This window comes from Motacilla alba, chromosome 1, assembly GCF_015832195.1.
Source record: "Motacilla alba alba isolate MOTALB_02 chromosome 1, Motacilla_alba_V1.0_pri, whole genome shotgun sequence".
Taxonomy (NCBI): domain Eukaryota; kingdom Metazoa; phylum Chordata; class Aves; order Passeriformes; family Motacillidae; genus Motacilla; species Motacilla alba.
This window is the reverse complement of record NC_052016.1, coordinates 79,618,767-79,762,945: the sequence shown is the minus strand read 5'-3', so window position 1 is coordinate 79,762,945 and position 144,179 is coordinate 79,618,767. Positions and strand designations below refer to the sequence as shown.

Below are 144,179 nucleotides of genomic sequence, written 5' to 3'. Positions count from 1 at the left end.
TCTTCTGTTGAATTTTAAAAGAAGGAGTAAAGAAATCATTTTCAGTTTTCCTTTATCCTGATAATTTTCATAGTTGCGATCCACAAATGGTCTCGATAGCTATGCAAGTGCGTTATCAATCACGTGACCCAGCATGCCAATATGTGTTTCCACAGTGTAATACAGCCAGTAAACCCACACAAATATTTAAAGACATAGATTTTTATAGGTCATTATGTAGCTATGTCATGTCTCACACGGTGGACAACACAAAACCTGTGTCACTGCTGGGAAGCCTTCCCACCACGGTTCAATTGCCACTCTTTCCGCACGTGCTGTAGAAGCTGCTGCGTGCAGGGAAGTCTTTGAGATTCCCTGTGTTAGAAGAGAGGGATTCTGTATGACACTTGAGAACTTCTTTCCTTGTTGTATGTCAGTTTGTGTACTTTTCATGAAGCAGGTGCAAGATAAAATTTACATGAAAATCCATGAGACTTGGGACCAGAACCCATATATGCACTTTAAGAGAAGGGTCTGCAGGGACTCCAGAGCATGTTCTCTTTTAAGTTGATGTTTCAAAGGAGTAACAAAACCCCAGATTTGTTTAGTAGTCACATCCATAGCTATGTCAGGGTCTTCACCTGAGCTGAACTTTGTCCCTCATGCTTTGAACTGAAGCCTCTGTCTTTCACCATTTTGCCAGTATTTCTTACAGGCTACCTGTTATCAGATGTATTCTGCTGCTTTGGTATTTCAGCCTCAGGCAAAATGTTCCTTCTAAACATTGTAACCAGGTTTAAAAAGTTATTTCTAATTCTTTCCACACACCACATAGGGAACAAAGGTATCTCCATTATGAATCTTTTATTTTCTAAGTATAGGCTAAGAACTCCACAATTACATTTAGCTATTAAATAAGCAGATAACCAAGGCATATATGAATGTCCTTAGAATGGAAATACTAACTTTTTTTCTTGATGATCTCGAAAAATGTGTTAAAGGTCAAGCCAAGTTTATTCTGAATTGTTTTTGCTTGAGCCACATTTCAGAGACAAAAATTAATAAAATATTACAGATCTGTAACAATGCTTCCAATACTACTTCCATGTAGAATTTTTTTTCTTTATTATAACTACCCCATGACTTGAAGATATGAAGAATTATATTGCATTTTGTAAAGAATTTTATAAATCTCAGAATTTTTTAATACATGCTTAAACTACTGAAATTTCTTGAAGAATTTTTTTAAAATTTTTGTGTTTATTTAGTTATTAATTTAATGAAGTTCAACATTTATGAACTTGAAAAGGAAAATTTATTTTCATAGGTTGGGCTGACCTTGAAATTTAAAGCACCAGGGCATGACAAAAAGAAGTCAACACAAAAACAATACAAAGATAAATAATGATGATTTGCTTTATTATGATGTTACCCTTATAATCACACCTTATATACTGTGAGTGACAACAATTATTCATAAATTATGAAAATGTTGACATAATTTGATAAATTGCTAGAGTAGCTTAATTATTAATTTTTTTGAAAAAATCGCTATGGCAGTTATCAGAATTAAGAAATTGACACTACAAACATCAGTGAAAACAGTGAGCTATTGCACATGGTCAAATAATATTTACACAAGTGGAAAGAGCAATTAGGTTTTTTTGCATCTTCACATATCCAAGCAACAATTCAGTTCACAACAGTGAAATTTATGAAAATCTGGAATAACATATTGAGGCTAGGAGCATTGCTGTGTTTTCTTCTGTATTTCTTCTTCTTTTTTTTTTTTTTTTTTTAATCTTTTCCTCTGTTAAGGGATATCCTTGCAATACATTGGCAGGGTATCTTGGCAAGGGTTTACTAGTGCTGTCATAAAGATTTAGTTTGGCATGAGTCAGAGCAAAGACTTTCTGGGTTTACACAGAATAAATACCAGTGTGACTTATTTCTGCCTAAGAAGAGTAATGACACTATTTTTCAAAATTTTTAGTAAGTTTTACATAATAATGTAAATATAAATATAAACATCCAAGTTGCTCCATCACTTCCACAAAGTAAGCAAGTGAACCAGGTGCCAGTTGCCAGAAATTTCTGTGTCAAGGGATTAATTTTGTTCAGTAAATAGTGCACGGCTTTCTTTCACATACAAGAATTTACACAACCTTTAAAAGCGCATCATATTGTGACCTGCAATAGTGAAAGTTAGAAAGGCAAAGGTATTAGTTAAATTATTTTGTGCCTGAAAATAATGTCTACAATGTGGTTTTTTGTTTTTTTTTTTCAGATAATGAGGTTGCTATGGCATAGTAAAATACTAAAAGAAACATCTGTAGTCAAACAAACAAAACCATAGTGAAGCTTAATAAAAATCATACAGAGCCAGGAAGAAGAAAGAAAGCTCCAAAATAGGTGTCTTGTTATATGTTACTGTAGGAGTAACATTCTGCTAGAAATCTTGTGAAAGGCTTCATAAAATCTTTTATTTTTCTTTAAAAAAATGAAATGCAACGTAACTATAGTAATTGCATGTAAAACTGGTTTAGTCTAAGGTATACAGGAAAAAACTCCAACAAGACACACTAATGATACCTATCTAGCACGATACAGGTATATATCATGGTATGCAAAGGTTTGTTCTTTTCTCATTGGTTTTGCATGAATCATTGCAGAGCAGGAAATTTGTATTTATTGACTTTACTAGCATTGCTTGCTTTAAAGTAAAATAGTACAAAGAAATGTCTGCAGAAAAAGTCATAGAATTGGATGCTTGGAACATCAGTGCGAAGAGGACAAGGAACAATAACCTTTATTTCTTTTGAACTTTTGAGAAACTCACTAGCAAAAACAATCAAATATTGTAAGACAAGCTAGTAATGACAGAATTTCTTAGGATGAGGTGATCAAGAGGATTATACTATTTCTTGAGACATCATAATATCTGGAGAGAGACCACTCTGCTCCCCAAAGCAAACAGTGTGGTTGTCCTTTTAAAATTACTTGGCAGTTACAGACTCTTTTCATTAAATCCATTATTGCTGACGCTAAAGTGCACTAAAGCGCTTCCAAAGCTAGACAGTGAAGTCAGCCTGGAAAGGTGGAAGGTGGAAGTTGTCACCTGCTGTACAGAGCAGTGCAGAAGTTACAATGTAAGGGAGAACACTGAGGTCAGAGTAAAATGCCAATCCTTTCACTGTGTACTTGTAAGACCTGGAGTACAGTACTTCAAAATGGGTTTAGCAGTTAAACTAATGTAAGCAAAACATATGGCCCTGAAGAAAAACATTAGATTACAGCCATAAAGATTACAAGAGGCCTATGATTTCAAAATATACATTTCATTTTAATTTCCACTTCCTCCACAACAATTATTTTTCTTTATGCTTAACTAGAGATCCTCATTTGTAAAAGAGATCATTCACTCATCTTGATCCACAGACAAGGCAAGAAAAATAGAAAACATTCAGACCATAGAAGACCTCTCTTGTACAGATCAATCTCTCCTGCAGTTCTTTCTGTCATCAAAAAGACCTTTTGTCAGGACTGCACTTTTTGTTTAACGCAGGAAAGCTGATGAAAAAGTCAGACACTTGAAAGAATAAAGGAATAAAGCGCAGCAGAAAGTATTGAAAATCATTTTGAATGCTCACTTCATAAACAAAGCTACAAATGTTCCTCTCTGGTCGATGACTTCAGGGCTTCTAGCACAAAGAATAACAAATTCAGCTGACTTGTTATGCTTGTAGAACAGTGTCAGAATCCCAGTATAGGCTGGTAGAAGAGGGAGATTGATTGACTTGTAGAGCAGCAAGACACAGGGAAAAACAAATGTTCTGCATTTGCTGTTCTTGATATATTCCAAATGCCCTAAGTTCTGGTTGAGGGAACTCTTGCTAAGATGAGAATGCGACAAATCCTAACAATTTTTACTATTGCTAAAATAATTCATGTCTCAGTAAGTGACAGAAAGCCAGGCTGTTATGGTTAGTTAAAAAGTTTAGGGCACAATATACAACTTTAAAGACACTTCCCTTGTCTTCACATATCTATATATATATACATATACATGCATATATAATATGCTATTTTTTAATGTCTTATGCTACTGTACAATGCTTCTCATTTACAAACATCAGAAAACATTATTTTATTATGCAAAAAGATATTACAAAAAAAAGAAAAAAAAGGTAAAGAAAGCTCCCTGCAAACTTTAGTTGAAGAAGATAGTAAGAGAGTGCTCGAACAATGAAGAAAAAAAAAAGAAATGCTGCAATCACTTTTACACAGAGACTCCCTCTTTTTTGAGGTAAAATGATCAAGAATTCCTCTGTGGTATTCCAAGGAAATTTTCTTCTTGTACTGGCTTTTTTTTGAAAAACAAGGTCAGTCTTTCCATATCTCTTTCTAAATGAAAGAGATCTTTTGCTCACCTACCCAACACTATAGAGCTCTTGAGACTACTGCATTATTGATGGAAATGTTGCAGACCGGCACCACAGCTTTGCCCTGCTCTTCAGAATGATTTTAAGGCAATCTCTCTTTTGAGTCTAACTGTTCTTTCAGCTCAATCACTTCTTTCTATTAATTCTCAGAAATCTCAAGATGGCTTTTTACAGCACGGGAAAAGATAATTAAAAAAAAAAAAAAGAAAAAAAAAGAAAAAATCAACAAACTAAAAAAACCCTAACCACAAATGAACCAAAATTCTTACACAGTGAGAGATAAATTAATGTCTTCTCCAGAAATATGATCAAGCTCTCAATGCAAAAGTATAAATTCGTGCATAAATCTGGCTTTTGGAAAATATGGCATTTTTCAAAACTACTGATAAAATGACATATCTTTAAGGGTCTATGAAAAATAAAAAACCTGAATTTTCTAATAGCTTAGGTTTTTTTCTCTTTAACATCGAACTTTTTAGGCACAGGGGTTTTTTTTTTGGTTTTTTTTTTTGTTTTTTTTTTTTTTTTGGTGTTTTATTTGTTTTGGGGTTTTTTTGGGGTTTTTTTTGTTTTTGTTTTTTTTTTTTGCATGTGACCATGAACACTAGTAACCACTGGAGTACCAGCCATGAGAAAAAGGACAAAGTTTACAAGTTTACACAGCAGTTTTCTCAGACACTGACCTATGGGTTGTGAATTGACTTTTAAAGGAATGACCACTCATCCTCACCACTCTCCTGGACTGTTTTAAAACTTTCAAGATTTCCATTTATTTTTAACATCAAATCAACATGCACTGCAAGTTGCCTGGCAGAAAGAGACAATCTTTTAAATCAAAGTGTCTCTGCGCCATCATGACAAAATCCCTGTGAATATCTACAGTAAACATATAAAAAAAATTAGGATATTTTTATACAAACAATTCCTTATTTCAGAAAACAGCTTCTCTCCAAGGAGATTTTGCATCTATTTTTGCTGAATAACAGCAGTCAGTATTTTATGGCAAGGCTAAATGTCTGTCTTCAGGCCAATGCTTTAAGGGCTCCAATCAGAAAAAAACATACCACTTCCTGGGAAGTCACTCACTGGCATTTTTAGGTGGTTGCATATCTGAATAAAATATGTGATTAGAAATGACCATGTTTTATTTTTTCTATCATTAGCATCTTCCTGCTGTGACTACATAATTCTTTTTTAATTTTAGTCGTTATATTCTCTTAGTCTTTCCTCTAATTTTAATATATTCCTGCTTCTGCAGAGATCACAGAAGAATAAATTGCCAGTAAAGTAACAATCGCACTTTTTTTTACAAAAGAACTGAAACGTGCAGAAAATTAGGACAGCACTTATGATGTGCTAGCATAATGAAAATAATATATAAACAAACAACTACAGCACATTAACATGATTATGAGAGTTTGCATGTTATAAAAAAAAGAATTTTAAATTAAAAGAATATCGCTTATCTATTGACCTGAAATTATACATTTAAAAGTGTCTGTCCAACACAAAACACTAAATAGAGTCATATTTCTTTTTAAGACAGTGAAATGAGAGCTAGGAAAGCAGGAAATTTGTTTTTAATCCCTTTGTTAACTTGTTCAACTCACTTTTCATGTATGGAGATGGTTTGAATTCTTATCTGGGTGTTGTTGCCTGTGCTCTCTTGAGTGTCTTCTCAGACAGCAACTTATTAACAGTTATAATAAACACCCTAGGAAGATTGACAAAAAATGTACACACTACCATTGAGAAAAAATTATTTTCATACATCTAAAACATGCTATTCTCTACCTCCATCTACTGGAGAATTCTTAACAACTAGCTGACTAATTCTTCCTCAATGCATCTGTTATTTTCAAGGAAAGCTAAACCCCAGTTCAGAGAAAAAAAAAAAGACTTCAGCCTGTGGCCCTCAAAAATAACATTTTAAGCATAATTGTTAGCTCAGTCATTTCTGTTAGGATATAACCATTCTTATAAAAATCTAAAGTTGTAAAAAATAAAGTGATCTAAATTATTAGCAATATATTTTTTTTTTCAAAAGAGAAAACAAACGAGAAGCAAAACAAACAATCAAACAAAACCCCATAGCAACATCTCTTAGTGAATGGAGAGTCCCTAGATACCTTCAGCAGACCTGGAGAACTTCTCTGAATTCCAAGATTTCCATAAATGTGAGTGTCTATCTATATTAGTAGCAAATTTAATTCAATAAAGAGTACAGCAAAATAAATAGTGCTGAGGAACTTGGCATCCACATTGCAAGTATTTTCCAGTGTTTTACCCCAACCTAGTCATAGGCTAATTCTGTGTACTGAAAACCCTTCAGCAGATGAAATGACAGCTTTTTCTGGCAAAGTATAATTGGAAGGTTGTCCATTGTGTACATTTTGACAACCCTACATGGACGGCACTTCAGCACAGAGACTACAAATGAGCAATTTACTCAAAAATGGACAAACAAGGGGAAAAACTGCCCTTTTGGTCTGAGCCATAATGTGCAATGCAGCCATGCTGAGAGATGCCACTACACAAGCAAAGCTAAGCCACTCACAACCTATCTTTTGCTTCGTGTCATTTTGAATTCAGATTTTGTTTCCAGAGAGGTCACATGTCAGCATGTTTGCAACCAGCTCCCTTAACAAAGCCCAGCCACAGCATTTTCAGCATAAAACACAGCGTTCACTGCCGCTTTGATTTAGGACTATTGTTGGAAAACTTGAAACTATATCATTGTACTTATTTTGGACCTAGTGGGTGACCTGTATTATGTCTTCCTAAATTTCAGACTACAAGCCCACAACCTCTGTTTTCCAAGCAGGGCCAGCTAGATGACCAGGACACAAATACTTTGGATGAAGAAGGGGTCATAGGCGGATTATCCCAATTGTTATTATTCCAAGTATGATTATCTCCTGATGAAATTGAATCCCTTTTGCAGAAAGGAAACCCAGACTCAGAATTAGAAAGAAATAAGGGGGAAAAAAGGGAAAAAAAAAAGAAAAAAGTGTCTATAAAAAATGAGTAAGGGTTTTGTTTTTAAGACCCATGAAATAAGTGACTTCTATAGTATGAGGCATATGAAAATAAGAAAAAAAAAGTAATTTTTCTTTGAAGAAAAAATAATGTCAGTTACTTTCACTGAGTTTATTTCATTATATAATATAGAAAACACATCTTTAATTGCAAAAACATAAGGAATAACCACTGAATGATTATTGATACTGCTTGTGGTCTGCATTTTTGCTTACAAAAAACATTTGAAAGAAATAGAAGTGTATGAAATTGTGTAGGAAATACAAGTATATTAGCCAGGTCACATTCCAGTTACTCAGAGGTTACGTAATTCACAGAACCTTATGGAACTGTCAACATGTAGAAAAATTATGTGGTAAGTAAAGGGCTGACAGAAGAATTGAGGAAAAACTGTCATGCAGAAGTATCAAAATAATGCATGCATTACTTTCAAAGTTTGGGGTTTTTTTCTGTTCAGGTAACTTACTAACTGTAAGTTACTCCATTGCATATCCTAGAGGCCTGAACCTCCAAATTTCCTGACCAAGTACTTGATCTTAGCTCTGGGAACCACTGACTGACCTAATTTCCAAAATCCAGTTTGTAAAAGAAGGTGAGAAGCTGGTGTGCTCTGAAGTTGTCCAAGACATTGGTTTAGGATATTGCCAGAATATTCACTTGGGGCTTAGCAGTCACTCAAGCTTGGGAAGTGGAGCTATAACTTATCACTACCTCCATTAGAAAATTTGGTTTTAGTCACTATTGTAATGGTTAGTCACATTATAGAGGCACTTATGTATGTGGAGTATGTCCCAGTATTTATCACCCACTTTTTTTTTTTCCTATTCTTTGTAATGAAGTAAGTTTTCAAAAGACCAAATTGAGTACAGGAACATCAATCCCCCCAAGGGAGAGTCAGAAATGTCAAATGCACCTGCAACAGGCAGTAACAACCACAATTTACTCCTATCCTTTTGTCTGCAGATGCTGTTTTCTTCTATTAGCAAGTACTACAATTCCTTCACAAATCACTGTGGTCATCTATTGACTCATACTCCTCTAAACCTACAGACATTGTCATCAATGTACAAAGGCAGAGTGAAGAAAACATCATCAAACTATAAAAAAAGGAAGAACAGAGGCCATCCTGTTCTCCACCTCTCCTTCCAAACCTTCAGCTTTGATTTGAATCTGAAAGCTATTTAGGAGAAAACATTTTTCCTCCTTGACAAGCTAGAAAGAAATTTGTGTGATTCATGACTTTTTGGGTGACAAGACACTTTTGAGATGTTTCTGAAGAGCTGATTAATATAATTGGAGATTTCCCTCTTGGTATAAATGGCTGAGGAAGTTTAAACTAGATTTATGTTGCTTCTTGAAGGTAGTGTGTGAGCTTACTTCCCCTCTCTTTCTTCTTTATTGGTTTACTTAAATGGAAATGCAAGACCATAATTCAGCAATTCACAAGTCATAGCCTACAAATATAATGTGCTCTGTCTTACCAAGTATATTGAGGACTTAGGAGTTCAATAGGAGGTATCCAATATCATCAACCTTATCAAGCATTTACATGAGTCTGAAAATATATTTGGCTTTTATATCAGATGTCATTGTGTGTTTATTCTAGCAAATATGCAAAAAAACCCCAAAACAACCAAAGAACCATAACCAACTAATCAACCAACCAAAACAAAACAAAAAAATCCCCCACACCAGCCAACCAACCAACAAAATCATAGTCATAGCAAAAAAATAGTAAAACTTTAATTCATCTGCAGAAAAGGTGAGAGCTAAAAGACTTTTCTGTAACTATGTGAGTTAAAGAATTACATGTAAATTAATTAAATTATGTCTAAATATTCCTATATGAGTATTTAGGTATATGAGAGCATTAGAGGCCAGAAAGAAATATTTCTCCTAACACAAGAACAGAGAATCTATAATTTAGCTTTCATTTAAACTAAAAAGTTCTTCCAGGAGCCTAATTTGTATACTGTAATAAAGTTAGTTAATTATTTGGTTTAACAATTCAGAAGAATAATAATGAGTCTTGTTTTTCTTACTGTCCTTTGTTCTGTTTTTAATTGTCACCATAATTAACAAGATGTTATTCTGGCAGAATTTAATTAAGCCTCTCAACAGTGCCATCTGGTGGAGTTAAAACTAAATTATTTAGATCGCATGCCTTTGCATCTTAGCTCATACCTTACACTGTACACGAATGCAGGCAGCATGGGGAACAAATAGGAGAAACTGCGGATATGTGTGCAGTCACAGGGCTTTGATCTCATTGTGATTATGAGTTGTGGTAGGATAGCCCTCCTGACTGGAATGTGTTAGATCTCTGTTGGTAGAAGACATGGTTGCAGTCTTGATCTCTTATGGGCAGGGGAAGGCCATGGAACACAAAGTTCAATGGGTTGATATACGTTCAGGTTCAGGTGGGAACACCCAGGTATCTCCCCTGATGGGGAGAGTTTAACAGTGCTTGATGTAACACTGTGGATCATACAAATATGAAAAGTAGTTTGAGGTAAAATTCACAGGAACGGAAATATTTTAAGAAAACTACACATCAAAGCCCCCTTTCTATTACCCTTGTATTATCTCTTGCATCAAGTTCCTTAGAGGGCCCTTTGGTCATCTAGTCAGCTAAAGAACAGAGAAGAAGGGAGTAAGTGATATTATTTGGAGTGCATACAAAAGCCAATGCTTTACTGCATTCCTGTATTGGTAATAAAAATGTGAAGAATTCAGAATAGTTAAATATTCCATATATAAATCAACAGTAAGTAACTGCTGACCATTTTCCAGAAGTGCTGCAGTAGTCTTCAGATACACCACTGCTTTATTACTCTGCCTTAATTAGTTGTGTGAGAGAACATGGTTTCCTAGTGCTAGATTGCAGGGAATGCTGGACTGGGCTGAGAGGATTTAAACCACCTTCTCTGTCCTAATGACAGAATGAGGAATGGTGGTTAGCTCTTTGAAGGAGAAAACACAGTAGTGACAACATATGCATGAGCTAAATGTGTGCCAAGCTGCAAACCTCGGAGCCATGTACCAGGATCTGTTAGATCACAGAAATTAAACTACCAAAAAACAGAGCAGGCCATCAAAAATTCTTACTCTTAAATATTATGGAGATGCTAAATCTTACATATTAAATTATTAATAGAGATGCCACATGGGAATGTCTTGATTCCCTTAGGGAAGGTCTCCTAAAAATGTAGATGTGACAGAAGCTGATTGAGAAGTACAGATGAAGCTGACTTCTTCATTTGAACTAATACAAATTGCTAGGAGAATTATGGTACAAAACCTAATTTTACAACACATTTAAAAGACATCTATCAAAATTTTTTTGCCTTAATTTTAGTAAGTACCATCAAAAAAAAAAATACAGTGCTTTAAAAAATGCATTTTAGTATGTGATAGGACATGCAACTTTAAAAAGAAAACTCAGAGGAGACAAGAACAAAGCGAAAAGGATTTTTTGCTTCTTATATCCTTGTAGACTGGTCCTTTGTTTCTAGCTTGATTTCTGCCTGGAAATTCAGTTCCTTTTTCCTCTGTTTGGTTTTAGGTAATCCCTTCTGTTACCTAGGTATTCCTCCTTCATCACATTTTGATCTTTATTTTCAACAGTATTTTTAGACTTTGTTGTGCTGCTCACCTGGGAGATTTCTTGTCTGTTGCCTTTTTAGAGTAATATACATAGTGTCATACAAATAAAACATCACAGGTTGTAAGAAGTTGAGGTGACTGTTGCACAATTCACCTTCCTCAGCTTCATCATACTGAGAAAGCCTGTAAACAGGGCTGGAAAAAAGGAACTGTACGTTTTGGACAATGACTATTCAGAGAGATAGATTTCCCTAATTAAGGAGGACCTACACCTTCAAGTTCTTTCTGCATGGGGAGCTATTATACAACCATGGAGTGTTTATTTACTATTTGCTAGCAATGACAACAACCATGGGCAGCAAAAAGGGGATTTGATAGTCATCTTGTGAGGGCAGCAGTCCTGAAGACACTGCTTGAGACAGACTAAGACTGCCAAATTTGGCACAACCATGGCAATAATGCACCATAAGACACAGTTCTGGCTAGCATTGAGCAGCAGACTTCCAAGGGTAGATCAGGAGGCTTTACCCTGCTGAGTCCTGTGAGAGGAAAATTTCCCTGTGCTAGGTTGCAAGGAATGATGGATGCCTTCCCAGGACTGAGCTGGGCTAGTTGTGCACCCTGATCCTCATGCAGGTGAACTTCAGTTAGGCACTGAGTAAATTACCAAACGGGCTGCAGTAAGGGATGGATAATATTCAAAAATCAGAGAAGGACTCAGCACCAAGAAGATTGATGTGTTTTTTGTAGAGGCCCTGGAAGTCCAACAGCCTCAACCCTGCTTTGTTAGTCAAGGTAAGACTATGCTTGAATCAGTAAACTTAGAGACTACAAGGCTGGGCAGGCTGAAAGACTGGCTTTTCAGGCAACAGGACAAAAGCTTTTCTCCTCTTGCAGATGTTCTTCTGTTTTCATACAGAAAAAGAACTAAGACCTGGTAATGGACGGGCAGAAACAACTTCCACAAGGAAAGGCATACCAGGAAACAAAGTGTGATATGACACAAAGACAAGATAGTCTGTGATGCTGTTTAGAAACTTCTTGCTGCAGGGTGAGGATGGGATAGTAGTGATAGTCCTTGGCCCATCAATCCAGTCTGTCAAGATCCCTCTGCAAAGCCTTTCTACTCAAGCAAATCAACAGTCCATCTAACCTGGTGTTATCTGTGAACTGACCAAAGTTACCCTGAATCCCCTCATCCAAATCACCATTAAAGATGTTAAATAGGACATGCACCAATACTGAGCCCTGGGGAATGCCAATAGTGACAAGTCACTAACTAATTGAGGGGCTGGTATCATGTGCCAGTCCTTTTGGTCTCAGGACTCCTCCAGAGTACTAAACTATAGGACAAGAAGAAAAAGCAAAAAGTCTTTTCAGTGAGAGTGATCAAATGCTCTAACGGACTGTCTAGAGAGGCTATGAATTCTTCATCCCTGAAGAATTTGAAAGGGTGGAAGGACAAATCCCTATACAACAACGTTCAGGTTTTAAATATGTCCTCCTTTTACTGATCTAGGACTGATGTCTCTAGGGCTCCCTTTGAACTGGAATTATAATTCTGTGCTCCTCCAAAGAGCAAGGGGAAGTCAGGTGAAACTTGCCAAATGGAGGAGGCTGCCTCTCTCCACTGAGAGCAACTGAACTTTGAGACAAGGTTCAAGAAGAGTCAGCAGCCCAGAGCAGACAGAATTAACAGACTTGAAGCAGATTAAGCTTCCACCTGCACCTCAGTTGAGATGTTGAAAGAATTAACAAACTGTCAGACAGGTCTCAGTGGTGTGGAGAAAGAAAACTTCCTAGGGCCAAAAGAGGATTTTTTTACTTGGCTGACCACCAGGTAGTGACTCTTCCTTGACATCAAGCCTAGAAGCAAATCTCTGCAGGTAGGGAAGAATCTCACTTCTGTTAAGCTCATATCTTGGAATTGTTTTCTTATAAAGAAGAAATTACACTGGCTTACCTTTTAAAACACACTTATTAGATTAATTTCAAAAATTAATTATTATAGCACAGCTTTTGGTTTTGTGTTGATTTTTAAAAGTCCTTTTCCTTTTTTTCCTCCCTTTTCTTATCTTTTACAATATGTTAAAAAGAAAAATAAAATTGGGAGTTTCAAGCAGATTGCTCTGAATGAGTTTGGGTATGATCTGTCATGTAGCAGTGCTTCAAAAGTGAAAATATAGTGAACTGCAGGGTAACATAATTTAAAAACTACTTTATACTGTACTGGACATGGAAAAATCACCTTATTTGATTGTTTACAAAATATTTGTTTTTATTTTTAAAGCATAGAATCATGAATCTAAAGGAATAGCAAAAAATCCTTTTTATATAAAAAAAAAGTTGAAGGAGTTTAGTAAACTAGGATGAAATAAGCTAAAACCAATAGTTATTTTATTTCTCAGTTGCGTGGCAGAGTTCTTTTCCTCTGTAGATGTGATTGGGAAACGACATGACCACTAGAGGGCAGAGACGGATAACTTTTAAAATACATTAACCATAATTCCTCCTGCAAGTGCTATTTCTGTGACAAGTTAGTAATTTTGGACTGTAAATGAACTCCTGAGCTAGCTACTGACTAGGAAGGAATGAAGGACAGATTTAAATTCACACATTCATTTGAATACCATTAATTAAAGTATGTGAGTCAAAATAATTTAAAGAATTACTAGGGATATAATTTTAGATAATTACAAAATTACTGATGAGACATGCAATCAGTAATGGAAAAAGATGATGGGAAGAAAATATATGAGCATGATAAAGCAATTGTGGAAAGAAAAAGTTATGCTAACTGGGGAAAAGAGAAAGTAGTATTTCCATATATCCTGGGGGTGGGGAAAAAAAATCATACAGATTGCAATGCCTACTGAAATAAAATACAGTATTGAAAATTATATACAGCTTATTTATATCTTGTTAGCAGAATGTATTCATACAAACTACTTTTATATAGTACATACTTCCAAATAACTTATATACATACAAATATATGAATAAATGTGTAAATGCTTTACATTGTGTCTTGTTGACTTCAAAATTTTAATGTCTTGTTGACAATCAAATTTTATCACATGCCACATTGAAAAGAATGTAACCTTTTAATCACATTTAAACATGCACTTAACTATCTTATATCAGCTTATAGATGTCTTCATAAAATGTCGATAAAACTAAGGTGAAAATGCTAAAATGCATTTTGCAATTGTAAAAATAAATAGTAACAGTAAAAATGTGAATTTTTTTGTATTGCCATAATAGCTAAGCAGTTTTTTTTCTGGCTGAAATTCAGTTCAGTGTTTAAAACATTAAAATGTATTTTCTTGACCCATTTCAATATTCAGTGGAGAGCTGTGATTCAATTTAGCTACCTGAACACAAACTGTTAATGTTTTATGAAACAAATTAGCCTGTTGGAATAATTCAGAAGGGTTTTACAGTTGTGATGGTCAAATTATAGGAGAGTTGCAGCTTTTGGAAAGTATCTGGAGCCCACAAAGGATATACTGGGTAGATATGTGAATTAATGCAATCAACAGGACCAGCTCTGGTATTACACTCAAAGCCTGGTTTATAGAGAAGGAGGAAGCACACCTTCCAGATAAGCGCAATCAAGAATCTATTGTTAATATAAATAAGATTTTAAGAGTATAATCAGTTTTTAGTCTGCATCTAATTGTTGTGGAAGAATAAGAAATAATGATTCAGTTAAGCTGTTGTACATACAATTCTTTTATACCCCTCTTCTTGTTCTTATGCTCACCCTTCCCGGGCTCTTTAGAGTCCTAAGGCTGATGTCTTCATCTAGGTTGCATTTGGGAGGGTATTGCTATTTTCAGCCTCAGGAGTTCTTTGTCAAGAAAGGTATGACCTTCGTGTTGATGGTTCCTTATTCCTTTCTCTAGGATTCAGTTAGGATTATTCTTGCATGCTTGCAAATGCATTTGTAAATCTTTGCTCTTTTCTCACTGGTTTGCACGTTTGTATTGCAACCAATGGTACGATGGACAGTGCCTTTTACTTATCTTTGATATTATTGCTTTGTTCTCTTTGTTAGTTTCAAGCCTATCTTTTGCCAGCTGGCTAAATGACCTGATGACATCTGCCAGGGAGAAGAAGGAATGAGTCTGCTTCCCAGGAGAAGGAGCATGGAGCCAAGATAACCCCAGTGCAGACCCTGCCCTTACTGAGGGGTTGCAGCCCCACAGCAGCAAAAGAGGGTGACCAATGCAGGGCTTGTATCAGCAACACATCTCCCTAACAGTCCAAAGATCCTTAGAAAAACACAAAGTGAATATTCACAGCTGAAGTCAACCCAAGACCTCCATCAGCAAGTCAGAAGTATCAGAGGACAGAGCTGGTTAGAGGCAATGGATGCCCAGGTCTAAGCTGAAAAAATGCTTCTGGGTCCATCGTCAGGGTTTTCCAGGTAAGGCTGGCCCAACCGACTGAAGCTTAATGGTGCCCTCAGACCCCTGACACTATAATGAAAACTGTAAATCAATGTGAGAAAATAAATTATGATATCTGCAAGATTTCTAGGGTGAAAATATCCCTTAGAAAAATATATCAGTGCTTCTAGAATATTTAAAATCAGACAAGATAAATTTATGGATGCTGAGTAATTTGAAGGATTCTGCTTCTATTTATCATTTCCCTGAAAAGCAATTTTTTTTCCACATATTGAGCAAATAGTTTCAAGATTGCAAAAAGGAACAACGAGGTAAGAATGAAAGACATCATGTAGTCCTCAAGATCATCAGCTGGTAGCCACATTGTAAGATGAGTAAATTGAGATCTCTGTTGCGCTTATTACGATTCTGAATGCTTTTCCTAGTAGATGCACAGAAATAGAAAAATATGTGGTTTGAATTAAGATACTCAGCTACTACATCATGGACAGGATCATGTTTTGGTCAAGATAAAAAAGACAGTTCCTGGGAGTTTAAAGTTCTGAATCTATAAGGAGAAAAAAAGGTAGTCATGAGGCAAACAAATGTCTTAGGCTAGACACCATCTGATTAAATATCTTCTGTGTGTTTTAATCTGAGAACACCTAGCTCATCTAAGTACTCACTAAAAGAACAAGAATTTTCTGTTCACCCACGTCATAAATTGGATAAGTACAAATTCATAATGGAAATAAAATAATCCTGTTTCATATATGATGGCATCTCTTTATGTAAGGTTTTGACTTTCAAGTACTTTAATATGTGCTCAGATTATTACAACAAATTAAAATATGTAATGTCCTTGATTAGTTTCTTGAAAATATAAGAAAATATACACAACAGTGAGCTAAAAAAAGGAAGAGGGATGCAAAATTATTGTTGGATTACCCTGAACTCAGCTTATTCTGTATGCTAGTATAACATATGAGTAAAATAGGATATTTAAAACAATAACCTATAATTAACACACTGTAGTCTACAGTTGTATTTACCTGGTACTGTTATTTATCATAGTAAAAGAGAAGGTCCAGCAGGTCATCAAAGGCTAATAACTCAATAAAGTTTGAAACCATTTAAAATATAATGAAATAAAAACAGTTTGAAAAACATTAAATAACAAAAAACATAAGATAAGCTTGCATTTCACAATGCCTTTCTTACTGGACATTAAAGATAATGCAATTGAAAGGTTATAACTCTGAACTTTATCTTTAAACAGCCAAGTTCTATTTTATCATTTATTCTGTTGCAGTATTAGAGCACGTCCTTTGCCAGCTTTTCACAACATTTCAATGATTTAAGATTTCATAGCTATTTAAAAGTAGATAATGATCGTTTATCTTTCAAGGCCAGGTTGGATGGGACATTAAACAACCTGTTCTACTGGAAGGTGTCCCTACTTGGAGCAGGGGGGGGATGGAAATAGATGATTTTTAATGTCCCTTCCAACCCAAACCATTCTATGATTCTATGAAACTTTCCCATAACCAGTGGGTTATCATGTTTCATAGATTACTGTTGTATTGAAAGAATGAAATACATTAATTTGTGAGATATCATGGTTTAGGATGAAACAGTTAAAGATATAAATTTCCCACTCTTAAGGTAGATTGAGCTTTGAAATCAAACGTCTACTTGCTATGGAAAAGATGTTGACCCCTGAAAACTAATTCATGCCAGGGGTCATCAATTTTCAATTTACACCCTCACATGCTTATTACTTTTAGGATAGCTAATAATTAAGACGTCAACAGAATTGATTCCAGATGACCTTTATGACTGCTTTTCTCTTGGGGTTTGCATGACAGGGTAGACTACTGCTTTTACAGTAGTAATACACTTCTTCAGACAGCTGTTGGGATTTTGCCAATAGACCCACTCAGGATTTGATGCTGTTTGTGATAGGAAACACAGATGCAAAAGAAGCTGTTCCAAAGAGCTTGCAGGTATATAGAGGGAAGGGAAAGTTGCTATTCCTCAGCAATGCATAAACCAAATAGGTTATCTAAATATATAACTTAATTACTTATTCTCTTCCCAGTATTTCAAGTGATATTTTCATCAGTTTTTCATACTATTTTTGAACTGTAATAAATTTATGATTTTTTCTTTGATGATACTTTCCCCCCTAACCATTTGAAATCTAGATTAATAAATAGGGGGAATAAATAATGGTTTTCTAAGTGATTAAATTATAACTGTTAACTACATATGGGCTGTGAACAGTCTGAATGTTGGAGAAGTTTGTACATCCTTTTAAATACACCTTAGATTCCTGGGGTTAAAACTAGAAAACTAATATAACCAGAAGATTTAGTTTAGTGTATTACAGTTCTCAACAGGAGGAAAAAAATTGCTTCTCCAGTAAGTTAAAAATACAGTTTGAATTAATAAAAATGATTTCAATATTTTGAAATCAATACAAAAAGACTCCCACAATTTTCGATGGCCAACTGATGGCGTTTCATTTGAAATGTACTACCAGGAGAGGGTGGTGTGGGGCTATAAATCTGAGGCAGTCCTGCCTGCCTTCACTGAAAGTTTTCACTTGAGTTTAGGTACATTATTTTGCATAAGAAAATTTCCATTTTGACAAATAGTTCAAAAAAGACCAGGACATTTCAACACTTTCAAATATACTTTATATGCTCTCTAATATTTTCAGAATGAATAGAGAATGAAAATATTTCTCTGTTAAATTTCTACCCTTCCAACCCCAAAGACAAACATTTGAAAATGAGTCATAATATTATGATTGTATATTATCAGTGTGTATGTATATTAAAAAGGAAATATAATGAGCACCATAATTTAAAAAATCATCTAAATTCTTATATTTTTTCTTTTCCTGTTGAATAACTTTCTTTTCACTTAAGTTCTTATTCAGTTACAAAAGAATTACAGATTATGAATGACAAGTGCTATTTTCTGTGTTGATGTGAAAAATATGATGCAAAATTAATCACAACGAATTTCTTATATAAATTGTAAAATATGAAAGCAGTCTTATTAGAATGAAAGATGAAAAAGAAATTAAAATTAGAAGCTAGTACTGGAAAAGGAGTGAGTATGTTCAATTACTTAACATTCCTTGGTCAATTCTTGTTTTAAACAATTTTCTATTCAAAAAATCCCAATATATGGATTTATTTCCAATAACTCTGTAGGGTCAACAAAAGCTTTGGTAGAAATCAATGGGTGTTTTTCCTGTTTACCTCAGCATTAATCTTAATGAAGCTTTAGCAGTTGAATCTTAATCAATGTCACCTGGGTAAAAGTGACTCAACTGGGCATCAACAAGACCATAGTTAACACACTCTTTATCTTTGCAATCATATGAACACATCTATGTAGACAATACTCTCTCTATATATAATTTTAATTACTCACATTGCATTATTTTGATCTGCAGTCAAAAGTTCAAATTCAGACATTCATTGTTATTTATTACAATTTATTTGCTATCTGCATAAATAAGAAATGACTACATTAATGTTCAAGCTCTTGAACAGTTGATACTTCCACAATTAAAAAAATATGCAATTAAGAGCTTGCAGCTAGGAAATGCAATTCATATTAATAGGAAATGAAATAATTAGCATAATGCTGACAGTGTCAAAAGAATTAAAAAAGTTAACCAAAACATAAAAATAGTTAATGTAAATGTTTGAAAACAAAATGTGGCAGCATTGCTCATATGGAAAAATGTACTGTATTTTTCCAATAGAGAACCAATAGAGATTCACTGATTGTGAATTCAGTGTGTTGTTTTACTAGACTAGTGTAGTGTATTTTAATTAAATAAATAAATAAAATAAAATTAAAGAATAACATTTATTAAAAAAATGAATTAAATATATTTGTTTAAGCTTCAGTGATTTGTTTGAGCTTTAGTGATTATTCAAAGAATAATCTGTGTTTATGCTGCCTGGTTGTAAAAGGTGATCGGTACTTTGATAACCAATGTACTGGTATCAGTCCCTTGAATTTCAATGTTTCTTGTTTTGTGGTTTAGAAAACACAGGTACTTGCAGTATTTTAGAATTAGAACTGAACTTTAGGCAGAAGACGTGATCTTCAAATTAGGTTCTATAAATGTTTATTCTTTGGTCCATGTTTTAGCTGGAAGTTCACTCAAAGTGTCCAGTGCTTGAAAGTTACATCCTTTGATAATTGAAATACTTTCTTTAGGATGGCCGTAGTAATAAAGTGCATTTCCAAAATTATATACTAAATGTCACAGAAGTGCAGGCAGTTTTTTAAAAGAGCATACACCAATGTCTCAGTGGATTTGATTATCTGTTTTGCACACTTTTTTACTGGTTTTGACTGGAATGGAGATAATTTTTTTTTCACAGCAGCTAATACAGGCCTATGTTTTGGATTTGTTCTGGAAACTGTGCTGATAACACAGGGATGTTTTCATTATCGCTGAGCAGTTCTTACACAGAGCCAAGGCCTTTTCTACTTCTCACATCATTGCAAAAGTGAGAAGTCTGGAGGTGCATGAGAAGCTGGGAGGGAGCACAGCCAGGAAAGCTGACCCAAACTCTCCAAAGGCATATTCCATACCACGCAGTGCCAAGCTGGAAGATATAACCAAAGGCAAGGTTGGCCAGGGGGGCCCTCTGCTCAGGGACCAGGTGCGCATCAGTTGGTAGGTGGTGAGCAGTGGTTTTCATTAGCATCACTTGTCTTCCTTGAGGTTTACTTGTTTCCCTTTTTTATTTTCATTTTCATTAAAATGTACTATTGTTGTCATTATTATCATCATTGTTATTATTGATGTTATTATTATTAATAACTGTATATTCCATCACAATAATTAAACTGTTCTCTCAGCCCACAATTTTTCTCGCTTTTATCTTTCCAATTTTCTTCCCCCCATCCTGTTGGAACAAGGAATGAGCAAGTGGCTGTGTGGTGTTTAGTTGCTGGTGGTGTCAAACTGTAACAGATTGGAACAAGAAATATAAAGTAAAAGAGAATTAATGGCCCTTATTTTCGTCCTAAAAAGGTACCTTTCAAAACTGGATTAAGTCATTATTTTAAATTGTAACAGAATCACTGTCTGCTTTATTCCAGACAATGCATAAATATTACAAATTAGTCAAAGATTGGTCTAGAGGTCTGTAAGATTGAATAATTATACATTTAAAAAGGAAAATGTAGTTATAATAGTTGTCATTAAATGAGCTTCTTAATATACTGGGATTCCTCTAAGCTAACATCACATGACTTGTTTAGCATTAACCGTGTTAGTTTAGCATGGTATTGAAGAGATTTTACACTGTGGTTTAAGATAATTAAAATATTATTTACATTTCTCTGCACAGTAAAAACAATACCATGGTACATGACTTTGAATAAAACCAATTACATGCTAATTATAATGTTTTGAGATATAGTAATCCAGTTCTGAGAATTGTTTTAAAGTGATGTGCCTAAAAATTCTGAACCCAACAGAATATGGATTCCCAAAGCATTTCACAGAATCACGGAACCATCAAAGCTGGCAAGGATCTGCTTCTCTTAAGTCCACACTCTGTGGCTCAGGCAGGATCAGCTACAGCAGTGTCACCAGGATCAGGTCCAATTAGGACTTGTGTATTTCTAGAGATGGAGACCCTACAACCTGTCTCTGCAACCTGCTTCATGGTTTGAAGTCATTGCAACATCAAGATGTCAATTTTGTGCATAGTATGCCTCTGAAAGATGTAACATGTCAATGAAAAAAAAAACAAACAAGTTCAGCTTTGGCAAAAATATGGGCAATATATACACAGAAAAAACTCCAAAAAGAAAAAAAATGAGTAATAAATATAGATATTTATTTTTCTAACTAAGACAGATTATATGCAACAAAGATCAGTGCTACCTAAATTGAAAAATATGGTTCATTGTGAAACCCTTTTTCTTATTGTTTTAAATAAATTTGACTATAACCTGAAAACAGAGGGGGAGAAATAATTCGTACTTATTCAGTCAGGTTACACTGCACATTTTATTAATTCACTATTCACATTCTTAGTTATTAATTGGACTGAGATAGTGAATACCATGTTGTAAGAGATGGTCATGAAAAAAACTGTCCCTGATGTCATGCAGAATACCAGTCCCAGCTACTGACTCAGTAGCTGTCCTATGGAGAAGCTCACTCCTGCTGATGGTCTATGACTCAGTGAAATCCATATGGCTTTTTATAGGTGCCAGTACTTGGTCAGTTGTTACATATTTCAATCAGATAAAGATTCGTGGAAAAACTCAGAAAATTTATCCAGAAATTGTCCTTACTGTGGGCTCTAGACAAAGCTGCTTTGTCTATAAAATTCCACATAAAAATGAGGCCAATTTGTTGCAAAGATTTAGTGTTCAGAAAATACTTTATTCATAGGAAAGCTACATAGCAGGTAGAGTGTAGGGCAAGAGATTTTTGAAAGCAGAAATGATGTATATAGTCCTGCCTTTTGTACCTGTTATTGTCATTAAGAAAAAGTAAAGGTGTGCAACAACTTGATCACAGCTGGTGAGATGAACTCTCTCAATACAGTCACTACTTTACCCTATTCTCATCTTCTTTAATAGAAGAAAGAACAGGAAATTCACTCTTCCTGACCTACTTTCTGTATCTTTTTTCAGCAGACATATTCCTGCTTGAGGACACTAAATTGAGTTTTTCTTTCTTTAGCCTGAAGAGGATTTTCTTCCCTTTTACAGAAGAGAAAATGTTTGATTCTTCTGTACCAATGTTCTTCTTGGTCCTTGTAAGAAATCCCAATATCTGAACCACAAACAACAGTTCAAGGTAAGATGCAGTTTACATGAATAAAAATTCCTATTCTTACCTCAAAAGTGAAAACAAAAGTTCATTTGGTCTGCATTAGCTGACTGCATAAAAGCAAAGTAGGAGACCACATCTGCCCAATAAAAAGTAATGCTAAATAAAGTTGTATAAGCTCATTCCTCTTTTGGAAAGAGAACCATATGAGTCTGAAGTCATGCCATCAAAATTACAACCCAAGTTACTGATATAACATGCTGAAGTGATTAAAATACACCTCTCCATGCATTTCAGCCTTTTTTATACACCTCAGGTATAAATTTTTTTGAAAAGAAATCTGATATAGCTTCTGAACAAATGAGCTAAGATATAACTATACACTTCCTTGAATAAATGGAAATTTGCTGTAAACTCCTATTTTTTAAAAATCTAGGAAATTGTATACTCTTTACTCTGTTATTGTATTTTTTTCTAAATCATGTTTTTATTTTTATCGTGACTAACATGAACCTTACATTTTTTAAAGTGGCTTTCTAAAAATAAATGTCTGTTTGAAAACAGAAGCCAAAAATGAGATCATTAGCAGATGCAGGTTTGTGTCTTCTTCCCACTTTGACAGAAAGGCTGAAAGTGGGTTCTACAACTAATAGATTGAATTTCTCTAATGTGCTCTGTTTGCTCTGTGATAATAGCGTGAGTGGGGACAAGGAGTATGGCTACGTGGCAGATTAGTAAGCTAAGAAAATATACTTAAGGAGGTAACTGCATGTAACAGCACAGATCTGTCACACCTTTCCTGAATTGTATCTGTGGTCAGGTGTACTCAGATTTTTACAGCTTGTGTACTTCCAATTAGAGCCCAATACTCTTGCAGTTTTTACTCATCCATGCATCAACTGCACCAGGGAACAGTGAATTTACCTACAGACTTTTGAGAAGTAAAGCCAAAGTGAGGAGTTTGGGGTTCTTTTTCCAGTTCTACCACTTCCTGAGAACTCTGACTTCATGGATATGGTGCAAAAAGGGAAATGGCCACTATGGATTTAGAGATGGGGAGCTTTATTTTACCTCTGTCTTGTGGGTTAGCCACCTAGGCAATAAAGCACCGCACAGTCTGCTCACCTCCAAACCACAGAGGGATGGGGAAGAGAATAGAAAGAGTGAAAGAGAAAAAGGAGAAACACTCACAGTTCAATAAAGGAAGGAAAGAGAGGGGAAAAAGTATGTAAAAGTGGTCACTCATCATCTCACATGAGTAGGCCAGTGCCCATTTTCTTCCTGAGCAACAGGTAGTTTCTCAAAAAATGGCTCTCCCTTAGTTTTTCTTGCTGAGCATCACACTAGAGGGTATGGTGTATCCTTTTGGTCAGTTTGGGGTAGCTGTCTTGGTTGTGTCCCTTCTTAGTTTCTTGCCTGCTCCCAACCTACCCATGGTGGGGCAAAGGTGGAAGAACAGGAAGTCTTTACATGGCACAAGTACTCAGAAGTAAAAACACTGTCACCTTACTGGTTTAGTCACAAATCTACAATATAACACTGTATACTCTGCTGTGAATATCAGGTGCATCCCAAACAGATCCAGCATACACTGGTACCTGCCAGATTAAGATAGTTAAATTCTAGAATCACAGTGAATTACAGTGACTTCCAGAGTAGTGCATTCCAAAGACGGGCATCTTAAGGCAGACAAGACAAATTAGCCTAAATATGCCGATACATTAAAAAAAATGACAATAGATCAACGAACTTGAACTTAATAAACTTTCAGACTGAAAATTAGCTCACATCAATCCTGTACTGGGAAATCAGAGTGGTGAGAAGCATGTTGCCAGCCATCAAGATCCACTACTCTGTTGAACACTACCTATAACTTTACAGATCCAGAGTGTTTGACAGCCGTGCTCACTTGTCTCAGTTCCTGTATGACATATTCAAAGCTGGAGTTCCGGACACAGTGCCATTGTAAAGGATATACATTTTCAGAAAAAAAAAAAATCTTTTTCAAAGCAGAGCTTAAATACTAATTCACTACTTCATTAAACTAGTGCTGGATCTGTGAATCTTACTGTGCATATAGAACACTCAAGAGAAAGAAATGGAATGCTATGGCTATTTGCAATCTAGCCAAATACCAAACTTGATTGGCTACTGCAGACTTTAATCTGAAGGTATTTTTCCAAGTTGCTGATATAATCTGTTTTACTGGATTTGGTGGAATAGCAGTAGCATGTAATGTGCAATTAGGTTAGGCACAAGCACACATTATCATGAATAGACTTAGGCATAGTCAGCATGTAGAAACTCATTTGTGTTTAATAGGATACTAATATTAAATATCAATGCATTATTCATAGGCAAAAGGAAAGAAAATTGTTTTACACAGTAGTTTCAATATTTCATGTTTTCTTACTCATGTTTATTGAAGAAGATTAAAAAAAGGAGTTTTGCAACACCAAAAAAATGAATGTAAACATATAAAAATCATACCATATCCTCTGTTCTGATTATTGATTACTGCACACCCAGTGGTTATTTCTACTTCTCTTGCAGTACAGAAGGAAAAAATATTCCATTACTAATTTCAAAATATTTACACAATTCTTTTATCTTTGGGCTTCATCAGCTATTGGTACTGAAGTGATATTTTTTAAGTTTCATGAGGGCTAGGCAGTGAGCTGCTCTCAGGCCTGAAAGTCAGGAAATCTGTCTATACTTCAATTGGAATATTTGTAATTATAATTTCAAGCTGACTACTCAGAGGTGCAGATGGTAATTAATATGCTGACTGTAACAATTTTTTTAAAAACAAAAAGTAAGTAAAAGATAACTAACATATAAAAACTTACAAGTATTTTTTTAAATGGATACTGACTGGAAGGCCAAACTAATCAGAAAAGAAGTCAAAGTCCATAGAAGCCTAGGCAAATTCCATTGGTTTCACACTGGCTTTTCTCTTGTACATGGACAAAAGGTACTTTATCCCATTCAGCTTCAAAGAAAGTTTCAAATGGCTATGTAGTAGTGGAGAAGATCACTTCAGTCTAAACCTACAGTAATTAAGGTCAATGGACAACAATACTTCTGGGGTTTCAGAAAACACTAAGAAAAAATAGATTTGTAGGGATCTTTTTGTGCTGTTAGCACGCTACACAATGCCAAACCATGACTCAGTTTTTTGTGTGTATATTCTTGGTTCATTGGCAAGCAAAATAAATTTTGAAAAATATCCAACTGATTAATCATAACTGAAGATTGCAAGTACTCAGGTGACTTTTGTTTTCTACAGACCAATCACCTCTAGGCATTTTTTTTATTGACATTTAATTATTGCCAAATTCAGGAGGAAAGACAAGGAGAATCTGTCTGTTCCAAGAAGTTGATTCAGATAAAAAAATATTTCTCACTCCAATACCAAAATTTATGAACAAGATGAACAATTTCAGAATTGGATAGGAGATTTTAACTTTGATAATAAGCTCTTCTTACATTGTGAAGAACTGGAAGTTCTCTATCAAGGGGTTAAACAAACAACAAAAAACCGCAAACAAACAAACAAAAAAGAAATAAAGAAGATTCAAGACCTATTGCACAGATACTGAAGAAGGAAACCACAAATTTCAGAAATGTTTACATATTTTCAGCAATCTGACTTACACAAACAGGATTATTAAAGAAGTATTCAAGGGAAAATACCTTGGTTTCATCTGTTTCCATTGCATCATATTTTATTAAATGAAAAAGAATCCAGTATTTTGTAAGGAATCATGCTCTTAAGTACAGCCGTATAAAATGCATTTTCACTCAAGTACAACATTTAAAGTACCACATGACTTTTTACCTTGAAAAATGAAATAGAAAGAATATTAACTTCAATACACTTTCAACTTTCTTTGAAATAATTTTTTTCAGGAAATGTGATTTTTGCGTGATGGTAAATGCCAATGCATACAATGTTGCATATATGCAGGTGCAGCCTAAAAAGACAACTATATCCTCAGCTCCATAAGATGCGTGGCCAGCAGGATGAGGGAGGTGATTCTCTAGGTGATCTTTAAGGTTCCTTCCAACATAGACCATTCTACGATTCTATGATTTTGTGATTCGTATACTTATATATTAAGTATACAAATATGAGTCTAAATTAATTTAGTCAGAAAATGCATAAGGGTCATAGAAATTTATTTCTTTAACCTGACTGTTTCCTTAAAATTTGAAGATATTTTTCAGCAGATTTTTCAGAGAATTACCTCTCAATAATGGTCGTACAAAGATGAAACTAAATGCTGAGAGAGCAGTGCTAGGCCTGTGTATTACTTGTAGAGGGGAATCCTTACCTTTCTTTACACGATGGCAATGTGTGATGACTGCAAAAAGCCACACAAACAGTGTGTTCAGAGCAGAAGGTTTTGAGTAGGACCTATCCCAATATATAAAAAGAGACATTAGTTCTGTGAGGGAAATAGGTGTTCTGTGTCTGAATTAAATAATATAGTAGGCACTGTTAGCTTCCATAATTATAGTACATTACATTATGGGGTTTTATTTGTTTTTTTCTTTGTGTGTGTGTATGTGCATATGCCATGTTTTTAGTTAAGTTTTAGCCTTGGTGACAGTTCTTCCATATACAGTTTTAATTTATAATATATGTATGAGTTTTGAGTTCCTCAGCAGGCTCTCTCACATGTGGACAGTCAGATACTAATTAGTGGCTCCAGGAAAATGCTTCCTTTCAATATCATATATTAAGCTGTCAGACCTGTAATCATACAGAGTTCAAAGGGTTCATGTTGCAAGAAATATAGGTGAAGAGTTGTTGATACAGTCTTGAAACTTCTTGCAAGCAGGGAAAGATATATTATTTACCTCCCCCATCTTGTGTGCTATCAGTGGTTCCTTGTGTGCATTCTGAGAAGTGATGATGAGTTATGAATGATGGGGAAAAAGTATTTTCTATCCACTGAAATAGCAAATGCAAATGCTTATTCCTCCTGTTATGTTTAAACAATGAAGTTACAAATGAACAAGTCACCATAAAAATTAACATTTTGAAGACTAATCTGCAAATCATCTGTAAATGTAAGTCCGACAGTTTCAGATTTTATTTTTCCAAGATTCACAAAATTTAAAATTGTCAGAGCAATTGATGAAGACTTGAAGTACAGGGTACAAACCTTGTGTCAGTTCAACTGACATGCAGATGCACTTGCAGAATCACATTCTTTATAATAATCTGTTTAATGATTCATAAAATTATGGTAGAAAAACAAACATTAGTCATTTTTATAAACTTGATAAATATGCAGTTTTTGAATTACACATACTCTTGATAAACATTCTCGGTGGTTTTTAATTCTGTATGCTTAGGTTAGGAAACTCTGTCTTATTTTTAGCAATTGATTTATGGAAATATTTTTGTGATCATGTTTTACTTTTTGGCTGTCAACTCAAAAGCAAAAAAATAATGTTGTTTTCACTTTTAATGTGAATACCTATATTTAGAGATATTTGCTGTCTCAAACAGCCAACCACAAGTGTTAACAGTTGAAAAATTTTCAGTAAAAATAGAAATATTATAACTTAAAATTCATAAATTCAGAACTAATAAAGAAAATAATGATTTATTTGGCTGGTCACAGACAACTGAGAACCTTTGAGCCTTAACAGTAAAATACCTGCAAATTGAGATTGAGTGACAAGGTTCATTAAAAGTAGCAAATTGTAAAAAAAAAAAAAAAGTCATGTGTTGAAAATAATGGAAGTCAAATTGTTGCAATTTCTCAGGAACATTTCCTCTTGTTTTTCAAATTTTTTTCCAAATTATATATAAAAATATAAAAATATATAAATATATATAGATATAAATTTTAAAAATTTATTTATAAAAGTTTATGTATATGTATGTGAGCAAAAATATAGGAAAATATCTTTATAGACTTCAGCACATGGAACAGTAAATTGCATAGCCCTTTTGAGGTCAATGAGGCCACCTAGAGATCCACCAGTGCAAAAGAAAATACTCGAATCTGACTGGTTGGAGTCTGTAGTAAACAGTCTGTATAATAATCCAAGGCACAGTAAAAACAAACCAGAAATGTTATGCTCTAGAGGGTAAATATGCTGGAGCACCACATCTATTGTTGTTCACAGAAGGTTTTGTGATTCTGTGGCAGGGGGATGAACAAGGAAGTAGCATTTGCTGCTTATAAAACCATCCCATGCAGTGCAGGAGGGATAAGGAAAACCCTCCTTGCATGGAATAAGCATTTTCCTGTAGCTGTACTGTATCTGCTAATTACTTGTTTATGAGCACAAAGAAAATAATACCTTTAGCATGAAAACTGCCTTTAAAAATGCCCTCCCCCAAACCAGACGGTTTTTTATCAAAGCAGTGTTTCATGGAAATACTCACGTGGACAGATACCAGCACTGTGCTAACATCTGTAAAACAGACAATTACAATCAACCCAGTCTTCTTCCTACAGGGCAGGATGGGCAGTTTTAAAAAAGGGCTGACAGCAGTAATTGTGCAAGCATAAGCACTAATATTCCATAATTTTATTTTTTTCAAAATAAAGTATGTACAACTGTGCATGCTCACCCCTACCCCATTCACACTGAGTGGACTGGATTGAGAGCTTTACAGTCTCATTTATATATTTGAATAATTCTGTACTTCATCATGATAGACATATTTTCCAGAGGACAAAGTTTCCCTTGTGGTGTATTTTGTGGAGTCTGTTTGGGCTGGAATGCTTTCAGGTTTCTAAAGCAAGCATTTGCAGATACAAAAGAAATGTAAAGACTGCCCAAGAGAACAAACTGCAAGAGCTGCAGTGGATGTTTACTGGTTTTGTTGTTTTTTGTTGTTTTTTTTTTTTTGCAAAATCAGGTATTAACAGCCCTTAAGCAATCTAGCAGATATTTAGCTGAATTTTACTTTCTGAGGCTCACTTAGATAAGGGGAAAAGGAGGTGAGAGAAATTGCAGGAGGAGGAGCTGATCTGTCTCAAGGTGGAGCTGTATCTTGTATTAAATGACATTGGCAGATTAAAGCTCTCTGGTGGGGAAGGGCTTAAAGGCTGAGTCAAAAGCCAAGAAGTCTCTTTATTTACGCCTACCTCCCAGCCCCTGGCAATCTGACTAATAACAAACTGAGCTAACAAGAAAGACTAGAAAGAACAGAGAGAACACAGGAGCAGCTTGCATCTAAAAATCTGACAAACCAAGTGATCAAGTCAAGCTCTGCTGAGCATCTTGTTTGTTTACTGCATCCAAATGCTTGCAAACAGTTAACTATATGCAGAAAAGTCAGCCTAGCTGTGAAGTATGCTGTGAATTTTAATTGAGGAAAAAGGACAACTGCTTACAGGATGGTCTGACGTGCACGGCTGCCTGGAAGATTTTTTCAATCGAACGCTTTGTACTTTGTCTTCTGAACAAGGATTTTAACTTTATGGAGCTGTAGTATTACTGGAGCTTGCAGCAAAGGGAAACTCGGAAGAAAGTGTGCATTTTTCAGAGGGAAAAATTGCGTTGCATGGAAACAGCTGCTCCAACTGTTCATTACTGAGTGTACTGGGGAGTGCTGCTTCTGTACAGGTAAGAAAGACTCTAGTTAGTTAATTAGCTAAGCAAATGAGAATTTTATTTCTCAGTACCAGTTGCAATTATTTTTCTGCATGATTTTGTATAACTTATGTTAAATGATGGCAGTTTATACTGTATTTTAAACAGTTTGCAGGGACATTTATTCAAACTGATTACTGTGTAGAATATGTGTATTAAGGGAATGTTGTTCTTGTACCTCTTGAGGGAGAGGAATGGGTACTTGATTTTATTTCAACTGCAAAAATGGTCTTAAATGCATAATCTGACTGTGATTCCCTTAAGAATTTAATAAAAAATCCCAAAGGCTTTTAGAAATTACTAATTCTTAGCTTGGGGCTTTGAAAATAGTTAACATCGTTTTTTTGGGGTTTTTTTTAATAGATAAATTAAAACAACCGAAGAAATAAACCCCCAAACATAATGAAACAAGCTATTTCAATGTTTTAAAACCAAATTAATTATTACTTAGCAAGCATGAGATGCCTTTGCTGTAAGGTGACTACTTCTGGAAGTATTCAACTTTGCCTCACAGAAAGAACTGTGACATTTTTTAGTCTTTTAGAATTCCGAAGAGTTTAGTTACAGTATGCAGTCAGCAGTGACTTACATGAAAGCAGATTAAAAAAAAAAACTTAAAAGTTATCATGTGGAATTTGCTGAAAAACCTCACCACAAGAAAAGGTCAGTTTTTCAAGTCTTTCAAATTACATTTTGTTGTATTGTGAATTCTTTCAGTTAAATGTTAATCATCTATTTCATGAGAGCAATTTTTATTTTACAATAGTAGCCCACTGAGAACTTCATTACATGTTTCTGAGTGTTTAGAAAAAAATGGAGAAAAGAAAAAGTGTACAACTCTCCTATTAATTTTTATTGTGTGGGTATATATATGTGTGTGAGAGAGTCCTGGCAGTGCTGCTTACAGAAGTATGACAATGATTAAAATGTGAATGTTTTCCAATTGATTACAAATGTTGTTACTTTCATCTCTGAGAGGAGGGCTTTCATTTTAGTAACCTAATTTCTCAATATGCAATAGAGTGCAACATGCCTTGAAGATTTTTTTTTGTTTAATTTTGCTCAGGGACTTTATAAGTGTTGTTTGAATTTGATGTGGATTGACGCTGGAATTTCTAATGAGAAAAAGTGTACAGAAATAAAGTTGAATTAGTCATAGTGTAGGTTTGAAGCCAGCATCTGTGTCAAGAGCTTGTATTTTTTACCTTGGGTCACTGGAAAGGATAGCAATGCATGTAAAGCAAGAATAAGTCTCTAGCATAATATGATCCTGGAATTATTCTGCATATTTTAAAATAACATCTTGACATGATGTGTCTTATCTAATACTTCTTGTGAAAACAGACTTAAAGACATATATATTAAACATTGGCAGCTGGAGTTCAGGGAGGGTTATATGAGGCAACAAAACAATATTGCAACTACTAAAACAAAGATAAAAGCTCATATTTTTAAGGATTTTTTTCTCACACTGTGAATTGCACTTGCTACTTCTAAACTCATATTTCTGCTCTCACTTATCCGAAGCTACTCATGGAGAAAAACAAAATTCACTGTGGACACATTTGCTGTTGTTCTTTTTGTATATGTGTGTGTGTGTGTGTGTGTGTGTGTGTGTGTGTGTGTGTGTAATACTCATGCCACAGCATTTAAATGCTTGCATGTGTAAAGCTTTGCAATCTGTTCTAAGGGAAGCCTTGAGAAATAGTGTTTCTAGTAACCAAGGTACATGATATTCAAAATATGCATTGATGAGATGCCAAATCATATGGCCACACTATAAAAATGTTCATGCATGTAGTTGAATTGATCCTAGTAAAACATTCTAATCTTTCAGAAACTGACACAGTTGGTTGTGTAGTGACATTCTGTACTTCATCTTCCAATAGACTAGTTTGAAAGATTCTGACTTTTATTAGATGGATTACTTTAGAGTCTTGCTTAGTTCAGTCCTCAAATAAATAGCACACCCCATACATTACTGTTTTTCAAATAATCCATTGCATTTTAGGGGATTTTTTTGTTATTATTTACTTTTTTTGAAATGTGAAAATACTTAACTAAAGATTATAAACAGTGATTTTCCTCTATCTTATATATAAAGAGTTACCATTGGTCTTGCTAATTAGGCAGCCTTGACAGAAAGAAACAGAGAATATTCTAATCAACTGTAGGACAACTTGATTCAAGCCAATATTAAATGACTGATTTAAACAACTAAATTTTACTTGCAACTCCATTGCTGTATTGTAATGATGCATTTATAAAGTGTTTCAAAGTCTAAGATCAGATTGAAAGGTGATAATTATATTACATAACATATTGTTGATACTGGTGATAATTTTTAATTTGTAAAGCACAGTCAGGTCCATATACATTTCACTGTGGAAACTGATGATTATTATCATAGGGAGGAGTCTAATATTAATCTCAAAAAAAGTTTGCCCTTGCTTGCTCGTTTTTTCTGGTATGCCCTGCAGTCTCAGTTCTCTTGTTTTAACGTTAATTGTGTACGCAAATTTTTTTTGTATGTACATTACATGCAAATGTTACACTACTGTGTGCTGTGGCCCCATTTTCACCCACAAACTACAGCATATGCATTAAAATTTAAGCAAAGAGAGATGATTATTTTGTCTATGTCCTTTTCAGTTTGTGGGTACAAGGATTTCAGAGAAAATGCCCTTTGATTTCCACACATAATGCAGAACTGTAGAGAGATTCCCTGTATCCTGAAAGAATGGGCTTTTGCTCACAACACATTACTGCCCCAAACCAAATCTTATTTCTTGTCAGCAGCTGGGTAACATTAAGTTAATCTTAGCAAGGTACTCTTAAATTTTGCAGTGCTATGTAGTGACAGAAAGCAATGTTTCAAAATATTATATTAGCTTTGATATAAGTTGCTTGGGACAGTAAATTATTATTGTTTTCCCCTGGCAGTCTATACAGTATATGAATAAAACCAACACACTCCTGATTACATCCTACTTTGGCTATCAGCATGTAAGTACTGAGGATTTCCCCTTATGACTGTTTATTCATTCAGTACATTAAACTAAATTTATATTCTCTAATTAGAAAATAATTCAATTGTTTTGCATGATATGATAGTACTTTGGAAGGAGAAGTACTCAGTGATGAGCATTAGGAATGTTTTTTTCCTGCTGTTATGCCAGGGAAAATAAAAATAAAAAGAAAAAAACCCAAAAAACAAAAGACAAAACAACTCAAACAAACAACACCACAAAACACCCCCAAACAAACAACCCAAACCCTGTGAAATCATGACTCTATTATTTCTTTCTTTCTTTTTTTTTTTTTTTAATAGAATCTGCTGGACAAGATGAAGCTTTGGATTTTTGTTCTATGCTCAATTGTGGTCGCATCTGATCCTTTCCAGTCACAGCCTTCTTTTTCTTCAGCCAGAGGATCTTGTCAGAGTCTGTGTTCCTGTGAAGAAAAGGATGACACCATGATTATCAACTGTGACAAAAGAGACATCAAGATGATATCAGAAATAAACGTCCCACCATCACGGCCTTTCCATCTTAATCTGTTAAACAATGGTCTGAGTATATTACATGTGAATGACTTTGCTGGCCTTGTTAATGCTATTTCTCTGCATCTTGGGTTTAACAATATAGCAGATATTGAGCCTGGGGCTTTCAATGGTCTCAGCCTTCTTAAGCAACTTCATATCAATCACAATTCTTTGGAAACACTTAAAGAAGATACGTTTAATGGATTGGAAAATTTGGAGTTTCTTCAAGCAGACAACAATTTCATCACAGTGATTGAAGCAAGTGCCTTTAGCAAGCTCAACAGGCTTAAAGTGCTTATTTTGAATGATAATGCCATCGAGTATCTTCCTCCAAACATATTTCGTTTTGTGCCATTGACCCATTTAGATCTGCGTGGAAACCAGTTACAGACACTGCCCTATGTTGGCTTTTTGGAACACATTGGAAGAATACTAGATCTTCAGTTGGAAGACAATAAATGGGCCTGTAACTGTGATTTGTTGCAGCTGAAGATATGGCTAGAAAATATGCCTCCTCAGTCCATAATAGGTGATGTTGTATGCAATAGTCCTTCAGTTATCAAAGGCAGCATATTAAGCCGGCTGAAAAAAGAATCACTTTGTCCCACCCATCCTGTTAATGAACTTGAAGATCCTTCAGGATCACTGCCCTTGGTTGTAACCACCTCTGTCAATGATAATCATCTATCAACTAAGGTGATTCCTCTCCTGAAAGCTCCTACTAAAGAACCAAGTTTAGTGCTTCATACTTCCAAGCCTACTACGTTTCCAGGAATCTCCTGTCCTGTCCCTTGTCACTGCACCAGCCATATGCTCTCAGGAGTTCTTATGCACTGCCAGGAGCGAAATATTGAAAGCTTGTCTGATTTGGGACCCCCTCCTCCAAATCCTAAAAAGCTTATCCTAGCTGGAAACATTATTCAGACGCTATTGAAATCAGATCTTGTGGACTATTCCAGCCTGGAAATGCTTCACCTGGGGAACAATCGCATTGAGATCCTTGAGGAAGGTTCCTTTATGAATCTGACTAGACTACAGAAACTATATCTCAATGGCAATCATCTTACAAAGCTAAGTCAAAATCTCTTCCTTGGCCTTCATCACCTTGAGTACTTGTACCTTGAATATAATGCCATCAAAGAAGTTTTGCCAGGGACATTTAATGTAATGCCAAAACTGAAAGTTCTCTATCTAAATAACAATCTTCTGCAGGCTTTGCCACCCCATATCTTTTCAGGTGTTCCCCTCACCAGACTAAATCTGAAAACAAACCAATTTGCTCATTTGCCTGTGAGCAATGTCTTGGACGAACTGGATATGCTAGTACAAATTGAACTTGAAGACAACCCTTGGGACTGTACTTGTGATTCAGTTGGACTGCAAAAATGGATACAAAAATTGAGTAAGAATACCATGATGGGTGATATTTTTTGTAAATCTCCCGGGCACTTAGCAAAAAAAGAATTGAAATCCCTAAACAGTGAAGTCTTGTGTCCAGGTTTAATAAACAGCCCTGCCCTACCAACCCATGCCAGTTTTGTAGTTGTGACAACTTCTTCTCCTACTGCCAACACCGCAGACACCATCCTGCGGTCCCTTACAGATGCTGTCCCACTTTCTGTTCTAATATTAGGACTGCTCATTGTGTTTATAACTATTGTATTTTGTGCAGCAGGAATAGTTGTTCTTGTTCTGCACCGTCGCCGGAGATGCAAAAAGAAACAAGTGGATGAACAAGTGAGGGACAGCAGCCCTGTTCACCTTCAGTACAGCATGTATGGGCATAAGACCACACACCACACCATGGAGCGCCCAGCTGCGACTCTCTATGAGCAACGAATAGTTACCCCCATGGTTCAGGTGTACCACAGCCCGTCCTTCAGCCCCAAGCACACCGAGCAGCAACAGGAGGAGGGAAATGAGAAAGAAGCTAATGATTCCAAATATCTTCGCCGAAGTCTCCTGGAAAGAGAGAACAGTTCACCACTTACAGGTCCAAATGTCAAATACAAGGCTACAGATCAATCTGCTGAATTTCTGTCTTTTCAGGATGCTAGCTGCTTGTATAGAAACATCCTTGAAAAAGAGAGAGAGCTGCAGCAACTAGGGATCACAGAATACCTAAGAAAAAATATTGTCCAACTCCAGCCTGACATGGAAGTTCGTTATCCTGGAACACATGAAGAGTTGAAGCTAATGGAGACACTCATGTACTCCAGGCCAAGAAAGGTTTTTCTAGAACAAACTAAAAATGAGTATTTTGAGCTCAAGGCTAATTTACATGCTGAGCCTGACTATCTGGAAGTCCTGGAGCAGCAAACGTGAAGTGATAATACATTGGGCTGGGGCCGAATTTCTGTGATTTTACTTTAAGGTGGAATCATTGTATATAAAAGTGCCTTATAAAAACATGTCAACAGTCAGAACTTAAGCACAGCAGTAATCCTAGCAAAGAAAAACTCAGGGATCACTGTGGGAAGCCATGGGGTTGTGAGCAGGCAGTATGTCACGCCCCAAGTTAAGCAAGAATTTAGTGTGATTGAACTGTGGGAGGAAGATTGCTTATTGCACTATTCCTCATCATTTTGAAAAGGTGTGTATGCCACTTTCCATTCTCTTCTCTGTTTCCCAACCTATGGAAAAAAAGTTCATTACCTTTACCCCTTCTTTTTTCCCTCCATTTAATTAGATTCCTTAAAAAACCAAAAAGACAAAAAAAAAAAAAAAAAAAAGAAAACTCCAACACCTGTGTTTGTATTTATAACCCTAGAGTGTATATGTTAGTTATGTTAGGTTAGTACATACACTGCATACATGACCACTGTCTACAACTACACCTTACATACCTTTATAATAAATATGAAAGGAGTTGAAAAGTTGTCATACTGTCAGTTAAAAAAGGAAAACAGATAAAGTATTTTTGTGTATTCACCCAGAGCCTGCAAATATTTAAGTATTCTACACAGGACTTCATGTGAATTCTGTATCAGTATGTGGAAGGAAAAATATGTATCTGTGTTTACCCAACATCTTCAACAAAGAAAACTGCAAGCCTTTTGCTACTTTCCCTATCTGATAGCTTTACCTAAGTTTGGACAATCTTTTCTTGAGCTGCTGCTATAAGATATTGTGCATCACTGGTGTTTCAACTCATTATCCTGGGTAATTTGAAAAGCTACTGAGAATCAGCTGTAAATATGTTACTGTGTTTAATAAGTTTGATTTTTATATATATATATATATATACATATGTATATAAATAACTTCTGTGCTGACTTTAAATATTCTTGAAGGAAATGAGTTTGTTGTGGCTAGGAATTTCCAAGTGCATATACAGGTCCTTTTCCACCCTAACAAAAAGCAGCACTCAGACAGAATAACTGCAACAATACACACATGAGGAAGAATAATAGTATTTAGTTATTTGTACAAAAATATATTTTCTGAAATTAGAAGAAAATAAAATATTGTGGGAAAAATAGGTTACAAACACATAGAACACTGCAGGTTTATTTTTGCAATGAATTCTTGCTCGATTTATATTTACTATTTATTCTGTATGATTTTGTATTTTTTTTCTTTCCAACTCACAAGAAAAGAAAAAGCTTATTCCTGGCTAATTTTCAAGCTATATCAAGGAACTGCTCTCTATTAATGAAAAAGAAATAAAGAGTTTTTTAAATGTCTTTTTCTTAAAGGTCACTTTTTAAAGAAGGCAGCAACTTCTGCATGCACAAGTTTAAAACTACTTGGGAATTAAACACAATGGTTCTCACTCTTGCCATGTGGGCAGAAGCATCTTACCCTGAGTTCAGTATGGTCATTCAGTTTCTGTGCATGACTGACGTGGTGCCAAAACACAGTTTCTGACCTGCATCTATTTTCCTCCAAGCAAATCTTTTGTAAACTGACTATGCATGGGTTTTGTTGTTTGTTTGTTTTTTTAATTCCTATTTGTAAAGTGAAAAATCAGCCTAAGTACTACATGTATAGATAAGTATGCTAAATTTAGCATTGAAATCTTGATAAACTCAAAGTAAAAAGATATATATTCTTTAGTTCAAAATACTGTCCATGTCTTACCTATTTGTATATACAAATTAGAGTTCTTCATATTCTTCTACATAAGTTTCTGACAGAAAAATTTCCTATATTATACATGAAAGTCAGATTCTCAGTTCTTTCAAATTTGCATAAACATAACAACTTCTATGGTGCTATACTAATTTCTGTAGTTTGAGGATCTGACCATCTTTTTTCTCTGTTAACAAATCAACTTTCTTATTAATATTTTTGAGGCGTTACCAGTTTGTTATGGAAGTAAAACTTGGCTTTCATAAATCAGAATTTCAGTTATTAGGGAAGTATTATTTCTTCTTTCTATATCTGAGAATAATTTAATCAGAAAACCTGTCTATTTTGGAAGATTATGAAGAGTAAATGTGGCGACAACATATTTATTTTGTTGCTATCTTTATTGCAGTTTATGAAAGATGATATTGATTTTTGCTTGTGCAGGTAGGGATGAGAAAAAAGGGGAAATATACATGCAATAACTTTGCATTAAATGAGTTATATGATGTTATTTTAGATGTACTTGCATATTCAAGCACATGCAAATGTGCTTCATGAGCATGGAAACCCATGCCTGGAACTGGAGGAGAAACTGGGGAACATACTGGATGGCTTAGAGCATCAAAATGACACTAGGTGTCTCCAGTTAAAGAATTTAGTTTCACACAGGAAAAAAAATCAAATAAATTTATTATATAGAATAACTAAATGCACTTAAAAGCTGAATTTATTTAATGGAAATAGAAAGCTTTGAATGCTGAATCAGACCCATTAAATTGTTCTTTTTCAAATTCTCAAAGATCTCATATTAGTGTAAAGGAAAAAATCAGAATACAAATGTAAATGCTACTTGATAACAGAGTTTATTATTTCAGTGTTGTTGATTTCAGTAGTTATTTCCAAAAAAAAAAAAGTGTGTAAAAATAACACCCTGCAATTGGCAAGATGAGGGGAAATGGTGATTCAAGCCCTCCAGCTTAGATTTAAGAGAAACAGCTTCAGACTAAAGACAATTGCCACATGCACAGATGTCACTTTGCTTAGCTGCTAACAGTTACTTGGCAGAATGTTGAGGACAACAGTGTGGCAAACATTCTTTTCCCTTGCAGTCTCAAAGCATCAGAAGGAAAAGTGAGCTAAATTAGTGTCAAAGCAAGTCAGTTACACAGCTGTATCGGAGCCTCGCTGAGCAGGATTAAAGAGACCTTTACCATTTAGCTTTCCTTCAGAAGGAGGAGTCATGCCTTTCACTTTATAAGGACAGCTGTGCTCTGTGGCAGTCTGTATAACAGTGCAAGTGGTTTGGCAGTATCCAGGAATCTCCAGGATGTGGCTCGCTGTCCACTTTCCTATAATCATGTTGCCTACTGGGCTGCCATGTAGTGAGCTTTTATAATGAGAAGAGAGGGGTCTGCCTTACATTCAGATAGTGATTTGTCCAACTATGAGGAAAATTTACACTGCCATAACAAAAAAGGACAAAGGTTTGAACTTATATGATTATTCTTCAGATAAAGAAAATCATTGTCTGCTTATAAATATAAAATCATGACAAAAGAAAGGCATCACATAAGAAAGAAGGATGTGATATCCATTTCTAGAAGTTCCTTGGAATATTCTAAGAACTGGAAATGTGTCATTAATGTTATTGATGTTTGCAGAAAGCTGGGAAGCATATTCATAAATTTTCTTGTTAAAACCCTATTGTAATTTTTTTTTTTTCAGTGACAGGCGCAGTTAAGTGGTTTGATACATTTTTACTTAGCTAGAATAATGGAGGTTGGAAGGCAAAGCATGTTTGACAGTGTGCAACAAAGTGGATCCATTTTTTTCCTGTCAGCATGAGAGTTTAATTGAGTGCGAGAACAGTGCTTCGTCAAGCACACTGGTGTAAGTGGCAGCTATGATGTTGTTGCTAGGGTACCTCAAGGTAACCAACACTAGCATTTTTCACCTCACATTTGATTGAAGAAAATAAGTAACACCACAGACCTGTTCCCTAAATAAACATATTGAAACAATTAATTACACTGTTTTTGTTTTAAACTGTTCTTATCTTTTCAACTTCATAGAAGACAATTGTATTTTTATCTCCTTTTCTTTCTGCTACAGGTAATTTTCCCACAAACTTATAGCACTGGTACTTGATTATATTGCCTGCAGTGATGCCTCTCCAAGCTTTTTAAAGGAAATAAAACCCAACCCCACACTTAAAAAACCCCATCCAACAAAGACTATAAGTGTACACATCAATTAGGACATTTGCCTATTCAGAAATGGCCTAATATTTTTACACATTATTTTCCATTTGAATGACAGATCAACCTTTCCATCATCTATTCCAGACTGAAAATTAGTTTGTACTTATTCTCAGTGATGTGTCAAACCTATCAGATTTGAATATAATCCTTTTTAACTTGCAGACATTGTTTCTCTGATTGGAATCTGAGGATCAGTTTTCAGCCCCTCTTTACATGACAAAAATATTCCCTGTGTGACTCCAAATGGAAGATGTTTGCCATGTACCACTTACTTACCTACAAAGAGATTATTAATTGTATAGTGTGCTAAACTGATGAAATAAGTTTGACAAGGATGGGAAAGCATACCACCTTAGAAAGATCCATTTCATGTGTTTTAATAAAAAATAATAGTTGTCACAAATAAGACATTATTTCACAAGATAAAGTAATAGTGGCAAGAGGAAAAAATGGAGACTGAATCTCAAAGTCATCACCAGAAGGAATTCTGGATTATCATTCTGAGGATGTCAATGTCTACACCAATACAGTTTATCAGTCACACCAAAACAATCTGCAAGTTTCATGTAGATCTACTGAAATCATCCTGAGATTGAAGACCAATCAAACAATTCAAAAGATCAGAAACTAAGACTGGCACATTTGTGTTCTGTTATACTTCCTAACACAGAATATCTGTATTTCCATTAATGAATTTCATGCTCAGCCGTAGACTGCCCTCTGGCATTACAATCTGTTGCAATTGAAATCTACTCCTTGGAGAGTTTTTTCATTGTATACATTGTCTTCAGTGGTGAGTTCCTCTGGGACCTGATGATTGGTGCACCATTGGAGATTTGAGACAGGGAAGATAATCTTGTGTCATAAGTTAAAAACTGTCTTTCTTTTTCAGTTTTCCAAAGTTTGTGATATTCTTGATGTTGTTTGAGGAGCCAAATCCTTTTGTTCCTTAAAACAGAACTGTAGCTGGAATCAATATATTTTCCATAATGAAAAGATAAAGCATCGTGTTTTCTTTCCTGCACAACTCCTAACAGTCAGCCTTGGCTTTTTGACACAACAGAACAAATTCTAAAAAGCCACAGTCTAATGGAAAGCAGCTAACCTCGAGGAAGAACATAAAAGGCCAGATGCTGTTCAGCTCCATGAAAGCAAAATGCGATGAAGAATTTTTATTTTATTTATTCAGCTTCACAAGATGCAAGAGTGCAAGTACATGCACACAATACATTTCATAAAACATTTACCAAAGTTTCATGTTCTAAGACATTAACTTCAAAACATTCACAGTGTTTGAGTATTACTACTGGAAGGACTACTTCTACTTGATTTTTACTTAGAGCTTATGAAATAGAATGTTGGAATACAGAAAAGAAGAAACAATATGGTTTCATATTTCAAGGAGAAATGTTATTTATTGTAATTTCAACTGTTTGTTTTTGTTAAAAAATTCATCCAGACAATTTCATTTTCAGATTTTTTTTTACAAGTTTAAAATTTTAAAAATTATTCTAGTTTTAATTATTTACCAAATAAACTACAGAAGAGTAAATAATTAGTTTTTCAAATAGAAAGAAATCTGAAACCTTTTATATATGAAGAAAAACTATAGCATGTCAGCATAAACTTGCTTTTTAACAGAAACTATTAAATTTTTTTTGTCAGCTCATAAAAATTAGCATTATTTTTAGTTTTAAATTAAGACAACTCAGCATCTTTCCATTTTTCAAAATTCAAAGCCAACCTAACACTTCCATAATGACACGTATTTGGGTTGAATGCATATTAAACAGTTCCATTCTAAGACATGTTAACTAAAAAAAAAAAAAGCTTTCAAATATAATCTGCTACTTTCCCTTATTTTCCCTACTTAAATGGTGTAGTGTACTGTGCAATTAAAAAAAAAAAAAAAAAAAAAAAAAAAAAAAAAAAAAGAAAAAGAAAAAAAAAAGAAAAAAAAAGAAAAAAAATGGCACATTCCTGGGCAAAGAGACCAAACTAGACAATTTTTTTTTTTGTATCTTTGTTGTATATGCTTTTTGGAGAGTAGAATATAATGGAATCCGTCCCTGCAGCACATCATGTTTACACAATTCATACAGCATGCAAAAAAGAAGGATTTGGCCTAACTAGTAGTCTATGCAAGCATACTCTTTTGTAAGTGGAAAGCTGTTGTCATTGCAATTTTAAGATCTTGTGTGTCGAATATCCTTTAGATATACCTGTTAGATCAGATCTCATAGATATCAGATATTTATGAAACTTGATACTAGAAGTTTTAAGCTTGATACAAACAAGATTTCCAGGCTAAGAATTCCAGGATAGTTTATTGGAATCCAGACACCCTGGAATGTTGGGTACTTGGAGGACTGTGAAAAACATCCATAATTTCTTACAGAGGAAAGGTTCTTGAGCAACAGTTCAAGACTTAGATTGCTTTTCTCATCTTGCTCAACTTGAGGTGCTCAATGTTGCACAATGTTGCATCACATTACTAAGGATGAACATAAAACATCGGAACTAAATCGGAAATGTAGCATTTAGATGAAATTTTTCACAAAAGGTAAATGCTTCCATCATATAATAATGAAATTAAATTAATATTTGGAGATTTTAATTGCCTCATGTGTTACACAAGTGTCTTTAAGTAATATATCACTTCAGGAGAGATAGGGGGCAGGTGGCATTCCTGATCACTCACACGTTCAGATTTCCTGAAGGGAAATGTTGTGCAGTAGATAGCTATTTTCATGTTGCCATACATGATAGTATGAAGGCTGAACCGTATTTTATAAATTTTATAAATTCTAAAGTAATTGTTTATTATAGGCTCTAAGGACTAAAATGTCATTTGAAGTTGGACTTCTTGCAGTCTCAGTTTTCATGATTATTTTTATTCTAAAAATGACTGCAGAATATACAGAAGCTTTGTTATCCTCCATATAAAAGCAATTATGTAAAGAAAAAAATCTCCTCTGAATTTTTGATTAATGCCCTGATCCAAGGGCCATTCAAGCTAAGGAATTATTTTTTTCAGATACAGAGTAATGCAGAAGCATCTTAGAAGTCTATGGTTTTGTCTGCGCAGATACATGTAGAAAAAAAAGTACTTACTAAAGCATTGGGGTGTTGTTGCACCCTATTGTTTTCCAAACAGCATAAGTTGGAACTAGACAAGACCAGAGCCTTTTTTTAACTATAAGACCTGACCATATGCTAAAAAATACCTCACAAAATTTATTCTGAATACTCCCATGACATGGTCTCCTGATAAATGTGTCTGTTTCTTCCCCTCTTTTTTTTTTTCCAACGCCTAAGTATGCTAAGAAGATCACAGTGTGGGTTATAAAGGTAAATGTGAATAGTAAACACATAAAATGCAATGGAATAATAAGAAACCCTTCTTCACTACTGCAGCACTGAGATACTAAAGTACCCACAGAACCTCACACCCTTGAAGCAGGAGGCTCGTCTAGACAGCCTCCAAGGGTCCCTTCTAGGGACAATATCTGTGGTTCTAATATGATTCAGCAAAAGATTTTTCAGGGGAAAATAGTCTACAGACTTTCTTTTCTATACACAGGCTTCCTGAATATGAAGTTAAGGAAAAAGGCAACATTCACCAAACACTGTCATGAAATAAAAGCTTTTCACATAACTCTTGTAAGATGCAGAGATGCAGTCATTTGGATACTGCATCAAATAAACAGTACTTCTTTGATAGTAGTATATTGGTGGTGGTGAACTGTGGCTACCTAAGTTTATTATTAAAACCACTTTATTCTAGAATAGATTACTTCAGAGTTCTAAATAAAATATGGAAGCTATCTGAAACACTTGAAGAGTGATCCCTTTCTGTACTGGTAGAATTATTGATCCTTGTTTTCTTGACATACTGCTGGTGTAATTCTTCACTCATTTTAAAGGTAACAATCTTATTTTTTCAAAAGTTCTTCCAGCTTTTAAAAGTATTCAATATATTCAATATATTCAATATATTCATATATTCAATATATTCTATATTGTTTGTCAAAGGGACAAATTATTAAGCAGTATGTGAGTAATATATGTTTTAAATTAAAAATTATTTTACATAAAAATTCTACTTTAAATATTTCAAATTATGAAGCAGTGCTTGGAACAAGATTCTTTGGTCTGAGTGCAATACTTCATGCTACTTAGTATAGTAATCAGCTTTTTTAAGATCCTCTTATGATATGTTATCTGTTACCTGAAACCCAGTACTTCCATACAGATTTAGGGCAAATATTTATGCAATCATATTTCCATGTGTCTTATAGTCTTTAGGTATTTAAGTTACCTATTTTTGAAGACTGGATACTAAATGGATCTTTGATTTGTCCTAGGATGGCTGTTAGTAAGTTCATTATATGTACTTTTACACATATAACATACTTGTATATCTTTGTGGAAACCAAATTTCTCAGACCTTACTAGACCTGCACCTGGAAAGGGTTTCCTAACTTTGCTAATAGAATCTTTTTTAATAAAAAATGCCTGTAATTTTTATGCTTCTGATAGATCTGTTGTATGTTAATCTTGTAAATTAAACCTCTGAAAGGTAGTACAAACACAGATGTGTTCTTACCAGACCAATTATTTAGCCACTCGTGGAGGAAGCAAAGGATTGAAATAATTATAGATAGTCATCCAAAATATTAAATAGAAAAAATTGTAGCTTCAGATTAAATATGAACATAAGAGTTCAAAAGTTTTTTAGAAATAGACAAAAATTACTTAGTATTCCTACAATTTAAAAGCAGAAGATTAGATACCAATCATGTAAATCTTTGACAATGAACATCAATTCATTATCAAGATGCTTTTTCATACAACCAATGCCCAAAACAGCTATGGAATTTCACTGATTTAATACACAGCTGTATTCTCTTGGTACTGCAGTGAATCCTCAGTCTCACTTCTGAAAGGTAGATCCTAGAGAGGACTGAAAACTATTGTGTTTTAATTAAAGGAAAAAAAAAAAAAAGAACCCTGTAAAAAACCCCACAACAAAAGAACAAAAATATCCTTAATTTAAAAAAGGGTAAAGGAAAATCATTAAAATATTTCAAGTATGTATCCATTGTTTACTGCATAACCTACCACACATTTTTCTTTATCATCCATCTCCTTTACTTCTTTATTTTCTTTCTTTTTTTTTTTTTTACCTTTCTTTTTTCATGTATGTAGAATTTTGTAGCCTGGAAAAACTTAAGTTGTGGGGTTTTAGGTAGCAGCTGTCTAAGTGTTTGTTGTTCACCAGTGGCCAATGATCTCTATAGTGAGCTTTGAAAACAACACAGATCCTTAAGGTCCTAATAAACTTACTAGTGTTTAACTCATTATTTTTGTTCCTTTCTCTTTTGGTGTAAAAAGATCACAATACAAACATGCAAATAAATGTTTATATGAGGAGAGAAAGAAAAAGAATTGCATCTCATGTTGACTTGGAATTTTCCATCAAAGTACAGCTTGATGGAAAAATATGCTTTGTTTTAGGAATTATATGCTTCTCTATTCATTAAAATTGAACGTATTTATGAAAACTTTTAATAAATATTTTGATATTTTACTTCCTGTTTTCTTACAATCCTTAACAAATTTGAAGTTCCAACTTTTTAATTTGATCTAATATGTGTAAAACACAACAGCTCACTTGCGTAGCATGCTAAGATTATCAATTCTCATTACCCTAGTATAAGACTACAAATTAGTAGGTTCTTGTGCCAGACTCTTAAAATGCATTCCTGGATAGGATCTCTCATACCAACTGACTGCCAGCCCTGTGAGCCTCTGCGGGAGCTGCTTTTGGATTAGTTGCTGATGTTTATTCCAACCTTCTAAAGAAGACTGTGAAAGAGATAAATTGTACCATGTACTTAATGTTCACATGGGAGATGAAAGAGCTAAGGAACTTATGTCCACAACTGGGAACAGCTTCTAGTGGTGGATAAAATTTTTTACTGCAATTCTGTTCTAACTAGTTTAGAGACATGAAATGATAACTACTGAGAAACACTTTTTTTTAAAATATATTTAGGAAAATACAAAGTCATCGTCTCTGTAAGATCTTGTCCCATTTCCTCAGGTTTTGATGGGTTTGATTTTTTATTCCTTATTTTTTTTCTTTCTTCTTCTTCTTAAGTACCTAAGTCATAAAAAAAGACTTAATTTTCCTTTATATGCAGGAATAGGTATAATTTTTTAAGACTAATTGCTGTGGAGCAAGGGGAAGCTGTGTAATATATTAATGTTATATAATTATTTCTTCTTTTTTATTTAAACATCATCATCTGCCTAAGTCTTTACCTGTGAGACTTTTCCTAAAGAGAGTATTTTCCTGTTTCCACCAGCAAAACGGGAACACAAATTTGAGAGGAAAAGATTCGCTGCTAACATATCTGCGGCAGAGGTTTGTGTGGTTTTCTACCCATTTATCTACTAATCTTTGTTAAGCTGTTGCTGTATTGATGGATCAGTTTTTCCACTCCAACTGCCATTACATTTGTTTGTCAATCATTCCTATTAAATATGGATTGGAATAGAAAACTTTGCTGGCCCATAGACAGATTAAGCTTCAAATTCAGGAGTTCAATAAGTAATTCCATCTTTGGTAAAAGGTTTGAATTGTTTGTATGAAAGAAATGTGGTATATCAAGAATTTCCTGTATGGTTTGTAGTCAATATTAGGTGTATTATCAAAGACAAAATCCTGGCACATAAAAAAATTACAAGGTCCAATGGAGCCTCACTAGATCCACAGAGCTATGGCCCCTCCAACTACTGATGCTGGGATCTCTGCCTGCTTTGAAAATAAACCTGGGCTATCAGCAAGGATTTTCTGTATTAGTTGATTTGGACAGTTAAAACATTAATTGAAATAACAATAAATTTTCAGTTTTGTGCTTATGATGTGCTCCTTTTTGACCGTTACAAAGTTCAAGTAGACGCTTTCACAAAAATTTCTGGTGAAGTAGACAGCCAGTTATGGCATCAGTAGGATTGAGTAATACATATAAAGAAGAACAAAAGGCTAAGACTTAAGCACCGACACAATATTTAGGCAGACTGACTTTTATATTATGCTTTAACAACCTTTCATCAGCAGAAGTGAATGAGGGTTGAACACGTCATATTCTGCACCATTTTAATTCAAAGAGCACAATTTGCAATATTCTTTCTTAAAGATCATTAGTTCATAAGGCATACAGCTTTTTTCTTTTTGCATTTTCATGAATTGTTTCATTTAGTTTAGAATGTGGATTTTCCATGGTGGTATTTCTTTGTGAATCAGAATTTATTGGTTTCCAATTTTTTTCCAGAGCAAGAATATTTTCCCTATTACACATCCTGCTTTTTTAAATGATCAAGATGATTTTTTTAAGAAAGAAAAGGTCTGTATTTCCCTATCATTTATACTGTTTATCAAGATTTGCTCCTAGAACTCTATTTTCCAAATAAGACTGTGCCATGCATGATTTAAATGAAAAGCTATTCTTTCCATGTATATGGAATAGAGTATAGTGGAAAGAAGGGTAATCCTTCTTAGGCTGTGCAAGTGTTAAAACAAGACATAAAAAATATTACCTATGGGACCTCCTGTCTGAAAATTTGAACTTCAAAGCAGTTTTAACAAAAGTAAAATAGGGTACAGAACTTGACAAAGTGCAAGACCAGGACATATAATGTTTTTTGTAATAAAGGAAATATTAGAGGTTGGCTTTTTCTGTAGCCATTGAGAGTCTAAGGATTAAATTTAATAATTTTACATAGTTATTGATATTTTGCTCTAACACTGGTCATATTCATACTGGCAAAGGCATTGCAGAGACTGGATAGCCCTCCAATAAATATTTTATCAAAGACTGACTTAATGTAAAATGGACTTTTTGAAATATATGGAATAAAAAACTCCCTGAAATTATAGGATAAACCCGTTGTTTACCTTCATCTCTGTATAGTAGTTGTGGCCGCAAGAACATGTTAATAAGAAATGAAAAAAGGTGTTTATCTTTGGTGTTTGTCCCTTTTGACTTGCAGAGCTGAATAGCGCAAGAAGATAGCAGTGGGAAACATGCATTGCTTTCTTCTTTATTTTGGCCAGGCGCTTTGATAAAACTCACCTAAATGACCAATGCTGTAAATGCACCATTCATTCATTTTTCTAAATGTCTCCAGAGAGATTTCCTTACAGTTTATAGCAAATAGCTTAACTGTCATTCTTGTTAGCTTACTCTGGGATTTAACAGTAAATTACATTTTCTCTGGTTTCTGGAAAAAAAAAATCTCATTGTAAGGTTTGAATTCAGAGTTCTAATAACAAGAATTTAACTCAGTCTCCCAGAGAGGGTTCACCTGTGCAGTTTCCATGAAAAAATTGTAGGTTCATGGTCTTCAGAAATAATAAATCATTATATTACATAAAGGTATATTTGCAGACAGAAAATTAAATTAAACAGTTTAACTCCAGGATGTGTTCATTTGTTTATCTCAGTAAAAAAAAATCAAGAATTCCAAAACTTTACTTTTATTGCATAAAAGTTTATGTTTGTATTTGCCCATGTATATCTGCACATAACATATTATTTGTGCTAACATATTCTTTGCAGATATGAAAGAGGTTCATTCTCTGTGATAGTCTGGATTCTTCAGCAATGAATCACAGGTCCTTTTCCCTTTAGTTTAAGAGAGGTTAAGGTAGGACAATGCAGCTGTACAGTGCTGAGCCATTTCTTTGGGTGTGATCACATGTACTCTCTAGTAACAATGAAGAAAATATTTTTGGCGATTTTAAGGGTAAAAAAACCAAATGTTTGAAAGAAATAAAACATCATGGTCAAAATCGCAGTCTAAAATATGCATATATGCTTATATAAAATATTCATGGTCTAAAGCACACATCTGTGGACATGCAAAAGCACGTATGCACCCATAAACCTCACACCTAAACAAAAAAATTCGAGCCACTTTGTAAAAAATTAGAGGTGAACTGACTGTGATTAAAGACTTGTGAGAAAACCAGATACACAAAAATAAAGTAATATTTCTTGTTTATTCAAAACCACAAAGGTTTCAGCTAAATACCTACCGTCAGGTTTGTGCCATACTTAAAGAACTATTTGGAACAGCTGGAATGATTATCAATGTCTAGGAAATATGATTTCTATGAAAAGATTGAATGAACTCGAACTGGTCATCCTAATGGAAAGCATGAAGGAAGCAAGATGGCAATCTTTTAAATATCTAAAATTATAGTATAAGGATAAAAGGATTACAAAAATAATTTAGAAAGGTCCTAAAAATTTAGGGGGGCAAAATTAGATTAGATTAGATGAAGCTGAAAATCCCCACATAAAATTTATCAGAAATGTAGCAGAGCATTAAATACACCAAGATCTGTTAAGCCTCTGTTGTGAGTGTTTTTAAATGAAGCTGGACAATAATCTGAAGAATATTGTGGATTCAATTATTCCATCTTTGGAACATAAACCTCAGGCTGAAAATTCTAAGATTGATGGTGAGGTTTTTGGTTTTGCATAGCTAACAGTTATAATCATTGCCGCATTCTAAGACACAAAAGATCAGGAAAAAGAGGTAAGTCTTTTTTTCTTACAGTCATTGTGACTAAATGTATGTGTATAATACAATCTGCATTCTGTAGACTGGACAGAGAGGCACAGTATCATGGGTCAAGTACTATAAATCATAGAGTCATAGAATGGTTTGGGTTGGAAGGAATATTGAAGATCATCTACTTCCAATCCTCTGCCATGGGCATAGGCAGGTTAATTAGAGCCCCATCCAGCCTAGCCTTGATCACTTCCAGGAATGAAACAGCCACAACTTCTCTGGGCAATCTAGTTCACTGTGTCCCCACTCAAAATAAAGATTTTTTTTCCTAATAATTAAACTAAACCTACTCTCTTTCAGTTTGATTCCATTTCCCCTTGTTCTTTCACTACACGCTCTTGTAAAAGGTCCCTCTCCATCTATCTTGAAGGTTCCTTTAGGTCCTGGAAGGCCACAGTTAGGTCATGCCCAAGTTGTCTCTTTTTCAGTCTGAACAAACCCAATTCTCTCAGTCTTTCTCAGTAAGAAATAAAAAAGTGTGCATGTTATCACTACTGCCGGAGGAGAAAAGTCACATCTTTCTCTTGGGACCAGACTTTTAACCCTCAACTCAGGACGTTGTTGACTCTTTGGGTCACTTCCAAAAGATAAAATTAATTGGGAGATAGTTTTTATTCCATTTAACATTGTCTTTTCATTAAATTGTTTAACAATTTGTTCAGTGGTAGCTGTGAGGTTTTAGTAAGGTTCAAACACTGACAAATAATAAGTTGGGGCTAGAACCTGTGCTGCTTAGAAACATGCACATGTACGCAGAAACGTGTTTGTACTATAATTACCATCTCTTCTGTATTTAACACACATCTGCTTCAGAAGTTCTGTCTTTTTGTACACGATGACATTGCCTTCCCACTTCTACTCAGAGGAGAACTCACTAATTTCTTCTCAGATCAGGCATCATGTAAATTTGTGATTCATAAAGAATTCATTGAAATTATCTGTTATGGAATATCAAGAGTAAATATGAAAATATTTAAATCAATTTTTAAAAGTAACTGAAACGTCTTTCTTTGAGGACTTTTTGAGTAATGGGACTTATGCTTTCAGTATGTAAGTTCTTTTATTTACTTCAGTTGTAGTCATTCCCTGACTGTTTTGAAAACATTTATGAAACTAACTGTCAAGTTCAAATTGAGCCATATGTATTTTTGTGACACTGAGTTCATAAAGTTTTTTTATATTTGACTATAATTGCTAGATACTTGTGCCATCATATTAAGAGTTTTTCTGGAAATTTGCATTTGTGTAAATAGTTTGGTTTCTGTTGCATATAAATATGAAGGAGTGGTTCATCATCATTAAGAATGCTTGGATTTTGTCTCATTAACATATTCTTCTCCTTTTAAATGAAATTTATATAAAAGTGATGGATGCTAAAAGTTATGTATTCAGCTTAGAATAAATTTTGTGATAATCAGCATTATTTTGTCCCGAAAAGAAAACCCTTAAACAAAGTATATTTATTGAAATGGAACTATAAAGCTTTGATCTAAATTTCTTTAGAAAGTGAAAAAGAATCTGAACCAGACATGGTGGTTTGCACAGACTGTGTGTTTCCAAATTTTTTTGACATGCTGTCCAGAAGAATAAGCCAGACTACCAAGGGGTTTGAAAGGAGACTTCCTAAGTGATTTTAAAAAGTAATACCGTTTCTTAATTCATCAACTGTTATTAAATTAGTGTGTTCCCTTAACTGTCACCTCAGGTTTCATCCAAACACAATTCTACAGTTATGTCTAACCACAGGGCATGTATTCACAAAACCATTTAAAATGCATATTTTTTTTTTACAGATGTTCTCTGTGTATTGTTCCACACTAGAATTTCTTTGTAATGACTGCAAAACAGCAATATTGTTAAGAAGATAAAGTTTAATAGCATGTCACATCTTCAGTTTAGAAATCGTTTAGTGTAACAAACAGATGGATGTCTTTCTCCTTCAAAGCAAGCACTGTTGTAAAATCTTTCCCTCTGAATGAAAATGAGTGAACAGCACATTCATAGAAATTTTTGTGTGTAAAATGTGTAAAATATGCACACGTTCTCATGTGTACATCTATACGCTTCCACCCACTGGTTTGTCTTTCATGACTTTCTTAAAAAAAAAAAAACAAAAAACAAAAACAAACAAACAAAAAAACCCCATACAGTCCCCTCTCTGTTCTTCAGGTCACATTGGAAAATTCATTTTCCATTATGCTTCAAAAAGATTTTAAAGGTTTTATTTCTGGTTTTGGTGAATAAGCAACCTATTCTTTTGTGATTTAAACATTTCAAAGGAAGATGATCCACATCCAGGCCAGTAGACAAACAAGGTTCTTTTGCTCCCTGTTTGTTTTCCACACTCAATAAGCCGCTTCACCTGCTCACCATCAAGAGCAGATTGATCTTCACTAGTGCTCACACATTCATTCACACACCTACACTCACTCCAGTTCCTGAGACTACAAACACCAATCTTTATAGATCAGACATCATCTTAAAAAGAAAAAGTCATTCAGTAAAATATAAATTAGGCATTCAGGGGATAGAGAAGCTAAGGTTTGTGACCACCTGTGGAACCTGACCATACATAAGTCTATGGGACCTTATGAGATGCATCCCAGAGCCCAGAGGGGATCAGCTGATGTAGCTGCATAGACACTCTCCATTATAATTTAAAAGTCATGGCAGCCAGGTAAGGTTCCTGGTGACTGGAAGAAGGGAAACAATGCATCTACATTTAAAAAGGGCAGAAAACAGAAGATCCTGGGATGATCATGGAACAGATCCTCTTAGAAGCTGTGCTATGATAATAAAGGACAGGGAAGTTGTTCGAAACAGACAACATTGCTTCACCAAATGCTCTAAATCGGAGACAGATTGATTTTATGGGGGGATTTTACGGGATGGAGAGGAATTGGTTGGATAGTCACATACAGAAGGTAGTGCTCTGTGGCTCAATGTTCAGACAGAAATCAGTGGCAGGTGGAGCCCCTTAGGGGTCCATATTTGGATCCATATTTTTTCATGTCTTCATCAGTGACATAGAGAGCTGGACTGAGCGCACCCTCAGTGAGTTTGCAAATGACATCAAGTTTAGTGGTTCAGGTGACACACCCAAAGGACAGGATGCCATTCAAGAGGGGACAAGTGGGCTCAGGTGAAACCATATGATGCAAGGTGCTGCATCTGGGTCAGGACAACCCTCAGTGTCAAAACAAGATTGGGGTTGAAGGGGCTGGGAGCAGCCCTTCTGAGAAGGACTTGGTGGTTCTGGTGAATGGAAACTGGACAGAAAGACAAGAGAACCATTGCCAGCAAGTCAATGGAGGGGATTTTCTTCCTCAGCTCTGCTCTTTTGAGACACCACCTGTACTGCATCCAGCTCTGGGTTCTTCAGCTCGGGAAAGATATAGACCTGTTGAAGTGGGTCCAGAGGAGAGCAACAGAGATGATCAGAGGCCTGAAGCATCACTCCTATGAGAAAAGTCTGAGATGGTTTGGGTTGATCAGCCTGGAGAAGACTTCAGGAAGACCTCATTGTGGTCTTGCAGTACATGGGAGTATAAAGAGAGCTTGTAAGAAACATGGGGACGAACCTCTTGCATGGACCTGTTGAGACAGGACAAGGGGTAATGAGTTATAATAAAAAGAGGGTAGATTTAGACTAGCTATAAAGAAGAATTTTTTACAATGAGGGTGGTGAAATATCAAAATAGTGTCTCATCCCAGGAAGGATTCCAAGACAGGTTGGATGAGGCTCTGGGCAACCTAATCTAGCTGAAGATGTCCCTGCTTATTACAGGAAGGTTGGACTAAATGTTCTTTGAGGTCCCTTCTAACTTAAACTCTTATATGACTCTGTGATCTTGAGAACTTCATCTAATCTTGTATATTTGCCTTACATTTATTTGTAGAAGAACAAGAACAGATCTGACCTCAGGAAACACTTATTTTTGGGACTGGGTTTTAGGTTCCTTTTATTTATAGTCCTGTAAATTTGACATTTTTTTCTGTACTTTAAGCTACATAAGTCATTCTGTCATGGCTCATTCATTAGTGGGTTGAGATAACAGAATTATTTGTTGATAATTAGATCCACCAATTCTATTTCTACATCCAGATATTTGTATTTATCTTATTTAAATCCAATGCAATTCACAATGCTTCTGATTTAAAACGCACTATTCTTCCGAGGAGAAAGGCAGGACCACAGTCTTCATTTTACAATTCTGAAAAGAAGGACATGTAAAATGGGATTCATCCCAGGGTCTTTTTTTGGGGCTGAGAGAAAGACACATTGTCTCTTCACAATGTAGATATTTAAAGTAAATCAGATGAATCTTTTCAAATTTTTTTTTCTCTTGTGAATATAATGGGTGACCAGGTTATGTAGACCCCTTTGTCGCAGCTCCCCAAAGCTGTATGAGGTGGAATCCTCACAGAGAGCTGTCAGGACTTTTCCAAGTTCACAGGAAATATCTTGCAAAGGTAATTCAGTGCAGGTCCCTTAGGTCTCATTTGTAGAAATTCTTTCCTGCCAAAAAGAATTGTACTGACAGTCTATAAATATAACATTTATGAGGTTTGGAGGGGAATTACTGAAGGTGTATTGCTGGGAGGTAAAAATGCTTTCCATGATTTTATGGTCACTTCAATTTAATTCTTTCCCTCCTGTAATTAGTTTCATACCTCTGATTAGTCATTAAGTCATTGGTTTCCTGATTATTTGATCAAATTAATTTCCATACTGATTATCTATAATTTTTACCAGTTGCTCAAACAATTTCCATTTACTATGTTTCTAAACTATACTTGTAAAACACTGAATGTGAATATCTATGTTAAGTCTGCATTTGCCTCTCATCCTTTCAGTACAAATAGAGGAAAATAAGTTGTTTATTGAAATGCAAGTGTTACTTTGGCTTAATTCTGTAGAAATTTTTCATCAAGTGCAATTATTTTTAAGTACATACACAGGGTAGAAAATAATTCTAAACAAATATTTAACAATCAATTTGCATGACTGCCCAATGGCCTAGTAAACAAAGAATTTGGGCTATGATTTTATGAGATGCCTCTTCAAATACAAAGCATTTTGGAAGACTGACTTTTCATATTATTGAGTGGGTTTTTTTGGTTTTTTTTTCTTTGCAGTACTTCATGTGCTGAACCAAAAATTTAAGTATTGAGTATAATATATTACAACTTTTGAAAAATAAATTCAGGGAAAATACTCTAGAAGTATATATAACATATATGGAAGCACTATAGCATATATTGCTTCAGTATTATAATCTGACTTGAACAGTTAAAGCTGGCTTGACATAGAAAGCTCAATTATATTACTGAGCTTGTCTTAAGTCATGAGACTTTTAAAGGTAATGACACCCAATACTTTATATTAAAACTTTAAATGTCCTAATAAATTCACCCAAAGATGGCTACACATTTGAAGAGAAGGTATATATATTTCTATACACACACACACACATATGTGTGTATAAAAATATACATATCTCCAAGCTTTGATAGATATATATTATAGCTGTCTCCAAATTTATCTTCTGTCTCTTCATATGCTATATCACTGCATTTTAAGTAGTTGTAACATTTGATTTGGCAACTGGTAACATTTGATTTGAGTTTAAACATCATAAAAAATGGAAAATAGAAAACAGATATTTCTATTGGGGAAAAAAAAAATCAATGACAAGGAAAAAACCTGTGGCACAGAAACAGGATAAATAATAGCAATGCTATTAAAAAAGCTCTGGAGCCTAGTACCGTATATTTTAGTGGATTTGCCATACCAGCAGACCATAAATAGCAAATTATTAAAGCATATATATTTATTAGAAATGGTGTATTGCTTTCTCCTTTTCACATATTATTATCCAAACTACCTTTGCAGTGAATATGTTATCTATCACATTTGCCTAACAGGCAAATCATGCAATTATACTTACAATTTTGTCATTGTTTTGACTAATTCGGGCAAGATTAAGAAGCAAAACCACACACAGAAATAAGGTGAGGCCACACAGAGAAAAAAAGTGTATAATGTATCTGTTTCCCTCTCTTTGTGTAAGAGTACATTTCCCACTTTTTAGAACAAGGCAAAGGTGAGGGAAAGTGAGCCAGCCTAAGTTGAAAGGAACAATCTACACAAAATGAATTTGCTTTCTCCTAAAGCTGTGACTGATCTGTGGGCTAAATCATCACATAGTACTCGATACATGAAGCTTTATACATTTCTATTAAATTATCTGAAATTCTCCTCTAGTGAAAACACAGATCAAAAACTAGGGTTTGTGAGCTAGTAACTGCAAACTTACTGATGCTTTGGGGTCTGAAGGTGGGAGGCAGTGCACAATACAGAGACTTTCAAACAGCACGTCAGAGCATTTTCTGTGTTTCAGTAGGGAGGGCATGTGTAACTTTGAAAAGCATTTTGAGATACTTTACAATATTATGCAATGTTATTTAATCTGTATGCATTCAGCCTTAAAATCTTTCATTGTTTTTGTTTTTCTCATACCTATCAAAATTCCCAGCTCTTTCCCCCAGACTTCACCAGATATGACTTATAGAATCAAAAACTTTTTTTTTTTTTAATACAAAAGAAAAAATTGTAATAAGGTTGGGGTTTTTTTTGTGTTTTTATCCAGACCAGATAACTTGAAAGTAAGAATATGGGGCAATAGACATCAACAATAATATGCATATAAAATTTTTGTAAAGAAACTCTTTACACAAGCACTACAGTTATCTATTACTGACAATATAAACTTTGACTAAAATAACTCCAGTCTTTAAAATTTTTTGATGCAGTACAAGTTTTTCAGTTGACAAAGGAATTTTTTTTTTTTTTTTTAACCTGGAGGAATTTCCAAACACATTCAATTCTGAATATGCTGCAACACAGTGACAGTGGAGATGACTTCAGGCTTTGAAAGAAAACATGTATCATATTCCATTCAATGCACACACACTCCCTCCATATACTCAAAAGGGTCACACAAGCACAATGGTATGTCTAGTAAATTCACTTGGAGTTGATGCTACTAACAAGGAAATATTGCAGTTATTCTCTACAATAATATGTTGTATGTATGTTGAATATTTAGAAATAACATATGTGTTTTGTTCTTCAATTTTCTGCAATTTAAAGATTGTAGAAATACGGAAATCTCTTAATGGTTTTATGGTCACAGAGTATGCTAAAAAATAAGTTTAGCAGGATGTTTCTTCTTCATCTGTTTATCTTCTACTATTTCACCACGGTTTAATTTTTAAAATTTTTTTTTATTTTTTATAATCAATGAGAATTGATGCAGCATTAGACTAGAGAGACACTGATTTAAGTGTGTAAATGTAGATGTGTAACCATCTGTCAAGGCCAGTGAAGAGCTAGGTAAGAAAGCCCTTGAAGCCAAGAGACTAGTCTGCTGATCAAATGTAGGTGCTTCTCTTAACGTGCTACATCCCTCTAGCCTCTCTTGCCTGAATTGTCTGATTATCCCCTGACCGTAAAGTAGCCTTTGACAGCTCTCAAGGTTGCACTTCACTGTTACAGACTTCCTCTTTCCCTGGTACAAAGAATTTCAACTTCTCTTCTGCCCATAGAACAAGCTCAACAGCAAGTGTGGAGATGCTCACTATGTTACGAATTTTTCATAATAAAGCTCAAAACATTTACACCATTCTTTAGGAAAGATGAGGAATAATTGCAGAAAACCTAAAGAACTGGTCCAGAAAAAGAGATGTGATGGCTTGGCCTTGTTAACATTAAAGATCACTATGTTCTCCAGGCTGATGTGGAGAAAGCAGGAAAGAATTGATGTGGAGCAAGAATGACCAGTTCAGCTTTAAATTATTACTCTGGCCAGTGGCTTGAATAGCTTGAATTTAAGCTTCGTATTGCATGTCTTGTGACTCACCTGAACTTTTTTGGACGGGTTGAGTTTTACTGTTGATTATTATATATTGATTATTGACCTGTATATATGACCTATATATATTGACCTGTATTAATGACAATATGCTCTTCAAACAACATTATATTTTTGTTAACCTTTAGCAACTGAGTAAAATGAGTATAAATGATAAACTACATCTGCTGCTTTCTCTCTGTCTATATGTTTCATCCTTCTTATATTCATAACCTCTGTAACAGGATATTCCAGTCAATATTGTTCCCAACGCAGCCAGAACAAATAGCTTTCCACAGAATATGGGAATACATGCTAGAATCTCACCTGCCTGTATTGATGTATTCTGGTTCATCACATGCTTTACATGTTGCTGTTGTTTTGCCTGTACAGACACAATCTGTCTCTTGAATTATATAATTTAGAAACTGTTCCATTATTTCAGAGACATTAGTACTGCTAAATAAGTTTTGTCATCTTATTTAAATCATTTTATATAAGCATTTGCTGTCAAATGCATGCTTAAGACTTTCTGAATGATTCTAGCCTACAGAACAACTGTCAGCATCAACAAAGTTATCTGTGCAAAAACATAGATGCCCATATTAAAAGTAAATGCCTTTCCTATTCTGTGGAATATGCAAAAAAAAAAAAAAATTAACCACATTTCACCTTATTAACTCATGAAAAGTAATGTATTTTTCTCACCAGGATTCACTGGAATGCTGATTCTGGTTTAAAAGTAAAAACTGTATTTTAGTTATGGAAAGAACCTATTCATTACCATTTTACATATGCAGGCATAATAAAGACATTTGCAATCAATTTGCTACAGACATTAAGAATTACTATGAATATTACACCACAATACAATTAACTTACAAGTCTAAATTTTACATACATGTGTTTAATATAACATTGAATTAGCATGTATTCCATGACGTATATAAATTAATATTTTAAATGCCATGAGTTTTGCAAGCAGCTGTATTTACCGTTCTGGAATCTTCAGCAAAGTTACTAGCAAAAGCTTCCTTTTTGATAAGTATTAATGTTAAAGTTGAAAACAAAATAGAGTGAAAGGTAGCTAAATGAGAAAGTTTTCTGATTTTCTTCATATAGGCTAAAATTACATAGCACATATTTCAGAAGAAGCCATCTAAATTTAAACTAAATTTCTGAATCTGTACGATAACCTGAACTGGCATTCAAATGACTGAAAAAGGTAAATATATATGGATTGTGGTAGTTAACGATGGTCATTATGAGCATTTAATATTCACTTCAATATTGTATCTTTTTGGTGTATGCAACATGTAACGAAATTCCCCCACAAGAATCTCATTCTAATAATTTCCAGGCTTTCATGTTGTATCTTTCACTGGTGAGCTTGAAGAAAATGCATAACACATTATATCAAATATCTCTTTAGTGGTAGGCATGACTACACTATTTTTATTTTACAGCTACATTATGTAATTTGCCTAAGGGGCCTCAAAAAGCCAGAGGCCATTATGCTTTACCAACCACTGGATGATTGAATAAAATAGAAAGAAAGACTAATTATGGATTGAAGTTGTGTATTTGAAATTGAATTAATCTATTCAGAAAATTTCTGCTCTGGACTCAGTTTTAAAGGATTAAAAGGCCAAACCATGACAAGGTTGAGTACTTTGAAGGCTGATTTAAATGGTAAGGCTTAATTATCTTGTGGGTATGGAGGCAAAAATCAAAATGGATTAACAGTTTACAACTTAGAGTTCTAGTCTACATAAACTTTGCTGGACATTTTTCAAAGTCAATGAAGAGTGATGAGCCCTCTAGCACATTCTTTAACAGTGAAATGAGTTACGCCTAAATATTATGCCTGTCTTTTGGAGGCTTATATCTGGGAAAATGAAGTTTACCTTTTTTGACCTATCACTCAGCTGTATCCAACTCCTGAGCATACACTGTAACAGCTATGTGTGTTTGTACAGCACATGTAAACTATTTGATGTGAAAAGGAACATGGGTGCCTCTGTGCTCAGAGTTATCTATGCAAGGGAACTGAGGACCCTGCGTTAGAAACCAAGGGCTCCTATGCAGTGTATAAGAAGAGGTACTTTTTTCAAGGTCTTGTAGTGATTTGACAAGGGCGAATTAATTCAAATTGCAAATATATTTAGCTTAGGTATTAGGAAAGAATCTTTGCTATAAGGGTGGTGAGACCCTGGAACAGGTTGTCCAGAGAAGTGGTGTCCCAACCCTGGAGGTGTTAAAGGCTACCTTGGGTGGAGCTCTGAGCAGCCTGGTCTTATGAAAGATGTCTCTGCCAACAACAGGGGGTTGGAACTGAATGATGTTTAAGGCCCTTTCACTACAAACCATTCTATAATTCTATTAAAGTATTATTACTGTTTCTTTTACCTAACTGACAGCCTCCTGTTTAGTGCTTAAGTGACTGTCATGAGGATGAGAAATGTACATTTGCAATCCTTCATGCATATAGGGAAACTGAAGCGCAGATTTTCGTCCTGTCAGGTTTGTTTAAAGGCACTTCACAACCTTTCATCAAAAGCATTGTAGAAGTATACAGGAGGCTCAACCACATTTTGTGTGTCATATTATTTCTTAAACTAGGATTTTCAGGAATAATTGGGCAGACGCTATGATGTTCAGGATTTCTAACTTGGAAATGTTTAGTAATACTATCTGTAAAGTCTGCATTAGTATAAACGCCTTTCACTCCAGTGACAGATGAATAGGCATTAAAATTTTAGATATAGGTTCCTGTTGAATTTAAGTGCTTTGGTATTTTCTCTTCTTTCTGTTATTTCAAAATACATGTATGAAACACAGAAATTGCCCAAAACCAGTAGTAAAGTTCTCTTCAAAGCTTTACTGACCTTTGGTTGAACCTGATCTGAGCTGTTAACAAGACTCTTGAACATCAAGTCCCATATGATTTTGGCATTTTAGTAGTGCATTTAGTGACTATACCACAATGAAAAAATTGCTGTCAGATTGCTGTTATATTCATACCTTTGCTACTGATAAACTCAGTAATAATGGTACAAATTGCTAAGAATTGGCAATGTTAGAGAAATCCACATTAAAATAACAAACAAACATTTCAGATGAAACTGCAAAATGCACAAATACGATTTTGACAGAAGTACATTAAAATACCATCCAGCACAGCCTTATCCTGCACATACTGTAAATGAACATCTCATTTTCTGATCCATGAGAAATACGGAAGATTCAATTGTACTTCTTTCTAACCACTGCTCAACTACTGCCCAGAGCTGCTTTAACTTCTTCGCATGAGAGACTGGGAGAGCTGGGCTGTGCTGCCCTGGGGCTTGCTGGGGATCAGAAGACATTTCTGCACCAGCCTGGGCTCCTCACTTTTTGACCTCCTGCAGCCACCTCCTACGCAACAGAACCAGATGGGTTTCCTGCAAGCAAGGACTTGCTTGCCTGAGGAAAACGAAGATGGAAAAACATGGACATTTAAGTCTGATCTAAAGCCTGCTGAACTCTGTGTTTTTGGCATTGGCTGAGCTGTTAAGATTCAGTCTTGGTCTGTCCAGTGTCAGTGAAAGTTGTGTCTGGTTAGAAAGACAGGTATTGCTTTGTACTGCCCATGCTACATGTCCACAAACCTACTTGTGGTAGCCATAACAGAGACAAAAAATGAAGAAAAAAAAATAAGTTATGTAAAATATAAATGATGATTGCCAACATGGACATAGAAATTTCCTGTTCTGTTTAAAATTAGGTTTTTTTAGTAGCAATAATAAAAATATTGACTACAAGAAGTGAAAATAAGCAATACTTTTATATGCAAATGCAACAGAAAATCTGAAGCATTTAGCAAAAAGAGTATTTTATATATCACTATGAAAATTGTTCCTGTTTAAAGGTAGGTGTAAATCCTTCCTGTTTTCTTCTATACTAACAGCTTCTTGAATAGTCTGTGATACAGTTAACAAAGTAAATCAGATTGTAACCACATTAAAGTTAACCAGATTTATTCTTTACCTTAGAAATGTTTAATTTGACAGTCTTGCCCTGAGTGGTTATAGCTGGAAAAGTAAAGCAAATTACAGTCCCATGTTGGAGCATTGGAGCATATCTGCTTCCAGTTTTCAAAATGAGTGCATTTAGCTCAAAAATCTCTTATTTCTTATACTGAATTTAAAAGTTGAAGTTTGTTGTTCAAGAAGCTTTAATGAGAAGTCATTAATGGATATGATTGAACTCCTATAAATATGTCCAAACTTTATGGAGACTTTATCTAGCTTTTTTTACTACAGAAAATTTCATTTTATTTTTTTTTAAAGAAAAATACAATGATATGATGAAAAGGTGGCAATCATTCTGAAACCACAAAGACCCTGAAAATTCACATAAAATTATGTAGATTTAATTTAAAAAATAACTATAACTATATAACTAATAACTATAGCTTAATAACTATCTGGAGGCAACAAAAAAAAGCATTTTGGGCCATCAAGGCCATGATACTGACATTGTTTAATGGAAAATAATTAATTATACCTTTGGTGCAGTTACTTCACTTCCCAGTTTCAGGATGAGCAGAGAGCATCAAAGAGGAACTGTTACGGACCGACTGCAACCTCCATTCCCCATCCCCCTGGAACACACAAGCTGTATCTTTATCTTGATCCATGAGCTTTTTCATCTTATTTTTTCTGCCTGCCCTGTTGAGGAGGGGGAGTAAGAGAACAGCTGAGAGGGTGTGAGGGGCTGGGTGAAGGTCTGGCATCCCTCCAAGGTCAGTCTATCACACAGACCACAGCTTAAACCTAAAGAAACCCCAAGACATAACTACGAGTTACACAAGTGCTAGATTCAAGCTTGTTCTTGAATGTATCTCTGCAAAAATGCTGCATGTACAACAGCTGAGTGAAGAATCTTCTTTTCCATGGGTATCTGTACAGCACTTTCAAAATAGGCAAAAAAAAAAAAAAAATCACACAATGGTGTTATAGGGATATATATATATATATATATACCAAATTAAAATCTGCCTTTCTGAAATGTCTGCTCTGAATGAAGATGTTTAAAACACAAGAACTACTGGCTTTAGCAGATTCAGAAGCTGAATTCAATTTTATTTCATTCCATGATGATTCACCATTCCAGATTATACTACTACAGAAAAAAAAAGAAAAAAGAAAAAAGAAAAAAAAACCCCACACACCAACGACCAAATAAAAAACTATACCAATAACAAAAAATCCCCCATTAGATCACTAGTGTTTTTGACTGTTACAACTTTGAAACAATATTAGATTAATGAGTTCCTTTTTCCTCAGAGAAAAAAAAAAACAAAACCCAACAAAACAACTTTCATTAATTATCTAGATGTACATTTAAAATATCAGAAAGCAGAACAGCCAGGCAGAGGGGTGTAGCAAGCTGTATGGTGCAAGCATAGTCCAGGGTAAGGAAGCAAAAAGGACATTTGCATAATATCCACAGGTGTTTTATTTAGCCACTCAGTGAGATGTTCTGGTCCCAGACACACTCACATGGAGGGTCCAGCTTTTTCTCCCCAGGGGCCTGGGGGATGACCCTGGTCTCGGGGCAATATAAAGACGAGGCACAATCAGGGAATAGGGAGGAGTGGCTCAGGGACATAGGAGCAGACATAGGAACAGGGGAAGGAGCCAATGGGGTCTAACAACAGCTTTTTGAGGGAAGCTTCTTGTGTCTTCCTAGACCAGGGAATGCCCCCCTCCACGATCTCCACAGAGTAGTATTTTCTCTAATTTGGTAACAAGTAGTTTACACAGAACTGATAAGAAATTCTTGGCCATTAGACAATAAGGCCTTTGGGTTTGGAGATAGGTCTAAAAATGCTTGTTGTGGAAATTTCTTTTTCTTCCGTATATTTTGCCACAAAGTAGAATACATACTCTGTTTTCAGTGCCCAAACCCCTTTGAAGTGCTTGAGCACTGTTACAGACCTAAAGCAATCCATGAAGCCAGGCTGCTGAACTAAGCAGAAATAATTTGCTAGAAGGGAATGCTGAGGAAAGCTGCAGGCCTTATGCTTCATTTCTTAAAGAGAGGCACTTTATTCTGGTCTGGAAAAAAGCTTCTCTCTCCATTTGGGATTCATGATCTGTCTCCTGTCATAAAGGGCCTTTATCACATACAGAGTAATTTCTCAGAAGTTGTGATAGATTTGGTCTTCTTGTCCTTTCTAGTTTAATGGTTGATGTGCATATTTTTATGCATATTTTGTTGAAATCCATCTTTTGCCTGAGGGTGTTTAACTTGTATAATCTATGAAGTTATAGATATTTCCTCTCTTTGTGGTTACTATAGTATAGTTTGGACAATATTCTCATTATTATTGACAATAGTTTGAATAAAAAGTATTGAGATGAGTGTCTCTCATCTCAGAAACAGTCTTCTGTTTCTGTTTTGCAGTCTGCTATTCTCACCTTAAAGTATTATCCAGTTTATTTCCACCAGGACTGCAGAGATGGAAGAGTGGATTGTTAATGTGACTGAGTTACAGTAAGTAATTGTAAACTGATTATGGCACATATTCCTGAGCATTATATTTTGAAATGTTAAATATTTTTAAGTTTGACATGTGATTTATGTCAAGTTGAATGGATCTGGCAATGACTAACTGAGGATAGTGAGAATAGGAAATAAATGCATAAATGCTTTTTAGAATGGTTTTCAATTTGCAGAATTGAGGGCCCTGCAGTACATAAAGACAACTGGCATGATGCCCATGCACTAGAGTGATAAGGGTAAAAGTGCTGATAATTACCATAGTTAGATGCCAATTCACCAAGATACCTTGTAATGCATACAGCTTGCACTTTGCTTGTATACCACGTTGATTTGACGTTGCTACTAACAAAAACCCAACTTATTAAAAAAAAATATTTTATGAGATACTTGCCTAGAAATATTGTTAAAAGAAACATGTCTCGTGCACCAGAAGATTCTTAATTAAAGAAGAGTTGTATTTAAAAAAAAATACCTGTCTAATTAGACACAGGCTAGGACAATATCATATTATCAAAATAATTGCTTTTTATTAAGTGATTTTTTTTTTGTTTTCTTTGGTTGTTATTTACTTCTAGATTTTTTTTTTTTACTTTATTATATTTTTATTAGGAAATATCACTACTTACTGGCTAACTATTTTTTTCTAGTTAAGCACACCAAGTAAGAACTTCAGTGAAAAAATAAGAGTGTATCTGAAGCAAATACAGGCACGCAATGAGATCCAGGAATAACGTTTGATGTACTGTGGTTTGATGCCAATTGACTTCTCAGCCAGGCAGGACTAAGTCTATTCAACATCAGGTAGGGTGACCTCAGAATGGAGCTTAGGGAAGGTTTCACCTAGCTGAATTTTAGAAAACTGAAAGCTAAATGTCTTCTTCCAAAATGATTTCCAGAGGTTTCTTCACAGTGGTGAATTTTCTAATAATGAAAAAAAAAAGTATCTAATACTACCAGAATGATTGAACACTGTCTTCTGATATTAATTTAATGAAAGCCAGAGATGAATTGACTAAATTTGGTACCAGATTTTGAGGTGTCAAACATGGACAAAGAAATTCAAGAAATACAATAATGTAGTTATTTTGGGGGGGGGGTGGGGGGGGTGGGTTGGGTCTTGTTACAATAAATGTTAGTAAATGCATACAAAGTCAAGATTTTATTTGCATGGCAAAATCAGTATGTAAGTGCCCCAAGATTTAACATTTCTTCAAATGTTACTTTTCTTGTAAAAATTATGAAAATTAATTCTAAATAAATTTAAATACCAGAAAAAATATTATTTTAACTAAGACAAAGGTTTCTTTCTTTCATTTTAAAATTTAACTATGAAACAGCAAAGAATTTCTCATCTCAACTCTATTTTCCTCTCATACATAGTTATGGCCTAGGTCCATGAAATATTTCAGTGATTCTTAAGGAGATTCATGGTTGTCACATCAAAATGGTACACCTATTGAGAGAAGTACCTGTCTAGAGAATCTATCCTAAGAAAACTTAGGAAACACAAGTTGATGTAGCCTAATGAGAGAAGATAGTAACTAATCTTCATATTTAAACATTTTAATAAAAATAAAAACATTACTATATAAAGGGTTTTTTCTCAAGAGTTTTTTCATTTAAAGAATAAAACTAATTATTTCTACAATCCTGTTTGGCTAATAATTTTTTCAAGGTTCCTCTATCATACATGCTAGAAATGTGGATGTGTTGTTATAACATCCTTTCAAACAGAGTTGTCTTTTTTCTTTAATGTGTTTGGAGTGATCATAGAATCAGGGAGCATGCTGAGTTGGAAAAGACACATCAGGATCATTGAGTCCAATCCCTGGCCCTGGGCAGGACATCCCAAAAATGATACCTTGTGCCTGATAGTATTGTCCAAATTCTTCTTGAACTCTGTCAGGCTTTCTGCTATGATGTCTTCCTGTGGGAGCCTGTCTCACTGCTCAATTACACTCTGGGTGAAAAACTTTTTTCAGGATTCATTTTCATACTCTTAAAATTACCTTCTGGATGAAAGATTATACAGGAAAAATCATTGCAGAAATGTACTTTTCACTAAAGAAAATATAAATTCAATTATGATTGGCACAGATTTGAAACTTGATATATTCTATATTCTCTTATATTAGATGTGACTGCCTGTATTTAGTTGGCATTTGATTAAATAATCCTTATTGCAAACTTCAGCTTTAAACTTCAGCAAAATCGAGCTCATCTAAAATGTTATTTTCTAATATCTTACAGTCAAAAAAACCTTTGTCTTTTAAATGTCTGTAATGTGTTGTTACTGAAAAATAGTGCTTTTTTTTTTTTTTTTTTTTTTTAATTGTAACTTTACCTGTTGTGATTCACATGGTGCCTTGTGTAGCTCCATTCTGAAAAATGAGATATGATCCAATCATGGTTACTCCTATGGAGTACTGCACTTGTCAGCATGCCTTTAAAGTGCAAGTGTAAAGTTTCCTATACAGATGACAAAGTTAAGAACAGCTTCTATTTATAGGCAGCATTTATGCTAGCAGCACTCAGATACAGGAACTTAGTACAAAGGTATTCAATCTCTGACAAAAATGTCTACTTAAAAGTAAGCAATATATGTCTAAAAATACCTTTATGGTATGGAGTTTATTATCAAACATTGAACCTTAGAGGGTGTGTACAGACCTCTAGCTTTTGTCTTCAATATTTTCCCAAATAAGAACTTATTTATTAATTTACAGGACATTGATTCTTTTTTTTCTGCAGTACTTTCTTCTTTCTTTTAGAAAGGAAGGCTACATGTGTAAGCCTTTAGACTACTTTCAGAATTCCAGGAAAAAAACCTGTCCTTCTGTTCTTAAAAGAGAGCCATGGAAACTTTGTCCTTGTTCTTCACATTGACACAGATGTCAGCTTGTAGCCATCTCTATTCAATTATAACAAGTTGTGCTTCCTATTTGGGGGAGGGGAGTATTGGGAGAAACCAGAAGCTGAATCACAGACATTAAAAAAATATCTAGCACACAATAGAAATCAGTTATAAAAGATCTCACTAAGGGAAAAAAGATTTTTTTTTTTCATGAAGGAAAGATAGTGCAAAGCTTTAATCTTTGTAAAGGCTTTCTATGGATATGAAAGTCTGTTACATTTTTGTGTTCGTTTTTGTATTGAGACTGGCAGGTGGCTGGAAAAGGACTCAGGAGAGGTTAACACCTGTCTTTTCATAGCTTGAAAAATTCAGGTTTTATCTTTAACTCATTGGAAATCTCAGAATGCTGAAAGCATTAGAATTTTTCCAGTCATTTTCCTCATAACAGTACTATGATGGATTTATATGAACTATGATTCCTATCTGAGACTAATTTCTAATAAGAATTATATATACACATTCAATTCAAGTTGATTATTGATGTAAATTATATAAAGGCAGGACATAATTATCAGTTCATATGGTAAAATTTCCCTCATATTTCTCATGGCTTCTAAATATATATATATATTGGTTGTTTGTTGGTTTTTGGTTTTCTTGTTTTTTTTGTTTTTCTGTGAATTAGAAATCAAATAAAGGTGAAAGCTCCAGACAAGTGTCAAGCTACTTTTCACATTGATGTTAAAGATATCTCAGAGCCTTCAATAGTTTGGGTAGGAAGGGACAATTAAAGATTATCTAGTTCAACGACATTGCGCTGGTAGTTTTCACTGGGTCAGGTTGCTCAATCCAATATGACTGTGAATATTTCCAGTGATGAAGGATCCACAATTTCTTTGGACAACTTGTTCTGACATCTCACCACTGTCCTTGTAAAGAATTTTTTTCCTTACGTGCAATCAAAATCTACCCTTCTAAAATTCAAAAGCATTGGCCCTTCCGCTGACAAGACAGGCCTTTCTAGAAAGCCTCTTTCTGTCTTTTTTTTGTAAGCCCCCTTTGACTATTGAAAAGCAGCAATCAGATATTTCAAGCACCTTCTCTTTTCTGTGCTAAACAGCCCCAAGCATCTCAGCTTTTCTTCATAAGAGAGGTGCTCAAGACCTTTGATCACTGTGGTGACCTTTCTCTGGGCCCACTGAAATCTGCAGGCTGGTTACACTGTGTTTGCTGCGCCTCAGGATGGCTGCCAGGGCACACATCTGTCCCACACTCAACCTGTCACATTCCCTTCTGCAGTGCTGCTCTCCAGATATTCCTCTCCCGATTTGTACTTGTGCCTGGCATGAGTCCATCCCTGGTGAAGTTGGGTGCCATTCCAATTTGTTAATTACTGTTAATTGCCCAATGCTCCAATATATCCAAATCCTTCTTCAAGGCACTTTGTCCCACCTCTCGTAGGACCATAGAAAGGTTTGGGTTGGAAGGGACCCCAAATACCATCTTATCCTATGCCTCCACCATGTGCAGGGACAATACTCAACAACAGCAGTAAACTTTTTAATGGTGCATCCAACTTCTGCACCTAGATCATTGATAAAAATCCTGATTTAATGATGCATCCAACTTCTGCACCTAGATCATTGATAAAAATCCTGATTTAATGATGCATCCAACTTCTGCACCTAGATCATTGATAAAAATCCTGATTTAATGGTGCATCCAACTTCTGCACCTAGATCATGGATAAAAATCCTGAAGAGAACTAGCCCTAGAACTGAACCCTGAGGAATGCTGCTGCTGACAGGTTGGTAGTCCCATTCCCTACATTTTGAGCCCCAACCACAAACCAGTTCTTCACCCAGTGTGGCTTGTAGAGATCCCACTAGTTACGAATTCTCCCGTAATTTAGATACAGAGGATGTTCTCTTCACCAGCACGGAAAGGAAAGAAATATTCAATGTGAGTGTTTCCCTTCCACAAGCTACAGTTTACACAGAAAGACAGCATTGGGCTTTCATAGCTGCCCAGTAAATCCAATACGGCATCTCTTAGCACTTTTTCACATTTCACTTCAACTAGATGACAAATATGAAAAGTCTTAGTCTAAATTTGTAAAACATAAAGCAGTTCTCTTGCCACAAGTGGAAGTGCTAATGAAAACATATAAACTGGGGATGTGAGATTGCCTGGAACTGTTTACACAGAAAAAGAGACACGGCTATTGTATCTGGTCTATATCTCTCTTCCCTACATAAACACTCACAATCTGCGTATACACAGACATAAATAAGGGGAAAAAAAAAAAAAAAAGGTTGACCTGCATTTTTGAGTGCTACTAAGAAGTGAATTTAATTTGAGCACCCTGAACAAACCTTTTAGCAGCTGCATGCAACATTATTAAACGACAACTAGATTTATGACCAGGTAAGTGGAAAAATCCTAGTTGAGTTACAAAGGCAGAGAGAAATAAGATGATTTAAGTCTGGATTAGTTAAGAAGAGTAAAGTAGAACAGGCACATCCAAAGTAAATAGGAATTCAGTGGAAAATTATCTCTTACAAGATATATAATTCAATTTTGTATTTTACAGTTATTAGCTACTAGGCAACATAAGAAATCTTATGCATGAAAACTATACTCCTCATCATCTATTTTGCTCTCCTTAACTGCCATGTCCAATTTATTTTTGTTTTCACTTTTCTACCACTATTTTTTCCTACCAATAGTGATAACTGCATTTTTTAAGTGTCCCAAGTCATGTTTAAAGGACTTGCAGTATACAGCACATAGTCATTTCAGGCCAGCCCTTAGTTGTTAATATATAGATTGCAGAAGCATACTGCCTGTGTTACCTATGAAAATCACAATAAAGAAAGTACTACAGCTAGCAAAGGTATATATATCTCTATATAAAAAAAAAATCTTAAGATTGGTCTGTAGAAGGAGGGGCAAATGTGTGAAAACTCATGGCCTGACATAAAGACAATTTAACAGCTACAGCAACGACTGGCACATGCTGGAAAAACAAAACATAGAATTAACCCACTGCTCTGTGGGAAGGAAGGTGTTCAGCCACCTGCAGGAAAGCAGGGCTGCATCATGCAAAAAAGTGACTTGGAGAAACAAACACCATGACTCTGAACATTCTCCCCTTCCCCTTATTTCCCCCAGCTTTTATTGCTGGGTCTTTTGGGATCAGCTGTCCCAGCTGTGTCCCCTCCCATATTCTGCACCCTCAGCCTACTCACGGGCAGGATGGGAAGCAGAAATTGTCCACTAAGGAGGAAATTAAATCTATTCCAGCCCAAACCAACATAAGTTAGTTTTAAGTTGAACTTAAAAACTCTTTGAAACAAAGAGACTTTTATTGTTTTCTTTGAAACAAAAGAGGCATCTTAAAAGTTTCCAAGCAGGTTGCACCCGGCTGTACCCCATCAGCATTGGTTTAAAGACAACTATGACATGATTGATTCTTCTCCACAGGTTTGTACACAGAAGTCACATACTCAAGATTTTAGAGTGCAAATGCAGCACTAAAGCAGTGACAACAAGAAATAAAACCAAGGCCTTTTATATATATAAATATATATAAATATATATATATATATAATATATATATATATGAATATTTTTTCCATTAGTTTATTGAAATAAAGGTCAGTGATGCAGATCATGTGCAGATCATGATGCAAGGAAAACCTGTGAATCCAGCCCTCTTCTATACCATCATAATCATTATAAAAGCAAGCAAGCAAACAAAAAAATAATCAGAGATTTTTTTTGCTTGACTTATCTCTTGCTGAATTAATTTTTCTACATTCCTCTAAAACTTTAGTAACATTGTTTCTGACAATTGTTATCAAAATAATTTCTTTAATGCAAAATTTTTCCGATATACTTTTGCATTTTTGAACTGCTTATGATTGTTCTAGCCCATGATATGTCTTTAGTTTCTGTTTTAGTCAAATATGAATATTTAATTCTAGAAGCCCTCATATCATAAAGTCTTCTATCAAAATCTAAATATATTCTAATGATTTTTCCAGTTATTTAAAGATTTCATCCAGACAGACGGTCTGATTTTGCATTAGTTTCTCTTCACTTTATAAGAAAATGTGGATTTTTTTCCCTAAAAAAGCTGATTATGTCTCTTCTTACTCTGGAAATATTTGCTGCATTATTTTACTGCATGACTAGGCATGATTTAGAAATTATAACTGACAACAGAGAAGAAAATTTTAATGTCTGATTGGATGACATTAATAGACTATAAGGCTAAAACTTTCTCTTAACTGTTCTACAAAAGATTATGATCCTGTATTGGTCCCTGCTCATCCATGTATGGGAGGGCATGGTCATGGAGAGGAATTTTTTAAACCAGAATGATTTATATATTTGTCAACAGAAAGTGAAGTGACATTTTTCTTTGTATGTTAAACCTGTAAGGTTCTAAATAATTAATTCTGAAATACACCATGTATGTTTTTTCATTGTATGCATTACCTCAGAATTTTACTTCAAGAGGACAGACTGCATATTTGAGTTGCAAACTTGTAGAGTAATTTGTTTTGAATTTTATATAACATGATGGTAATATCTATTTGTATCTTTTTTGACCATGAAATTAAAATCATGTCCAGAAGGATATTAGACCAGAAGGATGGGAATACTGGCAGGGGAAGAAATACATAACACAGATGTCACTTCTGAAATATTTCATTCTATCTTCTAAAACATGAAATAAAATTGAAGTACCAAATGCTTACAAATGCTATATTTTCTTTATATGCTGTTGTCTAAAATATAGTGGACTTTGTGTCCACTGAGATTGGAAGAAGCAGTGTGCAACTTTTAACGGGTAATTGGAAACAAATGAAAAGGTATTAAACTGTAATAAGTAATAAGTAGAAAGATACAAACAAACCCAAAAACAATGAAAAAAGAACCACCATCACAAATACTGCAAGCCCTGCAAGAAAGAACTTGAAAATTATCAATGTTTTGCACAACTGATGACCTTTCTACTGAAGAAAAGGGCTGTCATCATATTAGGACCCCTGGAAACATTGAGTGCAGCACAAAAGAGAGGGGTAAATATTAGTTTTACCAATTCCAGGGAAACTTTGTTTTAGAAGATTAATTTTTCCGTATAAAGTTATATTATTTGGTTATATTTCTGTAACTGGATTTAAGATAACTGTTTTAGTTATATTTGGTGTTTAAAATTTTAGCTGAGCTAACAGTAAATTGCATGTCCTTGTACAAAGTGTGTTAAATTTTTGCCTATACAAAATTATAAGTGTACAAGGGACAGTGACTTTCACTGTGAGAAGGCATTATAAGTAAATAGTTCCGTGAACAACATCTCTCCCACCAAGGTTTAAAACATCTCAATTAAAAAATGTAAACTTTCTGGAACCAAGATTAGTCACTCTTTCTGTAAAGAGACTTCAAGAGTCTCTTCCTCTGAGTTGTTCCTGATCTTTTCATGTATTGTTTACTTCCTAGCAGATGTGGCAAATTCCTTCTTTGGAAATGATAAGCAGCTGCAATCACAGTTAAATCAGAAGCTTGGAGTCTTTCTTTATTAATCTGATTTCCTACAGAAACAAAATTTATGACATACTCCTGTCTGTATGTCTTTGTGATCATTCCCCTCACCAGCAAATGAAATGTTGACAATCTTTGTGAAATCAGTAAAGATCTCAAAGACATTAAATATAGTGCAAGTTTCCTAAAACTTGATGTAATTTTTGCAAAATTTTGCTGCCTGCCCCTGCAATTTTTTTCCCCAATTTACGTATTTAAGCAGAGATACCAAATTTACATCCTACTGTGGTGGTAAAACCACAGCAGACAAGGGAAATGGATTCAAACTGAAAGAGAGGATGTTTAGAATAGATGTTAAGACAGAGCTCTTTGCTGTCGGAGAGGTGAGGCAATGGAAGAGGTTGCCCAAAATTGTGGATGTCCCAGCCCTGGAAGTGCTCAAAAGGATCTTTAAGATCCCTTCTGACCCTGGACAGTCTATGATTCTAGGATTTGCCTCTGAGTGGGCTGCCTCTCAGAGTGAGCAAATTCTCAAGTTTGCTATACTCAGAGGAAAACTGACAACAGAGCCCAGGTTGATATCCCCAGTCCTTCAACCATTAAGCAGATGCAAAGACATCTTGATGTGAGTACTTTAGTGAACTCAAAGGGGAGATTTTCACAAGTATATATAACTTGCACATGCTCCTTTGGGTCTGTGTGGGTCCAAACATGAATATACTATGAAGGTTGCTGTTCTACACTTTTAAGTACATTAGCTTTGTAAGTAAGTTAAGACTATAAGTGAGTTACTGCTGTGTTATGGTAAATTCTATAGAATCTTTTGTTAAATTGTTTAACTTAGGCTATGGATTAACTTATAGTTTACTGTTAAATTCAAGTACTTTTAAAACCTTTAGGCCTAAACCATTGATCAAGTCGGGCTAGGTTTGTCAAGGGGGTCCACTCTAACCTGGTGACTCAACAGGAGACTTCCCTTGTTCTTTTCTTTTCTTTCTATATTCCATTCTGCACCCTTTTTCTATCCCCAGCATCCACACAGATAATTTCACATTGATTTGAATTATAAGTTGATTTATTTTAGATTTTAGACTGATTTGTTTTTCTCTTTGCTTTTACCATCTAGTAAGTAGTAGAGTGGATCTGGCCAATGAACTTCGTCACACTCTCACTTTTATATTAAACCTGCTTCTGCCAATACCTTTGCTGGACATTCTTTGAATGACCTAAAACATTCATTCATGACAACTGCTGAAGAGAGTATCAAGGCTTCTCCAGTCATTGTATCTAATCTTTGGTATCACTCCAGCTTTGAGTACTTAAGTTTTTTCTATTTGTTTTTCAACTTGATACTTTGGTGAAAATCTAGAGTTTCTTGCAGGATTTAGTCTTATTATTACACAGATATTCTGTGCCAGCTGACAGCCAGTGAATTTCATATTTTTTTCCTCTTAAGATGGGTCTGAGCAAATAAAGCATTGTATCTTTAGATATGTGTAGTACAGCATTAACCATAGGAGTTGACTGCACTGCAAGAACGTATGTTAAGAAAATGCTAAATGTGTACTTAACACTAAAAAATCCATATGGAAATGTTATTATTAGTTCTGACAAAAGTTAACTTTGCAGATAAATGACAGAAAACAGATATTCAGCTTGGATTTCCCCCCCCCCCATAACACTCAGGAATCACTGAGATATTTAATTCTGAGGGTAAGAATAGCTCAGTCTTTAAATGCTTTTATTTCATCTTACATCACTGAAGAAAGCGCAAGTCTTGGCTTTGATTTTAATGAGCACAGATGTGCACCAACTGCAGAGAAATAAATTAGTTGTTTTCCATCTAATGCAGATGTGTCACCTTCCTAATTCTGCCACCAAAATAGTTTTCCACTTTGTATGTATCAGAAGTAGCTAGAATAAGACTAAAGAAGCTGATTGTTTCTGAAGTGTTGAGATATAAAAACCCCACATACTTCTTATTCACAGCCTGTGATGGAAAAATTATTTTTTATATGCAACAGAATTTTTTTTTTGCATAAGCTCCAAATAAGGAAAAGTATTTATAAAACCAAAATAATATCAGTAATATTTTGTAACTGGATATAGATATGTACTATGTAATTGAAAACTTATTCTATACCACTGGTCATAAAACCATCAAAGCATGGCCTTTAAAGCATGAGTCAATAACAGGATTACAGGATCTCTTCTGACCTCATAGGATAGTGCTTTCCACTACCTTATTCAGGCAATCCTCTAAGATTTTCAACACAAATGTTTCTGTTTCTAAGGGGTCAATGAATTTAGAATTAATCCTGATCTTGTTGTTTCATATCAGAGAAACCTTTGAAACAAATGTATAAAAAATCACTGATTTTATTTAGAAGCATTTATGATCAGCTATTCTTTGTCTCATCTGCCTGTTTTGTCACATTTTGCTTTGTGTATTTTATGCAAAATATGCTTTCATTACATGCATTGCAAAAGATTTAAGATGATTGAGTTATGGTGAATTACTAGAAAAAAAATAAAGCCAGTGTTAGTTCTGGTAGAATAGTGAATAGTATGTGCCATTTGGTTATCATTTTTGTGTTGAGTGATTTTGTTTATAGCCATTTTACTACTCAGTATTCCTTCTTATTTCAGTGCTGACAGCCAGACACAGAATTTGTCCTCTCACTTCTCTCTTCTAATTAGATTAGCTAAATCTCTCAGAAAAACTGGCAGTGTGCCATACTCTGAGATTTTAATATTAATTCACTATAGGGTGTCCTGCTTTATCTTCAGCCCCACTGCTCCGTGCATCTCATCTCACCTTGGACCATCACCGGAGGTAGCTAATGAAATTTCTTTAAGACTTTCCATCATACCAATGTCATTTTTACTTGTCATTTATTTGAAAACCATTCAACAATTTGATGCCTGATTGCTTCTCTGAATGTGAAGTCCTAGACTGCTGATATAATTAACTTTCTATAAGCCTCTTCAAACAGATCTACTTTTCTGGAAGTGCCTGTGTTTTATAAAATAGCCACAAACCTTAAGAGGTGACCCTTTCTTGAGAAACAAAAGTAGCGAGTTATCACTCTACAGTCCTAGATTTTTATTGCCTTTTGTAAAATTTGGGACACACTTTGATATAAGTTTAGTATTACTCAAGTATTGCTATGTTACCCACAGATTTGAAATTCCATAAGATACCAGAGCTATTGTTCCATGTTCATTTGATGTGAAGGTTGTTATGAGCTGAATTAGAAACACTACTGTGTTGGATTTGCATGTGTGTCAAGGCTGTCAGGGCTCTGGTCTGTGACAGAGAGAGCCAGTTCCAGCTGGCCCCAGCTGAGTCACCACAGGGCACAGCTGAGCCCCTCAACCAAGATCATGGCATCTCAGGGAAAGTATTTTTAAGAAAGATCAGAAAATGCCACACAGACAGAAGAGGAGGGAACACAAAAGCAAGAAACTGTTCTGTGAACACCAGTCTCAGAAAATAAAGAGTGGGAGCTGCAGTCTATGGCAAAATCTCTGAGGGAGGGAATACTCCAATTTACCCTGTGAAGGAGACTGTTAGAGCTGATATTCCCTTGGAAGGGCACATGGAGGAGACAATCACTGCATCCTGTGGAGGACTGCACACAGGAGCAGTTGGATATTTCCCAAAGGAGATTATACCCATGGAGACCTGACACGGGAGCAGATTTTTCTCCTGAAGAAGCTCACCCAATGGGAAGAGCCTACACCAGAGCAGGACAGCAGAAGGGTGAGACTGCTGTGTTCCAAACATATTGCTCCATGTCCATTCCTGTGCTGCTCAAAGTGGGGAGAGGATTTGGCAATAGCAGAGTGAAGTGCCTGGGAAAGGGTGGGAGAAAGGTGGGGGTTTGATGTCTGTCTTTCTTTCACATCACCCAAACCTGTATTAACTGGCAATAAATTGAACTAAATCTGTCAAGCTGAGACTGCTAAGATATCTCACTACCTTTATTTCAACCCATTAGCTTTCTTATCCTATTCTCTCCTCCTGTCCCACTAAAGAGACTGAGTGAACAAGTAGCTAGGTGGGATTTTGGCCCTTATCTCTCTACAACTGTTTTTTTGTTAACTGTCTAATTACTTGAGTCAAATAATAACAGCATTAAAATACAGAGCCTCGACATGTGATCTATCTTCACTGGCTAGTTCCAGATACCTACAATTCCAGATACCTAAAAATCTTTAGAAATCTACAACTGAGCAGGCAATATTAGGTCTTCTTCAAAATCCATAGAGAAAAATGACCATGTTATGATGTACTTTCTCTGATTTATTATAGTAATTTTATTTATAGTATGATAAATCACACCATCCTTTTATTGATTTGAAGAAATGTTTGCAAATTATAGAGATACTACTAGACCTTAAGTCTCTGAAAATTAGTTTATTTTTTTCATGTGATTTCTATTAAATATTGTCTGATTTGCAATAAAGTAGTTTTAAGAAGCAGAAAATAATTCTGAATATTTACAAAGCTTTCCAGATATGATTTTCAGCAGAGACTTTCACTTCTGATTTACTAATACCTGGATTTTCTCTACTGAGATGCCATAAAACAAAATATGCTAGATGCAACATGCCTGAAATATGTATGAGACTCAAAATGCTGACACTCTCCATTTGTGGGGATAAAATCATCTAATCATCATGTGCTTTATGTTCGCTATGTATCAAAGTAGGTCTAGAGTAAAGGAGGCTAGTGATTAAACACATTAGGTAACATGTAATGTGAAACCGTTCTTACAACAGTGTTGATCTATGCAGACTTGGCTCATTGCATTATCCCATTATTGTATTAATAATTATAGGGGAATTATAGATGTAAAATACTATGAAAAACTCAAACAGCTATTTTTAATTTTGAGGAACTTTAAGATAAAGATCCACAGTCAACTAAATCTTTATGACAGAGGAGTTCATGTTAGGGTAGAGCTACTGAGAAGGAGGTGATGCATATCCCCAGAGAAACGCAAGAGAAACAGAAACATCAGGCACATCTGTCCAGCCAGAAGTGCACATCTGCAGATGTACAAAACCTGTGAGAGAGCATTCTGCAGTTGAAGACAAACCTGGCACCAAATTCCTGTACGTCTGTCATCCCGTATTTTCTGGGAAAGGCTCTTTCATTCTTTTCAAGGCAGAGCTGTAATCAGACTTGTGTCGTACTCGACACAAGTCTACTCCTCACATATGTTCCCATGAACTGCCTTCCCTTGTATCTTTTTTGACAATACAATAAATCCATCCCTCCTCCTATAGTTGACAGCATTGCCATTTAGTACTATAGGGGAGGTTTCTTTAAGGTGGTGGAATCTATAAAACATAAATGATGACGATATTATGGCAACCTCTTATGTATGACAGCTGAAACTTCACCATCTAAAATGTTGAACCTCAGAAAATTCTTTTCCAGCCTCTGTTTTTCAAAATTGAAACGATGTTTAGGATCTCATGTCTCAGATGCCTCTTTTTCTTTTTTTCAGGAGCATAAGGTAATGCCAGCATTTGCAATCAATCTTTTGACAATTTACTATATACGGTGTTCTTAAATGACCAAAGAAATTACACTTAACCAAACAAAATCATAACATATGTTGATCTCCCTCATAATCTGCTGTTGTCTGCAAAATAATTCAGGATTATATTCTCAACGAATGTTCTTCTATAACACATGGAGCTACTTTTTATTTAATGATATCTTTTCATCTGAAGTAACCATGAATATGGAAATTTGATGCATCAGCTTCACTTTCTCATACGGACCTTGAAAATATCTTCTTCATTCATCCCGATGGTTTAAGATTAGAGTCAACACTTCTGTTATGTCATTCCCTGTCTGGAAAGTTTTCCAACACTTACAACTCTTCAGAAAAGTTGAACCAATGTTTTTCCCCTAGCTTCATTCAACTGAGTGTCCCAAAGCATTATAGATGACACTGTCACTCTTCTTGAAGCCCAGTACTAGAAATTATATGAACAAACAGGGACAAGCTGACTATTCAGCAGTCAGTCTGTGTCTCAGCTTCCTAAGGTAGGTTATGTATCTTAAACTATGATTCTAAGATTCCCACATGACTAAGAGACTCCCATAATGTCTCCATGACTATTCTATTTTCTGGAAAAAATGGTGGAGAAATAGAATGAGTTATTTTACTTGAATTACTCAGCGTAATTAATCATTTTTTTATATTTTACTTTAGACATAATCCAGACTGAGAACACAATATTTATTATTAGGTTCCTGTCTGATCATGAGCAACACGATGGTTTCCCAAACATGCCAAATTTGGCCTTTCCTTACTTTAAGGAAAATTTCATATCAGTTTAAAATGTTGGGGAAGTAAAAAAAAAACAAAAAGAACAACAAAACCAACAAAAAACCAAACAAAACCCAAATAAACAAACAAACAAACAAACAAACAAACAAAACCACAAAAAAAAGTCAAAAAAACCCTTGAACGATAAAACCCAAAAGATGTATCAGGGGAGGGGGAAACCAAATCCCCTAAAAATCTTGCAAAAGAAAGATTTAGTTGAGAAAAAGTTCAATTCCTGAAATAAGAAGTAGGTAGAGGCTGAGTTTCTAATGTTGAACATCTGGTTCAGCATGTGATAACAAATTCTAGAGAGGATATAAATGTCTAAACTCACTTTCAAAATTCCAGAAGTTTATCTTATCTTGTGGGTAAAAGCTTAGTCTTTAGAAGAACTACAACAACAATTATATATACACATATTCTTTGCAGCATAATAACCTCAAATTACATGAAATTCAAATCAAAAGATTACTGGAATGAAATATAACTCCGTACCTAAAATTTTTAGAAGCCAATTATTTCTATTTCTCTACAGATATTGGCAGAAATATGCAGAAATGTAAAAAGTGTACTAGAGAGATGTATCCAAGAGCTTTCATTGGGATTAAATAACTGCTGACAATTATATTAAAAAACCCACAAATATAAAATCTGATTAAATTCATATAACTTAAAAATTCAACCGTTCAGATGACAGTTTTCTTGAGCTGTACTCTTTGCACTACAATTCAAATTACTTCATTTAGTAATGTAATTTACTGGTGATTAAATCTATTTGCTTTAGAAAACTGTTTGAATTGGTGACTAAAGGACACATCTTCACAGTTTTGTGTTAACTGAATATAATAAAGATGACAGAAGCTGTAATCATGAAGGAAGGGAAAAAAGGAAGGAAGAGTTTATGATTGACATTAATAGTATTGGGAGCTGGAATGGAAATATTTATATCTGATATCCCCTTGTGTTACAATTGCTGGCTAGATTTTTGTCAGAAGTAAACAGCAGAGTGCAAAATTTTTAATCAATATGAAAAACGGTAACAGAAGTTGTAAAAATTAGAAACAGAGTAAATAATGCATGCTCTAATAATAATAATAATAATAATGCATTCTATCTCTGCTCTGTTTTGCCACAGTAAATTTTAGAAGTTGCTTACGCCCGTTGTCTTGTATTTCAGAACTCCTTATTTCCTGCTGAGGACATGAGAAGAAATATGTATGCCTACAGAATTAATTCCTGTTTTCATAAATCTCTCTGCCCCTGTGATGTATGACTGAATTGATGTATGACTCCTCCTTACTGATATAGCCAATACAGCAAATACATAGCTAGGCAAACTTGTTTTTCTATGTACTGAAAGTCTCAAAGGTAAAATAAGTACTTTCATTACCACACCCACATTGTGCAATCCACTTTGTATAGTTCCAGGGAACTATTGAAATAACAAAAAGGACATGTACCGAACCTGGTTAGGATTGCAGCTAAGTGAATTCCATTAGAAACCTCTTCAGCTGACTCACATCCTTAATGTATCATTCTTCTGCTATATTGTATTTTCAAAATTAATCTCTTATGATGACTATAGGTGCTACCTAACTTTAGCTTGTAATGAAATATTTAGTCATTCAAGAAGCAGAAAAAATTAAACAAATAATTTTAATAGCATGTCACTTTTTTTTTTTTTTTTAGTGAAGACTAATATATATATCTATAAAATTTCTATCTATGTATGTTTCAGCTGTGGATAAGGGTTGCATGTGTATGTAGCAAGCTGCAATAAGTGAGGTGTGCTTTTTGTTCTACAGAGAGAAGGCAGAAAACAGATGAGAAAATAAACACTACATAAATACAAATAAATGGAAAACACAGCAGTGGTGTATTTCTTACCAAAATACACTTCTTGTCTCTTGATTCTTTCTTTTGTGGAAAGTACAGTCACTTAAATGAGCAAGATCAGAGCTTGTAGTAGGGCTTTGCTACAATGTTTAAATGCAGTCTAATGATTTAAGACTGAGCAATTATGATGAAAAGGGGGCTTTCAGGGAGCTTCCTTTTAAGGAATCAAACTGCTGAAAGTTTCAGATGAGAAATCAAAAGCACGCAAAAATACAAAATCAGAATGACACATCTGCTCATCACAACCTGATTTCTAAGGAAGAAAATTTAGACCAGCAGCCATGGTTACCATGCTAAATGACAGCTTTTAGACTGCAATGCAGGTATCTTAAAATTATTTTCTAAATGTAAAGATTATTCATTTTAGTTGTATAAGAAAAAGACAGAAATTCTAATAGAACTACTCCTCAGAACTGTCCCTGACCACATGAAAAATTCCTTGTTCTGTAAGACAGACATGGATTTGTGGTCTCAATTTTTTCAAGCTGTATACCTCTTAGCAAGTTACCATTACAGCAGAAAATAACATTTTAACTGGGGGAAAGGAATGCCCTGTGTTTTGGCCAATACTAAAATGATAAGGAAGTATAAAAGTTCTTTATCATCTTGTTTGCACAGTAGCAGAGATTTTCTATCATGTTGCTGCACTTCCAAGTTTACACCAGACTTTCACAATTGCATTGTGTCAGGGACTCTATGGAACCTTTCTCTGGGCTTGAATGGTCTGGACTCAGCTAGAACTGATGATTTTGCAGCCAGTGATAAAAAAACCAAACAAACTTAGGCGCCTGGGTGCATCACAGCAGTGCCTGCATGTAAGCCAGACATCTAAACAGCATTTATGCATGAGCAAGGTAGACACTCAGGCATTTAAATCAGAGGACTCCCCAATAAATGCATTATATGAATCTAATTTTTTTTGTTTGATTATTTTGGTTTTTTAGTTTGTTTCTGAGAATGAATGAGAAGGTGCTGAACAGGACAGGTAGCATTCCTGTTTGCAGTTCTGAATATCTCACTTGGAGTATGCACATTCTGTTGAAAATTCACCATCTATTCACTGTTTTCATTGAAAACACAAGTTTTGAAGATTGTAATAAAAGTATTGTTAGGTCAACAAAAGCCTCAAGGATGTTAATGAACTGCCAACTTAGATATCCTTTATTTTTACAGCAGATCTGAATTACTTAAGAGTTCTTTTTAAAGTTTCACAATCAAGTGACTCTTTAAACTTAGAAGATCCAATTCATTAACTAGTAAATATTAAGAGGATTTTTGTTCTCTAAGAGGGTTACCTCTAATAAAGCCTATAAATACTATAATGAAAGAAAGAACAGAGGTCAAACTACAACCTGAATAATAAATTGCATGTTTCAGTCTTACTGAAACTGACTTTTTTGAAGATGTTTAACTGGAGGAGCTGGTAGGGATATATAGAGCTAAGAGTTTTGCCTTTCAGAGTCACAGACTAGTCTGAGTTGGAAGGCACCCACAAGGATCATGAATTTCTGCTCTAAAGTGAATGGTCCATAGAGGGATCAAACTCACAGCCATGGTATTATTAGCACCATGCAGTGACCAACTGAGCAAATCTCAGGGTTTCTTCATGTCTTTGTGGCAGTGCTAAATCAGTGAATAGCATAGTGAATTTTTTTCCTTCATCAATACTCAAAAGAAAAAAAAAAGCCAAATGAAAAATTAAAAATTAGACTAGATTAGCCTAACACTAAATGAGTCACCTATGCAAGGGAAACAAGCAACCCACACCCACCCAATCCTCTCTTTTAGATATCTCTCTCAATTCAGGAATATTTCAAAATATTTGCAGGTACACTTTTTTTTTTTTTAATAAACATTTTTTAATAAATGAGGCAGGAAACTTTCCTCTTATCTGAATGCAACAGTGACTGCCTTCAAGTCTGAAATCAGGGTGAGTTGTAGTGCTCCTATAATTCCAACCTGGCTATTTTCCATAGAAGTTACAGACATCCCTTCAAGTCATTCAAGACAAAAAATAGTAGATTGTGACAGCTCATGCTGAGATCCATTGATTAATATATTTGGACACAGCTAGACCTTTGTGACTTTGTTTTCCATCCATTTGAGATGGAATAAAACAACTAGCACTTATATTGCTCAATTCTTTTTAAGGGCAAAAAAACCTAGACTTATGCTGAAGAGAGGCAACTTCCCAATGATTTTAAATTCCTAAACAATGTTTTCAAATGATAGCTCCTGTGGCAGCAGCTCTCTGGTCACAGAGATCAACACATAACATTCCCAGGCCTTTCTGGGAAAAGTCTGTGAGAAGATCAGAGGAAAGAATGAGAAACAACTCTTATCCTAATTTGCTACACCTGTTATTGTGAACATGTGAAATGTGTTATGGAGATTTGTTTACCAAAGGGTGGTTTCTTAATTAGTCAGTGGTGATGGTATTTGGATTGGAGGACCAATCAGGTCCAGGTGTATTGTAACTGTCTATAAAAGCAATGGGTTTCTTAATAATGATATAATATAATATAATGAGATTGATCAGCCTTCTGTGAATCATGGAGTCAATGCTAATTATTACCTGGCTGGGGGCCCACTGCAATGACAAGCTCCTATAAAGAGTACTGACAAATTTTTGCTCATATAAAAAAAGTCCTGGGCTCAGATATCATCAGATATTATTCCAAGTACTGAAAAGATGGTATAAAGTCATTGTTCCCTAAAAAGGTACGGAGGATAGAATTTTCTCCATCAAATTAATAAACTGAACTCTCTTGCTGGCTTCTGTTAAGTCAAGAGTACTTTATCTTTGCAGGAAAAATGACTGGCAATTATTTCAAAGATTATGTGTTAAGGAAGATATAGTGATGAATAAGATGCTGATTGTATAGAATCAGCTTTAGAAAGGACTCCTGTGAGCTGTGGCCATAGATAATGACAGTTATATCACCTTGCCAGATAGAGATGATCTGTTATAAAGAATAACAGATTAATGTTTTCATGCTCCAACCTCCAGTATTTGTCCATTCCTTCAAGATCACATGGTTAAACTTGGAAATGGGGACTAAAAATGTAGACATATTCAGTAAATTGATGGATTTTTAAAGCCTCCTGCAAGCTTCCCTCAGGATCTAGGCATTAATGCAAAATAAAATTTATAAATTTCTAGTTTCTAATATTGTGGGAAAGTGCAGGGATTTAAATTTGGGCCATATACTTTTGAATCAAAATTTTTAGAGATCAGTCTGGAAAGAAGAAAAAAAATTATTTAATAAGTCCTTAAATCCTGTGACATGTTCTCCAGTTACTCTCCTAATTTTCATTCTTAAATAATAACTGAGTTCCAATGATGAGGCAGGTTTAATCTAGAAAAAAGAAAAAGGGAAGTAAGGAAGAAGACAGCCAAAATGATTCTGATACATCTTAACAAACATTACAGAAGATTTAACAAGAGCAGTGATTGAAATTATAAGCTACCTCATTTGAATATTCTGAAATGCTGAAGTACATTAAACAGAAGAAACCTGCATTGCTTTTGATTTTCTTTTTATTTTTTAATTTTTTTAATGACCAGACTTTTGGGTGACAGATTTCAAGCTTGAAGATATTGTAAATGTTCTGTGATGTGGCTGTCACAAAATGTATTATAAATGCTGCTCTTAACTGCGGGGAATGGCAGCTGCTGGAGAAGATACAATCATGCAAACTGGATAGTCTCCTGACATGAGACAATTTCCATGATAGTTTTCATGCCATATGAAATTGTTCTCCAAATAGATGAAGGTGAAAGTAGCTTAAAGATACTAAGGAATAGAATGTAGTCCATTTTTGTGTCTAGAGAACAATGTTTTATGCTGTCTCTTAACTCCAATAATATGTCTATGGGGTTCTACATTAATTTATGAGTTTAGCTAGGATGTTGTGGAGATGTAATGGTAGATGTGATGTTAGCAGAAAAGGATCTATTTTTTCTGTCTATATAATTTTGGGTACGGAGTTTAATTATCCAGTAAATATTATCAATTACCATATGTACCAAATAAATAATTCATCATAAATCATCTTTTATATCTCATTTGATATGATACAACTGGGATGCAAGCATAAAATTGCATTATTTTATTCTTAAGTAGCTTTGTTTTGTACTTTTGCGAATAAAGTTGTGTAGTAAGACTGTCTTACTGATGGGCTCTAAAGTGAGACAAGAGAAAATAATTTTATTAACAAAGAGAGGATGGCAACTTGAGAGGAGGAAAACTAAAACTGTACAAGTCATTCTTATGCCATAAGATCTGTCAAAAAGAAAAAGTTTCTGAAAGCTGATGTCTGAAAACTGAAAAAGCTTTTTTCAAGTTTGAAAGTAGCAACATGCAGCTTCAGAAAGTTTTTAATTTTGGAAAACAAACAGAAAATTATTTCCCTTTCTCATGATAAAATACAGGAAACAAAATCTCTGTATGGATGAAACATTAATTTACCTTTTTCTTGCAGTAAGTGAAGCTGAATCCAAAGTTCATTACACCAACCACCATTAATATATACTAGCGCTGATATGATTCTTTCAAAAATATGATTTCTGGGTGTAAGATGGTGTGAAGTGTACAACTTTGCCTCATACATACAGGACTATGTCTTGCAATGGCAAGAAGTGGCAGTCCTTGAGGAAAGAATGTATTATGTCTATCTCAAGGTGTTTGTCAGCCAATGATTAATACAAAACTCTGGGCCTTGTTTTCATTTGTTTGAGCTGGTCATCGCCTCTGCTAACATTGGTAAAACTATACCACATTACACCACTTTTTTCTCTGCACATCACAAGCACTTTTTAAATTGATTCATCTATGTCCAATAGTTTTTAGAGACAAATATAATTTTAAAAAAAGCAGAAATTTTCTGACCAGTGGTAGTTAAAAATAAAATACATGTACCTCAGACTCTACGTAAATGTGTTTGAATATTTTCACCTTGATCAACACATTTGCAGAGGGATGCAATAAACTGTAGAATTTGTAATAATGCATTGCAATTTTGCTTTTTCAGTTCAGAGCAAATTATTATAAAATTCAATCTTTCTCAGTAGGAAACTTAAAAAATTGCAATTGACAAACTTTAAAGAAAAGTAAGTCCAAGATATTAAAAAAAATTAAAAATCCAAATTTTACCTGTAATAGCTTTAAGTAAAAACATACTATTAAAAGGAGTTAAATGATTTGTTATTTTTAAGGTTTAAACTGTAATTTGAATGATATTAATATCCAGATATATTATTCCTGCTGCTGCTGCCTATAGTAATAAGTGACCAAGAATCATTTCTCCATCCAAGTAAAATAGCCAGACCTCTAGCTTGTGTATGTCTATTTTTATTCTGAAATCTGTGTGACATAGAAAAAGAAGCCTGTGAAAAACAAAGAGAGTAATTGATTTTCTAACTTTGTATTTATATAAAAACTAGGGTGGTTTGACTAAGTTATGGGGAGACTATATTTGCTGAGGTGTAATGGATATAGGCCTGTTTTTTTTCAGAGATACGGGCCTCTAAATCTTGTTCAGGACTTATATCTTAGTCCATGCCTGTTATTCACTCTTATTTCTGTTATGGAGAAGGAGCAGTGTACTTGCTGGATCCCAGGAAGGAAGGTACAGGACCAAACAGCACAGTAAAAAAAACAAAACAAAACAAAAAAAACCAAAACAAAACAAAAAAAACAAACAACAAAAAAACCCCACCAAAACCAACAACAACAACAAAAAAAACCCAACCCAGAACCCCAAAAAAACAACCCCAAAAAAAAAAAACTAAACAAAAAAGAACCAAAAAAAAAAAACCCAATCAAAAAAATAAACAAAGGCTTTAATTATAAGATAGGAAGAGGAAGAAAAATATGGAGAGCAAGTAAATTTTAACAAACTTTGTCTCCCTTCAGATTTTGAGAACTTGATTTTGTGCAGCATCAGATCGACACCGGATCAATCCTCTTGCAGCACACTCTGCATAGCCTATCCATGAAGAGGTTTACCTTCACCCCTGCCATGGCTCCTTACATCTGATGTAAGTAAAATTTATGCATCTTGTCTTGACAGGAAGAAATCTGGTCTTTTCTATGCCTATTAGAACATGTCCAGTTACACATATCTAAGAAATTCACACAGGAGCAACAATTATCCAGGGTGTACAAGAATATTTTCTTACTGTTTTATATGGGGGGGAGAGTTGCACTCTGGTCACACACTGTTATGCAGGCTTTTCAAGTAAGTACAAGCCCCAATAGACCAAATATGGGTTGCTCAAGGTCACAAACTCCTCAAATACAGTATCTTCCTCAAGACTTTTAATACAGTTTCATTGCTCGCATTGATGGTTTTATAAAGATCAGGACTTGTAGGCTTATATTCAAAGTGTTAACTCCAGTGTTTATCTCCACTGTTTTTGAAGATTTGTAGCTCTTAATGCTCGATTTGGGGATGAATGGTTGTCCTAATATAATTTCTTGTTTAACAAAATCAGTGAGCCTGATCAGTCAGAAAAGTAGAACTGTCCTTCATTTGCAAGTCCCATGAAATGCCTCTGTGTCTGAAAGTGGAAAAAGTTTTTCTAAAAAAATGAAATGGTACTGATGCCCAGTTCTGCTCATGTCTCTCTGCTTAGTGATTCAATTGCTATTCTTGTTCTTCTATGAACAATGAAATAATAAATCTGTCCACATAATGAAATCCAGACAAACCAACTTCTGTTCTAAGAAATATTAAGAATTTGTTAACTTCAGACCATTTTCAGGCATCTGCTTACTATTTGTGATTCTGTCAATGGAAAAAAAGGAAACTGGTAGACATCTGAGTCTCTGTTGTTGTTGTTGATTGGTTAGTTGGTTGGTTTAGGGTTTTTAGGGTGGGGCTTATTTGGGGGTTTTTTGGGTGGATTGGTTTTGATTTTTTGTTTGCTTTGCTTTGTTCATAAAGAATCATAGAAATAAAGGCAATGTAGAACAACTTCCCACTCATATAGGAGCTACCGCCATTACAGAACCCGTTCAGCTTTAGCTTTGTCTAGTTGAGTCCTGAAAACTTCCAAGGATCAATGTTCTGCAACTTCTTTGGGCAACATGCTCAGATTTAATCTAAACTCTTAGTGCAAATGTCTCTTTCTATTGTCCAAACGTCCCAAGCTGGAATCTGTAGGTGTTGTCCATCATTATATCATATGCTATCACCAAGAGGTGTTTGCTGGCACTATCTTAGCAGCACTTTCAAACTGTGGTAGGAAACTATTAGATTATTTTGAGCCTCCAGTGCCTGCAAAATATGTCAGGTATTCAAGGCCCCTGACAGTGTGGATGATCTGCTGATGATAGCCATTGAAATGTGGCCCAACCTGTGGTTTGCCATCTTCCCAGTTAAAATGTTTTAGTGCTGTATAGTTAGTGCAGTATGCATAGTGACAGGACTAGGGGCAATGGTTTGAAACTGAAAGGCAGCAGGTTTAGATTAACTATTAAGAAGAAATTCTTTACTCAGAGGGGGGTAAAGCGCTGGAACAAATTGCCTAGAAAAGTTGAGGATGCCCCATCCTTGGAAGTTCAAAGCCAGGCTGGACAGGGCCCTGAGGAAACTGTTCTAGTGACTGGTATCCCTGTTCATAGCAGGAGGATTTTAAATAAATTATCTTTAAGGTCTCTTTCTAACCATTCTATGATTCTGTAATATTCTCATAGAAGTAAATGCTAGTGGTAGATTATTTGCTTGAAACATATTTATACACACAGAATACAGAAATTAACATTTCAGAAGTACTAATGTCTAAAACCAAAATTAAACTTTATCTAGCAGTAAATGATAGTTTGGCAGTGTTCTGTGGCTATTTATGTCAACACAAGAACGAGTCTGTAAGATTTCTTTGGTATGTTTATACAGGTTTTAATGTATTTCGTCATACAATAGTGCAAAGTTTAATAACACACTGGCATACAAAAAAGGTAAAGTCAAACAATTTAGCAGAATTTAATAACATTATTTAGTTACTTTAATTTAAATTACAAATGTACAATACATCTCTGGATCAGAAGTCTTTTTTTATTGGACTGATTCCATGTTTAGAGGATCTACAACTGAAAAAACTCCCCAAAAAACCAAAAGATCTTTTTTCAAAAGAAACATCATTTTTTTAACCACTCAAAATATTTTAGAAGACTGATCTTGTTCTGTGACCTTTCAGCACCATGCACAAAATTCAGGTTTCTGGCATTTAATTCTGATAAATTTCTTTCTACTATCCTAAGGCCAAATACTAAAGTGTGTATTCTGCCAAGGTTTTTGTTTCAATGATGTTTGCTCTCACTTCAAGTGAAATACATGCACTCAAGGAAGCTCCCTGAATGCAAGGGATCTGGAAGACATTAAAATTAAAACAAATATATATGAACAGTTGTTAATCAAATATTTAATTGAACAAGTATTACCATGAGTGATGGCAATAAGACGTAGTTTTAATAAGTATGTATTTTTGATTTCTGCATATATGTTTGATGACCCACTGAAAAGCCAGAGGAATGCAGTCTTGATAAGAAGTCCATCTCATTTCAGACACTTGACCCTGTCAGCCCACTCTACTGTTTCTGAACATTAATTACCCATCTGTAAAAGAGAAATAATAAAGTATCTTTGGCTTCTAGGTCATCAACTACATTAATATTAACATAACTGATAATTTGTTTTTCTGATATAGAGTACAGCAATATTAGGAATTTAGATGGAATATATCATATATTTGAAATCTAAGAAGCTGTTGTGATTAATGATTGTTAAAGGGCTGGTGGCATTTATCATTTTCTTTTTTTTTTAAGAGAGAGTGCAGTAAAACTTCTGACACTGATGAATGATATTGAATGAGGTGTAATTCTCATCTCTAGATGAGAAGGTGCAATACAGTGCAAAGAAAACTCCAAGCACCATATCATGGCTGAACCTAAGTGCTCTTTGAATGTCCACTTCAATTAATGTCCACTAAAATAAATAATTTTTAAAAGAGTCTATAAGTATTTATTGAAGTAACCTCAAAATCTATTTGTGGGGAAAAAGAATACATATTTTTTTTGGACCTAAGAGATCATTGATATTTTAACAGAATTATAAAAATGCATCAATTATAATAAATCCTGTTACAACAACACTATCCTTCATAGTCCTAATCCATATAGAAAAGGCACAAAAATAATACTCTTATATTATTATAAACACTAATATCAATTGCCAAATTAGGCCAAGGTAAGTTCAGGAAAGCCCTGAGTGCCTGCACTGTCAGGTCAATACAAAACTCATGTCTTTTTGACTGCTAATGGTGGACTTATTTACTTGTCTATAACAAGATCTATGTGGACCTATTTTTATACCAGTTCTTGAAAGCTTGTTTATTTCCTCATGTGTCTGGGCAATCACCTATCCAATTTTAATGTGCAGATGCCCATTTTTGCTGATATATTCAGCTTTCTTTCAGCAGAATTTGCATCTCATGTCTTTATTTATTAATAGTAAAGTCAAGTTTAGATGAAAAAAATTGGAGAGAAATCTAATTATTTTGAAAGAAAAGGAACTCTAGGGGAAGTTGAAAGACAGTAACATTTCAGCAATGCAAAGGATTATAAATAATTTTGGTTTTTAGACAATCAATTTTGACAGAGCACGTAGACTGTTTTCCCTTGTGCAAGTCAATAATATCATACTCCTTTACAAGAAACTCTCGGCTAGATTTTTTGGCATGGACCATAATGAAAAAAACAGCCTGTATTATTTTAGGAAGACATAATCTCTACACAAATTTCCCCAACTTGTCTTCCCCAAGAAGACACCAAACAATTGACCCTGGAAAAGAGGTGACTTTTCAGAGTTGAATCTTTCTCTTTGCTAACAAGAATCTCATCTATTTTCAACAACTGTAGTTCTAAGGTAGTTAGGTAGATTTTAATGAAAAAAAAATCAAACATGAAAGAAACCTGATTTGATTTTTTTTTTTTTTTATAAGTGAGTGGCAAGCAGCTGCACTGTCAGGTTTATACATACATTAGCCCTATATCTGTCTTGGTTTAGAATATGAAACTGAACAAGCTTTGCACATACTGTTCAAAAATATATTCCAGGAACAGGCTCATCTGTTTTCTTAGGCAGGTTTCTCTCTCTCTATGTATTCTTGTTGAAATTGTTCTACAGTTTATAACCAGCTGAGCACCAGCTGGAGGAAGACATGAACCTGTTTCCCAGCACATGACTGAGAGCTTTAACAAAATGCTACAGAATTGGTGTTTTTCCTAGACTCTTTCTAGTGATATGAAAATTTAATTAAATGACTGGAGCAGAGCCAAGGTCACAGTACAGGACTTTTTCGCACTGTAAGCTTAAAAGGACATTTTACTGGTTTATAGGAAGCCTTAATTCATTACAAATTGAAAATCAAATAATAGGGGTTCTTCTTTGGCAATATTCATAGTAGACAAACTTTATATAGAAAAGTGTCTGAGATTGGTTGAGTGAGATCATACATTGCCTGATACTTTTTAACATTTAGGATCTAATTATTGAAAGGTTTAATTCCTAACTAATGCAACAAATATATGCCTATGGCAAAGAACTCAAATCCAAAGATCTATTTGTGCCACCAAAGACCTAAGCTCTCCATCCCCAGGTCACCTTATTTTTCATACTCTGTGTGTGTTAATTTAATCCCTGACTACATATTTAAGATAAAGAACAGGTTTCTAGTTGAAAAAAAAAAAAAACCACACAAAAACAAAAACAAACAAAAAACCAAAACCAAAACAAACACAGAACAATTCCGTATTATTCTTATGACTGAACTCTACATTGTCTTTAAATCCACACAATCCTCCAGTGCCCTTCTACTCATCCTGGCACTCATAAATAATCATTTTGTCATATGAGATATGTGCTTATTTTTCTGCTAACAAAACAACACTTGTGTTTGCTCAGTACTATTATTTCAGACATTCTGCAGTGAAAGAAACCCATAAGATATTATAATTACATTTTAGAGCTGCAGTACAGCACTGTAACATGGATGTGGCCTGTTTCCTCCAGAAGATACTGGCCCTTGGCTTGCAGGTGTGAAGAAATAGCCAGTCGAGTTCATGGACCTGAAAGTGTAATTTAACTTTTCAATTTCATTTAAGAAAGAAGTGTGACCAATCAGCAGACATTTAAATGAGAAAAGAAGTGCAGGTATTCTTAAATGCAAAAGTATGTTATTGACACTAATTTTAGTATCTTAAATGGTCAAATATTTGCAGAAATATTTACAGAACAATCCACCAAATGATCAAACCCATTTTGGGGATAATGCTGCAGATTCTTTGATGGATGTTTGTTGTTTATGGAGTGATTCCCATGTGACTTGACTGCCTCTGTTAGTAAATCAGATAATTTATTTCAGAAATGAAATCAAACACATTCAGGTCTTCTTAAGCTCATTTGAATGTGCAGCCTCTTATTTATTTATTTTATTTATTTATTCTTTGATTTTTTTCCCTAATTTTTAAAGGTCTCATTTATTTGAATTAAACTGTCCCCAGGCTCAGTTTGGGAAATTTTATTCCTTTATTCTGTCTTTCAAATTTTGGTTGGTTGCTTGGTTGATTAGCTGGTTGGTTGGTTGTTTTTTGTTAGTTTGTTTGGGATTCTTTTGGGGGAGGGTTGTTTGCTTGGTTTTGTTTTGTTTTATTTTGTTTTATTTTGCTTTTTTCCTCTTTTCATTGGCAGCATGTTTGCTTCAGCTTTTTTTCCCTAAGGTTTCACAATCCGACTCACACATCCCTTTCTATTAATGATAGTGAAACTATAATGGCAATTAAAGGACTGCTTAGCTTTTAAAGAGTGTGAACTCCTGGTCATTAAAATGACTTATCAAATTTTTAAATTTAAAATGAATTTTATTGTACTTAGAGCTTTTCTATTTGTAACCTTTTGCCCTGAATGTGGACTGCTTCAAACAAAATATTCTCTCTCATTTTAATATGCAAGAAAACACCAGGAAAATGCTGGACATTCCAAATTTCTGTATTGTACTTTTTACAATGACAGGATCTTAAAGTAAAGGAGCCATGACTTACCTTCTAATTTGTTTTATTGTTTTTTTTTAGTTTACCAGATGCAGGAGAATGTAACCAAAAGTATAAAGAAACAACAAGTTTTTAAACTTTTGTTACATTCTTCTGTTTTTTCTTTTGTTACTTTTTTTAACCTTAATAGCACTTTATTAATTTTTAGCATATTTGGTATAAAGTGTTTCCTTGCTATAAGAAATTATTATGTATTTGTAACCAAAGATTATGGGATTTTTTGTTTGTTTGCTTGCTTGTTTCTTTATTTTTGCATTGCATAAACAGACATGAGAATATTGGTCTGTGTGTTTATGTTTGATACTATTAGGAGGAATGTTTGAGAAGTTCACAAAATCATACTTTATTAATGAAAGAAAATAGTATTACTTTTGCAGTTTCACTCCCCTACGTAGTGTAATTTGTTTAAGTTTATCAGCAGTTTATAACAGCTGCCCTTAAACTTGTAAGGACATAAAGTGAGTCAGACTACGTGTGGAAGACTGTAGTCCATCACTGCCCCTGCTCTATCTGTTCTGTTGTTGGAAAGATTAATTTTCCAGTATTATGATTCTAAGAGCTTTCAAAAGTATTATATTAACTTTTGAAAGAAAACCAGTAGTAAAATACTGAGCTACAATTCCAAAACAGAAATCTCAGAGCACAAAAGTAAGGCTTGTGTATGCATGCTTGATTGGCAGAAACCTGAAATAAACTTTTTTTAATTACAATCATTCATGTATGCTGACATTCTTACATAAGGGCTAATCCATAAATCAAAATATTCATGCAATATATGCTTATTCTCTTTATCTAACATCATAGAAATGTCCACATTATGCAAGTTTTAATTGGAAGGCACAAAGATGTGAACATTTGTAGAAGGGAGGTTTCAGTAAAGCAGCTAGAGACAAACTTTTCAAATATTATTAGTCATCTTTTTAGTCCTAGAGTTTCCTAGAAAAAGCATTAGAAACACTGAAGAAAAAATTGATTTTACTTATTTATTTAGAAAGATGAATTTTAAAATGCACTAATACAATATTTCTATGAAGAGAAGTGTGTTGTGGTTTAACTGAGTTGTCTAAATTAAAAATATAGTTGCCTCAAGCATCTTTATTTTTCACAGACTACACTTTTAAAGCATTTATCTTGATTTTGAGGATAGGTACTTCAAATTTAAAGAATTATTTTTTAGGTGCTTACAGATAGATGAAATGAATTCTTCCTGCTCTGTGTCAATATCAGTATTCATGGAGTAAATAGGAAAACTCGTGTAAACACAATTGTAAAGCACAGTAAAAATAAAGAGATTTAAGTCAGTGGTAGAGATTTGCTCTCATTATTGAACTCATTTTGATATTTTGTAATAGAACTTCAATTACTTGATTTTTATGATCTAAAAAACACTTATAATGAAGAAACCTTAAGCAATGATCAAGGTTTGGAAGTTGTGTAAAACCTGGACATGGACAGCACAGAGATATCCCATGTCCTCCAGAAGCTTGTGTTTGAAATGGATTAAATGTTCTAGCTACAAATCCAAAATTCCTTAACACCTTTATATTTGAAGAATGGATTTTCAACATCCTTCTAAGCAGCAAAGATTATGTTTTCATTGTGCAAACAGAATAGAAAACTGAGTCCCAATTTATAGTTACCTAAATTTGGTTATGTGTAAAACTGTACCAAAAGATTAAAACATCAAGGAAGTTAAATTATAGTGTATCAAAACTACTGATAAGTAAGATTCATTTCAACAAAACGATAACATATTGTGGTGTGTTAATGCTGTATTTGAAGGTAATGAAAACTTAGAGGGAAGAAGGCACAAATGCAAATGTTAAAAAATAACTTGAAATGCAGGTCTTTCTTTTCTATCCATAGTATTAAAAACTTAGTTTTTATACTCAGCTTCACTTAATTCAAGACACATGTCCATCCTGTCTCTGTACACTAGCTAGGACATTGTCTAAGTCATATTTCACTGGTACTTCAAAAGCACTTTCATTGTCTTCTTTTTTTCCTAGTCTGATTTTGAAGAATTTCACAAGTATAACAACCACACTTCATCAAGAATTCAACAGGTAAAGGACTGAGGTTGGGAAGGTTTTTCTATTTTTATTATTTTTAAATCTTCCAGATCCTCTCACATTAGAAATACTTGGATACTAAGAATTTTAGACTGTGGCCCTACTTCTGAGTCTATTATGGACTGAATTTTTCTATAAAACTCATCCATAGTAGTATTCTAAAAATCTAAGTATTGACAATTCTACCCTATTAAAAAAAGAGGTAGTAGTGAAATTAATACTTTGTTTCCAATTATTCATACTGCATAAACAATTAATCAAAACCACACCGATGTAAGAGATTAATTTACTTCTGAGTAAATAGAAAGCTACCAAAAAAAATAAAGATATTGTGACTTTGCACTGTAATGGGTTTTACTATTCCAACCATTTGTTCTCTAGTATAGCAAAATAATTTTTTTCCTACCTGTCAAAAAACCTATTTTGTCTTTAATGTTTCAAAGTGACAAATTAGTTTGTCAGTAGCTCTAATATCTTTTCCCCATGATATTATTTTCCCATTGCTAGCATTAATTAATAGTTTTCAAATATTATATCATGTTTTATACTAGAAAATATGCAAATTCATCAGGTATATACACTTTCTATAGTATTCCCAGACTTGTATAACCTCTACTAATCTGTCTCATTTATTTATAATAATAGGAAACAGATCAGTTCTACCTCAGGTCTCAGCTGCCTGGGAGAACTGAGAACATTAGGAACATTCACAACAGGCGTGTGCTGTAATCCATCTGCCACAAGCTCACGCTGTCAATGCTAGATGAGAAGGATGTGACACATTATATTAGCTTCCAACAATTTCTCAGTCACTGTGATAATGGGGAAAAAAATTTAAAAAAAAGTGGAATGCATTGCCTATTCCAGATATATTCACCACCTTAAAAATGCAGCATCAAATGTTTTGTATGATTTCACTTTCAGAGTTAAAATTAACTTGGAAAAAAATATTGTGTAAAAGCTTAATTGTTCTTCAGATTTTTCATTACTTCTAATTGCTTTGTGTACTCCTATATTTGAAATAGCAAAGTAACTTTATATAGGCAGTAACTTGGATTAACTTTCATTCTCTTCCTTTGAATTTTCTGTTCATAATATAGACTTCACCTCCTTTCATTATTTTTATTTCTTTCAAATATTAAAAAAATCTTTGTTTAGTCTGCTGATGTGATTCTGATTTAAAGATCACCTATATTTTTTTTCAATGTAGCTTCATAATCCTTTGCCATTTATTTGTAGAAATACAAAGGCTTACCAGCTTCAAAAGTGAAAAGATGTAATTTCAAGTGGCATTTAACTTTTTAATTGATCATTTACTAAGTCATACTGTGTGAAAAACTATTAATGTAAGGTTCAAATCCACAGATAAGACTGAAGCTCAAATTTGTTGCCTCTTACTTTTCATCCCTTCACAACACATTTAGAGAGTGTGATGGTGATGCTTTTGATGTGACATGTCCTGGTAGAAGTGTTAGATAATAAAGGTCCCCTTTGATTTGTAAACCTGACTTTATGTATTTTTTCCATTGTGAAATTGTCTGGCACTTGTGAAGAGTATGACAGTGGTACTTAATTAATAACATATTCCATATTTCCCAGTTTAGATAGATCATTTGTATTTGCCTTTTGACATTTGAAATTTGAGATTTCTCATGTTTAGCTCATAAGCATGCAAAAAGAAAAATATTTATATCATAAAAGCAGACCATTTTTAAAGCCTATGCACATAAAAGAATAAAACTATCATAGAGTTAAAGAAAAAAATCAAACAAAGTTCGTCCTTCTTATGTGTCGCACATGCACACAACTGGGATTATATTGTTTGTACAGTACCTGACCTGCCTGATATTTTTGGGCTTACTTTAATAAATTTAATATTTTCTATAAGTATTTTAGCCATTTTTTGAGATAAAAAATTAATTATATTTAATTGGAACTTCAGTATTCCAAAAGGAGTTTTAAAGTTTTTGATGGGGGTGGAGCACAGGCAGTGTGTGGCCATTGGCCTCTCCATACTCTTCCCTCTCTATAAAATGACTGCTTGTTTCAGAAAGGTCCAAATGAGTGAGCCAGTCACAGTCATTGATTCAAATTTTCTGCACTTATAAATAAGTATGTTACAATAGGGCCCTTATGACTCATACTAGTTAACTTAATATTTTTTACCTCTTTTATGTTTCTTCTTCCCATTTCCACAGTTGCCTGAAAAGCACTATCATGATCTTGTGGATGTGTTAACAATTAAACTGCTAAGTGTTGAGTTTATTCAACAAAGCAAATACCTAACATTGTTACTAATACCTTCTCACTTCTTCTTTGTATTCTGAATGAGACTTCTTCTATCAGTCTGCAGTATCGTCTTTTATATTTACCTTGTGAAATGTCTGTGGGATAAGTTCACCTTTTTTGTTCAGTGTTTGTACTGCTCAAGGGAGACTTAGACTGTGACAAGGGCCCGTAGGCAACAGTTGTATAAAAGGCAATGCAGGAAAGGGAGCATATTTCAATATGACACATCTAAGAAAATGGAAATTCCACAAAATAATAGAGGAGACATCACTACCGATAAAATTGTGAGCTCTTCACAGAATAAAGCAACTCAGTCCAGGTCAAATATGATTACTGCACACCATGGATGTAGACAGAACCTCGTGTCATCATAGCTGAGTCTCACACCTTTCTATTAAAGGTGTATGTATAGGAGTATTGGTGAAATTTATATTTTGCCTAAATCTTGATTGTGATAGCTGACTCGAGCTGACAGATAAGTCCCCACACATTTGCCTGGTTACTCCCCCCAGTTTATTGCTGGGCATGATGTTATGTGCTGTGAGATATCTTTTTGGTCAGCTGGGGTCAGCTGGCCTAGCTCTGTTCCTGCCTATCTTCTTGCCAACCCCCAGCCCATTATTTGGGGGCAGAGTGAGACCTTAACCCTGTGCAGGCACTGTTCAATAGTAGCTAAAACTTTGGTAAGCTGTCAACACTGATTTGGTCATAAATCCAAAACAGACTTATGTCTGCCATGAAGAAAAATCCTGTGAGCCAAATCCAGACCCAAATCCTGTGCAATAGTGGACTTGAATTTTTTCAATTTTTTTTAAGATGTGATCATTGAAAAAGTACATTTAATCGCTATACTAAATATTCTGTCCCTTCTCTAATTGCACCAAAGAGTCTACAAATTAAGTATATGTTTTATGATAACCTTTCTATAAATTTTTTGTAAAGGGTGTTTCAAAGCACATTTTTAAAATTATTTTATCTAACATTCTCTTGCTGTTCATTAAGTTTGTGGTTACAGGGAAATTACTAGGGGGAAATTATCTTCAAACCAGACTATTGAGAAAGAGTGATTAATAATTATTTTGGGATCATTTTATGTATGTGAAAATGTGATGCTTTCTCATAGATATTTAGTGAATGGACCTGCTCTTCTGTGAATCCTTTTATTTTTTCTGAGTGTGCAATAAGTTTCAAACAGTAATTATTTCATCAGCAAACACTTGCAGATAAACAGCAAATTCTAGTACCATTCTGCTGTGTTTTGCTAGAGAGATAAGGAAATAAAACAAATTAATATAAATCAAATTACATCCAGTTACATATTTCCTATTCTCATTACTTAAAAATAGGATTTTTTTCAAATATTGATAGATTTTTTAATATTTTATTTTGAAGATTTCCATATATTTTGTTTCAGAAAATGCCAGTTTTATGTTGTCACTCACATATATGAAATCCCACCTGTCTGATAAAATTTGAGATATGATGACAGATGTTTTTAAATATCAGCCTGAAGTATGTGTATGCCAAAGCATCCAGCAAAAAGAAAACTATTTAATACACCTTAGAAGTGAAAGCCCAAGTTTATTCTCTTACAATGGTACTTAATACCAGGATAAGAAACCATCTGGATGTAAGAAATGCCTAAGTTAAAGCTACAAAATAGTAAATAATACAGAGAATGATACATAGAGAACATGTGGTGAGAGATCATTGAGGAGAAGCTTTAGTTACACTTCAGTTGAGTCTAACAATTGCACAGCAAATGATTCCTGGCCTTTGTTAAAGCAAATAGACAGGACTCCTTTATTTTTACAAGAATGTAAATAGAGAAGTCCATTGGACAGATGGAAATCCTGCAGCATTTGAAAGACTGGAAAATTCTATAGGGCTTCTAGTGATATACCTGATAATATTAATGGGGCTGGCACTGAGATACAAAATAGCCTGAGTGAAAGAAATTCTAACTGTTCTTGGTGCCTTAGACAACAATAAGTCTGAAAGTGTTTGTAGATACGTCCAGCACTAGGAGCACAATAATTTAGGAAGAAATCCATACAGCAGTTTTGTGTCTGTATGACACAGCCAATGCAGGAGATATGGAAGAGCGGCATGGGTCAGCTTACTCACTGTTTGCAAAGGACCACTTTCAGCATGTCACAGTTATAAGGTGTCAGGGAATATCACAACAGTATAACTTAATATGTTACTGGAGCTGTTTCCCTCTTTTTATCTTTTCACTTCATGAATTTTCAAAAGTATGCATTTTACTATTCAGATTATCACAGTTTAAAACCTCAATGGTTAAAACAAACTAAAAAGATGTATACTGCTTTGAGGGGTACCACAGCCTCTCCACTTGGAGATTAATCACTGATGCAAGCTCACCCAAATTTCTCAGAAGGCTCATTTAGAAGTTTTCAGCTCTGGAAAACCTTTTATTTTTAACTCAACTTTTACACATGCCTACCCTTTAAAACACAAAAATCCTTTAAGTTTCATGTCTAAATTTTCATTTACTTCTAAAAGAAAAATAACCAGTTATTTTTAATTAAGTAGAAGCAATACACTAATTGCAGCAGAAATTACACTTTCTTCTTGCACTTTTTCTTCACTGTATCCATTTGTTTTCCTCTGTCTTTATCAATATTCCCTGCTTTCAGTTTTGTGGTACATTAGGTTCTTGCATCTCAAGTTCTGTCACTTATCTTTCTGTTTCACACACTGCGAAACTCCTTAGGCTTGCAAAACAAATGGAAAATGCATGAAGAATTCCTTATTTTCTAAAAAAGAAGTAAACAGAAGTAAAAATAACATATCAAATTGCATTTGAACAATGGTTCAAAGGGAAACCTTGAAATGAGATTCAGTTCTAACATAAAAAATAGAAAATATTTTGCTTTTTCAAAGTATTATTTAGAAAAAAAATCATATTTACTTTACAGTAAGATTATCTTGCGACTTAGTCTTTATGCTAGCTATCTATACTTTATCTAGTATTAATAGAAACAATCACATCCAGAATTTTACTATTCTTATTTGAAGATAGGTATTTAACATATCTATTTTAGTGTATGAAAAACACATAAAAAATATAATCCTTTAACAATATCAGAAATATGGAAGAATAATAATATAACCCATACTTTATTAAAAGTCACAGCTAGATTCCCTTTCATTGCAATGAACTTGAGATGTTTGTTATGCTAAGGTTCTCATGGATCTATATTTTTGCTCCTTAGAAAACAATTTTGTTATAATTAACCTGTACTTTTATTTTTTTCTTGCATAATAATTGCAAAGATCCATTCACATTTGTCATAAACTTTTTCAAAAGCTATAAATTTAGTTCCTTTTCTGGAGGGATACATGCTTTTTGCGCCCAAAAAACTTTTTCATATTTTGCAGTTCACAAAATGACTGTGCGCTAGCTAAAAAGCCTTGTACTGACTTGTCTACAAGATAAACGAATGTCTTTTTAACTTTTAAGACCTTCAACAGTAATTGTCTGTAGAATTCAGATATTAATCCCATTCTTATAGCAATTTTGTGTAACTGTTCAGCAGCAGGCAGTAAATATCAGTCACTAACAACATCTACATCTGAATTTTGGATAGATATTTTGAGTTATGTTTTATTGACAATTGTAAAGAAAGATACTATCCATAATCTCTACCACTAACAAATGCAGTTAATGTACTATATCTTACTGTTCTAGATCCCTCAACCAGAAGCAGAATTTTAAAAAAATGTTAGCAAATCCCTATTATTTCTAAGGAATTTGAAAACAGTGATACAATATGTTTATTACAATGAACAGATGAGATGTTAGGATAGCAATCATAAGACCCAGAAGCAGAAAAATTAGTAATATAGACTTTGAAACAAAGAGTAGGAGATACTTCAAAGACAAACCCCTAGTTTTTATCTCTTTTCTCCTTTCTTGTTTGACTAAGTCCTGCTTCCACTCATGAACATGGAATAAGATTAATTTCTGTCTGAGAAAAAGTGCTTGTAATCTACAGATTACATGATCAAGTTAAGGAACCATGATAGTCTGCATTTGGTTTCTTTTCAAAACCTAATTTGCACCTATGCTTTCAATATCTAGGATAAAGTATGAAAAAAATGAATAAACTAAGCACTTTTTGTATCTGGTAGAAAACAAACCAGTGTCTCTAGGGCTCCTAAATCAATAGACTCCCAGCAAATGCAGAGTTAGTCTTCAGTTGTTCAAACATCAGTCTCTAGAATAATTTCAGACTTTGTGAAATACCCTTCCTGGTGTCCAGCTTCTCCACTCCAGATGAATGTATGTCTACGATAAGTCTTCTGTCCAGTTTGCAGTTCTATGCAGATGATTTGGTGTTCTAGAACATCTAATGCCTGTTCCTCCTTCTGTGCAGCTTGGAACTTGGGTTCATGTCTCTTCAGGCACTCTGTAAGGATCCCATCAGCCTCATTTCATTTCTCCTGGTGCTGCAGTCTGTCCATCACCTCCAGAAGATGTTTTTTTGTTTTGCTTTGTTTGTGGTTTTCTTTTTTTTTGTTTTTGTTGTTGTTTTGGTTGCTTGGTTTGTTTGTTTGTTTGTTTTTGCTAGGCAGCCCAGCTTTTCAGCCTGAGCACAGATGCAGGCATGTGCACCATTTTCACTTGCTTCAGTGGGAGATCTCTGGGTGCCCTGCAGCTCAGGCTTTGAGTAGAAGTCTCCAGTGTGCTGGGATGGTAGCTGTTGTTGAGGCTTGTGTTTTGTGCCCTGTGGCAGATCACAACATGTTGAGCAGTCCTGTGCTGTCCTCATTTGCTGCTGGATCCCTTCCATATGCCCCTCTGCACAAACTGCTGTACAAACTACTGCATTTGTGCATTTGTATTTCCTATGCCCCTATTTGTTTTTCACCCTCACTTTAGCCTGCAGGGATATTGGCCAAATGTGCTGGGGATGCAGATTTTGCTTTGGCTAGGTTTATCAGTTTATCAATAGCAAAACGACAGGCAGAGAAAAAAGCACTCAGAAATTACTGCACAGAAAGAGATTTTTATGATTTTTATTTTTTTAAAGTAAAAATGACATGTTAGGATTCACTTTTAACATGCTGGCACAGATCAGCATATTTGCTTTTGTTTAGCTCTGCTATCTAACCCCTCCTTGCTTAACATCTGGGTTTGGAGATTTCAGATTTCCCCTTTGGAATCACCTCAGACTTGCCAACCCTCAGAAAAATCTTTTTGAATATCTGGCTGCAGAGGGAGACACCATGGAATGCTTGAAACTGCAGAATCCCAGAATTAGAGAATTACTTATGCTGGGAAAGGCCATCTGCAAATGATGCAGTCTAATTCCCTTGTCAGGATACCAGTTGTCAGTTTCTCTGGGTCTGGATTGAAGGCACTTGAGATGGTAGCTCGTGTTTGGACTCAAGTGTTTATTATTTCTTATCAGTAAAACAGTCTCACTACTGTGAGTTCGGCAGCATCATTAGGAGGCACAAAATGGCTCACAATCTCTTATTGCAAGGTCTTTTAAGACTAAACTATCCAATTAAGAATTGACACCTAGATTATTTTCCCTTTTAACCCAATAACTGCTCCCACAGAGCCTGCAATGCGGAATTTTCTGCCCTATTACAAAATGCCACTCAAACCCATAAAGAAGAAGGAAGAAGCATGAGGAAGAAACCCAGGACTACACCCTGTGCTCTCCATCTTGCTTCCATCCACAACCTACTAAAAATCCCAAAACCTAAATTTCTCACCAAGGGATACACCTGCACTACTCTCTATAATCTATTTCACACTTTTGTGGATTCTAGTCTATCTTGAAGTCTAGGAAACTTTCTCCATGAATGAGGGCTAAAGTCAGTGCTCCCCTGGGAGTCAGGGCACCCCAGAGCAGACAGAGAAATATTCCGGGTGCTCTGGGTTTCCACATCCCCTCTTTCTCAGAGCAGGGTAAAATACTGCAGGTGGCTCAAGGCCCTGCCCTGTTGGGTTTCAAGGGACAGAGACTCCACAACATCTCGAGGCACCACATTCAGTCTTTGACCACCTTCATGGTAAAAGTGTTCTTATGTTGAAATGCAATTTCATCTATTTCAGTTTGTCTCTCTTGACTCTTGTCCTGTCACCTGTCAGAAGAATCTGGCTTTAACTTCTTTGCTGCCCCTCATCAAGTGCTTTTGCAGACTGAGTCTCCCTCTCTCCAGGCTGAACACTTCCACCTCTCCTGTTTTGACTATCTCTAAATCCTCAGTCAACCGGCTCTAGGATGTTCATGTCTCTCTTGTGTTGGAGAGCCTGGACCTGGACTCAGCACACTAAATGTGACTTCAGCAGGGGGAAGCAACACCTCCTCCCCCACAGGATGTGATGAATTGCCACCTCAACCTGCTGAAAATGTTTTTCTTAATGCAGGCCAGAAGGCTTTTTTTGCCACATAACCACTTTTCCATGATTCCACTGCCATCAGATTGGATAAAGAAGTTAGCCCCTGAGAGAGCTCTGGTGGGCATAAAGCTTGTTTTCAGTCTTTGCTGCCAGGAAATATACTGTGAGAAATATAGACTCTCCTCCTATGGGAGAGAGATGAAGAAAGAGAACACCCATAATGTGGTATCTGCTGTCCCTGCATAACACAAGCAGAGTGGAGGGACAATTCCAAGAGTAATTCTTCATATGACAATGTGGTTACTGGGCCCCTTTAAATCCCCTGGGTGTGCTCTATGTGCGTGTGAGATGGAGAAGGAGGGGTGTATTGCACAACATGCTGCCGAGTCATACTGCTGCATGAGTTAAATGAGGAGGGTCCATAACGTGTTGGGGTCTGTGCCATGTGGCGTGCAGAGAGATTGTAAGAGTGGCAGAGAAAATTTTCAAGCTGCACCATGCCAGCTGGTTTCAGTGTCAGGCATTTAGTGCACTCATGTAGATGTGGCTGTAGAAACAAAATTTAAGTGAGCATTCAAAACATTTTATTGTTACCATCTTCAATTTAGTTGTATCTTTCTTCAAAGAGTGAACAGGTCCTAACATAACTTCCAAGGTTTAGTCAACAGAAACAGTTTTTTCTAAAAATATGAACACAATTTATTTTAGATGACAACACAAGTTGCTGATTGGAAAGGCAGAAATATTTATTTTAGATATAATTAGTATTATATTGAATTAGGTGATTTGTTTTATCCTATGGTACCAAATAAAAGAAATTGCTTTTAGGTAAACCATATTTCTTTAAATGGAAAAAAAAATCACAGTTGATTTTAAGGAACATTTCTCTATGGAGGTTGGTCAGTAGGCAGAATATCTAAGAGGCAAACATAACAAACATTTTCAGATAATCAATTAATACATTGAATTTGGCTGAAGGGTACAGGTAAGCTGGAAAAGCTTGAGTTTGTTTATAGTCAGCCATGCTAGCTAAATGATAGAAGGGAATTCCTAACTGAGCATACTAATTTTTCCTATATTAGCTATGATTTATATCTTATAGAATTGTGGGATTTTTGGTTTTTTGTTTCCATGTAAACAAGCAATGAATAATTGTTCTTTTTTTTTATTTTATTTTTAACTTTCAGTCCCTATAGATTCATGTGGCTAAATTACTTGGCAAGTATCCCATTGCCAATTCAACATGCCTGTGTATTGTACTATTGTTTTTGCTTTTGAAAACAGAAAACAAGTCTCATGTCAAAAACATGCAATATTTAGACAAGATGTAAACAACCTACTGTGATTTATTGGAAATGCCTTTCACAGTAATAATCTCGGGCATCCCATATGTAGGTGTTTAGAGAGAACAAGCATCTGGCTTTATTTGTCTTAAGTTTATGTATTTAATGTGCATTTTTCTATAAGAATTTTCCCACAGCCAGTCCCTACGTATGTGTTCAGTCTAAGATAAAGGTCTGGGCATTTTATACAACTATTACAGTGTATGAAAATTCATGTTAATATGTATTAATAAAATGTAGTCTCCATTTGAAGTCTGAAGGAAGAGACCTGCAGGACTACATTTATTTTTGACTAGTCTGAATCTATGGTCAACTTGGCAATATATTCATTAATGTCAGCTTCTGACCTTGTGCATGCTTATTGCTGATGGCTGTTCTTATTGTGCATCAGTCCTGCCTGCTATGTGAGAGTACTGAAGATGGATCACCTTTTTTTTTTTTTTCAAGTGACTAAAGCACCTTTGGTGGGGTGCCTCTTTCATATTGGCATGTCCACTTAGTGATGTGTCTTCAAAGTGCTTTTAGCACAGCTGGAGATGTAGTCCATGTTAACACGATTTCTCTGTTTTTTGAAATGTGGGACAACTTAGCTGAAAAAATAGATCAGAACACTTCAACATTTTTTAAAAGCATGTTTCAGGAGCTGGGATGGAGACTGTAGAGGTGAAAAAAGACTTTGATTAAGCTGGTTGCCTATTTTTTGATATTTCTTATAAAGCAGCTATTATGTATTGACAATAGCATTTTTTGATTCTAAAAATCAAAATTATTTAATAGCTTTATAAGCCAGACAATTGTTTTTGAGGATGTAAAAATCCTGTCATCTTTGATGAAATGTTAACTGTTTGTTGAACTAAATATTACATGTTAAGGGACTAGAGAGGGAAAAAGTATGATCCTTCCCAAAGCAAGCAAATGTCTTTGGCACATTTTTTAAAAATTGGAGTTAAAAAGAAACTGACATACGTATTTGAGCATCTATATATAGTATACTATATATCAATCTTTTGCAGTATTTTTTAATAATTAAGAATATAGTGTAACAAAACCAAATATTCCATAACTGGAGACACTTGAATCAAGGCTTATGATGAATAATTAATTCTTTACTTGGTGTATTTCTAACTATTTTTTAACAGTTAATAGGATTACATGGACTGGAATTTTTTCTTAAAAATTAATCCATATAATGCTTTCTAGTCTAAACTAGATGTGTAGGTTGTCTCTATGGTTATTTCAATAGGGAATCTTTTGCCTTTATGAGACGTATGCATCTTCAGACAGATTGAAGTAGGTGTTCAATTTTCACATGACCAAATCTAAGTAAGATAAAATTTACTTTCATTTTTTAAAATATTATTAACTGCCCTCCCCCTTCCCACTCTCCAGAAGTTCAATTCTTCACAGAGCAAAATAGTGTTCTAAAAAGAAATTACAGTGTCATATGGAAGGAATTATTTCTAAGTATGATTTCTGTCTTGCTTACTGAAAAAGTTGTATTTTTAGTCGCAAATATGGTAGGGGACTACAAGGAGAAAATAAAAAGTGCTTACAATTTCAGATTTGACAAGTGAATTAACAGTTTGCTTGGAAATAAGCAAATTCCAACAACCAAAATGTGGACAACACAGAAAATCTGCTCCTACCACCTCAATATGAACACTGTTGTTTGATCACCTCTCTAGATTTCCCTGCTTATCTTACTGGAGGGCTCATTGCAGCTGCCAGTACAGGCAGTGCATGCTATGTGAAACATAATTGGGCTTGGCAGATATTTGGTGTTATTGACACAACATGTATTCTTTGCCTGGTTCAGGAGTATTACTCCACACTTGGTGGGATCTTATCCCAGGAACTGGAAACTTCTGCAGCTGAACCATGTCTTGTGGCGTATCTTCTGAGTCAGGGTTGTCAAGAGGGATCTAGTTGATGATTCTGGAGACTGCTGCAAAATGGCCAAATGAACAGAAAGAATAGCAAAGGGGAAGATTTGCTTTAGTGGCTTAAGAGAATTCCAATGCTCAGATGGATATCAGGACTTTATCATGTGCTGCATGGCCAGTTTGGAGGCTGAGACTGAAAAATAGTGGAAAATTGAAATGTTTGTAAATAACTAAATACAGTCCTATTAGCACATCAAAATAGTTTCAAGTTGGCCGCCCACAATTGTTTGATGATTTTAACCTTGTTTTCTCTGTTATTTGCAACTAAAGAAAGAAATCAGGTATAGTAATACCTCTTGGGCTGACCAGCTGAATTATACATTAATTATTTCTTCAGGAATTTTTATGTTTAATTATAATATAAAAAATTAAACACTTTGATTTCTTATAACTTAGTCATGGGACCAAATGCATGAAAAAATTCCCTATTGCATTTGGAATTAAATTAAAAAAGACATTTTAAAATCCTGTGTAAGAATTTCTGATCCTGATTAAGCAAAGATTTACATTTATTGGGTTGAGTATGTACAGAGGATAATTTCACTAAAGGGTATATAATCATCTACCAGATATAGAAAGAGGAGCACAGTGATCTGAATGTCCTTTTCATTTAAAGCTTTTGCTCTTCTAACAGGGTTATTACATAAGCAACTGACGGAGTTTCAATTAATGTTTTATGGTTTTTTCACACTGTTCATTTATTTATTAGCAAACATATATATATTTATATATATATATGCTGCATTACCTGCTTACAAATATAGAAACAGATGTTCAGAGACAACATTTTAAAAATGTCTGTTGTTATTTTCCTTAATTATGCTATATGCAGGCACTTTGTAATATGATTACACAGATAATTACAGAATAATTTTCTTTTTAAATATAATTAGCCTATATTTCAAGTTAATCATGATACATCTTGCAGAATGTTTACATTGTCAGAAACATACACTGATAAGCTTCAGATCTAGGAACATAGCTAATTACCCTATGCAAAAAATATGAAATGTTTCTGTGTTCTTGTTCTTTAATTATAGTGTCTTTTTTTTTTTCCCCATGTGAATTGGTGTAGATACTTTCCCCTGGGGGCAAGTGAACAGTAAAAAAGCTTTGAACTCAGTATTTTTAAGGCTTTTAATAGGATTTCCCAAATATCCAAAATTAATATGTGCAAAGCAGGCTTACCAGGCAAATTCTCTGCAACCCCTGGCAAAAACTCTCAGGGGTTTTGTGTATATTTTGTAAACTGGTGTAGACTCAAAAAAGGTCAACCACTTGACATTCTTTGACTGTACAGCAAATTATTCTGCAAGGATTCTCTTGTCACTCAGTGTAAAAAGCTAACAATTCAATAAAATTTCTTCAGTTTCTCTAGATGCATGTGAAATCTGAAAAAAAAAAAATTGTTTGCAGATTCAGGAAGGGGTTTCTGGTGAAAGCTTATGTTTCCAAAGAACACAGCCCATTTCCTCAGTAAACAAAAAAAAAATATCCTGAGGCTTATCTCAAGTGATTATTTTGTCTGGCTTTCTTTCACAAGCATAAGGAAAAGGAAATAGTCAGGTTTACATATTTCCCATAAACATATGGAATGCCAAAAAACCTGAAAATTAGTGGTTTTGATTCTGTGATACAAAACCAAGGGTGTTACCATGATTTTGAAGTCAAACAGAACTGAGTGCAGATTATCCATACTAGTCTGCAGCAATGTTCAGGAGGAACAGAGCAGCAGGCATCACATACAAATACACAGGCACAGCTCCAAAAAAGGCAAAAACTGTCGCAGAATCAGAGCTGATGTCTTTTCTAAACAGGAGGCTGCTGTGGTTAACTTGGCTATTACCTAATTTAAACTGTGAGTCATAGAAGGTACATGGCCTTTACATGCTTCTTGCTGTTGCAATGGATCACTCATGCCTGGCTGTGTGCCACCAAAAAGTGGTATCAGCAGGAAGAGTTACTCACTGGCATTGAGTTCTTCCTTGTTCCCTCTGTCATGATGCCTGAGCTCTATGGCAGCACTGCATAGGAGCCCAACACATTTTAGGAAAAAAAAAGACTGATTTTACAAAGCCCATGAATCTATAACCCTTATTACCATGGAGCAGAGCCATGAGTTTTCCCACTATTTTGAATAAGGTATAATAGGGAATAAGATCCTTCTCAAGTAGAGAAAAGATGATTCAATTGCGTGGTTGAGAGATCTAAGCAGAATTCTCCCCTGATATAGTCTCTACGCCTTCGTCTGTCAATTTATTCAATTTCTGTCTTACATTTTTATTAATGAAAGTCTTTGAATTATTTTCATAAGGATGAATAAGGACAGAGACAATCATTAAGACACTCTTCTCCCACATGGAACAGTTTTCCACAACTGCTAGACTTGCCAGATTTATTGCTAATATACTTCCACCTGTATGACCACTGAAAATGTAAACTGGAGATGAGAAAAAACCTTTTGCTAGCTGGCCTTTTTTTCTCCTACATGTGGACATTACTACCATTCAACTCTATCAGAGATCTTGTAATGCTGGTGATACTCTACCTACTTGTGCTCTTAAGCCTCTTTTAGAGAGAAAAAAGGAAGCATCAGGATATAAAATGATTCAGATAAGGTCATCCAGGAGGTCAGTAGCAGACATGAAGCTGTCATCTACTGTCCACTGCAAGTGTCTGCATTAGAGTTTTAGTTCAGGTTAAATATGGTCCAGTCCATGTGATCAGATTAGAACTCATCATAAGGGAACCTTCTAAAGCTGCACAGAGTTGATCATAGGGAACAACCATTTCTCTCTGCAGATTCACTTCTATTGCAAATCAGAACATGCTAACATATTTTTGGTTCCATGCACTCAGACACACCAAATAAAATCACAAACTGCCCTGAGTAAATGATGATGATGGTGACAACAACAACAACAACAACTACTACTATATATATGTATATATACATGTATATACATATATGTATATTATATACTCCCCTCTTTGAGACATAGAGGGCATCCTATGTGCCAGGTTTGGGCTTTTTATTTACTGCTAGTCAATTAGAATAAATAATCTAGTGTAATCTTACCTTTTCCTCCAGGCTAGGAAACTTTGTTCTGTGGTCTTCCTTTGTTAGTAGAGAAACAGAAACTTCCACAGAATTATTTCTAAAATTTTAAGAGCTATCCTATGAGCTGTGTTCCATCTTCTTATTTCCAAAGCACAGAGATCTTTCCAATGATCAAAATATGTCTATGAAGGAATAAAGAAAAATGTTAAAATTAGCAGGGTATTTTATCATCTTCTTATCTTAACATTTTGTCTGTGACTTGCAAAGCTTTGAGACACTTGCACAAGGATATTTTAGGCTATGCATTTTTGCACCCTAAGCAACTGTTACTCAACCTACACAAATTTGAAATTTTAAAATCAGCTATGTTATTAATATCCAAGCTATACTGACATATGAAGTTTGTGTGGTTTTGGTAATGGCAGGGCTGGGCTACAGGGTGGCTTCTGTGGAAAGCTGCTAGAAGCTTGTTCCCCTGTGTCTGGCAGAGCCAATGCCAGTCAGCTCCAGGACAGACCTGCTGCTGGCCAAGGCTGAACCAATCAGGAATGATCGTTACACCTCTGCACAATATATTTAAGAAGGAGTAAAAATGCTATTTGACATATGTAATTTTGTCCAGAGAAGAGCAGAGTGAGAATATGTGAGAGGAACTATGCTACAGACACCAAGGTCAGTGGAGAAGGAGAGGCAGGAGGAGATCCAGGTACCAGAGCGGAGATACCCCTGTAGCCCATGCTTTAGATAATGGTAAAGCAATTGTGCCCCTGCAGCCCATGAAGTTCCATGAGGATGCAGAGATCTTCCTTCAGCCTGCAGAGGACACTCATGGAGCAAGCAGATGCCTGAGAGGAGGCTGTGAACCCTAGGAAACCTGTGCTAGAGCAGGTTCCTGGCAAGGATTTGCAGTCCTGTGGAGCAGGGAGCCCTGGCACAGGTTTGCTGGTAGGACTTGTGACCCTGTGAGGAACTCACACTGGAGCAGGCTTGTGCTTGAAGGACTACACCCCAGAGAAGAATGACCCACGTTGGAGTAGTTAATGAAGAACTGTTGCCCATGGGATGGACTCACATTGGAGAAGTTCATGGAGATCTATCTCTCATGGGAGGGACCCCAGAGAGGGGCTGGGCAAGGACTCCTCTCTCTGAGTAGAGGCAGAAATGTGTGATGAACAGACCATAAACCCCACTCCCTGTCTCCCTGCACCACTCGGGAGGAGGAGGTAGAGATGCTTGGGAAGGAGGGAGGGTTGGGAGGAAGGTAATTTTTAACAATTATTTTATTTCTCATTATCCTGCTTTGATTTTGTTAGTGATAAATTAGATTAATGTACCAAAGCTGAGTCTGTTTTGACCATGATAATCAGTGAGAGATCTCTCCTTATCCTTATCTCAACCTGTGAATCCTTCCTTATATTTTCTCTCTCCCATTCACTTACAGAGGGGGGTGACAGAGCAGTTTTGGTGAGTGCCAGGGTCATCCAGCCAGGGTCAACCCACCACAACTGAATATTAACTGATGTCTAAATTGGATATTGACTTTAAGAAAAGATAGAATATACATTCATCGTTAGTTTTTATATGTTCAGCTAATTACAAAGGAGAAAAGGATATTTAAAAACATTTAAGTATCTAGAGTAAATTTCAAAGTTACTTTTAGTGGGAAAAAGGTCCTTTTAAGATAAGTTTTGTTAACTTCAAAAAATACATAAGATCCTAAATTATTTTTAAAAAAAACCCCACAAGTTCATAAAATGGAAGTGTTTTATTCTATATCTTATACGATATTTTCCTTGAGTAAATAATTGTATTTATTTGAAAATTTTAAATATTTATGCATGAGCAACTGTGATGGGCTGATGCCGGGCAAATGCCAGCGCACCTATGAAAAGAATTTATTCATTCTTTTTGGCTATAGTTAAACAGAGGAGGGGAAAAGAAGACTCATGGTGTGAGATAAGGATTAGAATAAAACATTTGAAGGGCAGAACAGGCCCAAAACTTTAAAAGGCATATAAAAAAATATTAACAGAATTAAAAGAGGCTAATGAGAACTAAAATAAACCTTTACAACATCTTTTCCCCCCACTTCAGCCTTTCTTTCCCTCTCACAGACAGAGCAGGGAGACAAAAAAATGTGATTTTTAGTCAGTTTGCCACTTTTTAAGATCTTCATTCACTTTGCTTAGGGAGAGGAGTCTATTTTGCTGTGTCATGGGATCTTCCTTTCAGGAAACACAGTAAAAATATTTCAGATAAATGTCAAATAAATGCAAGTGATGAAACTCATCAGATCACTGAAAAAATGCATTATGAAACTAAGGTTTCATGAAAACAATAGTCACTGAAATCCGCACAGAGTGAAAAAGGTGTCACTGCCAAAAGTGAGTAACACATTCAGTGCAAAGGGAAGACACTGGCAAAAATTCAGGAAAAAATGTGCTGGTGGCTTTACTATTATTTATAGACTGACATAAATACTGCTTTCGCAATTCCATCTACACTCAAAAATATTTGTCAAAAGACTGACTAATTCACTAAAAGATACAAATAACTGCAAAGAGAAGAGAGCTATGTCATTTCCTCTTCATTTGCCATTTCATCCTTCTGAGAAGGTTATCCTCATCAAGAGACTGTAACAAGATTAAATGCCATCCCTCTTAGTGTTTGAGACAGATGTGACACATTTTCAGCTTAGAAAGGAAATGGGCTGACCGTTTCAGGGGGATAGAGATTTCCTGAGGGACAGGATCTATTAAAACAGTTGACAAAATAAAAGATTTGATGGCCAGAAGCAGAGGCGCACATAGTACTGCAATATGCACCATTTTTCCTATGTGCAGAATCATGTTGGCAGGAGGCAGTGTCAGCCCAGCCTCACCAGTACTGGTATGTTATAGACAAAAAGAAGGTTATGAGTCTGGGCAAAGTCAGTGCAGCTCAATTTCACACAGCTGTGGGTTACTTTTGTCTCTTTTTTCTAGTGAGGCTGAATAGGGCATTACAGCAAAAAATTTCTTGTCTGAAGAGGTGAATGTTGTACACACTCAGGAAGAAATGTATTTTTATCAAGGATAACTAATAATTTCTTTCTAAATAACTTATTTAAATAATATATGAAATATTGTAAGAGGTGCAGTTCTTAAAGTAGGTTACTAATGCACTTGTGTTTGCATGTCTTTTGTGCTCACCAGAGTACGTACACATTTCTACATAGAAGATATGTCTAGGGTAACAATTCCTGATTTGGAAGAATCAGTTTCCCTAAAACTAAATTTAACCATATACAAAGCACGAGTTTACCCTGGACATCTTCACTCCAGCATGTAAATTAAGAAAATTAATTAAGAAAATTATTTAATATTTCTAATTGTTATAATAATATATAATATATGAATAATTATTGTATATCATATAATCATGGAAAATAACTAAAATGAATCACATCTATTATGTAAATTATATACAGAAATGTAGATCCATGCAAAAATGAAGCCTGAGCTTCTTACACTTTTAAAGATTTACATGTTTCTGTGAGCATATTCCTGCTCTATGATGCTTTAGCTATTACTCTATTTCAGCCTTGCATCTTCAGCTATGGAGTTTATGCCACTATGATTTTTTGACCAAAATGTTATACAGCCATCCGAAATAAGACCTCTAACCCTTTAACTGAGGCTTTTAATTGTGTATCAGAAGAGGTAATATGAGGCAGGTCATAGAACATTGAAATATAGTCAGCGAGCAGGTGCCTAGGTCTTTCTATAGCTGACAAGATGTTTTAGCCATTAGCCAGGACAAAAATCCTGCCTGTTTAAATTTCCTCTCTGACTGATGGACCATAATGAAAAGATTCAGTCCCACACCTATTGAGATCAGTGAAATGACTACCAGCAATTTCAGAGGCCAGTGAATTAGGACCTAAATTCCCTCCTGCTCTCCTGGGACAAAGGGCCATATGGCAAGCTGACTGCTCTTGCTCACAGTCCTACCTTGGAGAGAGAAAAAAAGACGATGTGATCAGACATGGGTACTCTGCACCTGCTCCTTTCTTTTTCAGCATCACTTCAGAGTGGAAGCCGCTTTCACGGTTGCCGAGTATAGGAAGTGAGAGAAAGAAAAAGAAATAATGGCTAGCTCTATCTTTTCAGTGTCATCACTGTAATTTGCATTTTACTCAGAGATACAGAATACACAGCTCAGATCTCCTGAAAAAAAAATATAATTCTTTTAGTTTGGCCTGGTTGTTGTTTATGAAATGTTTTATTTTTTATTTGCTACTATTGACGTCAAAGATTTTAGATTTTTTCCTAATTCTAATGCTGAGTTATTTGGTATTTTCTAATTCTTCAGCTGCATATTTTAAATTCTGAATTTGCTAGTGTTTTCTTGCTTTGAAAAACAGCATAATTTATCATGATTATGATAGTAGAATTTTTTAATGGCTAAGGTTCTATGAAAAAAATTCACTCTATTATACCTGATGACTCAATTTCTTCTTTATATGCAAGATGTAAACAGTGATTAATCATAATTTAAGAAAAATACTGGAATTTTAATATCTAAATGAAATCTAGTGCTATGAGACTTACTGTATGTAGAACAAGGCAAATTAGTCATACAGTATTATTTTCTGAAGTATATATCCTAAATTCCATAAATTAAATATTGTAGGGCAAGACACTCTTAGAATTTTATTATTCTACGTTGAATCAATGGTGCATTTGATTGATATTATATAGGTTTAACTCAGCATAATAGAAATAGCAACAAAAAAATCTAGGCCAGCTTATATTTTGGATTCATTTTGTAGTTGATAGAATATTTTGCCAATTATTACAGGGACTCAGATGACTTTAATTGGAAGCTGCTAGTGAAAACACAAATTTAGTAAACCAAACATAAAGGTAAGTGGCACAGAAAGTTTAGATACTTGTATTTCCTTCACAAAGCTATTACTTTTCCTAAGCTTGCACATTTTTGAAAAAAAACCCAACAATACCCCCAGAAAAAACACAAATCAAACCTAAAACTAAACCATAGAATTATACCTTAACAATAGGCATAATTTTGAAGATATGCAACATGAATTTAAGAAAGTGACACAAAACCCAAAGTGCAAGAAAATTCTGTTAAAATACGGTAGGGTAAATAGTTATATTTAAGTATATCTTTAGGTATGGCAGATGCAGGACCTGCCTGTAGCACCTTTCAGAAGGAATTTTGTTTCAGGCAAAATAAATCCTCTTTAAAGTTTTGAGCTGAGAATAGGAACCTACAACTTATCTACCAACTTGATCCTTCCTTCATCTTATTTTTTCTTCAGAGAACGTCATACCAAAAGCGATGAGAAGACTCACCTAGATTATCCACACTGTCCATCTGAAATGCCAGATGTCTTGAAATTTGTCACAGAGTCTATGAATGAAACACATGAAAAGTCATCAAAATCTCTGGGAAAAAAAATAAAAGTAAAGAAAAAAAAGGTCAGTGGTATGACACCAAAATGTTTGCTGACTATTCTGTATCTTTGAACAAAAAATTATAAGCCCTTTATTTTTTTTTAATTTTGATCACTCTTTAGAAGGATCTATTTCATTACAATCTCAGTTAAAGTTAATAGAAATCAAGATAAATTCATTAATTTATGCATATTACCATACCAGTCTTCAGTTTTATTTTTGAAACACTAATCCCAGATATTTTTATTTAAAAATATTAGAAATGACACAATTACAGGACAAATAAACTTTCAATGTAATGGGATTCCTGTAACAATTGATCTATCTAAATGTCAAACCCCCCAATTTTTTTTTATTATGAATTTGCTTATGCTTTTTTTTCCTGTTGAAAAGTTGAGAAAATTAATATCTTATGAAAGCTTCATTATTAGGTTTTACAAAATTCAACTTAGCACTTGAAGCACCTTATGTGTCTTTTGTCCAGTTGACATATCAATATGACTCTAACATATCCTTTCTCTCTCCATCAGAGTATCTGTAGTGAAATTTAGGTCAGCTGTAACAAAAAGTTTCTGCTTTCCTGAGCCATAGGATCTGTTCATTCTATTGCAAATAATGTCATGCTCACATGAGTTGCAGAAAGAAAAACCTGTCCTGTCTTTTTTTTTCTTTTCATTGTGTTTTGTTCTCTGTTTCGCTCTATATACCTGAGTTTCATTTTATAGTTCCCAAAACTTTAGCTAAGCTACACAGAGATATGCAAACTCTCAATGCAACTCAATAGAACAATTTTCAAACATTTGAAATAAACTATGAGTAATCTCTGATAAAAATACATTTCTTCCTAGGTGTATATGGCATTCGCCTTGCCAGACAAAAAAATTTCATGCTGCAACTCCTTTCTTCTCTGGTTTTTCTGAATGGGCAAACTCTTCAACTAGTACCTCTGAAATAAGAGTCAAAATCAAGTCCATTAGGTACTTTACGAATATTACTTAAAAGACACATTTGAAGAAAAAAATAATTATTTATACTAATTTAGACATTTTGTCAAAGATATTAAATTTTAGTCTGTATGTGTGCAGTTAGATAATAGACTTATGCAGTGAACATAATTGAATCCTAACACGTTCAGTACACCAAGAAATTTCTTATATACAACACAGAGTGCAAAGAAATTCTGAAAGTAAATATGTATATGTATTCTGAAAAAATTTAAAGAAATAATAATTACCAGAATAATGTCACAGTTGTTTTAATTTTAATGTAATATAGTTGTATTTAAAATTTCATTTTTTTAATAAAAAGACTATGGTTATTAGACTATCCCAACAAGTATTAATTTGCTCTATACTGTCCTTATATTGGTATAATTTTTTAATCTATAATTTTTTAACGGCACCCAGTTTAGGAGATCAGAGTTTAGAAGCCATAAGAAAAGGCTCAGTTAGGACCTGAGGAAAGAGGAAATTTGAAAAAATGCATATGTATGCAGGTACAGCTTACAGCTGGCAATATGATTAATTTATTTGGTTTTTCATCCTCAGACGGGATATAAACATTAGGAAATCTTTTTCTGAATGCAGTCATGTGATGAGTAAGAAAAGACACTACCCCTACTTAGAGAGATATTAAAATAATTTCTGAAGGCCTCTACACTCTGATTAACTATGCTGGCAAAGGATTACACAAATTATGCTGCTAAGGCACAATACTAAGTGTTCCTTTGCCTAAAGTAATGGTTTTTTTTCAATGCTTACTTTCTCATTACAAAGAAATTTGATTTTCTGTAAAAAATTCATAGATGTGTAATATGCAGACAAATCTTGGTGACTGCCTGAAGTACAAGTGGTAATACTGTCTTTTAAGGCCTTAGGAATATAAATAAAATTATCAAACTTTTTAATATTTAAAAATATTAAAAATCTCCTGTTTTTATCCTCCAAAACTTATCATTGTGCTTCAATGTATAAAACTGACTGATGACTACAAAAACCCTAATTAACTGATGGACATTGTTTATTTTAGTGTCAAACCTATCTGTGTTTATTTATGTTATCTGTAGGTTAAATAGCTCCTTCTTTTCACTATTTAAAATAAATTATAAGAGATATAAACCATAATGAACATGAACAAAATTAATTTTAAAGCCCTTCCATGTTGTCTTCGTGAATAAATACTTTTTTTGGTTACTGCCTTGCTACAAAGGAGCTCATATTAATCCCACAAGGAAGTGAATCAGCCCACAGCATTTTGAAAATCAACTCTGGTATCACCCCTTATTATGCTTTATCAATCAAGTGAAAGAAAGACAAATTTATTTCTCAAAAAGGAGAAATCAGTGTCTTATTAATGACAAAGGTATGTGCCACTTCTGGAACTAAATCCCAGTGTTTAATGAGGTGCCTCAGTCACCTCTATTAAGTTAATAAGTCTGTCATATATATCGATCAGTGGCAGAAATGGAGGCTTCTTGTATAGCAGCCTTGGTGAAGTTATGTAGAAAGAAATATCAGATTTCTAATCAATTTATTTATTTGTATTTTTGTTTCAAAAATTTTCCTATTCGGCTTCATCCATTTATTATATGGCAACTAATCAATATTTATGTAGTTAGGGAACCCCTCATATCTCAGCCTCTAAAGACAACAAATAAATTATGTCTGTTCTTGGTCTGATGATTCTTCAGGAGCTATATGAAAGGATGGGCCTTGCCTTCCTCTTTCACATTTCACTTTATATCACATATGGGTAAAATATATAAGTTTTATGAGTGCACATATGAATAAATCCTTAAAATACTTAAAATATACCACTGGCACTTTTATTTCTATATAACCAGTGCATTTATGCTCTAATTTTTACTGACATCTGATGTGTCCTAATAATATTAATTATTTAACTTTATATTCCCCATCTCTTTGCATGCATGCACCGTAGAAAGAGTGGCACCAGAGATACAAAAAGGGGGATTTCTAATATAAAGATAGAGTTATGAAATCTGCATGAGGTGATGTGCAAATAAAATGTCAATGGAGATGAACTCATGCACTCTCAGAAACTCCCTGTTGTGGGGGATGTGTCTCCACTGCTGCATTTCAGGAGGTACCTCCAAATTCTCTCTAAAATCATAGCCTGGATAAATAGGGCACTGTTCAAAAAAAAACAACTGTGGGCCCAGATAAAGGACTTAGATTCAATGTTTACACACCTCAGAAAATTCTATAATGTATTTTGAAAAACAAAATGAAATTAATTAAACAAGACACTACAACTCTAAATTTTCTATGAGTCAACAAAATGTTTACCCTTAGGAAATTCTGAGACGGTTAGCCTCTCTTTTGAGTTCCCTATTATTATTAGATACTTGGAAAATTGCAAAACTTTCTAAACTGGGTGGCCTGAGATGGTATGAAAATTTTAGTAGCTAAATTCCACCTCTCTCTCAGGTCAGGTTCTTCATGCTATAGTTTTTCATAATGTGCGATATGTACTAATTTGTTCAAAAGTGATTTGAGGACTTGTTAGTCATGGTGTTTCTCATTTCCTGTATCCATTTGTTGCCTCATTCTCATAAGCTACATAATCACTGAATACTTCTAGATATACTGAAAAATCAATGGAATTTAAGATTTGAAGGAATTATTTGAATGGAATTTAAAATTTGAAGGTACACAGAGTTAATACATTTTGCTGTGTGCTCCATACACCACCAGAGCACGTAATTTTATTTGGCTATTCAAAACTGGCAGACAACTTGACCTTAAATATTGGTGCTTCAGTTCTTCCTTTGTAGAAATGGGATGGCATTAGTTTTCTTTTAACGCTGTTGTGAATATAAAGTAGTTGATGCCTGTAAAAACTGGTTTTGTGGTACATTAGTCCATAATTCTCTGTTCACAGCAGTGTTCACACAATGTGAGCTGAATAAATTGTGAGATTTCAAACTGAACAATGGGTAGAATAACAATCTACAGTGGTAGCTGATCAGTAAAGTACAGTATAAACTCCAACTAGATACCAAATGAAATGTATAAACAGGTCATTAAAGTCTATATCACAATTCACATAAACAAGCAATTCTGTCAACACTGTACATCCTAAATGACTGACAGACTACAGCAATATTAAGCTTAGTATATGATAGGAGGAGAAGGTTTATAAGAGATATGTATTTTAAAGATTTTTTCTGAAAAGAAATCAAAACTACAGTCCTAGTGGAGTTTGTGTTTGGACTGTACGTAAATATCTATATGCTGCAGATAAGTTAGACGTTTAAATTTCCACCACAGTCAGCAGAGATCAGAGTCTTGACTCATCTACCTAAGCATGGAGTTAGTTGAGACATCTAACAGATGTGAATGTTGGAGATCTGGCATAGAGCCTATTGGAGACTCTCAGTGTGGCACTGGGATGACTGCCACTGTATCCTTAGGCATCTCAAATGGTATGAGACAGCTGTGACTGGAATGCAGTTAAATAGAAGCAAAAGTAGTTGATTCCATTTCTGGAATTGATTCCAGCCTCCCAACCTGTCTAAGCTGAAAAGCAAGAGCTGGTCAACTAGGCTTGAACATCAGCATAAAATAAATCTTCCACTCTCCTTAAATTTAACATACTCATTTGTATACTCTTGCCCTGTGTATACTTTCTCTGACAACCCTGTGGTGTCAGGAATAAAATATGGGCCAAGGATTCTTCTCAACAGTTGATTTGGATAAATCCATCCTGTGTTAAGAAATTAAGAGAAGGAATTATATTGACCAGAGCTATTGGATGTCAGTTAGCTCTAGTCTGTATTTTCTGATTTAGCTACAAAGCCATGTGTTCTATTCACAGTCTCAGTGGTTCTTCAGTGAGCATACTTTTCAAAACACCTGCTGTTTCCATGACCAATAGAAGAAGCTGGAGATGGACTTTAGATTCCATTCTTTGCTTTCAACACTTAAACATAAATGTTCCTCCTAAGCCTTAGTCACAACTGAAAAGGGGTAAGTTAGCAAATACAATCTCAGTAAGCACAATGTACTGTTTTTGTGAGGTCAGTTGAGGCTACTGCTATTCATATTCACTTTGTAAATATTTGCCTAACAAAAATTATTTGGATTCCTCAGTGGCAAATACTTCACAAGACCAGGTGCACTGTACAAAAGATGTTTGTATTTATCAAGAGAGGAGGAGTCTATTGACTCTTTCTACTTAAATAACATCTACATTTCTTTCAAACTTCCTTCTGAACATGATACTACAATGCTTTTAACTCTCAGAGAAAATACGCTAGTAGATAAAAGAGCTTAGTTCTCATGAAGGATTTGTACCCTTCTGATGCATGAATTTCCTTGAAGCTTGACACAATTCTAGCTTTTCTCACAGCACATAGTGCTATTGAGAAGGATAAGGAAAGACAGCCCTAAGGAAAATAGCTGTAAATAACATTTACATTTACAAACCTTTTGTTTCTTTTTTATTATACTGAAGGTCTTTAAGGTGAACTGTTCATGGCTAATGTGTGCTCTAATGATGTTCTTATAAGATGAATCTTGTCTCATGATCCATGTGGATTTCACTGCAGTTTAATATTTATTTTCATCTCCTTGTGGTAATGAATGGGATATATCTGTCACTGAAAAACTCATGCATTGAAAGACAGTTTAATAAGAAAAGCAAAAGTTATGTGCACAAGCAAAGTAAAATAAGGAATTATTTCTCGACTTCCCAGGCAAGTGTTCAACCATCTCCAGGAAAGCCGGGCAGGGCTCCATCACATGTAATGGCTACTTGTGAAGGCAAAGTCCACTACTCAAAACATTTTCCCCCTTTCTTTTAGATCTTTGCTCCTATCTTCAATCATTAATAATGATGAAGCTGACCTCTTTCAATTCTCTCTTCTATTAGAGATGTTCTAGGTTGCTTTATTCCCTCACTAAAGCCTTTCCACATTGTGTAAATGCTTTAATATGTTTATCAGAATTACTGTCATCATTCTCCACTACTGCAGGAACATTTTCAATGGTTTAGGTTTGTAGTATAATATAATCAAAAAAGCCTAGGTAATTTTGAGATTTCCCATCTGATCCTATTGTGGTTTTAGTTTTGACTTATGGCATCTGAATTACATCTTTGCCTGCATGCATTCTCCACCAATTTATTGCACTGTGAGTTATGTGATTTATGAGGACAAAAGAAACACACCTTATACTTAAACCCAAGATTTAATGGTCAATTTAATTTTAATCTCAGCTGTTTAATTATCTTTAATCCAGATATATTTATTAGGAAAAAGCAAATAAAATTGAAAAAATAAACTGCAAATCCAAAACCAACCAAAGCCAGACAACAAACCTCTCTGATAAACTATTTGATTAGAAATACTGTGCTTACATTTCGTGCATCTTCTCCTTCCTTCTGCTGTTGTTATGCTCACCCACTGTCTGTGTGATTCCCAAGCCTGATGCCCTCAGGGGTTGGGAGGGTGTGTAACACTGAGTTGACAGCTTTATGAGCCCTTCCCCATGAGAATATGGTATTATGGGGAAGTGCTTCTTGTCCACAGGTTCTCTTGGGGTTATTTCCATGCCTTTTGTAACACTGCCTGTACCTTGATCTTTCTCCTTTGTGCCACAATTCCTCATTGTATCTTTATTTACTGTACATGTTGGGATTTATTTACTTTGGATACTTTTTCTTTGGATACTTGTTCTCTGTTACTGCTGAAAAAAAGGGCTTAGCCCAGCTGCCAAGGTTACATATCTTCTATAAATCAATGGCTGTTAGTGGTTTGTTTATAGTTCTGGAAACTCTGGTATCATGCTTATAGTTTCAAGGCATTTGCTGTCATTACAAATTTGCATTTATGTAAATTGCTTTTTTTCATTTTAGGGCTACAGAGCATTTATTTTACACATAATAACTGGTTTTTATATGTTATTTATAGTAATATTTCACTATATCAAGAATATTGCTACAACGGAACTTCACAAAACAAAGTTGTATTAAAGCTCAATAAGAGTCACAGGGTTTAGGCAATTGGTGCTGCACCCAAATGAGCTGAAACAAAGTTCCAACCAAGACCAGAGTAGGACCAGACACAGAACACATACCCAGGCTTAGTCCCAAGGTCTCACAGAGTTATCATGTATTGTGGCCTGTAGCACGAACAGTATCATATTTGCTGAGTTAGAGGGTCACAGCTCCCTGTGTCCAGGCTTGTTATTCTACCCATTTTCTTGTGTCAGCTATTAGTGTCAAAAAGCAGAAGATGCTTTCAGGGTGTTCACTAGGATTTGGCTGCTTCCAGTCATCTTGGTGTTTTTAAACATCTTGACTGAAAACTGGCTTTTAGATACCTTTAAGGCTTTCTTGTTAATGTGAGATTTTTCCATCCAGAGGGACCTTGACAGGTGTGAGAGGTGTGCCTGTGCAAACCTCATGAAGTTCAATAGGCCAAGTGTACAAGGTGCTGCACATGGGTTAGGGCAATCCCAAGCACAAACACAAGATTATCAGAGTGTGGATTGAGTACAGCCCTGAGGAGAAAGAGGTGATACTTGACAAAAAGCTCAATATGATCGGGCTCAATATGATGTGCATTTTCAGCCCAGAAAGTCAACTGCACCTTGGAATGCATCAAAGGAAGGGTGGCCATGAGGACAAGGGCATGTTTCTGCTCCTCTACTTCCCTTTTGTGAGCACCCCCTCAGAGCGCTGCATACAGCTCTGGGGTTCCCAGCAGAAGAAGAACATGTACCTGTTGGAGTAAATCCACAAGAGGGACACAAGGATGATCAGAGGCCCAGAACACCTCTCCTATGAAGACAGGCCAAGAGAGCTGGGCTTATTCAGCCTGGCGAAGATTCTGAGGAGACCTTATTACAGCCCTCCAAGTCCTACAAAACAGATGGATAGGGACTTTTTTGAAGTGCATATAGTGAGGACAAAAGGTAATGGTTTAAACTGAGGAAGGGTAGGTTTAGACTAGTTATTAAGAGAAAGTTCATTGCTGTAAGAGTGGTGAGACGATGCAACTGGTTGCCCAGAGAAGCTGTGGATTTTCCATGCCTGGAAGTATTCAAGGCCAGGTTAGAAGGAGCTCCGGAGCTCTGAGCAACCTGAACTAGTGGGAGGTGTCCCTACCTGTGGCAGGATCATCAGAGCTACATGGTCTTTAAAGACCCATTCAACACAAGCTATTGTATGGTTCTGAGTTTCATGATTCTATGTCAGTATTTAACTGTGAAAGATGCAGATTATTTTACACTACAAGTTAGCAATCACCCTCTGTCACAACCCAGAAGTAGGTGATGTTCATTACAAATAATTGACTGGATGTTCATTACAAATAATTGACTGGCTGAACAAAAACATCAATCCATGTGACAGGGAACTCCTGTGCTTTACTGTAAAATCATCTTAGTTCCAGCAACTAACCTATTTAGTGCCGAAAGTGCTGGCTAACAAGCTCTAGGCTTTTATAATAAACTTTACAAAGCTCCCAACTCTAAGAACAAAGCTCATATATGAAGTAAGGAGCAAAATATGATTACTGCACTTGCTGGGATAAAACAAGAGAGAAGAGAATAAGAAAAAGAAAAGGAGAGAAAGGAGGAATAATACTAGTTCTTAGATCCCATGTCCTTCTTGCTGCCATGGATGGTCCGGATCTGGAGACAAGAGAAGAAAAAGAGAGAGAAAGAGGGAGAAGAGAGTTTACAATCAGTTCACAGTTTACCTTATTTATGTACAACTTTTATGTAAAATAAGATTTTTTGCACCATTTGTGCCATATTGTTCAAACATGCACAGTTTGCTCTTTAGACCTCTCCAGGAAATGATTTGGGGGAAACTGGAAATCTGTGGTGGTCCTGAAGCCCCTTTTTTTGAGGCACCTGGAACTGGATCCTTCCCTTGATGCAGCTGCACTGAGCATGAATCTCAAGGCAAACTTGAGACCCTAGCAACTAGGAAGGAATTTAGCTCAGAACAGCACTGCCCTACCTCCACGGGACCCTCTCTTCCAATCAGAACTCTCCTGTTGCAACAGTGAGAATGCTTCTGACAATTGATGCTGACTTATGCCTGGTCTTTCACGCTGCCTTCTCTTGAAGTCCACGTTATGTCTCACCTCTTTCCACTTCCAGTAGGGATTGAAATCTGCCGTCAGTTTTAACTGTAATTTCTCACCATACTGTTGTTTTCATTAACTTTTGTGTTGGTTTCTTTGCTGCTTTCTGAGTTCAGCTTTATCAGCTTTAGTTTCCGTGTTGCAGTGCCAAGAATTTGTAAATGCTGATACAAGTTGCTGAGCATGCCTTTGCAATTTTGGTAGATGACCTGATTTTGAAGTTGATGCAAATATAATTATTTTGTGCTGGATTTATTGTTGTCAGTGTTTTTAATTTTATTTTGCCATCTGGCAGGCTCTGTGTTTCTTTTAAAAGGAGAAGGATACTCAAAAACTAGGTCAAAAACATTGAGAACTCTTCTGTGAATGATTGCTCATTGTTTTAGATATTGATTCATCTCAGAATCTATTCTTAATCAAAATGTGGGGGATGAGAAGGTGATGGAACTGGTGCCCCTTTTTATGCCCTGATGGAACATCCTTCTGTAGAATTGACATTTCAGGAATCTGTTCCACAAATAAAAACAGATCAAATTCCACCAAGGTCTACCTCTGGCAGTGGCCAGCAGCAAATGCCTAGGGGGAGAGTAGATAACAGAGTGAACTCAGAGTAACACTATCAAAAATATTTTTCACATAAAAGTGCTTTTGTTTGTATTTACAAGGGACTGTAGAAGCAAAGGATACATAGGGATACTTCAATCAGTCATCATACTCCAGGAAATGCAGTAGGTACGTTTCTGGTGATATAAAACCCCAGCAGATTATATAATCAGTAATCAACAAATATAAATTCCTCTCTAGAAATATAATAAATAGTAGGCATGGTGAATGAAGTATTAGCAGTACTGTTACAGAAAAGAAGGAACAAATTGTTATTGCTAGACAAATAGAGCCTTTACAAATAAAATCAGATTTTGCCATTATCTTGAATATTGATAGCCACAGTGTTTTGCCAAGTAAGATATGTCTTGATATTACCTCTTATTTTTAAACAAATATTTTGAGTGACCTCTAAATCCATTTGAGTGTTCCACTGTTGACGGGTTTCCAGCCCCGGATTGGAGTGACCCTGAAATATGGAAAAGTCTCTGCTCTAACCCGTGCTTTTAAAGAAAGACTCAGTAGTCTTCTGTTGTCTGTTCTTAAGGTTGTTTATTGTTGGTTATCTACAAGATTCTTCTCCCTGAACTGCTGTGGCCCGTTCAGCAGCTCAGACAAAGGCACACTGACCTCCCAGGGGGCTGGTGCCATCTTTTATATCATATATTATGTACTACATGTTTATACTTTTTCCCCAATGCCTACTATCTATATTGAATGGTGGCTTTCTACTCTAAACCAATCTGTGAGTGCCAACATCACCAAAGACATGGAGGCTAGGAAGGAGAAAGGAGGACAGGGCACACCCAAATCCCTCCATCTTTGAACTCCTGTCCCCCATGTACAAAACTTGGACCCCTGCGTACAAGGCTTAAAACCCCCCTGTACAGCACTCAAAAATCCTTCCTTTCACTTTGTGACTACTTCTACTACAATACCTAAACTTGTGTGACTTGTAATTCTTCATACAGAGTTAGTAATTTGCTCCATGGGCTAAGATCAAAACCCCACGTGTGTCTTTGGCTGCATGCCAGGGTCTCAGAGCCCCCTGCCAGCGGCTCTGGCCATCCAGGGCACCCAGACGGATGTCCTGGGTTCCCACACACTGTCACCAGAAATCAAAACAGTTGCTTGCAGAAGAAGTTGGAGTTGCCATTGGAGTTGCCATTTTTGCTATGGAATTTCTCACATAGTCTGAAATAGCAATTGACTGAAGTGTCATATTACTATGTCCAAATAAAATGAAGACAAAAATTCAGTAGGTGCATGTTAGCTCATGTTTGGAAACACTGAAGAATTCCCCAAGGGCTTATTTACAGCAACCCATAGTTACATCAAATATGCTTCTTAATCCCAGCAAGCAAATGTCAGTATGAAAATAAAAGGTAGTTTGCTGATCATAACTTGCAATGTTTTTATATGCCTCTAACCACAAAATATCTTAAACTAAAAATGAAAATGAGAAGACAGATCTACAGTGGAATGACCAGTGGTTGAGAGCTCTGTCTATCTTTAAGTCTTGGTAGTTCTAGTAACAGTAGATAGCAGTTGAAGACTTCTGTAGTTTTTAAAATTTAACTTATTTTCCCATCAATTGAGTGCTCAAGAACTCTAACATTCAAGTCTTTGGGACCAAGAAATATTGTATTTATTTACTGCCCTGATCATACACTGCCTATTCTCATTTTTCCCCTATAAGCTGGGCGATAGGTTAAGACTAATTGCTAAGGAAGTAATTTTACTAAGGAAGTAATTTTGCTACTAATTTTACTAAGGAAGTAGAAGCCCCAAGTAGAAGTAACCTTCATGATCATAGTGACAGCTATAAGGTTGCTTGTATTCATAGAGGAAGATGTTGAACTTGTTTGCAGTTTAGCAAAACAATTCTAGTGGCAATAATGTACTTTAAAGCAAGAAATTTAATTTATCAGAAAAAGTCCCATACTAACTATTATTTGTTTCTCACATCACCAATGCTGCCATAGACATCCATCAGATACCTATCATTTCACTAGTGGAAAGAGTTAGACCAGATGATGCCAGGACTGCTGGACATGCTTTTAAAGGCCCCGTGAGGTTATTGTAAAAGGATACAGAAATCTGTTTAATGTTTTAGCTGATCTGTTTCAGGCTGCAAAGAGTTAACATCACCAAGCTTCTGGCATGCAAAAAATAGTAAATAGTTAGGAGAACACACAACATGAGTAAACAAGGGTGGCATATATGTAAGTGTGTATAATTGAGTGATTCATCTCATCTTAAAACAGATCTGTAAAATAATTTGGACAAATTAAGCCCAAGAGGTCCCTTATTTTTTTATTGATAATGAAAGAAGTCAGGCCAAACAGATCAGAGCAAATGCCTGTGCAATAGTTAATGTTAGGTGACATGGATGTCTCTTCAAGTATCTGAAATTATGAAGGTGGTTCAAAATATGGTTCTAAAACCACAGGGAAGCAGAAAATAAAATTGCATTCTGGCAAGCATTTTACTGTTCTGTACTCCGATTTCTCACAAAAGAAACAAGGCCATAAGTATTATCAGCCATGAGTTAATGGCACTCCTCACACAGACAGGAATATGACAAAGATTTTAAAAATATCTTTCAACAATTCTTCCTCTAGTGATAAAGATTATTGGTATCTAATGTATACTCCTAGTGATACAGTTGCCAGTAAATCTCACATAAACTTCCCAAAGCATCACAAAAAAAAACCCCAACATAACTCAAACAAGCAGAGAAACAAACAAAACAAATTTATAAGCACACAATGAAACTTTTTTAAGTATGAAAATTAACACACTCACTAGACAGATGTCTGTTATAATTCTTATTTAAGATGTGGTTTCTATAATCCTGATGTCAACTTCTTGTCAAGGTTTCTGGTTTCTGGGCTATTACATGAAAGGTAGGGAGTAATATCTTGTAATCAGTCCTTTTGAAGAAAAAAAAAACCACATTAAAAAATATTCTGTGTTCTTCATCGTAGGTGAAGATATAGCCCAGCTAATATGATTAAGGTGCAAGAGCTGTGTAAAGAGATAGGGATTCAGGCATTTTCTGGAGTCTATGGCTTCTAGTTGACTAACTTTAGACAACTTTTCGACCGTTTCAGACTGTAAAACCTCCTCCAATGCTAGAAGTGGTAAACATTATGTTTGGATTCTACTTTGAGGGATAGGCATCAAAACATCAGTACCATCTTTGTAGGATCCCATCTGCTGCTGGTATAACACATAGAAACAGCTCTACCTGATTTGCCCAGTTTTAAAGATAAATGATTGCAGCTTGTAGCATAGATAACAAGCAGCACATTTGAAACATATCCAGAAGAATTTGAGGCCCATCTTCAGAAAGCACTGCAGGAATATCCTGAGTGCTTTTAGTGGCTAACAGTAAATTGCCCTACATAGGAGCATATATGTGTGTCCTACATAGACAATTTTGTTTGTGTTAGAGGAGGGAATTTACTTCTGGTGTTGAATATAGATACATTAGGTCTTTGAATTTGAAATAATGTGATCTTCACTTTTATTGAAGTGGGGTTTTGGCGAGGGGGTGGTTCAGGGGTTTTGGGGGGCAAGCATGGAGGTGGGTTGTTGATTCTGTTTACTTCCAAGTGGTTTTATTGTTTATATTCAGATATCATTTATTACATTAGTCCAGTCTATTGAGTTAGAAAATCAGGTATCACCATGCCTTGGCTTTCAGGCTAAATTTACTCAGTCAAAAGTACAAGCAGAAAGTGTTTATAAAGATATGGTAGGTATTACCTACAAATCACCAAGTATCCAAAGAAAAAGGGTTGACAAAAAATACCAGTTTTATTACAACTTCACTCATACCACCTCCCAATTTTAAAAGAAGGAAAAACAAATGTTAAGACGTGTTTTAGAATAATCAAAAGCCTCATAGCGATAGAGTATACAAAAATTTAGGCCAGTCTCAAAGAGAGATAATCATCACCTGGAGAACATCACATCATTTACAAGAGTTGTGGTCACCATATGCCTAATTCTGATATATAATATGAAGCTAATAAAAAAGTAAAAGTACAAAGGATAGAAATTCTCTGAACCAGAAAATATTAATCTTAACAGTGAGACAGCTTTACCATATGATTTGAATAAGTATTATGGTAAAAGTATTGAACTGAAAAGGGGTGTGTGGGGGGGTGGTCCTATGAAATCAATTATGTACTAGAAAATACAGTCTCTGAGCACTACAGAAATTAAAACTTGTTGATACAGATGCTTCTCTAGTAAGAATTTGCATGATGACAATGTATACAAAGATAGTGATTAGGTTGTGCCTTTTACATGGGTAGCAGAAACAATTCTGTAAAAGTTAGATGTGAGTATTTAAAATTGGCTTCACTTTAAATCAGTCAGAGGATTTTTTTTTCAGAAGACTGTTTTCAGATACATGTTGGATGTGAATTTGGAAATGGAACTTCACTGAAGAGAAAGAGAATTTAAAAGTTTTTAAGTTTCTTCAATACAGGTAGCAGAGTGTGGTGCAGATGAGAACCAGCTTCTCAAGTCATAAAAAGCCTTATAAATTTCACAAGATTCAATCAAGTATTTTTGCCCTCTTACACATTCAGTGTAAAAACCCTGCATGACATAACATCTTTTAACAAAAATGCAGGAAATAGCTCTATTCTATTAAAATACTTAAATGCATTTGAAGATTTTAAAAAAAACCAAATCACTTTAAGGTTCAGACAGAGCCCATAAAGAGGATGCTAGATTTATTGGTTTTTTTTCAAAATATAGCCCACTCTTCAATAAATAATTTCTCATTAACATCTGAATGTATCACTTGCTACTAAATAATCTCTTCTAAATTTTATCACTTCTAAAATCCATCTAATTTATTAAGCAATCACAATGCAGACAACAATACCTTGGAATCTCAGTAACATGGCTTTATTTAAATTTATTTTTGGGGTTTTTTTTGTTAAGACTTTGCTTTCTGATTTTACTTCTCCTTGGATATCTTGAACATTGTGGTACTACCAGCAATAGTTTCAACTCAAAGACTAAACTGTAATTCAACATAAAATATTATTCATTTTATGTTCTATAAACAGTGATTTTTGTCTACAAGTCATTAAAAAGGAGGAGTAAGTGGAAAAGGAAACAAAATATATCATTATATATTTGACACATTTTAATTCACTCTAAGATCAATGGATAGTAAATAGGTTTTGCTCACACACTTTCAAACAACCCCAAAAGAGTCTGAGCTGAAAGATAGAGTACTTGTCTTTAAAATATAAAATATATTCACTGCTGCCTTTAACTTGGCTGAGACTTTCAAGGATACTATAAAGTTAGAGAACATTATTTTAGACAGCCCATTTCTGTGCTTCACTTCATCCATATGTAATGGATACAGAAGCAACTCAGACAGCCACTCCTGAGATAGGTCACCCAGACATAATCCTAGAATCAAAAAGAACAAAGTCATGAGTAGTCTAAAATGCTGGGATTATGAGTTCCTGTGCCTTGCCCTCATTTGCTGTATGACTTTCAGGTATAAACCAGCAATTCTTAGAGTGATTCTGTTGTGACAGAATGTAAATATTGCAACATCATCTTAATCTGAGCCTAAAGGCATCCTGTGAAATTTATACATATATATATATATATATGTGTGTGTGTGTCTGTGTGTGTGTGTGTGCAAAGTAATTTCAGGTCAAGACCTTTTTTATCTAAATCTGAAATTGCTCAATCAAATTTTTCATCAGTCAAGTAATTTGAAATTATTAAAAATTACAAATATTTGCTGTATTTATTTTGTTTAAGGTTTTTTCATTACACTTGAAGTCAGTGGGGATGACACAACTAAGAAAGTAGAGGTTAAAACGTTGAGAATGACACATGGGGATGGCAAGAGAACAAATCATTTTCTCCAAGAAAGAGGTCTGGCCATTAATCAAGGTGTGCTGGTAGCATTTTGTGCTTTTTCACTTAATGATAAAAATACACGATATGTTTCAGTAACAGACGTTGTGCCTCTTGATCTAGAAAGTAATAATAATAAACCTTTCTGCAGTGAGAACAATCACACTTCTAAAATTATCCTAGAGATTCAAAAGCAATGATTGAGTAAAAGAGGTTGACTTTATATTTAGATTTCATTGCATTCAACAACTCTAATGGTAGAATAAACAGTACAGAGGAAGGCTTCTGATCCTGATTTTTTTGACCATTTTAGATGTACCTACAAATTTGGGCAACAAAAGACACCTTTGCAATATCTACTTGACAACACAAGAGAAAACCCTGTAAGTTTCTATGAGTCTAATAATTTTTTCCTCAGACAGACAGTGAGTAAGAGTAGATGATCACATGTATTCTTTGCTTCCTTGTAAAGAATCATGAGACTAGATTCTAAGGCAGGAATCATACAAAAATTTCTGCAAGTTTTCAGTCATCTATAAATCAATGGTATTTTGTAAACCTGTTAGAAAGAGATAGATACAGGAGAAAGAGTATGTGGGGGAAATTGGGACTCTTAAAGTAGTTTGACATGAATGACGGAAGATATTCAAATTCTGTTGGCCTCTTGTTCCAGGCAACTATCAACAGGACAAGAGGAAATAGCCTCAACATGCATTAGGGGAGGTTGGACACTAGGAAGAATTTCTCCGCTGAAATTGTGGTTAAGCATTGAAATGGGCTGCCCAGGGAAGTGGTGGAGTCACTATCCGGGAAATGCTCAAGAAATGGAGGTGACAATTAGTGCTACAATATCAAGGTGGCATGGTGGTGTTTGGTCAAGGGTTGGACAGTGATCTTGGAGGGATTTTCCAATCTAAATGGTTCTATGACTCTATGATTTGAAGGGATCTCCAGCATTTAAAGAGAAACCACTGTGAGTCATGTAGAATACCCAAGGCTGTATAAAATGTTTACAGATGCTTATATTTAGAGAGCTGAATTTAGCCTCAAGTACTCATACATGTCCTTATTATATTGTGCTTCCTACTCTTGAATGCAAGAAAAATGAAGAAAGAAAAAGACAGCTATGATCTGACCTCTCTGTTTACCAATCAGTTGTACACTTTGGGACTCTGGAAAATAATTCTCCCCTCCAGGCAGAAACTTGGAGGACATTGACCCAGACCAGTGAAGTCCTACAACACTTCTTCCTTTGGGCTGTGTCTAAACAGCATGCTAAATCTTCACTAAGCTCTCTTTGTAAAGCAAATTATGTTTGTCAGCTACATTGTTATTAATTTCTCGTGTATTACAGGCCAGATTGATAAAGGAGCATGGTGTTACACTTCCATCTCTCTACTTTCTTCCATGTTGCAATCTATTCTAGAAAAGAGATATCTTCAATGTTTAAATAGGTAATACATTTAAAATGTTACATCTTTGTACAGTATGAAGATATATTGTGATATGTTTTGAATAATAAAATATATATTTTTAAAAAATTGTTCCAACTATTGCAGAAAATGTGGCATTGTAATATGACAAATTTCAGAATTATTGTTTCTTCTTTATCCTTTGAAATACAGAAGACTTTTTTTTTTTTTTTTTTAAGGTCCCACTTTTCTTTCCTATTTTCTTACCATCTCACTCTTCTCCTTTAAAGTGAGCAGAGTGGCTGACAGCTGAGTTTGATGATAAGGTAGTTCTGTTTGTCAGCCAATAGAGGGAACACTCAAACTGGCCCTCCTGCAAGATAACAGGATGAAATGTTCCTGCCGAGACTCTAGGACAATCAAGGCTTTCTTTCCTGTGCTTTGTTACTGTAAACTATTACGGGTGACCTACTTTCTTTATCCTCTCCAATAATGTAGAAGCATATCAGATCCAACTAAGATCCAAGCTGCCAACGTGGTCTGTAATTTCCAGTTTACAAAGTAGCTGTATCCAAAATGAAAGGTAGTGTATAGGATTACCATCTCAAGCTGCATTATGCTAGAAAGCCAAGGTTAAATAAAACTTTGTAAAAGACTTGAAACCTGACAGCTGATTTCCAGTATAAGGTGAGTTTTTTTGAAGTTTTACATAAAATCTTCATCTTTAAAATTAAGTTTAAGTGCCATCGTTTAAACGTATGAAATAGATCTTTACAAGCTTAGCAAACAATACCTGCTATGTGAAAAAGTATTTCAGTAAAATTTATCACTATAATCTTTTGAGGTGAAGAAGTACATCAAGCATTATTTGTATAAAAATAAAAATTTGACCTTGCCTTCCATCTCAAGTCTCAATGTGCCACACGAAAAACCATTACCTTTTTCACTTACTCTGAAATGGATATTCAGGAGACTTCTGAATGCGGCATGAATTGGATGAATTCTGGGGCAGAACTGGCTCAAGAATTCTAGGAAAACATTCACAAGATCCGCAGGGAAGGCTGAAGAGTTTCATGCTACAAGAAAGCTCAATTTTGGGTTAGTTGGAGTTGAATTCAAATGACTGTAGGGAATCAATTACCTTGTCTGGACACCAGAGAAAAGACTAAAAGAAATTATTATGCTTGGGGTTATACTGTAGGGAGACAGAGTTGCTAATGTTCCTCACAGCAGACAATTCATATGTTCACTTAAATTCCTCTGAAATGTAAGGACATTGAACTGCAGGATGCAGTCCTGTGTTCCAGGACATTTTCTCTGGTTTCTTCTTTTCAGCTGACTTTCATTTTGGGTCTGTCTAAGTAAGAGTAATGCAATAGAAAAGGCATATCTTCTAAACAGTTGCAAAATTTCCTAATTAGGATCTAATCTCTGTTTTACAATCCTTATATCATCATTTTTCATACATTTGAATATTTGGTTATATGTTTTGATTTTGTTCATGTGTTTCACTTCAATAATTTTTTTATGCTTTTCCTGGTATTTTCCATTGGTTCACACTTGGAAATCAAGTTAGAAATATGCTGCAAATTGCTGGAAAACAATGCAGAAATCCTTTTAAATCTAGATGCTTAGTCAGAAAAAATATTAATATTTCTGCCATTGTTATACCAGGGAGTAGGTTTATAAAGTTATTTATTGCATATTCAATAATAAAGCAGAAAGAAATATACCTGTTCTTAGGGTTAAGAGTTATTTTAATTATGTGAAAGGTCAGCAGACAAAACCCCTCATTGCCAGTTCACTTGTCCATTGTTCAAGAGCTGAACATCAGTTCATTCCTAAGCTTCTTCTCTGTGTTTTAATATTCACTTTAACTAGCACTAGCCTAAAACTTCTAGTCCTTTATGACAATATTCAGTATTTGCCTACCTGAAAGACTACAAAGACTAGAATAATGTGCAGGTAATCTTTTTCTGCAACTTTCCCCCCCCTTCCTTTCATACTCCCTAATGATCAGCAAAAAATGCACTATAACAAAAATGTTTGTATATTAACTGTCGCTTTAAGTATGAAGGAAAGGTAGGGATTGACCAAAGAAAGCAAAAAGGCTTCTTAAGTAACTTAATATGTTTTTGCACAAAAGCCAGTTATTCTTCAGCTGTATTATCACAATGAAAAAGAAATATGTCTTCATTTCTGCTGTCATGTGTATGTTACTATTTCTTTATTATTGTCACCTAGCATTGGTTACAGAAACACAGGAAAATTCCTGGGTTCTTGCACATAGAAGAAAGTCTCAGCAGATCATTCAGTATGAATGAACACATTCAAATTTAATATAAGGCACGGCTGAGAATTATCTTCACAGAGATAATTCAGTGTGTTATGCATATTAGTGCCAGAGAGGTCACTGGTTCGTATTTCGTTCAAAAGATAATTCTGGAAGGAATAGCACTTTTATAGAAATCCTCTAACAATGGTACTGAAAAAATAATTCCTTGAAAGAGATGTTGAATTAGGTCATCAGCACAGCCTGCTGTGCTGTCAGTTTTGCCTTTTCCCAAAAGACTAACATAACCCATGTGAGGATTTTGCACTTTGCAAAGAAGACCGGAGAGAAGAAAGTGCTATTTAGCACAATTTCAACTTAGCGGCCCTAGACTTCCTTTATTCATGAATGTTTAAAAAAGTGTATGATGCTTAAGAGACTTTAATGAAGCAGAGCTGTATTTCTCACAGTACAGGATTTCACGGATACTGAACTTCATACAGAACACAACTGCATGATAAACACGACACTGTGGACATCAAAATTTCTAGATTTTTCAGATTTTAAGAAAAAGACATTATGCCTTATGTGCATAGCTCTTGTAAAAACATATTCCTTAGTAGCTGTATTCATGCTTATGTTGTGTATCTATTATATTATAACAAGAAATAAAAACCCCAGTTATCTAAAGACCAGTCAAATAAATCCTCTTAGAAGCAATTGATACAAAACTCATACATACGGAATCATCTTCCAGAAGCACCTTTTAATATTAATTCATTTATGTTCTATTCTGAAAGCGCTGACAGGGGAAAACTGGAGAAAGAACTTTCACTTTGTCAGGGAATTTATTTTATTTACAGCTTGCTTATACTGAATCTTCTTGCGTCTTGTATAACAAGACTGATGCTGGTGATATTGGAGTACACTCACAATAAATAGTTCTTAAGAAAATGCAAGTTCTGTGCACCCCTTTTGACATTTAAAAGCCCTCAGAAGCTGGCAGTATTCTTTGGTCATTCGTCCATTAAAAAGAATTAACTAAATCTTCAAGTGGTGTTGATCAATGTACCTCAAAGTGTAATTCTAAATTATATCAGCTGGGGACCTGACTTATTTTAGAAATGAGCATGAATTACTACATAAGCAATTTGCTGATGGAAAGGGCTGAGGTGATGAATTTTAATCAATCTTCAATCTTATATTTTGGGATGAATTTTTTGAGGGAATATATGAATGTCTGAGAAAACAGACCATTCCAAATGAAAACAGACCTTTGCACTGCAAAAAATACAAAATTATTAAAGTGAAAATATAGCAATTTACATATTTGTTTAGAGGAGATGAGGTAGAAGAATAATACACCAAAAAATAGAAGTAGGTTAAATCAAAGTGAACTGATGACATTTCAAACACTAATGCTGAACATACTTTCGTGGACAAGCATTTCCAATGTTATGATAAGACATATAGCTTCCAGTATCTGTTATATTTCTTAACCTTGAGAAAATATGTTCAGATTTATGATTTCTGATTTTTTGTATAAAATAAAAAAGATGAAATATATTAATAATCTGATGGTAGACATATACTTAAGTTTACTGATACATCCCAATTCTATTTTTATTAATGTAGCGCCGTTCAGAACAAATCTGAACATTCAACAAATCATTTGAGGTTACCACAAACTTTGAAAGTATAGATTTAACTGGCATACACTAGATAGGTTAAGAGTAATGACTTCATAACTAGTCAGTCTAGGGAGGACTCCCTTAGAGGAATCACCCTTCTTAAAGGTCTTCAGTGTAAATATTTATGGCTGAAATAGGCATTCTAGTCTCTCTTTATAAAGAGTGAAAGAGGCCACTTTTAAATTAATGAATTAACTTGATAAAATATGGATGTAAGACTAACATGAACTGCATCCTAAAAATTATTTATCTTTGTTGTCATTTAAAGGAGATTGACTTTAGCTGTTTATTGCAAATATCTGCATCTAATTAGATAAACATCACCATCTGTGTTAGCTCAATTAAATTTCCTTACTAAATCTGATCTTTAAAATTTTTTGTTCCCTAATTTCTCAGGATGATAAATCTTATGCGTTTTAAGTTACATAAAAAATATAAAAGTACAATTTCCAAATTAACAGAAATCAGCAAGATATAGGACGTTTTCTCTGCTGTATAGGTGACAGAAAAATAAAAAAAAAACTTCAATATTCGTGAATAATTTATCTCCAATTCTATTTCCATAACATTACCTTGACAACTAAATATGAGATTTTTCAATATTATTGGTTATGATTGGGCACCAAAGATGACAAAGTGTAGTAAAGTCTAGTCAGAATATAGTACAGTCTAACTATATGCACAAGAGTATTTTACTTTATCTTTATTTATAAGAATTATATTCTATTAAGTCAATTATGCAGACAAGTGAATTTCTTTTAAACTAAAAAATAATAATAAAAAAAATACCATAAACCTTTTTCCTGCTCATTCTATAATACCAAAGCAGAAGAACATATGTTTTCTTCAGCATGTTAACATTTTTGGTTAATCTTGAGATCCCATTTTTATTCCCTACTTATTTATTCTTTTATCAAAGTATACTTATGTTGGAACATGGAAGGAAGGAAGGAAGGAAGGAAGGAAGGAAGGAAGGAAGGAAGGAAGGAAGGAAGGAAGGAAGGAAGGAAGGAAGGAAGGGTTATGGGTGATGGGTTGACCCTGGCTGAACACCAGATGTTCACTAAAGTCATTCTATCATTCACAGCTGGACCATGGAGAGAAAATATAACAAAGGATTCATGGGAAAGATAAGGACAGGGAGAGATCACTCCCAAGTACAATCATGGGTGAAACAGAATTGACTCGGGGAAATAAATTCACTACCAAACAAATAAGTTTAGGATAATACAAAATAAAGCCAACCCTAAAAAGCATCCTACCTTTCCCTTCTTCCTGGACTCAGTTTTACTCTTCACTTTCTGTACCTCCTTTACCTCCAGTGGAACAGGGAATGGGGGCTGCAATCAGTCCATCACAGGTTGTCACTGTCACTACTTCCTCCTCAGGACGTGACACTTCACACTCTTCCTGGGCTATAGAGTGTTTCCTAGTCACAGGCCAAATCACACAGACTGGTTTGCAGATATTCCATTACCCTCAGGAGCACATTAGCCATGTCCATGCTGTATAAAAATTTGCACTTGGATCTGCATTAGACCCCAGTAAGTATAGCTGGAAGGTGAAAAATTAGTAAGAAAGCAATCTCCCAAACACTTCAAACTCTGTTATTTGGTGGCAAAAAGTCATTTACACTTTGGTGAAAAGGAATTTACACTTTGGTGAAAAGGAATTTTTACCAAAATTGCAACCAGTGAATTTTTTTTTTTTTTCTACATGGGAAATAGAGAATGGAAAGAGAAGAGAGTGGACAAAGCAAAAAGACATATTATGTGTATTTTCTCATGGCCAGAGATAGCTGATTTCACCACTTCAAGGTTGCTTTGGGTTTTCTTTAGCACCTGGGACATTTTTTTATGTCCAAGAGAATAATTTCTTAAGAATTTCTAGTATGTATTTGCTTCTTTGCAGTCTACATACTCTTTAAATCAGTTAGGCAATTCAGATCTTTTAATAGGATATTTCAGAACCTAAGGAGAAATTTGAGTAACTCAGTAAATATTGCTAATGTGTGAGGTTTTTAAAATTTTACTTCCTCCTCTGCTTTCCCACTCCCACTCCCTCCCCAGTATGTGTATTTATCCACACTGTCTGGATTTGTTCATAACTCAGAAAAGAAACAGTGAAATATGATAGGGAAAGAAAGCACTATCAGACTTCCAAGTGTGCTGAAACTACTGCTGGAAATGCAAGTTTTATGAGAGACTAGTTCTTTTTGTAATTTACAGCTCAATTCATAAATTAAGAAGTTATTATATTTAGATACATTTCAAAAAAAAAAAACCAATTTTTCTATGCATATCTGAACCAAACCTAAAAACATTTTTCATCCTCTATTGATTTTAATATAAATTGTTTTACATTATTTTCAGTTTTCTGGAGATTCTGTAAAGCTCTTATCAAAGCCCTCCTGAGAAATTTTATGGTTTAAAAATATCCTTTATATGATGTACTATGCAAATTACACTATGAAGAAGACACTTTTTTTTCTTTATTTTGTGCTGTGGGATCATAAAACAACACTAAAATTTACAAAATAGAGAAAAATAAAAGGGAAGGGGGGAAGAGGAATTCAACATTCTTCTATACTTTTGTTTAAGTCCCTGTATTTAATACAGATTTTTAAAATTTAATAGTATACAAATTTAATAGGCCTTAAAGGTTAAGTGATGTGCAGATGACGACCTCAACCTGATTTGAATACACTATATCAAGACCTGTATTCTCTTATTTGCGTATACATTCTATTTTAATTGAATGGCTAACAAGGAATTTGTTCCCTCTGTACACTCCCATTTTTCATTCCCATCCCACTGTGAGTCCTGCAGAGCTCTAGTTTTCACTGGCTCGTCAATTCTATGACCAGATTAAAATAATGAATGTGACAATCACCTGAAAGTATCATACAGAAGGTAAAAAATATATTGCACAAAGTTGTACAGCTTTTCCCAAGTGCAGTCTCAAGAGATCTGAAACAATCCGATGTGGCCATGCTTCCAATGTCACACCTGGCACAGGGACAGAACTCAAACTCATGTTACAGGACTGTAATTCTCAGTTTCCCACCCACCCTTATCAAGGCTGCCGCCACTCTTCTTCCTCACATACATCAATCTGACTGAGAGTGCCTTTTCTTTGCATAAACAGTGACATATCAACTAAACCTGACCTGCAAGTACTGAGTTATCCTATAAAGGAGAACCCATTGTTTTGCGGGTTTTTTTGTGACATCCATCAAATTTATATTAATTTGCTGACTATTTGGGTGTTTAGGGAGGGTGAAAAGGATAGGGTTGTAGGGGGGGATTTGTTGCCAATTTTTTTTTTTTTTTGTTCGAGGCAAATTACAAGGCACTTCTAACCACCTACAGGAATAACAATGTGGTTTATAACCTGAAGCTGACGTACAAGAGATATTGCTGTGATTCTACAAGTTCAAGTAGCCAAACATTGCAAAACTTCAGCTGTATTTTAGTACCTCAGCTCACATTTTCTTTGATTGTTTGTGTTTGGCTAATTTTCCTAATAAACCAAACCTGGATGAGCAAGTGCTCAATTTTATGTTCATGTAGAGTAGAACGATTATACGGTGAAAGAAAATCAGCATAGAAAAGCAGTCAGTGCTTACTTCTCTTTGTCATGTACCTGTATCTACAAATGCATTCTGGAGCCAGTGAACTACTGGTGGTGGTAACTGGTGAATCTGAACTGATCCGGCAAGAGCACCCTGGTAGCAGATTTGAGATCTACTGGTTTGTTACTGATTTTTTTAAAGAAAATTTTGTGATATTTTCTTCTGGTTCAGAAAGAAAGCCTTGACTTTAAACTGTTTTAACAGTCATGATAGATGGATAATACTTTCTTCACTGCTCTGTGATATTATTATTAGAAGAACCTGAAGGGAATTTCCAAATTCTTTCATTATGATGTAAAATCCAAGTTTCAATTTTATCATAGTTTGTGACCATTCTGAACTATTGTCCAGAACTAAAAATAAAATATATATAAATTATTCAAAGCAATAGTTTTCTGACAATCTTCTCTGCCATTAAGGAGGAAGAAACTGAAAAGAATGGGTTAATTTTCCTGCTGTTCTGGTCATCAATTTTCCATAGCAGAGAAAATGTTTGAATACTACTCTGACACTAGAAATAAATGTGTCCTTTTTCATGAATAGAGAAATGGAGCTTTGGTTCCTGAGATCATATCTCTTGACATCAGCTCAGGTGGTGAATAAGGGGATCATAAGAAAAGAGGAGACAACGCAATCCACTTAAACTCTCTTGTATAGCCATAGAAATCCTTTGGAGTTAAAAATATTTAACTATTTTTCTCCGTTATCCCAGTCAAACAAAATATATTACCTCTCCCTGTGAGTCTTACCTCATTTAATTCCAAGTCAAGCAGAACAAAGGGTTTTGCCACTTTGTTCAGGTAAGATAATGACTGAAATAATGACTGATTGTACCTCCTGACATATGATCCATGAATTGTTTATAAATTGCATAGGTTTGCATGCTTTTATATCTATCATACTGAAAACACTCCCAGAAGAATAAGTTCTGACTGTGTGCCTTTTTTATCTATATCAACATCTAATCTTTGTCAGTATGTCTTTCTGACATCATGTCACACATGCACAAGTCAGCTTCATTTCATAACCAGAATTTTTTTAAAGGAAATAAAAATATCAAAAAAGTAAGTAAGTCTACAGCTTAAAATACCAAAAAAAGTAGAAGTCTAGTGCTCCTACCATTACCACACAATGATATCAGAACATATGAAATATCCTATTGGGTCAGACAGTCTGGGTCAATCTATCTAGCTAAATATGCTGTCTCAAAGAGTGACAAGAGGGGTTGTTGTTAAGGAAAAGAGTGTGAGCGAAGATAATGGCTTGCTCCATCCCCTTTGTATTTCTCCACTATCCAGAGTTCTTGTAATAGGGGCATTACAAAGTATATCCTTGCATAGTCCTTGTCGTAAGTTAACCTTGGCTGGCTTCCAGATAGCCATCTGCTGCTCTCACTCTCACTGCTCAGCAACAAAGGCAGAGAAAAATAATGAGAAAGAGCTCATGAGTCAAGATAAAGACAGCGAGATGACTCACAAATTATGGACATAGGAAAAAAAGAATTTACTTTGGGAAGAACAATTTCATTTATTGTCAATTAAAAAGGGACTAATATAATGGGAAATCAGAATAAAAATAAAAGCCCTTCTTCCCCACCCCTCGTTTCTTCCAAGGATCTGTGTCATTTCTGACTCTTTCACCTACTCACTACCCTTGAGTGGTGCAGTGGGATGGGGTTCTGGTTAATTCACAATACTTTGTCTTGGCTGCTGCTTTCTCTTCATGCTATTCCTCTGTCACAGGATGGGGTACTTCCCACAGGAAATCCTTCCTTAAAGAACCTCTCCCACTGGTTACAGATTCTGCCAGAAGGTATGCTCCTGCACAGGATCTCTATGGAATTCAGCTTCCTTCAGGGCACATGCCCCAAAACATGGTGACTTTAAAGGCTTGCAGGGTGAGTATTTGCTTCAGAGTGGTTCTCTCCACAGGCTCCAGTGGGACAACTTGCCTCACCGGTCTTCTCCAGGGGCGGCAGCCACCTGGAGCACTTCCTCCCCCTTCTTCTTCACTGACCTTGGTGTCTGCAGGGTTTTTCCTCTCACTCCTCTCTTACACAGCTCCAGCCCAGTATATTTTTTTTCCCTTTATCAAGTATGTCATTATTGTATGTTAAGGTTGATGATTGGCTCAATTTGGCAAGTGGTATATTGTCTTGAGGCCACCTGGAGCTATCTTTCTTACACACAGGGGCAGCTCCTGATCTCTTTCCACAACCATCACCTCTACTGCTACAAAAATCTTGCCACATAGGCCCAATAAAATCTGCTTGAAATGTGGTTTTGGAGTTGTCCTCCACAGGGAAGAAATACATTTAATTGGATTTTTGTATGTGTCTTTTTCATAAACATTTTCTACATCTACACTTTTTTGTTCAGTGTATTTCAGGTGTGTACTAACTTCTGTTTTGGGAAATTATACCCCTTATGTACATGAAACTGATGTCCTTCAAGTTTCACAAATTGTCCCTTAGCAACTAACTGTTAATGTTCAACTTATTTACTCCTTTCATGATTTTCTAAATCTTACCCATATTTCTCCTCAGCCTGCTCTTCAAGAACTCCAGCTTTGCTAAGCCCTACTCTTCAGTCAGTTACAACATCCTGATCATCAGTGTATAGCTGTTCTATTCTGTACCTCTTCTACACCTGCCTCAAAGTTCTGGAAATTAGGAGAGCAGAAATAAACACAATTCTATGGATGCTGGTATTTTATTTGAAATAATGTTCACTTTTTTCATCCTAATGTCTTTCCTGTTCATTCTGTGTACCTCATTGGCTTTTCTGGCTGCCACTGAACATGGAAATGGTTATTCCAGGAAACAACTGTTTATAAGTGCAGTATAACTTTCCATAGCTTGCCTTTACATGTCATAGGTTGCAGTGTTTATAAAGCAGAATATGGCTGGAGATAAGCTCATCTTTTGTATAACAGCTGCATGCATTGTTGGATAAACAAGTGAAAGATCAGTCTGGAAGCTGTAGTTCTGCTGTCTTCTAACTGATGCATTAACCAGAAAGCTGGTGTTAAGAAAAACAATAAATCAAGGTAAAATTATTGCTAAAATATTAAAATGTCAAACAAATGTCTTTACTAGGTATTCTGAGTCTCTATGTTTATGAGAAATGCAGCATGAAAAAGTAACAAAGAACTATGTTTGAAGGCACATGGTATTTGTTCTGGGCCTTTTGCTTACATGGAGATCTCAAACCATTAAAAAGCTGCTCTAATAGTACATTTTGCTTTAGTATAAGAAAAGGGAAAAATAGATCAAAGGCAACACAGAGAATAATATTTTTTTAAAAGTATAGAAAAAGTTTTTAGGCACTTTTGTCCAAATGTAGCCATCTACAATAACAAGCTGATGTATCTGACAGTACAAATTAACGACTGCTCCAGAGTTGAAAACAGTGTGCATCTGGAAACATCAATAAAGACAGTTTGTAAACAGGAAAGGCAGTGCTATAAAAAATACTTCATACTTTTCTTTGTCAAAAATCCTATAAATCAAAAGCAAGACTATTTATACAAATTCTTGACACTTTTTTTCATAGTGATCATTTTCCAAATAATAACAGTCTTAATTTATTGGCCATTGATATTTATCATGTTCTGAAGCATATACATGAAATGTAATTAATTTTAATTAATTTCTTCCTGTCTTTATATTTTTGTAGTCACACTTAAATGAAATGGTCCTGTTCCATCATTTGAATCATCAAACAAGTCAGGAGATTATCTCTAGGAGAAAGTGGAATTTGTTCTATGATGCTTGTTTATAAATTAAATCCATCCAATTTATTTTTACATATAGAAAATAAAACCATTAGTTAATACCTGTTTGAGATAATACAATGAAAATAAGTTGGAACAAACAAAATTGTGCAACACATATTTCCAGAATTATTCTAAAGACATAGATTTTCCAAAGACTTTAGTTTATTTTACTTCAATAAGAGGCAAAATTTTGAATCAGTTAAGTTGTTAGGGACTGTTTTTTTTACCCTTTGTGAGAAAACAAACAAATATACAAACCAATACACTATTGGACTGTTTTAGGAGTCAGCATGTCCTGGTTCCTCAGACTGGAAAACAAAATTAACCTCTTGTAATATCACTGATAAATGCTGCAATGACACATTTTTTAAACTATCCAACCAAACTAGATGTGTTGACAGCCAGAGAAATTTCAGCTGCTTTTGATATGAACAGATTTTTCTTCCTCTCTCTTTTTTTAAAAATTATTTTCTATCATAGTTGCATAAATCTATACATAAGGCA

The 144,179-nt window shown here is 34.9% G+C and overlaps 1 protein-coding gene and 1 long non-coding RNA gene across 5 annotated transcripts; one reads left to right on the top strand and one right to left on the bottom strand.

The window, feature by feature from the left end:
* Positions 1-29,334: 29,334 nt before the first annotated feature.
* SLITRK6 (SLIT and NTRK like family member 6) lies at positions 29,335-45,306 on the top strand. Of its 4 annotated transcripts, none has more exons than XR_005258636.1 (3): positions 29,335-29,900; positions 33,259-36,064; positions 39,658-45,306. XR_005258636.1 is itself a non-coding variant. In XM_038151214.1 (2 exons), the coding sequence occupies exon 2, from the start codon at positions 33,274-33,276 to the stop codon at positions 35,794-35,796; it is 2,523 nt and encodes an 840-aa protein (XP_038007142.1). In that variant the 5' UTR covers positions 29,335-29,900; positions 33,259-33,273; the 3' UTR covers positions 35,797-36,183. The 4 variants fall into 4 exon arrangements, 1 of the variants encoding a protein (XP_038007142.1); XR_005258634.1 differs by having other exon boundaries at positions 37,170-45,306; XR_005258637.1 differs by having other exon boundaries at positions 39,969-45,305.
* On the bottom strand, positions 33,253-121,739 carry LOC119706950. The gene is made up of 5 exons (XR_005258638.1): positions 121,634-121,739; positions 115,151-115,208; positions 109,809-109,972; positions 35,319-35,433; positions 33,253-33,380 (listed from the first exon to the last, which is right to left on the bottom strand). It is a non-coding gene; the product is annotated as an uncharacterized LOC119706950 (long non-coding RNA).
* Between the last annotated feature and the right edge of the window lie 22,440 nt (positions 121,740-144,179).

Bases quoted from the DNA above. Each gene is read 5' to 3' on its own strand.
- SLITRK6 (XM_038151214.1), top strand. From the start codon at position 33,274: ATGAAGCTTTGGATTTTTGTTCTATGCTCAATTGTGGTCGCATCTGAT.